At 40.0% G+C, this 121,896-nt stretch overlaps 1 protein-coding gene across 1 annotated transcript; it reads right to left on the reverse strand.

Moving 5' to 3' along the window:
- Positions 1-61,457: 61,457 nt before the first annotated feature.
- Positions 61,458-121,045, reverse strand: gdpd5a (glycerophosphodiester phosphodiesterase domain containing 5a). Its single transcript, XM_041802015.1, has 16 exons — positions 120,898-121,045; positions 97,856-98,030; positions 84,259-84,362; positions 83,003-83,096; positions 82,860-82,919; positions 82,679-82,777; positions 81,035-81,128; positions 79,358-79,503; positions 73,446-73,528; positions 71,627-71,777; positions 71,062-71,292; positions 70,605-70,750; positions 68,853-69,000; positions 68,409-68,491; positions 63,203-63,315; positions 61,458-61,579 (listed from the first exon to the last, which is right to left on the reverse strand). The coding sequence occupies exons 2-16, from the start codon at positions 97,970-97,972 to the stop codon at positions 61,488-61,490; spliced, it is 1,761 nt and encodes a 586-aa protein (XP_041657949.1). The 5' UTR covers positions 97,973-98,030; positions 120,898-121,045; the 3' UTR covers positions 61,458-61,487.
- Between the last annotated feature and the right edge of the window lie 851 nt (positions 121,046-121,896).

Here is a 121,896-nt window from a genome sequence, read left to right on the forward strand (position 1 = left end):
TTTTGACTTTGTGAATTTTGTGGGTAAAAAAGGATGAGGCTGAGATTTATGTGTTGCTGTTTTCTTGTTATTCATGATAAAATGCAATTATTGAAAATAAAAGAGGAAAATTAACTCAATTAACTGGTGAGTGTGTGCATTTAAATGCCACTTTTTTATATAACTTAGTGCCCAAAATGGGCTATCCCAGTAAATGAAGGCTAAATATGCCCCTGCATACACCAGCAGGGATGCTCCCACTTGACTCATTGATTTTCATGCTTGTTCCGCAGCTCATAGGTCTACATCACAGATGTCAAACTCAAGACCCGGGGGCCAAATACGGCCCGTGGAACAATTAAATCCAGCCTTCAAGATTACATCATATTTCTGTTATAACTGGTCCATCAGTCTGAGGTCTGCAGATTTCCTCCAGTATAGAAATGTGAACTTGTCCTTGATGATTCAAGATATTCTTGTTAAGTTACAAAATCTGAAAAAGTAAGGAGTAAAAATATTTAGATAAGAAGTCAGGAATGTGGGAAAAGAAATTGATATGTGTTTTAATTTCAGTTTTTCAATTTATCATCTCATAGTTCTGACTCAAACCTAGGATTTTGACTTTTTATTTCATACTTTGAGCAATTCAACTCTTTATTTTGCCTCCTAACTCTAACCATAACCCTAGCCTTTAAACTTATGTTTTTAACTTTTTAAATGTCAAAATCATTTATCATCAGTGCTAAGGTTTTTTTTTTTAATATTTTATTACTGGTGAGATGAGGTTGACAGTTTCTGGTTAAAAAGGTGACCCTGTTAGGCCCTCGGGTTAGTCCTGAATCCAGAATCTGGCCCCTGCTGTGATTGAGTTTGACATCCCCCGTCTACATGTTTGAGTTAAGAGTATTTTGTTTTTCATAATAACGTGGCATTAAAAAAGTGACACCTGCTCCTTAAATCTTTGTAGAAATTGAGGTCATTTCCCTGAATCTTGGACCCAAAAGCACTCTGGGTGCTCCTCTTTTCTTTACAACACTGGGCCTCTCCTGTTATGATATATGGTCCCGCTGACTACCACCCACACCTCGTCCTCTAATGAATGCAGAAGACAACAGCCGAATGATCCGCAGCCTTACAGTGCTTTGTCATCCTGCAGCCGTTAACTGCTTTTACGGCCCTCACAGTCACACGGTGTGGGTAATTAGCCCGGCTGTCACCACACCGCTGGGAATGAAAGGGTACCTCTTGACCTGGGGGTCACCCAGGATCAGAGGTCACCTCAGGGCCATCGGTGAGAGCGGTGAGCACACATGGATGGAGCAGTGTGAGCTCACAGAGGGTCCGCTGAGCCTCATTATATCTCTGAGTGTATCTGAGAGAGCCACGACCTACACTGACACAGTGGATTATGTAAAAGAGGAGTAAACAGGAGCTCTGGCTGCCCTCTCCTCTTTGCTACATTACTGTAAGGTTGAAGGGTGAACTTGGCCCCGGGGTTACGGCGGTGACGGACTGACTGAGACTGACATTTAAGATAGAATTGACATCAAGAGTGGCACCGCCGTGCCCTGTGGCCGACCACCACACGGAGACAATGTCAACGTGATCTGACTTCTCCCCAAAAAGCTGCAGTTCCCCCACAGATCCCCACTGTCTGTGACGCCACACTGAGCCGCTCTCTCTCTTATATCCCTTACACATGTCAGCTGCGTCTCATGTCAAGTGACGGTTAACAGGATCTGCCACCTTCCAGATGTGGATGTACTGTTCTTGCCGTAGGCTGGATTTAGCTGCATGAGATTTATACCAAACGCACAATAAATCTGCGTCTATTTTTAGGCTCTTTATGATATATTCTGTTTTTTCTAGAATCTAGAGCAAAAAGCAAGGTCTTCAGTGCTACATTTCAAAATATTTAAACTAAAACATCATAAAGTCAGAGCCCACTCACTGGACTTCAAGGACCAGACAGACCCTTAAGGAATGATTCTTTGCTTGAAAATAAAAATCATATACTAATATGGGCTTAAAATGAACTGTAGAGGGCAGAAGGGATGAATATTTTTAAATATATGTCTCACAAATGAGTGTTGTGTTTTAAGAAAGCAAAAATACATTTTCCGCAGAATGATTTGATATTTTTAGGTATTTTTTCCTGACAAGATGTCAAAAATGTTTTGGGGAGCAAGGTGAAAAACTCAACAGTACTCAGCCATTAAAAAAACATAAATTCTGATTTTTAAAACCTGTCTATTGACACAATAACACAGAAAATATTGATTCACTTGTTCTCAGGCCTAGTGCATATGGATGCAGAAATTTTCAAAAACTGAGGTTCCTCCATTCTTAAAAAGTAATCCCATCCCGACATTCTTCATTCTCAAAAACAGCTTTGTCCACATGAAAACATTGGAACGAACTGTTTGGTACTGTAAAGAGTAAGCCATGTCAGCAGTGAAGCAGCTCACTCACAGACAGGAACCGTGTCTGTTCAAGGCCACCCATAAGGGGAGGGACCCAACTGCAGTCAAGATGGCCGACATGGGCGTCGCTATACATCCAAGCCATGCTGGAAGTCCCCAGCGGAAGTTTCTTCTTCGTGTTGGACTCAGCTGCCAGTGTTTGTCAGTCTTTTTCACACCTAACCCTTGGTGCTGGATCTCAAATATATCACCTTCCCCACTGCCTTACCCTGAACCTAACCACTCAGGTTTTAATGCCTAAGCCTAACCTTAGACCTCTGGACGTCCGGCTGACACTTCTGGTATGGATTGGATGTCGGCCATCTTGTCTGCAGCAAGGTACTCTTGCCCATAAGAGGGAATCTAGGGTAGAGCTTTCTGGGGCTCAGCCACATGGGGGACCCATGGAGGTTAGGAAAACCATAGTCCATTAAAAAGTTCATCTGTGTTTCCATATTTTACATTTAACCTGAATAATAACCTGCCTTCACAAAGCAATACCAATATTTATACTTATCATTGCATTTATGCTGTAGTACAATAAAGCCTTTTTCAAAATACAAACCCCCCTTTTTGTTTTTGTTTTTTTAAAAGCCTTTTTTGTAGCATTAACAATGTGGATAGGAAAACTGATATAAAACATTTAAAAAAGTTAAGTCAGACGTCATGTTCACACCTGGTTGCCAGAGAATAAAGTAGAAAGTATTGAAATAATCTAAAGGAAAATTAATGTAATGATTGCAACAAAGGGCAAAAAATAAAGAAAATTGGCAACAAATGGAAAAATTGTCAGAAAAAGTCGTGTAAAGTAATTATTAAGTAGCAAAAATGGGCAGAAAAAAAGGGCAAAACACAGTTATAAAGTGGCAACAATGGGCCAAAAGGGGCAAAGAAAATGCAAAAAATGGTGGAAAATCATTACAGTGACAAAACTGGGTTGAGGAAGGCAAAAACAGGCAGAAAAAAAATTTGAAAAGTGGTTAAAAGTGACAACAACGGGTTACAGAGGCAAAAATGTGCAAAAAGTGGTTAAAAGTTGCAAAGAAAAAGTGGGCAAAAGAGAGAAAATAGGTTAAAAGTTTGGAAAAAAAATGTTGATGAAATGGGCAGAAACACTGATGAAAGGGGGTCTACAAATGGAATAAGTAATTTGAACATCAGAACAAGACTGTAGTTTGGCACACTTTTTTTTTTTTTAAGTAAAGTAACTATTAGCTAGAATGCATCAGCGCTACTCAGCCAGCACACATGCATTGATGTCATCAATACATCAGAGGGCCCATTTTCAGTCTTTAACAGGGGCCAATGCTGGTTCTGTGGTCAGACCTGTGCCTGCCTCAGCTGATTCCTGAAAAACAAACCCACACTTTAAGATTCAAGGTAGCAGTGAACTCTGACCTTTGACCTCAAAACTCTAATTAATTTATCCTTGAGTGAGAGTGAACCTTTGTACCAAGTTTAAAGAAAAACACTCAAAGTGATCTCGATATATCAGTCTTAGTTACGTGGCTATCCAGGCATGGAGGCATAAAAAAGAAAGACAGGCATTCTCATCCTCATCAGTTAAATAAAGAATGGCTTCCTGTTGTGAATGAAATAACACATCAAACTCACTACACCACTTCACAAAAACAAAGTTTCCTGTCTAGTCTGTTTTTCTTTGAAACATCACTAAAGACATTTTTTCACAATTAAAGCTCGTCTGATGCAATATTCTTCGTTGAATGAGCTTAAAATGTCTTTTTAATGTGTTATTGTCGTATCTATTTAAGCTGAAGTCAGTGCTGTTGTCTGGAAAGTAACTGCAGTACAGTGGTGGGTCAAGAGGAAAGTCTGTGCTGTTTCATTGTGTAGTTTGTAAAAATCATGTTACTTTAACCCCTTAAAGCCTAGTAAATCAACTAATAGCCAGAAAAATCTAATTTTTTGGATTTGAGATGTTTATTTAACCGTCTACCGAAATTTTACTGAGGACAAAAATGCAATAAATTTCACTTTTTTGTTCTTGTTGTATCACATTTGGTACATTGGCTGTTTTTGTCAACTGACACTCCAATAGAGGGCATTTTTATCATTTATCTGATTGAATTAAAATGTTTTTTTAGTAATACATTGATCATGTTGATGGGATAGAGCTCTCATTAAAGTATGTATCAAATATGATACAATAGGCATTAAGGTGTTAATGTTAAAAAAATACAGAAATAGTTTTGTTTATTTGGGTCAGTCTGATGCATAAAAAGCATCAGAAAGGGGAGTAGATATCAGTAAACATTAAATAGCTTTTGTATGGGGACTTGCTGAAGACAGTGGTGTAGTGCAGAGCATAAACTGGTATACGCAGTATTCCTATTCATTTGTCTGTCTCCACAGAGAATACCTTCTTTACTTAAAATCCCCAAAAAGTAATCAGAGTACTCAAACAGATTACTTTGTAACGTGTTACCCCGAACAGTGCTGATATTAGAGCCAAGCTAATCACTACACCAGCAGCCTTATACAAGCTGACAGTACAGCTTAACTCCACTCGTAACTATCCAAACAAAAAAAGCAGCAAGCTTTTGCTCTTTTTAATAAAGGAATGTGGTCTAGTTCTGATAAATCTGCCACCATACCTCCAAGCTAACTGCTACACCAGCAGTCATTGTTACCAGCTTCAGCCAGATCAGGTATAGGAGGTCTGTATTTCACTGCATCAACCTTGGTCTTGTACTGCTCTGGCCTCCTGATGGCCATCATCCAGGCCTGCACCAGGCCCGTGCCCCATCTCTCCAGGTATCCTCCCAGCTGCCCTCTCTATAATGCATGTGGTCTCCCCTATATCTGGTCCAACCTACCAGGTCCTGGGCATCTAGTTTGAACTAAGCTGGATCAGACCTGGAAGGTTCGCCCGGTGCCAGTTGGAGCACAGCTGCTGCTCCAGTATCTGCTCTCCTGAGCACCTCAGCATCAGACACACCGTCTTGCCAACGATACCCAAAAATGTGCCCAAAAAAGTCAACAAAGGAGTCCAGCTGGTGCCTCTGGCCATCAGTCAGCATCCAGGCCTCCCAAGACTTCAGTAAGTCTTGGAGGACCAAATACTGAAAGACTCTGACTTTTGTCTGCATGCTCAGATACTGGGAGCACCACATTGTCTTGCTCAGCAAACCCATGTGCAAGTCCAAGTCCGCGGTAATCTAACCTCCAAGTTCCACATACAGTGACCGTGCTGCGATCGCTAGCGATTCATACTGCGGAGCACATTGCTCCCTCTCTAGTCTATCAGAGCTGGCACTCCAGTCCAGCAGCGGCGTACGCATGGAGTGCCACTTCGCTCCGCTTTGTTCGAGATACGTCGCAGGTCTATTTTCAGCCAAACCACGTCAATACCTGTCGATCAGCAAGCACTAAAAAGGAAGTCACAAACACAGAATATCCGGTTCTTTCAAAATGCAAAATGACTCAACATTATCAACATTATTCTCTAATCCTACAATGAGATCAAGGGGTCACCTGGAGGTCAGTGGGTCACAAAGCTACAACAGCGCTATTGATGAGGAAAAGTTAACTTTTGAGGGAATTTAGCCAAAGAATTTTAAATAAAACCACAGATCCTTTAAGCAAATATTAACCTTTTAACTTCCTAATTTACTCACCCAATGCCGGAAGCAATAATAATATGGACTTATACCCAGAAGGATGATAAATTAATCCCAAAAGGAAAAATAGTCCACTGTTGACATTCTATTCCTGCGTGAACTCCCAGTTCTCCTGTGATCTCTGCCCGCTCTAGACACACTTCCAGTGGGTCAGATCGTAAACCCGCAGTGCTTCAGTGCACGATGCAGTTGTCCTATGTGGAAGTCGTGGGTCAGCCTCACAGTCAGCTATGATTATACTGCTAAGGTAGGTGAACTGCTCTACCACCTCCACGTCCTCACCATTCACAGACACAGATTCAATGGCAGCAGCCAAGGCACCCCTGAATGGCGGGATCTTTGTTTTGGCCCTGGAAACGTGCATTCCCAACGCTCCAGCCTCCTAACTCAGCAAGTTAAGAGAACCTTTAAGGACAGCTACAGTCTCTGCAAGGATCACAGCATCATCAGCAAAGGTCAGCTTCCTCTACAGCTTAACCCAGACCATAGTTACTGTGTAGTTCGCTGATTGGTCAGGTCTGTTCCAAGACTTTGCACAATCTAACTTATGAAATGGAATCTGGACAATCCATCTGCTTTGCAAGGTTACATTTTTAGGTGATTAGATCATCTTTAAGTCAAATAGACATTAGTGCAAAATAAAGATAATCCCCTGAAGTGTTCTTGTGATATTTAATTTGACAAGCAGTAGATAAACACGAAGCCAAATGACCTTTGACCTTAAAAATTTGAATAGTTTATCCTTTAGTAAGGGCTGACATTTGTGGAAATTGTGGGGAAAATCCCTTTAAAAAGAACAACACAGGTGGACAGATGAACATCCAGAAAATAAAATGCCTTCAGCCCTGGTTATCGCTGGCACAAAGGCATACGAATAATCAAAAATTCTTCTCAAGCCCACTATAATTAAAGAAACAAGACTGCTTGTTAAAAACAAGAAACAAAAAGTATAATATGCATGTTAAACAGTGGGTAAAATAACAGTCAGAACCCTTGAATAGATGTTTAACTTGAGCAGCAGTGAGCAAAAATAGATATCAGATCAAAACACAGAGAAAAACACAACCTACATTTCTGCTTCACCTGGTAAGCTCTTAGTACCATCCAGCCCAAAAAATCCAATTATCTTATTCATACATGGCACCGTGACCTCTGACCTCACATTCAAATGGTCAATTCCAGCTGAACTCACAGGAGGCAGGAGGAATTATTTTCCCTTTTTTTGCTGAGAGCTTATCTTGAACTGGGGCTGTATTTTATAAGAGATCTGTTTTTGTGTCCTACATAAGTCATCAGAACTACAACTCCCAAGGAGAGCGGGATCAGATAGGGAGGTCCGGCATCAAGGACAGGGAAGCCATTTAAAGGTGACATTTCAGTCAACGCAGCAGATGCAGACAATCTATCTTCCCCCGGCTCTATCTCTGCCCTCGTTTTTACATCACTATCTCTTTCTCTGTCTCCCCGCCTCTCTCTTGCTCTCTCTCTCTCTCTCTTTTGGCTTTCTTTCTGCTCTCCTCCTCTTCTACTGCTCCCTCCTCATCCCCCGCTCCACTCCGTGACGTGCTGACGAGGCAGCAGGGAGGAGGGGGTGTAATAAAAGGAAGTGTAATAAAGGTTGAGCAGGGTTAACATCAGTGTCGGGTTACATTTCTTTTTAAAGATGTGTTGCCTCCAAATATCACTGACAATACCATGTTATCTTACTGTGTTACTGCTGAGAAAAGTAGCATGATATGAGTACTTTTGAAAAACTTCAATCGAAACCCTTTGCTACTTGTAATGCATAACTTTTATATTGTCTAGGCAGTGTGGTAAATTCTGTGCATCTATTAAATAACTCACTTCTACTTGCATAAGGTGACCTGTGCCAGTAGATCAGTAAATATACAGATTATACCTCTTAGTCCAGTGGCAGCTGGCCAGTAGAGAGTGCTGGGGCGCAGCTTTTGAAATAAAAAAGATTGATATGAATATGTATGTGTTGAAGACATGATATGGACCCAGCAATACGTGTTTTTAATGGAACAGAAGTCATCTACGGAAGGATATCTGCAACTCTTCAGTGTTTCCTTCTCTTTTCTGTATGCTTTTGCAGTCCTGACAGCTACTTTCAAACAGCTCACTGCTCAGTCATTGGCTCAATATCAGAGGTCTGCACAGCAGTTGTGACCGTAACACTCTCCAGGAGTTGGTGTTGAGTCTGTAAAACTTCTTCAAGATCATCAGGAATGGAGACCTCATGGAGTATGGAGCTATTATTGTTGCAAAACTATTGCAAATGCATACACAGATCTGCACACAACTCTACAAATGCGTAGATACTTAGATTTGCAAATTTGTGTATTGATCTCTTCTCAAACTAAGTGGAGCTCACAGGTAACCTTGCAAAGCCGATGGATACGCCCATTTCCGTGTTTCTCACTGGCAAATCCATCTTGCAAAGCTCCTGTCTGATGTAGTTAGTCCAGCAGTACAGCTGGTAGTTTCCTTTATGCCTTTATGCTAGGCTAGGCTAACCCCATCTACTGTCTGAATGGTTGGAAACTAAGACTGAAAACTGGAACCAACAGAGGAATGAAAATGGCAGACTATTCCTTTAAGTCATCTGGTTATGCAGTTCTATATGGAGTTTACTCCTCGGTAGCTGCGCACACACACCTCGGTTTGGGGCGACGATGTCACGTGTTTTGTTGCTCTGGCTCGTAAAGATGTGACAGACAGAATGTTCATCCAATCATCCTCCGAGTTTTTTTAAAGGCTCTGCCCTTTCCCAAACGCTGTATTTTACAGATGGATGTGTGAAACAAACACACGTTCAATGTTTTGCCAAGACAAGACCCGCCTCACTCTGCCTCTGATTGGCTCTTTGTCTTAGCTGACCAATCTAACTGCCAAATGCAACAAGTATTAACCAATCAGTGGCAGAGTAGGATGTGAGGGATGAAAACATGGAACAAATGCATCAAATATAGGATGATTACGTATTTTTAAGGGACAGGTAGCTACTCACAGGCTGGAGTTCTCTAACTGAGTGGGTAACTTCACTCATGGTGCAAAAGTGTAAAGGATGATTGTGAAATAATCTAGGTACATAGAAAAAAATACTTAAAACACTTTTAAATTGAATTTAATGTAAACTGTGTTCTATCAACTCAGAATGATAGCTGTTTTAGATTTTTAATTTAACCCAACTTCATTTTCTTTGCTGACTGTGAGGCTGAGATCTATCACAGACTTGGAAACACGCAGGGTGATGGGCTCGCTAAGTGAGACTGCGTGGCGTTCTGAATTCGCGGATGAAACTCGGAGTCTTTAGGTCCTAGGTTTTCCCGGTCTTACTATACTCTTGTGTGGCCAGAACGTTGACTGATGGCCAGAGTTGCTGACTGGACTTTTTTGTGACAACTTCTCCTCTGTGCATTTTTGGGTATCCCTGGCTAGACCGTGTATCTAATGCTGACATGCTCAGAAGAGCAGGGATGGTAAGGGTGAGCTGCTCTCCTTAGCTTTAATGAGCACCTGGCGCACTCCCAGGCCTGGTCCAGTATCCGGTGGGCTGGTCAAGATGCTGGGGCCTATCATGTGCTCCATGGAAGGATACCTGGAGAGATGGAGCATGGGCTTGGCGTAGCCCAGGACAATGGTCATCAAGGACAGGACGAGGGTTGGTTGAGCTTTGATCTGAAATCCATCCAAAAAGACTGAAAGCTAGGAAGGTTTCCACAGTCTCTCTGTGCAACATTTGGTCTGCACTTCACACTCCAGAACAGTTTGCTTCCTTTTCTAGTCAATCTTTGGGTTTATTTTACATCATGTGCTGCAACCTGTCTCAGGTGAGTGCCAGAAGCACCACTCTGCTCTTCTCTGCTCTGCTTGAGATACATACTGAGTTTATTTTAGTTAGAGAACACTGCTGGCATATTGACCTAAACAAGAAGACACACACTGGAATGTACAGAGCACCCAGTGAATTTCATTACATCGAAACAGGAAGCAAATGAACAGCAAAACTCCCTGGAAACCTCACTGGACGAGGGCTTGTGCTTTGCAGAATTCTGCAGACCTGGGAACTGCAGGAAATGAGTGACAGGTGTGATCTTTGTGCATGAAATCAAACAGATTCATCCCTTTTTTCTCACCTCAAGATCTGCTCCTCTCTTGGTCTGATACTCAGATATGTTCAGTTACATGAAGCATTGATATAACAGGAAAAACTGCTATCATGTGTCTGTCTCTCATGCTTCACCATCATGTTTCCCATCATGTCCTGCCTCCTGAGTCCCTCTCTCCTGGCCTGAAACGCTCCAGAATTTTTCAGGAGTGCAGGGAGAAAATAGCCTTTCTCTTTTGGCCACCCATCACCCTCCTCCTCTTTTTTCACCTCTCCCTCCTCCCCTCATCTCTCGCGCCGCTGTGTGACGTGCTGACGAGGCAGCAGGGAGGAGGTGGTGTAATAAAAGGAAGCGCTAATGAAAGGTTGAGCGGGGTCAACGTACTCGCATACCTTCACCGGACGCGGGGAGGGAGAGAGGTCATTTATTCCATGGGGACGGACTGTTTCACTTTTTGACTGAGGGGGTGTCTAAAGGTCAAAAGGTGGCAGGAAAGGACACCAGGTCGTGACCTCTGGGCTGAGTTTCTGTGCATCCTGGGGTCAGAGGTCAGTGCAGGAATGCAGGGCGAGCTGGAGGTTGAGAGGGAGGTCAAAGGTGCCGTCTCCATCCCCCGACTGGACGAATCTGTCGGAGTAAATGCGAAGAGTCCTCTGTGGCTGGAGGTCAGGCTGTACCTACAGATGATGTGATTTAATATTATAATCACACTCAGAGGAGGCAGGATAATAAGAACTGATGGATCTTATTATATTCACTCTGTCAGAAGGAGAATTACAGCCTTTAATTACGTTCTTCACACAGAACTGTTGCTGCATTGGAGCAAATTTATGTAACTAATATCAGATCCCATGACAGACATTTTATTCTCCTACACTTCTGCACGCTGTGATTTATTACAACACTGAAAGATACTGAATAATTCAAATAAACACATGTAGATTATTTAACATTAGGCAGGATAAAGCATAAAATGTTTCCATTCATTTTATTACTTATAAAAGAGCTGCTGGTGGTGCTAGGAGGAGAGATTTCAGCTCTGAGGATGAGAGGAGCAGATCAGGAGGTGTGACACTGCCATCTAGTGGAGGAACAGCAGGCTTACTGTCAACAGGGCTCTAAAACACAGTCTCAAAGTCTGGACTTTATCGAGAGCGGAAAGGGCTTTAATACAGATTCATTTTTAAAAACTAGTGGGCTGGGCAAATGTGAATATAATACTACTTATAATGGTGAAAATCAGGGATGTCAGACTTAATCACAGCAGGGGCCAAATTCTGAATTTGGGTTCAACCTGAGGGCCGATCGGGTCAACATTTAACCTTAAACTGTCAACCTCACTTTCACCAGGGGGAAAAATACCTTAATGCTGATAATAAATGATTCTGAGATTGAAAAAAGTCAAAATTATAAGTTTAAAGGCTCAAATTTGAGATAAAATTCAAACTTATTTGCTCAAAATGTCAAAACATGACATTTAAAGTAAAAAAAAAAAAAAAAAGCAAATTTAGGAGATAACAATTTGAAATCACAAGTTTTAAAGGTCAAAATATATGATAAAATTCAAAATTATTGGTTTAAACTATCAAAGCATGAGAAAAAATAAGTCTCAATTTAATTTGATTTAATTTGAAATTGAGGATCTAAAAGGTCAAATTATGAGATAAAAGTTAAATTAGGGAGCTAAAAAGGTCAAAATGTGGGTAACAATTAAAAATCACAAGTTCAAAAGGTCAAAATATTACTTAAAAATGTAAAATTGAGGATCTCAACGGTTAAAAAAAACAAGATAAAATTCCAAATTTGAATCAAAAAGGTCAACATATAAAATAAAAAGTCAAAATCATAACTTTGCATCATAACTGTGAGATGCATAATTAAGAAAATGAAATGAAAACAGAAATGTATTTTCTCACATTCCTGACTTTTTTATAATTATATTAACTCTTTCTCATTTTTTACAACCTAACAAGGATATTTTAAACCATAAAGGTTAAATTTACTTTTTTAAACTAGAGAAAATCTGCAGACCTCAAACCAGTGGGCCAGTTATAATAAAAATATGATATGATCTGGTGGGTATAACTGTACCATGGGCCAGATTTGGCCCCCGGGCCTTGAGTTTGACACCCCTGTCCTAGATGGCTGAATATTCTGTGATTTGTTCAAGAGCTCCATTTAACTGCCAATCTCTTAAACAAGATCCACAAGATAAACATGAAGTTGTTTGTTTTATTTCCCCCTGTTGGACCAAAGTCAGCATTTGATGGTTCTAAAGATTAACTTTCCAGATTCTACTGAGGAGTGAGGTGTGTGAACCCATAAGGCTCCATGGTGACGCAGGTGTCACATGACCTTTAAGTGTCCTGCAAACAAACTCACTGAACATCCTGATTCAGTCATGTGAATGCTCTGGTTAAAGTGTGGTTTATAACAACTTTTCAAAGCCTTGTATCTGCATTAATTGTTGACTAAAACTATGACTAAAAATGTTAGTCAACAGCCTTTTTTCCAAGAGAATGACCAGACTAAGACCAGCCAAAAATAAATCTTTGATTGATGGCTAAAACTAGACTAAATGTAATCTGGTTTTAAACTTGTAGTTCTGACCACTAACAGTAGAGGGCAGCACACTGGCATTCAGTATAAGCACTGTAGCATTGATGGCCTTAAGTCTCATTTTAGTGAGCCGTGGGGAGATTTATGAATCAGAGCTACTTGGTTACTGAGGTTCTTATAGTCTTGACAAGTAGGCTGGAGATTCTTTCATGTGTTAAGTCTAAAAAGTTGTTAATTAAAAAAAAAAAAAAATTTTTTTCTTTAAAAGTTGTGAATGTACTCAAACCAAAACGTACAATTTTTGAAAAAATAAAGTCAAAAATCCAAATCATGTTTTCAGCTTTCTTGTCTTTTCTTTTTACTTTACATTGTTGTAAATTTGTGGTCTAAAACTTGACATTTTTGAGTTTTTGGTGTTAAGATTTTAGCATTTTAAACTTTGAAGTTTTAAGTTTATACTTGTAAATTATTGACTTTTTTAACCTTAAAATTCTGAGTTTGGTTCCTTGGAAATATACGGCTTTATAAACTCTAAAATTTAGGGTTTTTTTCTGAAAATGTTAATGTTTTTGCACAAAAATTAACAGATTCTCTTCATTCTTTTGACCCTAATACATTACATTTCCAAACATGATCTTTGTGACCCCCCTAGGGGTGCCCGGACCACAGGTTGGGAACCAAGAAGAAGAGCACCACTGGTCAGTCTAGCCTTTCATTGATAGACGTCCACCTGACAGGTGTGTGTGGAAGGATACAGAGTCAGGTGTGAGTTCTGGTTTTTAAAGGACAGTTCAATGAGCATGAACCCTTTAAGCTTTCCTATTTCACACTGACTTTGTCACGAACATTCACACCTTGTAGCTGGCCAGCAGAACCAAAGTCAGATCTCTGTCCTCTGATAGTTGAGGGGATTGTACTGCCTGAAGGACACCTCAGCAGCGGTGGTGTTTGTTTGTGTAACCTCTGAACAACCTTTTCCCTGCAGGCCTTTACAGCTCATCTGGTTTCAGTCACAATCCTCTAAGTAGCTAATAATGCTGCAGCTTATTAAAACGTTATGACTGCATGTTTAATATGTTGTGTCTGCTGTGGCAGAACATCTGTCACAGTCAGAGGTACTGATCAACAACTGAGTTGGTGTGGAAATCCTGATCTGGATTCATGCCTCTGAGGCTTTTCTGGCATATTCTGAGTCAGGATATTAAAGGTATTTAACTCAACATAAATGACTAATATCCAGGACACAACAGAAGCATTTTAGGCCCCTGTATGTTGGTGTGTTTCTTTAACAGGGTCTTTAAAGGGGTACTCATCAAGGACTATGACGCCTTTAACAGTAAACTTGTTTTAGACCCTGTCATCAGGCATGATAAAGCTTTAATTTGTGGGTGGAACGTTGAACTGTGATTTCTGGAAGGTGTTCCTGAGTCCATGCAGTGATTTCCAGTACGAAATCATGCCTGTTTTTAATGTAGGGCCGCACAGAGATTTTCCTAGATGCTCTGAATCTTTTGATGATATCATGTATTGTAAATGGTGGGATATTAGAAGTCTTGCAGTTTTATGCTAAGGAACTTTTTTTTTAAACTATTCAGGAATTTTTAAATGCAGTTTTATGCAGTATGTTTAACTAATGGTCTGCACATTTTTACTTCTGAGACACCCTAAAATGCATTTACTTTTCCAGCCTTTTGTTGCCCTGCCTCTACTTTTTTGATATGCGCTGCTGCCATGAATTTCAAAATGAGCTAATAATTTTTCATGAAATGGTAAAATGTCACAGTTTTAACATCTGTTTATGTGCTATTCTGAGTAAAACATGGGTTTATGAGATTTTGCAATCGTCAAATTCTGTTGTGATTTACATTTAAAAAAGTGTCCCAACTTTTTTGGAATTGGAGTTGTAAATGACCTCTTGAGGCCCGCTTGCAGTACCTCTAGGTCCCACCAGGGGGCCACTCTGGGAAGCACAGCGTTGCAGCTTTGTACATACAGTATTGTGCATGCCCTTTGTTAAACTATTTCTGCAGATAGAACTCTTGTGTCTCTCTAGCTTGGTGATATCTAAAAGTATCAACAGCATGATTTCTTCTATGCTTTTCATTTATGCTGTTTGACCTCCAGGTCAAAGGCTGGCATGGAGGCTGTGGAGAGTGTGCAGGAAGCCTTGACCTGTTTTAGCCCCATGGAGGTGTAGAAATCCAAGAGTAAATCGATCTCCAACCACATTATCAAGGTTTGTAAACCAGTATGATACAATTTCAGTTGGATGAACATGTATTAAAGTCATTAATTAACTGTGATTAACTACATTTTTTGGAAAGCTGAGCTCAATTCCATTATCCACACCAATGCGTGATTACTGCCAGACCTGTTGAATCTGGAAATCCCTTAAATAAATGGTTTTCAAAGTGTGAGGCAGGCCTCCCCTGGGGGGGTGCAACAGGACTTTAGGGGAGGCACAGACCCATAAACCACACAAAGGTGCTTTGATAACTCCTGCTGTGCATAGGGAAAACTGGACAGAATTATAGTTAATGTAGAGTTGACAATTAAAGTTAGGATTTTCCTGCACTGATCCTGATGATGCTCAATGGCCACAGTGTTTAATTAGCAAAGATGCACATGCTAAAGACAGCATAAGGCTGTGTAAACCCTGGGGTAATATTGAGACAAAAGCACAAAGTCTAGGGACTAAACCAGGGGATATTTTTGACAAGAAGTAAAAGGAATTTTGGTCACTGAAGGTAACTGAGAATCAGGCCGTGTGAGTGCAGGTTTGTTGCACCAACAATGATCAAACATGATTACGAGGCAAGGCTGAAGGTAGAGGATGATCTGCTGTTATGCAATCCTGCATCAGCTGTACAGATGCAAACTCATAGTTCCCATTAAATTAGAGGGTAGAGCATAAAAATCAATCCTTATTGGCGATAAGTTCACCACTGAAACTAAATAACTGATTGCCCTGGAGAGATGGATGATTAAAAAAATATGCTGAACAAAATAAAATGCTAAAAGATGAGACATAAATGTTTGAAAATAAAGTTGTTAAAATCATGTCTTTTATGATGGTGGGGGTCCACGGAATAAATCTTTTTTTTCTTGAGGGAGGCTTTTTTTCCTACACTTTGACAACCCCTGACTTAAATAGAACCTGTTTGATAAAGTGAAGTAGGATAAAAGATCTCAAAAAGCAACACATCATGGCGCCATATAAAGAAAATCAAGAGAGGAGAAACAAAGTCACCAGCATCTATCAGTCTGAAAAGACTTACAAAGTCATTTCTGAGGCTTTTGGACTCCAGAGAGAGCCATTATCCACAAATGGAGAAAACTTATAACAGTGGTGAACCTTCCCAGGAGTGGCTGGCCCACAAAAATGACTCAAAGAGCGCATCAATGACTCATCCAGGAGGTCCCAAAAGGACCCAGAACAACATCTAAAGACCTGCAGGCCTCACGTGACTCAGGCTTCGTCCACACAGAGACAAAAATGATATATTGCCGTTTTGTTTTGAAAAAGTTTTACATAAAGACGGAGTTGTTTCAGGAACCACTGAAACGTCTGAAAACGCTGTAGTGCGTATGCCAGGCCTGTACATGGCGCTGTAACGCTGCCACAGAAATGCACCAAAGGAGAAGAAGATCACAGAAAATTGACTCAAACTTTCTGGTTGTTCTCAGCATTGGATTTACGAACATATGGTTTATGCGTTTCGCGGTGGTGGTATAGGAGCATCAGACTTTGCTGTAAAAGCAATAACAAGTTCAGCAGCTTCTGCAGCACCAACACAACCCTGTAGTCCACCATGTTTGTTTTGGTCGGACGCGCACAGGTGCCTTAAGGGAGGTACGCTACGTGTGGTGTAATCATTTCAAGAAAGATGCGGATAGCTATCCACACGGTGACAAAATGGTAGTTGTTTATGGATTTATGCACTCTGGGACCCGTTGACGAAAAGTATCATTTACAGTCACCCGAAACGCTGTTTCCGTGTGGATGAAACGCCGATCCGACATAAAACTTTTGCGTATATACCTAAATTCGTTTATGTGTGGACGAGGCCTCAGTTAAGGTCAGAGTTCATGATTCAAAAATAAGAAAGAGACTGGGCAAAAATGGCACCAATGGGAGAGTTCCAAGACCAAAACCACTGCTGACCAAAAAGAACACTGATGCTCATCATTTGACTAAAAACATCCTGATGTTCCCTGAGACTTTTAGGATAATATGCTGTGGACTGATGGGACAAAAGTTAATTTTTGTGAGTTAAATTAACACGGCATTTATCAAAAGAACATCATGCCAACAGTCAAACATGGGTGTGGTAGTGTGATGGTCTGGGGCTGCATTGCTGCTTCAGGACCTGGACCACATGTCCTAACAGAGGGAACCATGAATTCCTCTCTCTAGCAGAAAATCTATGTCTAATATTAACATTTCTATTTGGGGGGAAAAAAGAAGCATTTAAGAGTGACAAATATGCAACAAAAGGAAGGGGGCAAAAACTGTTTTTACAGTGCTAAATCTGTTAAACCGTGTATTTTAAACCCATCTTTAAATGTGTAATGTGCCAGAGAAATAAGACTAAAAATAGCTGAAGGAATACTATTTTTATTGGCAGTAAAACATTGGCATTAACGTCTGTGAAAAGTCATGTTAAGTAAAAATAAATCCTCACTGTGGTCTCAGAGATGTAGATGAAGTTACTCTGCTGGATAGATGACAGGAAAGCTCTGGAGTGAAGTACAACCAACATCTTTGTTGGCTATAAGCACAGAAACACTGCTCTCATTCTCTGACCTGAATCTGCAGCAGAGCTCTGATCACATCAACATGAAACGTCCTCTTCATCTCTGGATGAGAGACGAGAAGACAGGCAGAGAGGAGGAGGAGGAGGAGGAGACGGCTGTACAGCAGGGAGGAGGACCACCAGGAGGAGATTAACATTGAGCCTGGCATTAATAACTATTCCTATATTGTTATTTTCAGGGACCAGCCAATGGAAAGAGGAAGACCAGGAGCTTAAGATTTAAACTGATGTTTGTCTGTAGAATAAATGAAAAGAAAATTCAATATTAAGAGGTTTGTGTTTGGAGATTTATGAGATTTATCTGAGTGAAACACAGATATTTGTTATCGTGATGAGGAAACATCTTTGATAGTATCTGTTACTGTGTACCTGGGGCTCTTTGCTGTAAGGCCTCATTGGTCAAATTTAAGGACTTAAATCCACTAATACTGCTTCTTTATTGTGCTGGCAGCATTTATTTTGCACAAAGTCAATGCTGTTTGGAGTTTTTGTCACTCACAAATGAAATTAATGCAGTTTTTGGAACCACTGCACTTCTAATATCAGCTTTATCAACAATCATGGTAATGAGATCAAATAAAGATAGTTACAACTTAGTGCACCTTTGCTGTTCCAAAAAAGTTAGGACACGAGCAAAAAAAAGACTGGAAATGTTATGGAATGATCAAAAAACACCTGGATCATTCAACAGGTGAGAGGGGAAACTAACAGGTGATAGGTCCATGACTGGGTATAAAAGACAAACTACTAAAAGGCTCGGTGGTATACAACCAACAAGGAAATTTTCTAGTTAGTAAAAGACTGTGAGGGCATGTAGTTTATGAAAAACATTCCTCAATATGCAATTGCAAGGAATTTAGAGATTTCACAATCTACAGTCCATAAAATCATCAAAAGATTCAGAGAATCTGGAGAAGTCTCTTTACATAAGGCCAAAAACCAGCATTGAATGTAACTGTTACCCTAAACCAAAGAAAGGACTCGGACAAAAGAGGTTAATTCAAAGTCCGTTTAATCAGGCAAGGTCAGTACACAAAAATCCAGAAGAGCAGGCAAAGGTATCCAAATCAGCAGGCTAAAAACACAAACTGGGTCAAGATCTAACTGGAAAACACGAGGAAATGCGAGTAAGCTTACACTGAGGAAAAGACAAACTGGTAGGGGACTGGGGAAGACTAAACACTCTGGGGGAAGGGAGACAATCACACACAGGTGAAACAGTGGCAACCTGGAAAAAGACACAAGGTTAGTATCACAAAATAAAACGGGAAGCACAAGACAATAAATATGAGGACGAATGAATTCTACAATAAGATACTAAATAAAACCTGTAGACATGACAGTAATGACCTTTGACTCTTCAGAAAGCACTGCATCATCCAGATGGATATTACAATGCGGTCTCAGGAACACTTCAGAAAACCACGGTCTGATATTACTGTTCCACTGCATCTACAAATGTTAGTCAAGACTCTACACTGTAAGAACAAACAGCTGAAGGCTGTTTAAAAAATGAGTTGTGTTAAAAAAGTTTTTTTTTTGCAGTTGTACTTGAAATATTTCACAATCATTCCTTCATCTGCAGAGTTTTTCCCGAATGCCTCAGGGCACTAGACGCTTTTGCACCATGAGTGAAGGTGCTGACTCAGTTGGAGAAGTCCTGCCTGTGGGAAGCAATCATCATTCTGAACATGATGAAAGCAGATCTCCTGGCTCAGAGTACACCCTTCAGTTGTCGTCACTTAAGTTGGCCCACATTCAGAGGCATAACGGTGTACTCAAACTAGACCATCCGTACCGTGCCTGGGCCCATTTCAGCCTAAAGTCTGATAGGTTTGGCCAGTGTGAGTGCAATCGTCCCGTGCTTCGGCGTGGCACGCTTCGCAGCCCGGCACGGATGGACGAGGTGGGCCTAGGCACGGCATGATGCAAATGAAGGAGCACAAACGCGGGAATGTGGCGTAACGTGAAGTAACAACAAGAAGACCCGCCTCAGAGAGCCCACCAGGCAGCAGCTGCATACTAGAGACAGCAGGATCCCAGTCCAGTCAACATTTCTGACCAGTTTCTGGCAAAGTCAGGCTTTAATGACTGTAAGAGGATTTTTGGTTTGTAAAATAAGCTTATTCCCTTGTTTTAGTCACAAACAGCAGCTCACAGGATAACAAACACCTTTCATCCTCCGTGCTTGAAGGAGAGTGCCAAATACGCGGACAAGTGTGTGCCGGGGTTAATCACACGGCTGATTTAACCTCTCTTATTATAAAATTATAATGCCAAACTATCATCCACTGAAATGACTTACCTCTTATTCTATTTCATGTCACCAAGAAGTGAATGTGGGATCTTGATTGCTGACGTTTGAACGAAGCATCGTTTAATCCTGGGGCGTTTTCACCTCCAGCTCTCATCAGATGGTTAAAATTGCTCTCATCAAAAAAAACCTTTTAACTGAACATTTAATCCTGCTCTGGACACATGAGAGCTTGTTTGGTGCATCAAGCATCCAGGATCAGATCAGATATCGTATAAATCTGTAACTATTTTACATCTTAAAAGCAACACTTACGCACACTGAGTCACCAACGGTGGATGCTTCGTGTGATGACGTATCTGCGCCCAAGCCTGGAGCCGTTGAGCAGTGTGAGTGCAGGCCAAAGGGGGAACAGGGGAGGGGTCGGCAAAGAATACAGCACTGTACGGATGGCCTAGTGTGAGCACACCCTAAATGTTCAAGGTTAGAGAATGTAAAATAAATAGGAGAAAATTGAAGTGGATGAAGAACATGCAGCCCTACAAAAAACACCTAATCACGTTGTTTAAGTTGGCCTTTGACTAAATTGAGATGCACTATTTCTTTTCTAATTCTGAGATTAAAGTCAGAGTTCTGAGGAGAAAAGTCAGACTTCTGAGAAAAATCAGAATTTGAGATTAAAGTCAGAATCCTTAGATTAAAGCCATAATTCTGAGGAAAAAGTCTGTTTTCTGAGCTAAAAGTCTTCTAATTTAAGTTCAGAATTATTACATTTTTTCTAACTGGTAAAATGCTAAAATTTCGTCTTAAATTTTTTTTTTTCAGTGGCTCTAATCATCTTCCGTAGATTTTAGCAGAATTTTAAGTTGTTGGAAAGTTTCCATGGTGCAATTTAACTTAAAAAAAGTCAACTTAACCCGGCATAAATGTACAAGTAATGCTAACTCAAAACATTTATTTCCACTATTTTAAAACTATGATCATGTCAGTTTCAACAGAATTTTAAGTTCTTTCAACCTGTTTGGTTTTACAGTGTATTAAAGGTATTAACACATCTTTTAGGTGACACAGATGTCACTGTTCATCATTTACTAACACAGTATATGACGTATCAGTCAGACATTTTAGCTGTTATATTTTTTATCTCCTGGACTCTGTAACCGGCCAAAGACAGGTAGATACCAGCTAACAGAGACACTACTTTAATTCCAAGTTTATTTTCTTGTATATTTCCAACTTAATCTCATAATTTTTGAAAAAAACTCAAGAGATCCTCTTTATTTTTAGGTTTCTTAGATCACAGAAATGACATTTTGTGCATATTTTTTTGGCCCATGTGCCTTTATGGACTTTATAAGTAGCCCTATGTTTGGAATAAACTCAGAGGCCCTTTGTATTTTATAAAGTGCTTAGAGATCAGATAGGCTTAAATCTCTCATGGAAACACTCGTGGAGGAAACGTGAGAACTAAATATTTCCTCACTGCACTATCTGTCAAATCCAGGATTATTTCAGTCGACTAGCTCTGAAACAATGAAGGATTAAAAGAATTCTTGGACTCATTTCAAACTATATTATGCAAACACTGGCTCCAACATGTGCACACTCATTAAACAGCATGTGACTAACCGTGTATGAGGAGCTGCATGTATAATAACAGTAAATAAGTCTTTATTTGACAGGAAGCACTCTCACTGTGTCTTAGTGGTGAGTAAATCTCTATCAGGTCATTACAGTAATCATTCAGACTCAAACAACGCCCGTGTCTCTGCTGTTGACTGTTTCTTTGTCCCGGGTGGCCTCGGTCTTCCTCTGTGTGTAGGACGTGATGGCTCACTGCATCTATTGGATTATGTGGTGAGGGATTTGACTCCAGGATTAGGCCAATGGGCTGTAGGCAGCGTGGGGGCTGCGTGAGCTCCTGTGTTTGTGATAGTTTACGTGTGGAGTGGAGGCTTGGTGTGGGAAAGTGTTTACCAGAGGTGTGCGGCTTGTTTTCATTTTGGCTCCACAGACCTTCAAACATGAACCTGTTCTGCTTCACGCTGGTAAGATCCGTCTTCTTCTGAGCTCCTAGGTTTGTCTGTCAGCAGTGTTTGTTTGGCTCCAGCAGGTAGACCAGGGTCAGGGTACGGTGAGGGAAACTCTGATGATGATGATAGTGTTGGAGATAAAACTTAGAACAAGAGTAAACTGCAGAAGACTTTTCTTCATAAAGTTTGGTGATGCAGACTCACTCTGGGTTTCTCTGAAGGTCTGTGTTGTGTTTGATACTTACTGTATATGTAGCACATATTTATATGAATAACTGTAGCCCTATATGCAGCATTTCAATTCCACAAAATTAAAATATAATAAATTAAAAATAAAGCATCACTAGAGTTAAAAGCAAACAATACAGAATAATATAAAGATAGACCATAACCATGGAGGCTAAAGAGGATATGGACCTCTATGTTTATATTCCCCATAATATCCTGTTATCTTTGGCTGATTTCTAAAGATCTTGTTTATCTTGGGATGATAACATTTGTATGTTGGCACTGATGGCAAAAAATCCACTTATCATGGGAAAAGCAGCAATAAGATATGAGATAAAGGAGTTAGTCTGGAAAAATGAAGTAAAATAAAACACATTTAAAAGGCAAATTTAAAGTTACGGGTTCAGAGATTGAAAATGAATTAGAAATAGAAATGGATTAGTGAGTAGTTTTTGGGGTGTGTAACTGTGCTGCCCCTCATGTCTGTGGGTTGAGAACTGAAGGACCCTTAAAGTTTAAAACATAAAACCCTGTCGGCAGGAAACAGCTAACCTGACACGCCAGACTGACTGAACATGTTTTACAATCATTTGGGAAAGCTCCCATAGAAAGCGTTTGGGAAGGGCAGGACTTTAAAGAAAATCTGCAGAAGGTGATTGGAGGAATGTTCTGTCACATTAATGACAGGCTATCAGGGCAACAAATGACGTAGTGCGTAGTCTTGTGCAGGTCACCGCTGCCATAAATCAAGAAAGGTGTAGCTTTGTATAAAATTGATGCCAAGTATGTCCTCACAATCGCGTTTCTTGATCCAATAAAACCGTGTTTGTGCTCAAGGAGGCTTTACTGGTGGCTGGTACAGTACAAAGCTTGTATCAATAAATTGCACAAAAACGTAAACAGAGTATGAAATTACACTGTACATAGTTTAAAGCACAACTGTTCAATAACTTAAGCTTCAACATAAAATTAAACTGTTTCTATAAATTCCTTGTTTTTTCTTTACATGTGAATTTCTGAATTAACTTTCAACAAATGTTTAGCAAGCCCGTATATCATCCAACTTAGTGTTAGCTGATAAATTGTAAGCCTTAGCTTGAAACAGACCATGGTACAAACTAACTTTTAGCTAGTTAGCTTAGCGAACAAGCATCTAGGGGTTTGTTTACGTTTTCAACATACCAAAACCACATTTTCTTAAAAGAGAGCAATATTTTCCATGAGAATTATCCCTTCAACAACTTTAATGTCTTACTTACGGACATCAACTCCAAAGCTCAACATAAGGAGGTAGCTGGTCTGTAGGCACATGGCAATAACTCTTTGTGAAAAGTGAAACTGAACCAGCAGAAAATGAAACTTAAGAAAACACAAGCACTGACTCAAAGTGTCCACAGGGGGCAGTAAGAGCCAACTGACTTCATCCCACAGTAATCATAATACCAAGACCGCTCAGGAGACGTGCAAAAACAACTTCTCTGCCGAGGCAAGCTGTCGGTGTGACTCTGCTCTTGTTTTAAAAAGAAACGTAGTTCAGTTCTGATTAAACTGTTGCTTTCCAACAGCTACATCCAAGCTAACAGCTAGTAGGGCAGCAGCCTCTGGATACACCAGAAAACCTCACCGTAACGATCGCAAACCCACGCTGAAACAGAGCAGGAGAAGAGCGAAAACATCTTTTCTGTCACAGAAAGCTTTCAGTGTTGCTCTGTGCCCTTGTTTTAATAAAAACATGTTGTCCAGGTCTGACAAATCTAACAGTGAGGTTACATCCCAGCTAATCACTCCACAAGCAGCCATTGTATACAAGCTTTCACACAGGAAGCTACCCTTTCTCTATCAGTCATGCTAAAGCAGGTTGGCAGAAGAGATAAAACACCTTTTACAACATTAAAACACTTTTATTCTTTATTTCATACAGAAACATGGTCTAGTAAACCAGACACAGCACTAAAGCTATATCTGAGGTAATCACCACAGTGGTAGCAGCCATTACTGACGGCTTTCAGTACAACTAAACCCCGCCCATTGTGCAGCTCTGTATGTACGGCTCTAAAAGTAGAGAAACTTAGTCAGTCAGTCAGACACATACAGACCCATGTATAGGCCCTTAAAACAAGGGTAGAGAGCAACAGAAAGGATGCTTTCATTTCTCCCAGTCTGCTTCAGCATGGGTTTGTGGTCATTATGGTGGGGTTTGCTGGTATATCTGATGGCTGTTGCGATAGTGATTAGCTGGGATGCAGCTGTAGAAAAGTGGCAGTCTAAGCAAAATTGGACATTTTCTTTAAAAACAGGAGCAAAAAAACCACACTAAAACCTTGTCTTGGCAGAGATGTTTTGGCATGGATTTTATTCACAGAGAAACTCCACCATTAACAATCTACAGCAGCGGTAGTTTGTCAGCTCAAGAGTGCATGTACACAACGTCATTTTGTCTTGTCTCTCTGATTGGCCAATCATGAATGTGACAGACAGAACGTTCCTCCAATCACCTTGCAGCAATTTTTTGGAAAGTCCTGCCCATTGAAAAGGCTTTCTATGAGAGCTTTCCCAGATACATGTGAAATATATCCACACAATGGAGATATGAAACAGTCGATCTGCTGCTTTCTTCTTTCTCCATCTCTCACACCGAAACCTCCTTTAAAACCCCGTGGTTTTCCCGTGTATTACACAGACACCAACCAGGAAAATATAGCTGACAGATAATGGCATACATTTGCTCTCACAGCCAACTAACTAAATTAAAAGTTGCCCTCCATCATCAAACTTTGCCATGCTGAGATTTACGAGCTGTTGCCATATGAAGATCTCTGTAAGGATGGATAAAGTATGGTTTTTGAAGGGAGGGCAGAGCTGCAGCCTCATCCTCACTGTTTTCTTTTCATCACAGAAACAATTTGCTACATTCTGTGAATTTTTGCAGTGAATACAAATAAAACGCAACAGAGTCAGTGTGCATTGTTCAAGTGCACAAAGTTTTTTTCTGGATTTGGTATCTGACGCAAAAGGCCTCCAAAAATAACAGACCCAGCAAGGCAAAGACCCATTATGGAACGTTGTGGGACACCATTCTGAACATTTAAAAAATTATGCATCAAGTTTGATCAACAGCTTTTTTCCACTTCATAGTTTCAAACCTTTTCAGTGATTTTGGGGAAAATCAAACATTGGCCAAACTGTTTTAGCACAGAGAGTATTAATTACAAGTCCTTAGACACAGAGGTTTCTCTGGGCTTTGTAAGATTCTGCCTGTAGTTTAATAGTCACACTTTGTAAGGAGGAAACATACATGACAGTGTCACAGTTTTAATTTCATCGACTAAAACTATGCCTAAAAATGTTTGTTGGCAGCCTTTTATACCAAGACAAAAACTAGACTAACAAAAATAGATTTGTGATGACTAAAACTGACAAAAACTAAATTTGGTTTTCGTCAAAATTACTACAATGAGACTAAAATGTAATGTAATCAGGTTTAACAGAGTGCAGAGAACACACTAAAATGATTCAGTACCAGATTTAGGCAAGAGAATAAATGCTTGGACTAAAAGTAAAGACTAAAATATGAGGACTTTATATGGACTAAAACTAGACTATAATGTTCTGGGTTTTCAGAGACTAAAACTGGACTAAAACAAAAAGGATAGAAATGACTAAAATGTGACTATAACTAAAATTCGTTTTATTTAAAGACTAAAATTAAAAAATAGTTGCCAAAATTAACACTGTAGTGTCATCAGCGTAAAAATGAAACTCTGCATTGGTGATTTCTCTTCATAGTTAAATCAAATTAAATTGGACCCAATATGATCCCTTGTAGGACACCACTCTGAAGATTTAAAAATAAATGCATCAAGTTTAACCAGCTGCTCTTTTCCGCTTAGTTTTTAAACAGTCTTAGTGCTTTTGGGGGAAACAAAACATCAGCCAAACTGTTTAAGCACAGAGTATTGAATACAAGCCATATTGCACTGAGATTTTTTCTCTAGACAATGCAAAATGTTGCTTGCAGTTTAATAGTCACACTTTGTAAGAAGGAAAATTAAGCATATATGACTGTATCATCGGCATAAAAATGAAACTCTGCATAAGGGATTTCTCTACATAATTATATCAAATTAAATTAGACCCAATATGGATCCTTGTAGGACACCACTCTGAGCATTTAAGAACTAAATGCATCAAGTTTACCCAGCTGCTTTTTTCCACTTTTTAGTTTTTAAACCATTTTTGTGCTTTTGGGGAAAACCAGACATCAGTCAAACTCTGTTAAAGCACAGACAGTATTGAGTACAAGTCTTAAAACACCGAGATTTTTTTCTGGACAACATAAAATGCTGCTTGTAGTTTAACAGTTGAACTTTCTAAGGAAGAAAGTGATATGGAAGAGGATTAGTGAAGAGGTGAAGGGAAAAATCATGCTGTGCACTTTCGAGAAGAAATCAAAAATGTCAAATATATTGTGAAACTGTACTTTGGATTTTATGAGATTTTTTTCTCTTAAGCTCATAAGCACAGTCTAAGATCCACTGTGTGCAATTGTAATAAGCTTTGATTTTATTCTCAATGTTTAAACTTTTTTCTAAACAGGTATTAAAACTTTTTCCTTGACATTTTGACTTCAATCTCAAAGTTCATAGCGTAATTTTTTTTCATCATCTCTGACCCTAATCCTCTTATGGAGAATGAAGCATATATGACAGCATCATCAGCATAAACATGAATCTTTGCATCAGTAACGTTTCTAAATGATCTATATGACTAATAAACTGAAATAACCCCAGTCTGGACTTTTTAGGACACCGTTCTGAGGATTTGAAAACTAGAGGATAGCATCAACTTTAACACATTGCTTCCTACCACTGAGTAGTTTCAACCAGTTTTAGTGCTTTTTGGGAAAAGCCAGTATCAGCCAAACTCTGTTAAAACAGAGCGGTCAACATTATTAAAGGTCTTGGAAAACTTTACAGTGACTGTTCTTTGTTACCTGTTAGTAGAGGTTATATATATATATTTAAAAAACATGTCCTTTAGCTGTATTTGTCCAGCTAGATTTAAAGAGGTGAGGTGTCTCCTTCGTCACTTAGTAGATTTTGGACTTTGGTCTAAATTTAGCATCACAAAGAGGACAAAAAGTCTCCAACGTCCTGAACTCAAAAGTGTCAGAACCTAACGGTTTAAGATGACAGATTTGTGCCAGTGGTTACACAACGTGTTTCAGCAGCTAATGTTAACAGATGTCTACATATGAGAGGTTTGATTTATGGAGAAACTTTCAAAAGCTACTAATCCTCTCATAAATGGGATAAGATGAAGATGTTAATGAAAACCTGTAGCCTGAAACATAGATCAGACGTCACCGTGGTAATAAGAACATGGGTCAGTGAGAAGCTTACAGTATCTGTGTCAGAGTTGACATGATGGGGCTTCTTACCATCAATCCCACCCTACCCTGTACTGGAACAGACTTTAGCTCTTTACATGATGCTGATCCTTCAGAACACGACCTGACAAACTCGTTCATGGGATGAGCGTCCTGTTACATAAGTTTAAGGTTGTCGTCAGGTTTTTAAACCAGAGATGGCTTCAGTCTGATTTTCTTCATCGCTGCAAGAGAGATGTCTGAAAAACAAAGACAACTGTAGAGTTGGTTACACTTTAACTCATTGATTCCTAAAGATGGGGCCTCAGCAGGGCTGAATAAATAAATTACATGCCTTTTTGTTGCTGGAGGGCAGTGAAGGCATCTCCATCTGCCAAATAAAATTTTGGATATAACTGCTTTAAATGAGAAAACAGATATCTTAATTTTTTCTCTTTTAAAGCTACATTTACTGATGATTGTTGTTTTTTTCTCAGGAGGGCTCCTCAGAAAGCATCTATGAGCCGGCCTACAGCCGGGCAAGAAAGGAAATCCTCCCCAGGTACCAGAACAGCCCCGCTCTCCTCCGACAGAAACCAGAGTGGAGCGGTTCAGATCCAGCTATCAATGCTGTAAGTTTATTTATTTTATTTTTGTCATAAATTGTGATATTAATTAACCTTGCAAAGCAGATGGATTTGCCCTTTTCCGTGTTTCTCACTGGTGAATCCATCTTGCAAAGCTGTCGCCTGAACCATTTGAGCACAGTTAGAAAGTGATAGGACCAATCAGTGACAGTCATGACGTGAACAAGCAGCAACAAGAGGCCGGTGCCACAATGGTGGAAGACATTAGCGTGGATGCTGCTAAAGCCTCTGTTTTATCAGAACTTGATGACATTTCTTTGTAAAAGAAGAACGAAGAACAGCAGTGAGTTGTTTTCCTCTTGGAAACGGTGTTTTTGCCCTTCTCCTGACCGGATTCGACAAGGGTCCAATCATCACGTGTTTTGTTGCTCTGATTGGCCCCTAAAGATGTGACAGAACGTTCATCCAATCACCCTCCAAGGTTTTCTTTCAAAGGCTTTCCCAAACACCGTCTATGGGAGGTTTTCCAGATGGATGTGTGAAACAAATCCATCTGGCTTGTCGGGTTACAGGGTGGTCCAAGTCCTTCAGAATGTTTGCTGTTTTCTACAGACAACAGGAAGTGAAGATGGTGTTCAGGGCTGGTAGCTGTTGGTGTGTGATGTTCTATGCAGTTTTTATGATCCAGGGACTTCTTATCTGCTGCAGAGAACCACACCAGGATGCCATGTGTGAGGATGCTCTCAGTGGAGCAGCAGTAGAATAAAACGAGGGAATGTTGTGACAGGTCCAAACAGGGCCCCCTGAAATCTGGTTGGCCTCCCCAAAAACAAGGAATTAATGATCTATTTGCCTTGTCAGCCATTAAATCGAGCGTATAGCGTTAGTTGAGGCAGGCCACAGAGTCGAGCTCTGCCATAATCAGGCAAGCCCTCATCAGGTGACAGCCAGCTGATTTGCTGTAAGCATGCTATTGGCTAATGGCTCTCATTTTGGCTTTTTTTTAAACTGCTCTTGCCATTTCTATGCTTGCCATGCTCTGTTCCTCTCTCTAGAAGCTGCTCTTGCAACCCTCCTCCACCCCAGCTCCTCCTTTATCCTGCTTCTGACTTGATCAGTGTCACTTGGTCTTCACTGATGCCTGCTCTGCTCTAAGTTTTTGCTGCTTCCTGAATGGACTAGCCATTTAGGCATACTCAATCACTAAGCATATCTTTACCTACATTATTTTGGTTTACAAACTTTCATATACCTCACACCATGGATATTGAAGTGGCCCAAACATCCTTATAAATCTCTGTATGTGGCCTTCTGTTGAAAAAGTTTGGACACCCCTGCCTTACACCCCTGCTTAATGTTGCTATAGACATGGTCAGATGTGTTTTTACCTCTTGTGGGGCACTAGACATGTTGGTAGATTTTGGGCAGTACAGTTATGAAAAAATAAAAAACATGGTTAAGAACCTTTTTGCAGAAAACATTCCTTCCCTTTCATAGATTTTCCCATAAGGTTTTTTTTGTTTGTTTCCCTCAGGAACGACCTCTGAGTGCGATGAAACAGAAGAGAATAAGCAGAAGGTGAACAAAAGTTTGAGCATCTTTTATATATTTCAATGAGCAAACACAACATTACACCATGTTGTTAGCAACAGACTTTCTGATGATTGCTGTATTGTGCTTGGTAGGTTGAGGTATGCATTACAACATTAAATATTTGTCTTTATGACTTTTTTTTTCAGGTCATTTGTGCCAACATCCCCTCTGGACAATGAAACATTAGGTAAGTACTCAATAAGCACTGTCAGTAACTTTAAGTTCACATTTTAGTTTTTAGTTGTGGTAGGCCTTTTTTTGCCAATTTGTATATCTTTTTTTTTTACATTTTAAACACTTTTTTACAAGGTGAAATCTACTAACCTGTTTACATAAATAACGTTTGCTTAACATCGTCAAGTAATGAGAAGGATTTGTCCGATCAAATCAAAGTGTGAGCAGAGAAATCACGTTCAACTGAGGCTCAGGACTGTGAGTAAATGTAGAGTTTCAGAGAAATGATCAGACCATCAGGATAAAGCAGATTTTAAACAATTACAATGAATTTCCTCTGACATTTTGTTTAGAAATAAATGTTGAAACTGAGTCATTTTCACCATTTCATGAAAAATATTAGCACATTTTGAATTTGATGGCACCAACACATCTAAAAAAAAGTAGGGACAGGTCCATATTTACCATTGTGTGACATCCCCTCTTTATAGTCTGTAAACATCTGGGATATGAGGAGAGCAATTGCTGGAGTTTTGGGAGAGGAATGTTGTCTCATTCTTGTCGAATATAGGATTTCATCTACCTAGCAGTCCTGGGTTTCTTTGCCGTGGTTTTGGTTTTATGATGCTCCAGATGCCATGCTGTTGTGATGGATGTGGTTTAGCATAGTCTTAGTGAAACAGTCAAGGCCTGGCATGGCATGTGTTGCTCTAAATCTACTTTTCAGCAGTGATAGTTCCTCTTTAGATATGTAAGCTGTCCATGCCATAGACACTAATGCAACCCATACATCAGAGATGCAGGCTTTTGAGGCTCCCTCTCCTCTTTACTCTGCAAGACATGGCATCTGTGATTTCCAAAAAGAACTTAAAAGTTTGATTCATCTGACCTCAGAACAGTTTTCCATTTTGCCTCAGTCCAATTTAAATGAGCTTTGGCCCTGAGAAGATGGTGGCATGTCTAGATCATGTTCACACATGGCTTCTTTTTTGTATGATAAAGCTTTAACTTACATTTGTGGATGGTACATCATGGTGTTCACAGACAGTGATTTCTACAAGTGTTCCTGAGCCCATGCAGTGATTTCCAGTACAGATTCATGCTTGTTTTTAATGCAGTGCTGTCTGAGGGCTCAAAGATCATGGGCATCCAATATTAACCTATAGTGCTCAGAGAATTCTCCAGATTCTCTGAATCTCTGGAGGATTTTATGTACTGTAGATGGTGAGATAGCTAATGTTTTTACAATTTTAAGTTGAGGAAATGTTTCCTAAAATTGGCAAAGACATGGTCCAGCCTAAATTTGATTTATGTCAAACCTAAATATCTACCATTATTTTGAAAAAAAAAAACATAAGTATTTGCCATCTTTTTAAATAGTTGTCTGTTCATAGACATTTCCAGGGCAAGGTTGTTGAACTTACCTATAATGGCAGTATATCTGAGTGTATGTCCACGTTAAAGACCTGCAACGTACTTTTTTTTTTTGGCTCCAAAGCAAAGGAGTCACTAATGCTACAGATTAAATGAGCTTGTACTGGTGTTATTAGCATTTATAGGACCTGTTTACTGTACCTTACATTTCTATGGTCAGGCCTGTATGAGAGTGAGTTTAACCTGTTGGCTGCTGTGTAGCCTCCAGCGTGTCTAATGCCATGCCTGTAGCCTCTGTATATGAGGTGACTGCCCATTTGTTTGAGCTAAACTGTCACCATATGTTATGCAATGTTTGAAAGGAACTTTGAGGAAATTCTGCTTTTGTCCGACCTCTGCAGAAAAGAGTCAAGCCCCCAGTCAGAGCAGCACGTTGACCAGAAACGGCAGCCTGAAGGAGCTGAGAGCCGACAGGAACCAGAACCATCTACCAGCTCAGGTAAACCACTCACAGCAGGTTTCTCCCTGCAGTATGGATTCCCCCTGCATTTGTTTGGCTTTAGTTCAGTACATCACATTAAATTAACTGTATTCACGGCAGAGTTTGACATTTGTTCATCAGATCACGTCGTTGACACGTGGCCACAATCACTTGAGTGCTACGAATGCTGATTATTTTGTGAAGCCGTGCAGATGGCAGACTTTAGTCTTTTGTAATCCTTGATCCACATGTCGGCCAGACGCACACCTGACATACCTGAGTGATTGTGCACATGCTGGTGCATGTGAGCGACAATCATTGTTCGTCTTTGCTAATCTTCCTCTCTGGTTATGTAACTGATGACCAGAAGAGGTTAGATTTCAGAGCAAGCTCTAAATTATGAATAAATATCAATATAAGTAAATCTTACAGAAGATTAATGCATGCAGTAAAGATGCATGATTTTCTGTAGTTAAATGTTGGTATAACCAGAGCATTCATTCAGAGTAAAGTCAGTTCATATGTTTATTTTTGCAGGTTTCAGGTAAAAGAGAGTAAAAGTGAATGTGAAGGAAACCTGAGAGAGTCAGTATTAAGTCTGCTAAATCAAATCCACAGTTCACTGTAATCTGCTTTCTAATCTTTAATCTGCTTTCTACGGATCACTCTTGTCTCCTCTGTGCACCTTTGAACCCCTGAGTTGTGCTCTTTGTAAGAGCTAATAGAGAGAAGGGATACAACAACAAGAGCTGAACGTGTTCAATGCCAAAGCACGGCTGTAGAGGGAATAAAGTAAGCTTCAGGGTTTAATACCACTTAAATGCCAATGGGGCAGAAGATATTTCAGACCCTTACTACAACATAAAACAACACTGAGCGATCCTAAATAAAAAGGAAGTCTGCTAGAAATGTTACTATCAACCAGATAGCAACTAAGCATACAAAGACGAGTATATTAAAGTCCCTGTAAAGTGATTAAAAAAATCTTTAAGTTTCTTGTATGAGAGGCCACTGTGTTATGAACCACCAGGCCAAATTTCAGTCACCAAAAACATCTCTATGTTTATAAAATTAATCTTTAAATCATGAAAATGATGCAGTAAAATCTGCTCTACCATATGGGTGTGTCCGTTGAGCTGAAGCCACGCCCACTCAATCCTCTCAGATTTTAAAAGATAATTCTGATCAGAGTGCAGCTTCCTGGCTCTGTGCCAGAGCAGACAGAAGTTTGGGATTAAATTTACTGTTTTCTGGCACAAGTCTCTGTTATGATACTTTTAATGACCCATAGGCCAGTGGCTGATAGATTTGGGAAATTTAGTAGATGAATGAAGCCTGGGAGAAAATGGCCTTAGGCCAGTGGTTCTCAAACTTTACAGCCAGCAACTCCCAAAATAGAAGTGCCAGAGACTGGGGACCTCCGCTGTACCTGAGGGTGGTTGAACAGAGCCATGCACAACAAGAATAGTCATGTGCAGACAGGGCCGCCCATAAGGGGGGATAAAGGGTGGAGCTTTCTGGGGCCCAGCCAAACTGGGGGCCCACAGAGTCAGCAAAGTCATGGTCCATTGTAAAGTTAAGCCCCGATACCCATATTTTATACTCAACCTGAATAATAACCACTCTCATCGAAAAAAAAAACCAAATATTTTTTTATTCATTTGTGCTGTAGTGAAGGCCTTCTTAAAAATGTAAATCCCTTTTCATAAAAACATAATTTCAAAGAGTTAAAAATGACTAAAATGGGTTCAAAAAACTGCAGAAGGGATTCAAACATGGCTGAAATGGGTGTAAAGTGGTAAAATTGCATAGAAAATTTAGTGAAATGGATGAAAAATTGGTTTTAATGGACAAAAATGGGTTTTAAATGTCAAATATGTGTCAAAATTGGTCAAATTTGTGTGAAATAGTGAAGTGAAATTGACAAAATTGGTGTAAAGTGGCAAATGTGTACTTAAGAAAATATTTATAGTTATCTGGGGCCTCTGTATAAGTGTCTTGCAACCCTTAAGGAGGTCCCGACCCCCATGTTGAAAACCACTGCCTTAGGTAACTGTCATAATTGAACACAACTACCTTTCTGGTACCATTTTGAGTAATGTTTACAACCTGGTCCTGTAAAAACACAGTAGTTTATCGAAACTAATATAAACCTCTGCTAGTTATATTTGTAGTTAAAGCTGGATGTCATTGCACTGGATTAACAGTCATATTCTGCCTCATTCCAGGGCAGGGAAACTCAAGCAGACACAGCAGATTCAGTTCACTCCTTGGGCAGAATAAAGAAGTTACAGAGCCTGGTCCAAGCAAAGAAAGGACAACAGAGCACTGCTGGGAAAGGAAAGAGTTTATCAGACAGCCATGGTGAGTTTTTGTGGACTGATCATCTGTACAACAAAAAGTGCTGTGAGTGAAAGAAGCAAATAACAGAGTATGAAGAAACATTTTTTAACATTGATAAGACAAGTGATTTGTCAAAAAAAATATTGTTAAAGGAACATGCAAAAAAAGTTTGATATTTTCAGTGTTGCTCCTTTTATCTGCAAAATACAAACACTTTGTTGACTCTTCACAACAAGTAAATCCTCACAAGATCTTTAAGTACTAAGTTTAATTATTCTTCTCACTGAGTCTCATTCACTAACCAAACAGTTAAAAAAAAAAGAATCTGACATTTACAAAAGATTTCTTAGCTGTGATTTGTTCTTAGAAATAAAATCACAGAACACTATAAAGCACTAACATACATTTTATGGACAAAAGTATTTGGCCACATCTGTTAATCATTGAAGTCAGGTGTTTCAATCAGCCCTGTTGCCACAGGTGTATAAAATCAAGCACCCATCCATGCTGTCTCAATGCTGTGCTTCCAACTTTATGGCAACGGTTTTGGGAAGGCCCTTTTCCATTCCAACATGTCTGCGCAGCAGTACACAAAGAAGGACGACAAAGACGTGGCTGATGAGTTTGATGTGGAAGAATTAGACTTGCCTGCACAGATCCAACTGAGCACCTTTGGGATGAACTGGAACAGAGATTGTGAGCCAGGCCTTCTTGTCCAACATCAGTGCCTGATCCCATAAATGCTCCAAGAATGAATAGACACAAATTCCCACAGAGACACTCAAAATTCTTGTGGAAAGCCTTCCAAGAAAAATGGAGGCTGTGATTCTTGCAAAGGCGGCCAATTCCATATTAAGGTAAATATTTTTAAATGCAATGTCATACAATCCATGTTGGTGTAATGGACAGACGGCCGAATACTTTTGTCTACATAGTGTATTCTTGAGTGTTGTTATAGTCGGTTAGAATTATCATTTTTTGCACCTATCAGCACTCAAATTTGCTACAAAAAGGCAGATACAATGATATATCATTGAAGTTATATTTTACTGCTCAATTTAGAACTTTTCTTTTATATCATAATGATTACGATGAATATTTAATGTCGTATTTCCTAAACTTGGACTGAAGTGTGCAGTTGTTTTTATGCTTTGCTTTAATTTAGATGTTATTGTCATCTTGTTTTTGATGAGCCTTCCCTGTATGCACACAGCCCTGCTGTCTCATAAAGAGGTGTTTCATTAATTAGGTAAAAATGTGCACAAGCTAGTGAGAATCTGTATTCATCAATTCAAACTCAAAAGAGAGTATTTCAGCAGTGTGAGACCACGTCCACAAAAGATGTTGGAGAATGAGGCCCATCATGTTTGGGTAAAAATGCTTTTTTTTTTTTTTGGTTTTCAATTTTGCACTGAGTAATTTGAGCCATTCTCAAGAAAACAGCCCCTTTCCTCTCCAGAACCATTAATGTTTTCTTGGGATAGACAAGTAAGTTGAACTCTTAAGAAAAAAACAGAAATTTTCTGGAAATGTACCTGTAAAATAAAGAACAACGAGATGTGCAGATTTGTTCACTTAGAGCTTTTGTATTCAAATGAATAAGAAATAACTTTGTTTTTTCCTGCCCCTCAGGGCCACCGTAGATTGATCTGTTTTTAATCACAGTATTCCTGCTCTTTGTCAGATCATTTGTCGGATGTTCTCAACAACAACAACCCGGTGCTGACGTGCATCGGTCTGAGGAGGAGAACAGAGAAGTCTCAGTCTAAAACAGAGTCATCACAGTACAGCAGCAAAAATACGCCTGCAGATTTAAAGGATGAAGGAGTCTGGTGGAGCCCGTTCGAGTGTCCGCAGCCCTGGTCTCCTTTCTACCACACCTGCCAACAACGTCAGCACGAGCTGTGGGTGTGTGGGGGGACGGTGTCTCTGCCCTGGACCACCGAGTGGGATCGTTTCGAGAGTTTGATACAAGAACTAGACAGCAAAGAGCCGGACCTGTGTCCTTCTCCAAAGACGATCCCCTCCACCACAGAGCTGCAGGCTGCACAAAACACAGTAAGATTTACGTTGCATGAATGATTCACTACTTTTAGGTAGCTTAAGGATGAATTTTTTGCACTTTGAATGCTTAGTATGTTCATTAACACCTCAAAACATGCCATTTTTGGCAACTTTTCTCATGCAGAAATAACTTATTTCACCCATCTGGAGTTCTCTGCTGCTGTCTGACTACCTTTAATACTGAGCAGTAAAAGTAGAACTTTGTAATGCTTGTAATAAACTGATATATGTAAACCCCGTTCCAAATTATTATCCAAATTATATTTTCCTCTGATTTTCCTTAATAGTTGATGAATATGACAGAATATTTTTCAAGTCATCAACCTTTTTTTCTTTGTTGTTCAAAAATAAAAAACTCAAAATGCACTGTTGCAAATTATTATGCAGAACAGAATTTCAAAACATTTCATAGGTTGTAAAGAAATGGAAATGGTCATCTGTTGAATTTGCAGCATCAGGGGTCATATTTACTGAAATCAAAGCTATTTCAATCAAAAACATCTTAACAGGCAAAGTTCCATGTTAACACAGGAGCCCTTCTTTGATATCACCTTCACTATTCTTGCATCAATTGAACTTGTGAGTTTTTGGAGAGTTTCTGCTTGAATTTCTTTGCAAGATGTCAAAATATCCTTCCAGAGCTGCTATTTTGATGTGAACTGCCTCCCACCCTCATAGATCTTTAGCTTGAGGATGCTCCAAAGGTTCTCAGTAGGGTTGAGGTCAGGAGAGGATGGGGGCCACACCATGAGTTTCTCTCCTTTTATGCCCATAGCAGCCAATGACACAGAGGGATTCTTTGCAGCATGAGATGGTGCAAAAAGATAATTTTGCTACAGAAGGCACTGCTCTTTTTTTTTAACCATGGAAGAAAGTGGTCAGTCAGAAACTTTATATACTTTGCCGAGGTCATTTTCACATCTTCAGGGACCCTAAATGGGCCTACCAGCTCTGATTCCGGCCCAAACATGACTCCGCCCCCTCCTTGCTGACATCACTGCCTTTTTGGGACATGTTGGCCATCCACCAACCATCCACTACTCCTCCATCTGGACCATCCAGGGTTGCACGGCACTCATCAGTCAACAAGACTGTTTGATAATGAGTCTTCATGTATTTCTGGGCCCACTGCAACCATTTCTGCTTGTGAGCACTGGTTGGGGGGGCTGAATAGTAGGTTTATACATGACTGCAAGCCTCTGGAGGATCCTACACCTTGGGGTTTGTGGGACTTCTGAGGCACCAGCAGCTTCAAATACCTGTTTGCTACTTTGTAATGGTATTTTAGCATCTGCTCTCTTAATCTGATGAATTTGTCTGGCAGAAACCTTCCTCATTATGCCTTTATCTGCATGAACCTGTCTGTGCTCTGGATCAGCCACAAATTTCTTCACAGTACAATGATCACGCTTAATTTTTCATGAAACATCTAATGTTTTCATGCTTTGTTCAAGGCATTGTACTATTTGATGCTTTTCAGCAGCAGAGAGATCTTTTTTCTTTCCCATACAGCTGAAACCTTTGACCTGCTTAATAATGTGGAACATCTTTCTTAAATAGTTTTCCTTTCATTGGGCTCACCTGGCAAACTGATTATCACAGGTGTCTGAGATTGATTTCAGTGATCCAAAGAGCCCTGAGACACAATACCATCCACGAGTTAACCGAAAGACAAAAAAATGAATGTTTATGACACTAAAATCCAGTTTGTATAATAATTTGGAACACAGTGTATGTGCATGAAACAATCAGTCAATCACTATCATTAATTGAGCATTATCAATTACATGGCTCACATGTTTTATTGCTGCATCAGTAAAAGGTTAGTGCCAGGGTGAATGATCTGTATAAATGACGCAGAGGCTTACATCCAGTTATCAGATGAGCCACGGTCATCTCCATGGTTACTGGTTTATGATCTAAGAGCTGATTTATGAATGTAAATGCATCATTTAAACCATTGGCCATACAAAGAGAAATGTAAGGAGTCACTTTGATATTCCTTACTTTTAGTGTATTACAGTTAGTGAAACCAATCTCAGTGATTGAGAAATTGATTAGTTTTTAGGAAGACAACAGAGATAAAAGTTTTCTACGAGTGACAAGGGAAACAGCCAATCATTGTGGAGGAATTTTTGGTTTACTGATCAGATTGCCACAGGCACCCTGGTGAGGGTTGACACTGAGAGTGACGACACTGACGATCTAACCCAACATCCAGATTCAAAACAAGAGCAAACTAAACAAATCTGCCAAATTTTAGAGCAGGGGTGTCCAAACTATGGCCTTGGGGCCAAATGCGGCCCTTAGCCCATTTTTAATTGTCTGCAGCAAAACTCTAAAACATAAATAAATAAAGGCCCACATTAGAACATGAAGCTTGTGCTTGACTGTATATTTTTTTATCTGTGTTTTCTTAATGACAGATGAGAACTTTTTTTTTTTTTTTAAGTCACCTTGGGGGCTCGTCCGGGAAGGTAACACAAAGCTATACTTGTCTGTCAATAAAAAAACAAAAATTTTGACACAACAATTCATTTATGTGCATCTTTTCGTTACTTTCTTTACCTAAATTGGCCTGGATTGACTAACTTTGATATCATAAAGGAGAGGTATATGAGAGGTGCCCCACCATCCTTCAGATTTTCTGTATGTGGCCCTCAGTGGAAAAAGTTTGGACACCCCTGTTGGGGCTTTAACATTATAAGCATGATATGCTTTGTGAGTCGGACCTTGAGAAGGAGCTGAAAGCAGAGCGAATTGGCGAAATGTGTTCTGCTATTTACAGCCATAATCCTTTTGAATAGAGATATAATGATTATTTGGGTTGTCATTATGTTTACAGTTTACATCATCGTCTCAATTTAGTCCTAAAAAAGCACGTCAGTGGATCCTTCTGTCAAAGTAACCTTAAAAAGCAAATGGGTCAGCCAGAGTCCGCCTCTGTTATTGGGCTAATTCATCTCCTCACGATATGGGCCCGACAGAAGCCTCTTTGCAAAAGGCATAAAAGCCTGCTTGGAGTTTGCAAACCAAGTCAGTTTTCATATGTTATTTTTTTTATTATTTATTTTTTTGCAAACTGCAGGCAGGATTTTAATGTTTTGCCCTGAGGCTGCAGTGATGGTTGTCCTTCTGGAACTTTGTCCCATCTCCATACAAGATCTCTGGAGCTCGGTTAGAGACACCAACAGGATCTTAGTCATCTCCCTTACTAAGCCCCTTATCCTCGATCGCTCCATTTGGCCGGGCAACTGGCTCTTTGAGGAGTCCCGTTATGCTGAATTTCTATTTGAGAATTATGGAGCCCACTGTGCTCTCAGGACATTTTCTTGTAGCCTTTCCCAGATCTCTGCCTTGCAACAGTTTTGGTTCCTTCGACCTCATGGCTTGGTTTTTGCTCTGGTATCATTGTCAGCTGTGAGGCCTTCTAAAGAGAGGTGTGCCTTTCCAAATCATGTCTAATCAATGTAATTTTACCACTGGTGGACTCCAATCAAGGTGCAGAAACATCTCAACTGAGCTAAATTTCAAGTGTTCTTGCTAAGGGCTGCCATATTTGTTTGTTGTTTCTAGTATCAAGCTCAAAAATTTGACTCATTGCTCATTAAACCTATTTTGTCAGACAGAGGGCCTCACTAACGGCCAGCATATGAAAACAAGCCAAAAAGCTCATCCAGCAGATGTCCAGAGTATTTAATGAGCGCTCTAGAGGCTAGTGGCAAACCAGGATGGACTATTTGTTTCTTTTGTTCTGTCTCACTGTTTATGAAGAGAAGTATGAGTCTAGAGATCTGTGCTTTAGGACAAATACAGAATCAACCTTGAAGATATAAACAGAAACAGCAGTCCTGAGCATATCTTGGCGTATAGTATAAGATCACTGCGTCTTCATCTTCTGTAAGGCTCATAATATTTTGATTCAGGAAGAAAAAAATACACCATATCAATAAGATTTGTGCATCTGCCAGGGTTTAACCTAATTCACATGAAAGTCATAAACAGCCTGCTGTTTGTTTTGTAGGGGTCAATCACAGGAGCAGATAATAACTCCATCTGTCACCAGAAATCTAATCTCTCCTTTTCCCAAACAGTTGAACAGATTTGGGAGATATGACACCCTCGCCCAGCCGCTGCCTTTAACGAAGGCTTGGGATGGTGTAAACTCCTCGGTAAGATCATAAACCTTCTCAATCTGCCGGCTTTGTCATCGAGGAATTTAACCCTCCTAAACTGATGTGTCGTGCACAATATGTTGTCTTTGCAGGAGGGCTGTTGTGGAGGAAAGCTAATATAAAAATCTGTTTTTGTTTTGCAGAAAGAGCAGAATTATGAGACACAAAAGGTTTGGCTGGAGAGGAAGGAGACGGAGACTTCATCACAGAGTGGGAAGAAGAAGGTCATGACCTCAGAGGAGAAAATAAAGACAGCCATAAAAGTATGAGACACAATACAGAGACTACATTTTTACTAGTACAAATATCACCTGGGCTCACCCTGAGACTCTAAACTAACCAAACTATCAGCTGCTATTTTACAAAGATCACCAGAGTATATTCAAATGGCAGTTTTTAAATGATGATTTCATTTATTAAGGGGAAAAGCCATCCAAACCCGTCCGTCCCCATGTGGAGAAGTCATTTGATGTTTTTGTAAAGCACTTTGTAACTTGGTTTTGATAAGTGCTAAATAAATAAACATTATTATTATTATTATTATGATTATTACCCCCTAAACCTAATAACTCATTCCATCCTTGGCAGCAACAACTGCAAGCAAGCATTCACTGTAACTGGCAACAAGCCTTTAACATAGCTGTGGAGGAATTTTGGCCCACTCTTCTTTGCAAGATTGTTTTCATTCAGCCTCAGTGGAAGGATTTCCAGAATGAACAGCATGTTTAAGGTCAATCTAACTTAAGTCTAGACTTCGACCAGGCCACTCCAAAACCTTCATTTTGTTTTCTAAGCCATTCAGAAGTGAACTTTCCAGTTTGTTCTGGATCATTGTCTGGCTGCACAAATAAATTAAGCCTGAGCTTATGAACAGGATTTCCTGCTAGACAGCAGAATTCATGGTTCCATCAGTTACAACAAGTCGCATGTTTGGCTGTTGGTATGATGTTCTTTTTATGAAATGCAGTGTTAGTTTTATGACTGATGTAACAGGAAGTTCAACTTTTGCCTCATCAGTCCACAGAATATTTTCACAAAAGTCATGGGGATCGTCAAGATGTTTTTGTTTTTTGTTTTTTTTTTTTGTCAAATGTGAGACAAGTGTCTTTGTTCTTTTTGGTCAGCAGTGGTTTTGGCCTTGGAACTCTACCATGGATGCCTTTTTTGGCCAGTCTCTTTCTTTTTGTTAAATCATGAACTCTGACCTTAACTGAGTCAAGTGAGGCCTGCAGGTCTTTAGATGTTGTTCTGGGTTCCTTTGTGACCTCCTGGATGAGTCATTGATGCACTCTTGGAGTAATTTTAGTAGGCCGGCCACTCCTGGGAAGGTTCACCACTGTTCTAAATTTTCTCCATTTGTGGATAATGGTGCTTACCATGGTTCGCTGGAGTCCCAAAGCCTCAGAAAAGTCTTTGAAACTCTTTCAAGACTTGTAGATGTCAGTGACTTTGTTTCTCATCTGTCCTTGAATTTCTTTAGATGGCACCATGATGTGTTGCTTTTGAGATCTTTTAGCCTACTTCACTTTGTCAGACAGGTCCTCTTTAAGGCAGTGGTTCAACTGGTCGGGATATCAGAACCCACCGTCCCCTCCTTATGGGAAATCATGACCCAAACTTACAAAACTTTCAACCACCAAAATACTTGTCATTAAAAATGTCAGAGTCTGGAAATATGATTGGAGAAAATGTGATTAAACAAGGAGAAACTCTAAAAATGTGTTTGAAAAATACATCATGCCAAAAGCCCTGGAAGGACATACATGTGTACATTTTATTTTACTCCATTTTTCTATTAGAGCATGGGCATTCTGGTAATTTCTCGACCAATTATCTTGTTATTTTGGGAAAGCTAGCTTTGTTATCCTGAGAAAAGGAGATAAACATATGGGTGGTATTAAAATTAAGATTGGGCAATTAGGGCTTCCATACATCACAGCCCCCCCCCCCAGATTTTTTTAAGCACACCTTCATGCCCCACTGGAAACAGCTCTGCGACCCACTTTTGGGTTGAGAACCACTGTTATAAGGGATTTCTACCTTCAACAGGTCTGGCAGTAATCAGACATGGGTGTTTTTGTTTGTTTATAAATAGTCTAAACATGATTTTTCATACAGTTTGGCAGATATAAACGGTTTTATATTTCTATGTAGTGAGAAAGCATGTACCTTCACTTTTTTGTCTTTGCCTCCTCTGAAGATCTAAAAACTTAATCAGTTATACAGCAGTTTTATCATTCTTGTCCACACTGAGGCGAAAGTATTTCAACAAATCATCTTCAAACATTTGACCATTAAATATTGGTGGTATTTTCTGACATTGTGAAACACATGCACACACAATGGCTGACAACAATGAGTGTTGACTTCTGCATGATCTGCTTCTCCTTGTTTTTGTTTTATTTATTTTATTCTAAGACTTCAATCAAATCTGGAATTACAGAGCTTTTTAAGGAAGAATTTCTTATAATAATGGGTGTTATATATATTGTCAAAGACAATGCATTTCTCCAGCCTCTTTTTTTGTTGTCTTTTTCAGTTTTCATCTTATGTAAGGATCTTTCCCTCAGTATTTTTGATACTGGTAGATATTCTACCAACCCTGATCATAATTCTGAAATATGATTTGTCTTTTAATCATTCAAGTATGTTTCCTGATATTTATTTGAACCATGCTTGTGTTGTAGAGCTGGTCTGAGTGTGTCTCAGTAATTCTCGCTTGTTTCCCGTGACGCTCTGAGATTATATAACTGTTGGTTTAACATGGCGGCTTGTTGACCTTTGTCACTGTTACATATGTAAAGATAGCGTGTAGTTATGGTGTGTTACGTTGTCCCCTAGTTTAAAATGTTAAAGCTGCTGTAGGAACAGTACTTACGTGTGTTATACATGCAGCTCACAGTTTGCACTTAGAATTTGCCTCATTTTTGATCTTACTATTTTATTTACATGATATAATGCCATCCATGATCCATGATCAATTTAAACCTGGTTGAACAATGAATGGGACCCTTATTTTACCCAGTGTTTCCCAGGACCCAAGAGAGAAGAAAAATTGAGACACTGCAGTCAAAAATCAACGTAGCTTTGAATAGTTTCACTGATAAAACACTAAATAAAACCTATGCATACTATTCTTATGTAAAAAAAAAACTTTGTATAAACTACTTAATAACTGTTTTTGTCATGGTTTTACCCAATACTTGCAAATCTCTGTTTGGCAGCCTCAGAGCAGATAAATCCTCACACCCCCTTTAAGATCTTTGCCCCCTCCCCCGGGGGTACACAAACCCCAATTTCATTTTGTAAAATGTGAATTAAACAGAATACAGTCGTTTGTTTTCAACTTACACTTGATTGAATGCAGCACAAATACATGATATTTCCTGTTCAAGTTCTAAAAGTATAGCCTAGTGGTTTGGAGAACCTTTGAAAGACTAAGTTGCTCACAGTTAATGATGGTGTGAGGTTCATGACTTTGTGAAAGGCTCCATGAGCAAATGGTCCACAAGTTTTTTTTAATGATAGTCCTCAATGTGCAATTAGACATTCACAAGGCTTTGGGACTAAAGGAAACCATGGTGAGAGCCATTTTTCACAAATGGAGAAAACTTTGAACAGAGGGGAACCTTCCCAGGAGTGGACGGCCTACCAAAATTACTCCAAGAGTGCCTCGATGACTCATCCAGGAGGTCCCAACAGAACCCAGAACATCTAAAGACCTGCAGGCCTCACTTGGCTCAGTCAAGGTCAGAGTTCATGATTCAGCAATACGAAAGAGACTGAGCAACAATGGCATCCATGAGAGAGTTCCAAGGTCAACACCACTGCTGACCAATAAGAACAAAGGCTAGTCTCACATTTGACCAAAAAAAAAACATCTTGAAGATCACCATGACTTTTGGGAAAATATTCTGCAGACTGACAAGACATAAGTTGAACTTTCCGGATGGTGTTGGTGCCATTATCTGTAGTAAAACTAAAACAGTGTCTCATTAAAAGAACATCATACCAACAGTTAAACATGGTGGCGGTAATGGGTTTTGCTGCTTCGGGACCTGGAGGACTTGCTGTAACTGATGGAACCATGAATTCTGCTGTCTAGCAGGAAATCCTGAAGGTGAACGTCCAGCCATCAGTTCATGACCTCATGCTCATAGAGCTGTAAGTTGAAAAGGATTTTCTAGTGATGTATGCCTGTGATCAATCATTGAAGCATTTACTACTCATGGAAACACCCATGGACAAAATGAGTACAACCCAGCATGGGGCGCAGTGATCCTTTAATCTTGATTATCTTGTTTTCATGACCGTGGGAAGCAAAAATATCAATGAAATTTGAGCTAGATTAAGTGCCCAACTGCTCATTTACTGCTGTAGCTTCCAGTGTTTCAGATCCAGATTTATGTGCTTGCAAACAACAAATAAACAGCAATGCTCCATGGTGTGAAAATCTTTGCACAGGAACAGGAAGAGGAAGTTCACAGCTGAGCACAGGTAGTTGGGGATTAACACTCACAACACACCTCCTACTGGTCTCAGCTATTAAAAGCAAGGCAACCCCTGCAGGATTAAGTGTTTTGCTTGCCAAAAAAGCTGCGTGCCCCAGCATAAACTGGGAGACTGAGCGGTTGTGTCACACGAGAGATCAGACATTCAGGGCCCTGACTCAGCTCTCTGGTGTTTTCTCTTTAGTTTGCCTGAAGTAGAAGATAACAAAAGCAGTGAACCATAAACTTGTGAGGCACATAAAACAGTAACTCTGTGTTTGACTTTGCAGGAGGGAAATGTGCTGAAAGATGAAGCAGGAAAGAGGAAAGTTGGCGGGAGAGTGTTTAAGAAGGCACACAGGCGCTCTGGTGACTCTCTGGAAAGCCTCTACAGCCTCAACAGTGGACAAAGCTCCTCCAGTAAGCACCTGCAGGCACAGTGCCATGATGCAATCCTCTCCTAAGTATCTCTTACTCTCCTTAAGATGCACTAGTTTATAAAGCTACTAATTCACCAAAAACAGCATCAATCTTTCAAACATAGGCTGTCTTTTTCATATAATTTTAACAAAATATCACTGAAGAACTGAACAGTCACAGCTTATTAAAGCCGAATTTGTCTGCTCATCCTCAGGTGGGGTCACCAGTGGGTCCGGCTGGTCCAGTAACACAGACAGTCTGAGGCTGGACGACGATGTGTTGTCGAGACAGTTCTGTGGCAGAGCAAGAGTCCACACGGACTTTGTGCCAAGTCCATACGACACTGAATCACTCAGGCTCAAGGTAAGCTACAACCACCACCTGGTGGTTATATGCCTCTGCAAATGGAGGGAAAGTGAAAGTTTATTTACAGGTCAGGAAAAAGCTCTGAAGTGATGAGCCTTTGCTTGGACCTCCAAATTCTAATCAGGTCAGCCTAAAGTCAGAGTGGACGTTAGTGAAAAGTTTGAAGAAAATCCCTGAAAGGGTTCAAGAATGATCTCTTTCACAGGCAGAGAGTGAATTTGCAGCCCAATGACTTTAACCTTTGACTTCCAGTGATGTCCAAAATCCAATCAGTTTGTCCTTGATTCAGAGAGGACATTCCTGCTATCTTTAGAAAACACCAAGTGAGCTCCATGACTCTGACCTTTGTTCTCCAAAACTGAACCAGTTTATCCTTGAGTCAGACTGGACAAGTGTGATACTTTCAAAGAAAATTCCCCAAAACTTTCCAGAGATACTGTGTTCACAGCTAAGGGATGCACATGGGTTTTGTGACATTGACCTTTAACCTTTAAAATCCACGTTCCTCCAGAGTCAGAGTGGAGAACTGTGCAAAAGTCTGAGGAAACTCCCTCGAAGAGTTTATGGATTATCACAAGGGATGAATACAAGGCCCGATGTCTTAAACCTCTGACTTCCAGGTTCACAGACAATGACTGCACATGAGCCCCATGACTTTGGATTTTGATCTCCAGAACTGAATCAGTTTATCTCTTAGTCAGAGTGGACATTTGTGCAAAGATGAAAGAAAAGTCATTAAAGTGTTCTTGAATTATCATTGACCACTAACCTCCATGACTTCCCAAATCTTCCACAGTCCAATCTATTTATCCTTGGGTTAGAGTGGATATTTGTGCAATTTTCAAAGAAAATTCCCTAAAGATTTCTGGAGAAATCATATTCAAAAGCAAGGGATGAACATGAGACCCATGACTCAAAAACTAATTCAGTTTCAGCTTGAGTCAGAGTTGATGTTTGTGCAAAATATGAAGAAATTCTGTTAAAGAATTCTTTAGATATTTGGGCCACTACTATGAGTTGTTGGGCAGCACAGACAGCTTGACAACCTCTTGCTGAAATCTTGACTATTATGGCTTACAGCTCATTCAAATAAAAACTCACCATCTAAGATATTAGACTGTTGCACAACACAAATCAAAGTAGGATTTATAATTCAAAAATATCAACCTTCTTTAAAATAATGCTCATTTATGCACTCGGTACTTGGTCGACACTCCTTCAGCACCACTTACTGCATCTATTAGACATGGCAAGGAGGCGATCAGTCTGTGGCACCGCTAGGGTGTTATGAAGCCCAGGTTGCTCCAACAGCATCCTTAAGTGTCTGTATTGTTAAGTATGGTGTCTCTCATCTTCCTCTTGACCTTTCCACAGAGATTCTCTCTGAGGTTCAGGTCAGACTAGTTAGCTGGCTTGTATAATAATAAGCACATACCATGGTCAGCAAACCAGTTTCTGGCAGTTTTGGCTTCACCGTGGGCAGGTGAAAAGGTAATCAGTGTCTCCATTAAGCTTCTCAGCAGATGGAAGCATGAAGGTCTCTAAAATCTCCTGGTTGATGGCTGACAATGTTGACTCTGGACTTGATAAATCACAGTGGACCAACAGCAGCAGATGGCATGGCACCTCAAACCATTACTGACTGTGGAAACTGAGAACACTGGACTTCAGGCACCTTGGATTCTGTGCCTCACTGATCTTCCTCCCTTCCAAATGAATAGCTACAGTAAATCTACTTTAATCTGAAAACATGACTTTGACCACTGAGCAACGGTCCAGTTCTTTTTCTCCTTAGTCCGGTTGAGACACTGCTGATGTCTGTGGTTTAGGATTGCCTCGACACAAACACGACACTTGACGCCACTTTCCTGGACCTGTCTTTGTGTGGTGATCCACCGTCTCCAGTCTTAGTCCACTCCTTGTGAAGCTCCCCTGAGTTTTTGAATCTACCTTGTCTGACAGTCCCCTAAAGGCTGAGCTCATCCATGTTGCTTGTGCACCTTTTCCTACCACACATTTCCCTTCCAGTTATTTTTATTTATGCTTTGACATAGTCTCTGAGAACAATCAGCAGTGATTGTGACTTACCCCTCTTGTTGAGGGTGTGAGTAATTGTCCTCTGGACATTTGCCAGGTCAGCAATCTTCCCCATGGTTATGACCATGTGTACTGAACTTTAGTGAGGCAATAAAGGCTCAGGAGACCTTCACAGGTGTTTTGAGTTGATTAAAGGATTAGACCTCTTTTCAGGACTGAAATAAATGACAAGAAATTTGACTTTTCCACAGTATTTTGAGATATTGTGGGGGGTTTTTTATGTGCGGTAAAATGTAATCAAACTTACCCCAAAATCTTCCTTCTAACCCATAAATTGTTAATTTTTTTAGACTAGACTGGAGCCTTTGTTGCTATCTCTTATGTTTCCCATGTCTCATTTTACACAGAGTGACACAGTAACACTTTACATTACACTATAAATGTGCTGTGAAACTACGGTGGCCTATTTGACTTCTTTCACATCCCAGGGCAGGCTAGATGGATTCAGCATCCCTCTAAAAAAGAGTATTAACCTATCAGATGAGACTATCATCATGACTTGCCAAACTGTGATTAACCAGGACTCTGCCAAGGGTTGCCAACGGCCCTCTGGCTTCAAACCAATCAAACCATAGCACCGGATCAACGTGACTGATGTGAAGTATCTGGGACGTCCCTTAGACCACAGATAGTAACCTAATAACATTAAAAAGTTTAATTATGGAGGTCAGACATATGGAGTTTTTGGCTAAATAAATGTTGTGTGTTATAAAATAGTTACTTGCCTTGTTTTAAATATGACAACAACATGTGTCAATTTCTTAGAACCAGATTTGTGTTTTATTAATAATAATAATAATAATATCTTGAATTTATATAGCGCCTTTCAAGAAACCCAAAGACGCTTTACAGGAACACATATACATGGACAAACTATGTGAGGGGTAGGATGAGTGTAAGGGGTGGTTTAGTTAAGACTGTAGGCTGTGGAGAACAGGTTATTATTTACATGTGACCTGCCGAGAAAAAGCAAAAGTCTGTCATCAGTGTTATCTGATGTATTTATCTGTATAATAAAACCCAGTTGTGTTTAAAATGGGAGCCAAAGTGAGGCATACCAAAATCAAGTTTAGAGAATCCTCTGAACCTATCATCAGGCTACAGTGTCTATAAAACATATTCACCCTTGAAAGTGTTTTACCCTTTTATTTACTTTATAAATTCATGATGGTCAAAATAATTTGGCTTTTTTAGACAAAATAAATGTACAAAAAACCTCTTAAATGTCAAAGTGAAAATAGATTTCAACAAAGTCATATCAATTTAACAAAAATATGAAATGTAAAATAAGCGACATCATAAAATATTAAGTGACTGACCTGATTCAACAGAGGTCCAGCCAATTAGTGCTTATAGTCTCACAATTAGTGAAATGGGGATCACCTGAGTGCAGTGAATGTGTCTCAAGTCATTGTGGTATAAAGACACCTGTGTCTTGAAGGTCCAGTCACTGGTTAATCAGTATTCCTAGCTACCATTACACCACGAAGACAAAAGAACACTCCAAGCTACTCAGAGAAAAGGTTGAAAAAGAAAAGTATAAGTCAGAGGATGGATAAAACAGCCTTTCCAAGGCACTGAACATCCCCCAGAGTTCAGTTAAATTCATCTTTAAGAAATGGAAGCAATATGGCACATGTGTGAATCTGCCTAGATCAGGCTGTCCTCACAAACTGAGTGACCATGCAAGGAGACTAGTGAGAGAGGCCACCGGGACATCTATTACTACTCTGAAGGAGTTACAAGCTTCAGCAGCTGAGACAACAAGAGAAAGCCACCGTGGAAGAAAACTCTGATTATATCTACACTAAGGTTCACCAAAAGACATCTGGTCATGTTCAAGTCAAAAATTCTTTGGTCTGATGAGACCAAAATGGTGCTTTTGTTCCATCAGGAAAGACACTGCGCATTAGAACAAACACAACACCCCCACTGTGAAGCATGGTGGCAGCATCATGCTGTGGGGATGCTTCTCAGCAGCTGACCCTGGAAGGCTTGGAAAGGTAGAGGGTAAAACAAATGCAGATAATTATAGGAAAATCCTGGAAGACAATCTTCTTCAGTCGGCTTAGGAGAAGATTTATTTTCTACCGAGACAATGACCTGAAGCATACAGCGAAAGCTACACAGAAAGGGCTTAAAGACGACATGGAGAATGCTCTGGAGTGGCCGAGTCAAAGCTAGACATTATTTCAACAGAGAATCTGGGACTGGACTTGAAAAGAGCTGTTCATGTTGAGCCTTATGCAACCTGACAGAGCTAAAGCAGTTTTGCAAAGAAACATGGAAAAAAAAATTGCAGTGCTGTGATTGAAGGTGGTGAATATTCATGCAGTCACTTATTTTTCATTTCATTAATTTAATTGACATTACTTTGTAGAATTTTTTTTTCCATTTTGACGAAAACGGTTTTATTTGAAATTTATTTGTCAAAAAGCCAAATTATGCTGACCACAAATAAAGACTGGGACCTTTTAATAAAACTGCACAAGGTGACAGACTTTTATATGAAGGAGGCTCTTTAATGGGAGTCAGGCCTTTATTTCTAAGTCATGATTATTGCTCAAAGATGTGTGCTTTGTCTCGTATCGATGTTTGGCTCAGCTGTAATGAAATATACAAGACATATTGGTTTGGACCACTCATACCACCACGCCATGTAACTGCTCCGATAACCAGCTCTGCTCTATTTATTTTTGTGCATGTCCAAGCCAAATAAATATAACTAAATGCCACTATTTTTGCCACTCAGGTGGGAGATGTGATTGATATCTTCGCCAAGCCCCCCATGGGAATATGGACAGGCATGCTAAATGGCAAACTGGGTAATTTCAAGTTTATTTATGTGGATGAGCTCAACGAAGAGAGCCCTGATTCAAGTGAGGAGACACAACTCCATAAAATGACTCAGAAATCAACCGTCCAGGAAGTGTTGAGGCGTCTCAGCTTGGAGGTAACTCTTTAATTATTTGTATTTTTGTCTTATTTTAAAGAAGCAGTGATTGTTTTTCATGTGTAAGTGTGTTTTTGTGCTCTCTTCTCCAGGAGTACGCCCCCTCTCTTCAGCTGAACGGCTACCAAACGGTGGACGACTTGATGAAGCTGAGGGAGCACGACCTGATGGAGCTGAATGTGACCGATCCAGAGCACCGCCATCGTCTGCTCACCGCCGCTGAATCCCTGCAGCAAATGCACAGTGAGTAATGGAAAAGGCACAAAAGTCATCCAAGGTTGGCAGCTCTGCACACTTTTTCAGACATGATAAAAGCTGAGAAAGATTGGCTGAGACGTTTGGATTCAGAAAGTAAAGGGGACGAGTGACATTGCACCTCAAGCTGATAAGAAGGGGAGGGTATCGGGGCCACGGCTAAAGAGGTTAAGGATAACAGGATAACCTCGAGGAGCACTTCTGAGAATAGAGTGGGACACACAAGGACAGCAGAGGCAGACAGATTGGCTGTTGAGCTTTAATGCACATGAATAATGGCTGTAAAGGATTACTTAGTGCTCATCCATTCTGCTCTGTGACAGTACATCCAACCAGCCCGTCTCCTCTTCTTTACAGCTGATTGGCAGACGAAGAGCGAGGCCAATGAGGAGGCCGAGACCCCCGGTGAGAACATGAAGGCAGAAGTGAGCAACGGCCCCAGAGACTCGGGCTGCCACATGTCGCCTGACAGCTCGGACAACAGCACAGAGGACGAACCCCTTCACTTTTACCTGCAGTATAATCCGCCTGCTGAGACGGCAGCTTCATGAGCAACACTCAAGCTGGAGGAGAAACGTATTTTAAAACCCATACTGGACCAAACTGACTTTAAAAGGCTGGCCACACAGTAAAAGATTTTAAATCTCAACTAGTTTTGAAATTGTTGGAAACTACATGAATAAGAAAAGTTTTCCCAGTTTTTTGGCAAAACCCACCTTGGAATGCACAGCTCAACCAGACTGTGAGACCATGCACCAGCTGGCTGTTTTTGTGTTCGTTATAGTTGCTGCAAAAAGCGAGGGAAAGAAATCCCATCTGAGAAGTAGGTGTTTATGTTTGCAGCTGCAGCAGAATATGACATCTGGTTGGCGACGCTACCCAGTCTGCATAATCTCACTGGCTGTAGTGGGTACTTTGTCAGAGAAATGAATTCAAGATTGTGGAGGCTCAAATGTAACATCTATCCATCCATTTTTTTATACCGCTTATCCCATTGGGGGTCGCAGGGGAGCTGGAGCCTATCCTAGCTCCCCTGCTAGCTCCTGGCTAGCTCCTAGCCAATTTAGAGTCACCAATTAACCTAACGAGCATGTTTTTGGTGGTGGGAGAGAATCCACATGCAAACTCCAAGCAGATAGTCCTTGACCGGGCCGTGAACCAGAGACATGCTTGCTGTGAGGTAACACTGCTAACCCCTGAGCCGCTGTGCAGCCCTCAAACATAACAGGGAGTGGTAAAATAATCACATTGACACAACAAACTTAAACAAACAAAAAAACAAAAAAATTCAAGTGCAACAAGCCTTTAATCGGCACACATGCCCCCAATCATTGGGAGAGAGGGCTAATCTGGTGTAAAATCACGCTCAGTCATCTAATGTGTGGCTAGCCTAACCCATACTGCACAAAACATACTTTGTAACCCATTTTTAGTGGCACCTGTTTCAAGGTGACTTTTAAGACGTAAGCTGTATTTTATAATGATGTATAACAGTAAAGTGCACCTCCATAAATCCTCAACTTCAACACTGGACTTGTCTGTAAATTCTCAGATATTTTATTTATTTTTGAACAATATAACATTGATGTATCTGTTTACAGTGAGAATGGTAGATGTGTGTTTAACTACATGGCCTTCAGACCCATTAAACAAGCCATTTGAGAAGTTACACTTTGACTACTTGTTGTTCTTTCTTTCTTTCTATTGATTTGGTTTTTTTTCCTTTTTTTTGGGGGGGGGGTGATGATCATTTTTTATGATTTATAGATAAATATATAACAGAATCAATTAGAAGATATTGTGAACATAGAGGAGAATAGAATACCACAGGCTCTGCTTATCTTTGGAGTTGCAGGAGCATTAGATGTGAAGCAGTGTTAATTTTGGCAGCTATTTTTTAGTCTTAGTTTTAGTCTTCAGATGAAATTCATTTTAGTTTTAGTCACATTTTAGTCATTTCTATCCTTTTTAGTTTTAGTCTAGTTTTAGTCTATAAAAATTCCTCACATTTTAGTCTTTACTTTTAGTCCAAGCATTTATTCTCTTGCCTAAATCTGGTACCAAATCATGGTAGTGTGTTCTCTGTACTCTGCCAAACCTGGGGTCCCTGCTTTCTACAGCTGAGGCAGAAAAGCTACAGCTGTATTGTTTTTTAACAGATTTACCCACAGTGGAGAAATATCACAGATTTTGAATGTCCAACGAAAACTGCATTACATTTTAGTCTAGTTTTAGTCATCTTGACAAAAATTAAACTTAGTTTTTGTCAGTTTTGGTCATCACAGATCTATTTTTGTTTGTTTTAGTCTAGTTTTTGTCATGAAACAAAAGGCTGTTGACGAACATAAATTGGGCACCAAATTGTAATTCCACCTAGGGCACCAAAATAGCTAGAGCTGGCCCTGCGTACACTCACACGTGATGGCTCCTTTTTTGCAATCTGAATGGGAGCAGACATCTCAGACTGCATTGCACAGGTGGAGTCTTGTTTTGTTTTTCATGATCATCCACCAGAAGAGGTTGATGGCCATTTTAAGGTCTTGGTCTTGGATGAGCTTGCTCTTTTAATTCTTTAAATTTTTTAAAAATTTTATTTTCTTGTTCTGCCCTTTTAACCAATTTTGCACCTCTATCCATTTTGCCACAGTTTTGCCCCTTTTCATGAATTTTTGCCACTTTTTGCATCTTTTAACTCATTTTGGCCATTTTTACCCATTCTTGGCACCTTTTTGAAACTTTTTGTTGCAACATAAAAACTTTTTTTTCTTATTTTAGGATTTATTTGTGGGCTTTTTATTTTTATCAACAGAGGAGGACAGTGGACAGAAGTGGAAACAGGGATGAGAGAGCTGGGGAGAGACATGCAAAAAAGTACCACAGACTGGATTTGAACCAGCAATGACTGCGTACATGAGGCATGCCTTAAAGCACTGGGCCATCTGCACCCCCTTTTATGGCTGCCAGTTGTTGCTGTTTGTTGCCCTATGTTGCCACTGTTTATCATTTTTGCCACTTTTTGGAACCTTGTTGTAACTTTTATTTGCAACATGTAACAAAAATGTTTCCCTTGTTCCAAATTCTTGCTGGTTTTGCCCTATGTTACCCTTTGACCTTTTTGCCACTGTTGTTGCCCTTTCTAACCAATATTTGACATCTTTTTGCCTCTTTAAACCATTCGTGCCAATTTTTGTATATTGTTACGTTTTTGCCACAAACTTTATTTGCTAGGTTTTGCAACTTTTACCCATTTTTGTCACTTTTAAAACACTTTTTGTAACTTTTTAATCAATTTGGAAGTTTTTGGGGATTTTTCTTTTCTTTGCAACATATTAGAGTTTTTTTATATCAACTATTTCACAATTTATTTGAAAACATCTTAGAGAAACCCAGGGTTAGGGTGATAGTGAAAATAAACTTGACTCAAATGAGCCTATGGTAATTTATGGCATTTATCAAACCATTGGACCTGTGCCAGAGAGAACATTTCTTCAAATTTTGTCCACTTGGAGAAAACCAATCTTGTTCACTAAGATGGCTCTTCATCATGATAATCTACCCTACAGGTTTTAAAGAGGACATTATGCTTTAATACTCATGGATCTTCTCACTGCTGTATTGTACTCCATGAAGCATTGAGGTTCATACACTCAGACACCATAGATCACTCTGTATGCTCAGATGGTCAACCCAGTAAGTGCATCTTTAAATGTAAAAATACGTTTCAGGTTCTCTGCTCCCGCAGGCGTTAGATCTGGACCAGCTGGTGTCTTTATATCATTTTATAAGTAGATTAAAGTTATTTGAAGGCGATGCAGCAGGTTGTAGATGCTGGGACTGATGTCTTTCTGCTCTCTGACTCAGGATTGGTTGATCTGGGTTTTAGTCTGTTCTTGACCATGCAGCTTTTGAAAACAAGACCCTTACACTCAGTGAGACTTTTCTGATCTAAAAGAATTTGATTTATATAAACAAGAAAGTCCTTTTTTTTTGACCTACAAATTAAATGTTCTAGAAACCATTGTCATGTTATTTGTTCACATTTCCCAAATTAAAAGTCAGAGATACCTTTTCAAAGATTTCAAGCTTTGTCTGAGGAGTGAAAGACATTTATGTCTGTAATGAAACACAAAAACCTTTCAACTGATTTCTCTGTTTGTCTGCTAGATTCAAACTCTTTCAGTAATAATCAACAAATATCAGCTGGTCATAACAAAATGACACTGATTCAAACCAAACCAAGTAACGTAAACTGATGGAAACAGGAACATTGTTTTATAAATTTGACTTTTTCATTTATTTACAATAAATCAACATTATTTAACAGAGGTCTCAGTCATTTTTTTCAGACTGGCCACAGCAGAAGATGGATTTTCCAAACCACCTGAGTAGGCGCTGGACTACAGTGTCTGAGACCTCCTCCTGCACTGAAACAGGGGCGATCTGCAGAGCTGATCCTGTGCTGGGCTGCTGATCTGAGACCTCCACTGAATTACAAGAAATCTGAAGGGCTGATGTTCTCTTGCGCTGCATGGGGATCACCACATCCCCGAGGAATGGCACCATGCGTGGGGGTTCAGCAGGCCGGGTCAAAGGTAGTGATGGTCGGGCCTCTACACTCACATGTGACGGTTCCTTTTCTGCTGGCTGAATGGCGGCAGACGTCTCGGGCTGCATTGCACCAGTGGAGTCTAGACCTTGGTTTTCATGGTCATCCACCCAAAGAGGTGGAGAGGAGACCATTTTAAGGTCTTGGTCTTGGATGAGCTGCTCATACACAACCCACCCCCCAGGACTGAACCAGTGGGTAGAGGTTCAGCTGGGAGGGTATCAGCAGGTTGTGGCCACAGCGTCAGACCGGTGGGGCCTGGTTCTTCAGGTTCTTGGGTTGCCTGCTTTGCCACAACCTCGCCCCCCAGGACTGAGTGCATGACTGGAAATTCAGCTGGAGGGGCGTTCTGAGGTTGTGGGGACAGAGAGGGAACCAGGTTTGGCATTGGTTCCTTGATGTGTTGCTCCTCCACAGCCCCACCCCCCAGGACTGAACCAGTGGGTAGAGGTCCAGCCGGGAGGGTTTCAGCAGGTTGTGGTGACGGCGTCAGAGCAGTGGATTCTGGTTCTTCAGGTCTGGAGTTGGGTTCCAGACCTGACTAACCAGGGGGCATTTTGAGGTTGTGGGGACGGCTTCCGAGCAGCAGGATCTGGTTGTTGGGCCGGAGGTTGAACAGTGGGTGTGTGTGGCTTAAACAGACCACACAAGTGCTCTATTGTCATGTCTGAGATGATTTGAAGCACCTCGGCCTTGAAGGAATGGAGCTTCCGCCTGAGAGTGTCAGCTGGGTAGTGCTGGCGGACTTTCTCCTCAATAGCGCGGGCCATGGCATCTCTGTCAGGCTGGGAGAAGGTGACCTTGGGGAGCGTGGTGAATAATGATGATGAGACTCCATCCAGTATGGCCTTGGTGACACTAACAGCCATCACAGAGAGCTTCTGGGAGGGCATGTCATTGAAGTTGCTCTTTTTAGGCACCCAAAGAGCCTGCAGGACTTTAGGTGCCACTTCCGGGACTACCTCCGATGGGCTCAGCTGTTTGATGACTGTGGCCTCCTGCCGCTCCACTAGGACTTTGGCGAGCTTGTGAGCCTGGCTGAGGATCTTCTTGTGTGTGTAGGAGGCAGGGATGTTTTCTGGAAAGTCCAGCCGTTTTCTGGCTTGGAACTCCACATCCCTGCTCTGCATCCTGTTATTCCTGTTTATCCTGTTATAAGTCCTCCATCTCAAACTCCCACAGCTGGACTCTCAGGGACTTCTTGCTCTCCTCCAAAAGCAGATCAGTCATTGACTCGACACTGAGTTCAGGAGGAAGCTGGCCCATCTGATGCATTAGTAAAAGCTCGGCCACCACAGTGACCTTCACGTAAAAGGATTGCTTGTGCCAGCAGATCTGCATGGCACGCTCGTAGATGGTTGTGTTGAATAGCACCCTGATCGGTCTGTAGAGTCCTCGACTCCCCTCAACGAACTTCATGTTCAATCTGTTTCTGTCTCTCAAGCTGCAGAAAAAGATTATTCAGAAGTACAAAACCAACGCGATATCCAAACAACTTGCAACACTAAACATGACAGACTGGAAAGTAGACTGATCGGTCTGAAGCTCCTGGTTCGAATGAAGAGAGTGACTGATGGACTGGGGGTACTGATCACCCGAGCCCACAGGTAGGGCCAGTCAACAGACTGAAATTTGTATCAAAGAGAATAAAATAGATACTGGGAAGGCCCTGCTCCTCCCTTAAAAAGGTCCAAATGGTGTTGTCCAGCATTGGGAAATAATGCAAGTAAATTCAGTTTAACTATAGTGAAAAAATTGCTCATAAATGTGGAAATTATGCTTCACAAATACATTAAAATGCATATATATTTGTAAAAAATGATGCAACATTTGTTGCTTGTCTAGACAGTTAACAGGAGGCCTGTGTAATATTCTCTCTGGGGGCCCAAAATCCCTGGCTACGCCCCTGTTACTAGGGAGGTCTACTGTAGCTATGAATGTGGGTGGGACCTTCCGTAAAGTAACTTTAATAGCAAAATGCAATTCTTCCAAGGGCTTACTAAAGTGATTTAGCGTCAGCAGTGGTTGTTCTAAAATAGATAATTGCTGCAATAAATACTGCTTCATTTTTGTTAAATCAATATAAGCAGAAATTTTTACCAATATTTTCTGTAATGCTCAGTATCTGTTGCTACAAAGTTACATTATGTCTTTAACAACAGTGTTTTAAACATGCTGTTCACTAAGTGTATTGGGGGTGTGATTCTTTCAATATTAATTTACCATGAATTCTTAACACAAAACTTGACATTTGCCAAACTGAAGAACTGGCAAATTGAGTCATGGATAATTTTATCAACATAATTCCCACATTTTAAGAGGGATTAGTTGGTGAAATAAGCAGCAACTCCACTAACTAGAAAGGTAGTGAAGGTAGTGTCCGAACTCCTTTAACGAAGTTGCGCCCATATTTCACGCAAAGAATCATGGGGGCTAGGAATAAGGTAGATAATGACAAATATTTAATAATGATTACTTTATGATTACATAAGTATAATACTGAGTATCTATGCTTAATTAATACTTTACTACTGCTAAAAGTGTAATTATTACAAAGTGTTACTGCTCTCAGATTTCTTTGAGAATTTTACTTATAAAAAAAGACAAAATTCCCATTATCCAAACAGAAAACCTCATTTTTATTAAATAGTTGACATGTTTGCAGCTAGAATACTGGATTAAAACTGAAATGTACATCCCTATGTATAATAAGCTTAACTTCAAAGGCAGCCATGTGAACATTGTAACAGGAGATACATATATATACAGAATAAATCAGTCATGGCATGACAGAAAAGAGGCAGAGACAAAGTTTAAATATCAACCATAATACACTCTTAAATCCCACCCAGAAAACACATGTGCCCTCATCTCTGTCACACTTATAAGAAAACATTAGTCATATATAAATGATATGTCTGAATCATTCAAAAACCCTCTGAGGGGGATAGAAATAAAAAATAACTCATATTTACATCTTTTTAAATATGATACAGAACACTACGCAGATTATCTCAAACAAAAGTGGGGGACTGAAACAATATCAAAGTTCAGCTTTAATGGCTTAAATTATTTTAACTGTAAAATTTCACAAACATTTTTCATGTGTATGCCTACATTTTTAAAAATATTTTTGATAATTAAATATTTTTTAATAATACATGAGAAAAGGTAATACAGCCTCATTAACAGATCCATTTCAGGCAGAAAAAAACATCCTACAAATCCTGTTTTATAAACATGTGTGATGTTAAATGGCCCTGTGAGGGATTAAAAAATTGGACCAATCAACCGTCAGCAATGTGCTAATCATGAAGAACACTGATAAAGTCTTTAAGGTTGATAGTAAACTGTTTTAGTTAAAGGTGTCCATGACTTAAAGAAAAGTGAGGTTAGGAAAGAAATGAGATGAAATATTGTTGTTAAAATGTGCATTTTTAGAATAAAGTTGATAAACTACGAGGCCAAATGGAATTAAAATATCAGTCACGTCATTAAAATCTTTGCAAAATGAGTCTGTTTTTGTGGTCCAAAATTGTTGCACCTTATATAAAAAATACAGTCTCATGTTGTGATAACTGTCTTTGCACACTGACTCCAACACTTAGATGTCACAGGTTTGACTTTTTGTGTTTTCTCACATCCGTCCACATCGTTTAAATGGCCGACTGTGCTGAGCAGTGGCTGCAGCATCCTTCCTCTCTCTCAGACTGAAACTTCCCTTTAAAAATGACATTGTGACTATGTAATATGTGGATCTCAACCACTGGGCATCATTTACAAAGGCCAAAATGTGTACTCAAAGCTGAAGGGCCGAAATAAAAAGATGTGCTCTGTTATTCCAACTTGGCACAGCGCCGTGATGCACAGGGTTGTGAAATTAAACTAAATATTTAAAGGGTTCTCTCAGGAGTGAACGGACCACAAATTCATCTTCTCTGCTTTTGTCTTTGCTGTTTGAGACCATCATGCCTTGTATTAGTTTTCCCAATGAGTAGATCTGTGCATGTCTTTTTTACAATTAGTTTACAGATCTGATTATGAAAAAATCTGATTCAGTCAAGACAATCTGGCTACAGACCAAAACCCTTAGACACCCCCTTGAAGACTACTGTGAAGAGATGCCGCATCTGTCAGAACCAAAACGCACGCTTAAACTTTCAAAATAAAATTGGATTAAACTTCTGGTTAGGGTTACAGTAAGGGTTAGGATATAAGAAGTGTAAAATAAAATCTGACCTAACCTCCAATTCTAATCCAACGCTATTAAAGCTATGTTAGCTACATAGGTTACATAGCAACATTGCTAAATATAAAGCTAATAAAGCTTCTTTGTTTATGTAGTAATGTTTAAGTATAGCTAGTGAAGCTATGTTAGCTTTAGCTCAAGCTAATGATGCTAAAGCAAGCCATCATTCACATAACGACTTCTAAAACAGGTCTATACTTAATTCAATCCCAGATTTTGTTGACAAATAAAGTTGAATTAAGAAAAAAACTTTCCATTCTGACAGATGCAACAGACGGCGTCTGAGATCTACGACTGCAGGCAGACCCTCCTCAAGTATGCAGTGACCTTGAGTGATTCAGTGGCTCTTTCACTCCTTGGAAAGAGGAGAAGAAAACACTGAGATCCTTGACCCTTCTCTCTGTATGATTTTCTGTTATTTGCATGAGCTTGTGTGTCACAGTGCTGTGCCACGTTGGAGAAATACAGCGCATCTTTAAAGCTCAGTCTTGTCTGTGGTTGTTTCATATGGCTGTGAGCCTTAATTTTGGCCTTCTGTCAGAAAAACATCTAAATAACTTGAACAGATGCAAAAAGCAATTGAACCCATTTAGAGAAAAATAATGGACTAAAGACCCTGAATCAGTGTCCAAGTATGACTAACACAACATGAGATATTTCTATTTTAAACATGCAGTAAACGGACTCATGTACACAGGTCTTTAGTTTTGGTGCCAGGAGGGAAACAAAATAAATGATCAGCTTATAAATAAACCTAAGGAAAGTAAAGAAAAAGTAAGTAATGAGATTTGTGTTTGGTAGATTATTTGTGTTGTAACAGTGCTTCTTGGCAATAAATCCTGTACCGTTGGAAAGCCTGTTTATTACCCTTTTAAATGGTGCCACATTTGTAAGGAACATGCATTTGTGCGATGAACAGCAGAGCTGAGTATGTGGGTTGCACCCATGAAAAGTTTGCCAAATCTTCCCTGCCAATGCCAAACAAACAGGCTTTCCAACGGTATAAGATTTATTGCTAAGAAGCATTGTTACAACAAAGAAATAATCTACCAAACACAAATTTGCTTCTTTTTTGTTCTAAGTTTACATAACCAGTTTTTTCAGGATCTTAAAATACTGCCTGGTGTGAATCAGCGGTGCTGTGATTCATCTCTCATCCAGAGGGTCGTGGCTCCTACAGTCACATGTCGATGTGTCCTTGGGCATCACACTGAAACCTAATTTCCACCCACTGCTATGTAAGTGGCAAATAAATGGGATTATTTAATACTTACAGCCACATAACATAGAAGTCTTCACCATCAGTGGGAAATAAACAGGTGTGAACAGGTAAGTGTGACAGGTGGTGTAAGAAAAGTAAATTTATTATAGAAATGTCCCAAAAAAATCTATCACCTTCATTTTTTTCTTTTCCTGCTACAATTACTAGAAGTCTTTATGACCTTTAGAAAATTAAATAAAAAAAATCTTCCCTTTTTTCTCGTATGCCTCTTTCTGATCCTCCTCCAGTCTTATGCAGTGTAAGTAAAAATATATACACTCAGATATACCACGTCAAAACATACATCAAACTGAATTGCACAGAAGCAGAAGTCGAAATGTTATTTTAAAAAGACAGATCAGCTGAAACTGAAGTCATCCAGACGTTATCTGATGTCCACGCTGTCTCACATTCAGTCTCTGTGGACTCACGGGTCAGTTTCCTCTGACCACAAGGAGAAATTCAGTCATTTAAAGTCTTAGATTTAAAAAAAAAAAAGAAGAAAAAAAATCTGCCGTTTTCAGCTGTAGCAGAGAGTAGAGTTCATCTGATGTGACCTCCCCGAGAATATCTCGCATAACCGTTCTCAGGATAGAGAGAGAGCTCGTCTGTACTGCCAAGGCCGTTGTTAATATCTGAAAAACATGACAGGACACATTTGATCTATGTCAAAACTCCCTTTGATAAAGAAATAAAGTTTGATATAACTAATTTAGGTAAGAATGGTTCAGCAGATAGACATATTACTGTCATGAAGCTTGTCTCTGATATGCAGTACAGTGAATGTTAAACTTTGGCACCCCCTAGTGGTGGAATCTTCAACACTAAACTCATTGTATCAAAACCAGTGCATGTCCTCCCATGATAAATTCAGGATAAAAACTGACTGTATAAAAAACCGTACAGACGCATGCCAATTATGTGGTATTAATCATTTTCCTGTTAGCATTTATGGAATCTGTCAACAACTGAACTGTGATGTTTAACCTCATTAGAAAGCTGTTTCTACCAGTTGTTAAAAAAGAATACATAATTTGATAAAGCCTCTTCATTCCTACCATCTAAAAGTACACTGTCAAGACAACCAAGTAAAATATCAGAATGTCCAAACAAAAAGTCCTAAAACCCTGTATGTAAGTATGAGAACATTCAATTTTGGCTTTCCTAGAACGTAGTAATAATTTATGCTGCAAGAATTTTTAAGATAACAGTCCAGAATTTTCATTGTAGTTGAAGTAATTTGGTTGAAATGTTGGAAATTTTGCTGTTCGGATATTTTGGGGAATTTACTGGAAAACCTTCAAGTATTTTCCTTGAAATTTTGAAGATTTTTTTGTATTTTTCTGGGAAATTTGCTTGAATTTATTTTTGCATTTTCATGGAAATCTGGGAAATTTGTTAAGATATTTGGGGAAATTTGTGAGGAGATTTTTGGGCAAATTTCATTGAAACTTGGAGGAAATTGTGCTTTGAAATTTTCATTAAAATTTCAGGGATTTGTTTGGGTGTTTGGGGATTTTGTTTTGGTCATTTTCTTTGAATTTTGAGGAATTTACTTGCAAATGTCAGGGGGCCAATCATTTGAAATTTGGGAATTTGCTTGAAAATGGTCAGGAATTTAAATATTTGGTAATATTCAAAGAGTTTTAGGGGTATTTCTGTGGAATACTTTGGTAATATGTTTAAGAATTTTTCACAGAAGTTTGATGTAATATCTTGAAATTTTAGGGAATTTGTGTTGATTTCAGAATGGAAAATTTCCGAGAAGTTCCTGTCCAGAGACAAGGCAAAGTTTTTGACTTATCAAGTCTAGCCTACTTATTTGAAATAGGTGGGAGAAACTAAAAAATGCATTCCAAACAAAAGCACAGGTCTTGGGAGGTTTAATATGTGTTTTTTCATTAATAAAAAAATAAAAAACTACAAAATACAGGACATACAAAGATAGAAGAAATAAAATTGAAAAAACCTGACTCTGTTCAAGGATGGAAAACTATATAAACAGATTTAACTGTCTGGGGTAGGTCTACCAGGTAGAATCATTAAAAATTATGACGCTCTAGACCAATTTTCAGCCCTAACTCTGGTCATGACCTGATCCTGACTTGGTTCTGTATTTAGACTCAGCTGCCATGCATGGTAACATAGCCAGAGTATAATGGTTCCAGTTCTGTGACATGAAAACCTCTGACTTTAGATCCAACAGACCAGGGGTACCCTCTAATCCCACTTTGTGCTGAAAGTAGTGAAAGCTATACCTGAGAAAATGAGCTTCTCCTTCATGACGTTGACTTCACGACTGGTCCGATGTGTCACCGCGTTCAGCACGATCTGTTCTGGGTTATAGTTCTGCATCCCGCTCATCTTCCACCTGTTAGAGCGCACAGACAAACACATATAAACCAAACTCTAAGCCTCGCTACCCCAGACCGGATAAACAGCAGAGAAAATGGACAAATGGATAGATTTAAGGTGGAAACAGTTTATCGCTGGTCAAAATCTCTTTTCATTGATAAATAAGGTCAACAGAATAGATGCTGTATTCTCTCCTCCTTACAGTTTACTGCAGAAGTAGGCAAAGATGCACACCAAACATGATGTTTACACCCAAAAATAATTCAGTTTGTATTAAGAATGTAGAAAATCTGCCAGAGTGCACAAAAAAGCATCAAAGAGAGTTTAGTTGTCACAAAAAATCCCCTCACAAGGACCCCTGGATCCCCATTCCTAGGGTTCATTAAAAACCCCAAATACAGTATGTGTTCATGTTGAGATATTAAAGCTATGTAGATCTATATGGAAATATCTAACCCATAAAATAGTGGATAACTGTTTGGTAAAACGGCAGAAAATACAGAAAAAAAAAAGATTTTTGGATCAAGACAAGATACTAGCGTTGAAGAGAACATATTATGTTCATTTTACAAGCTACACAGTGACTCCATGTTTAGCGCATTCACTCTTTCTCAGTTGTATCATTTTATGCCCTGATGCTGCAGTGAAAAAAATATTGTCATCAATCTAGAGTCAGTAGACTGCCAGTGCCCAATCACCACAACATAAAACAGAATTTTAGAATTTTTTGCACATTTATTAAAAGAAAAAAAAAAACTGAAATATCATGTTGACACAAGTATTTTGGTCCTTTGCAAAAACACTTGAAATTAAGCTCAGTTTCCTCCCATTTCTCTGGACCTTTGCTGAGATGTTTCTACCCCTTAGTTGGAGTCCACCTGTGCTAAATTTAGTTGTTTGGACATGCTCTGGAAAGGTAAAACCTTGCATAGCAGATGTATACGTCCGTTTCCGTGTTTCTCACTAGTGAATCCATCTTGCAAAGCTCCCGTCTGAAACATTTGGGCCCGGTTAGAAAGTGAAAGGACCAATCAGCGACGAGGGGCAGTACTTTCTGGCACGGCGGAGTCATGACATAAGCAAGTAGCAACAAGAGGCCGGTGCAATTATGGCGGAAGACATTAGCGTGGATGCTGCTAAAGTGCCAGTTTTATCAGAACTTGATGACATTTCTTTGTTAAAGAAGAACAAAGAACAGCAGTGAGTTGTTTTCTTTTCAAAGACAAAAGTCATGTACTGACATGTCTACAGTCGCCATGGTTCACATTATGCAGTTCCCTACGGAGTTTAGTCCTTGGTAGGGGCGCAGCTCGATAGAGGCTATGTCACGTGTTTTGTTGCTTTGATTGTCCCGTAAAGATGTGACAGACAGAACGTTCATCCACTCACACTCTGATTTTTTTAAGCCTCTGTCCTTTCCCAAATTCTGTGTGTGAGTGGTTTCCCAGATGAATGTGTGAAACACATCCATCTGGCGTGCAAGGTTAGGAAAGGTATACTCCTTGCTATAGAACAGGGCTGTCCAATTTGAGGCCCGCGGGCGAACTTTGGCCCACGAGTGATTATTTTTGGCCCGCTGACCATGTTCGAATTTTGATGTTGTTAACTCGGATCTGGAAGCCCATGACCAGAGAGTGAGTCAGTGAGAAGATACTTGGGTCAAGCTAGGGTCATGGCAGAGATGGAGTGTGTGAGGCAGTGGCACACTGATAAGAGAAAGTTTAAAAATAGTTGGGAACATGAGTACTTTTTTTAATAAATTGATTTCAGAGGCAGCATGCCTAATTAGTATTTGTGTCATATGTTCAGTAATTTCATGCTGTGAAACACAATATAGAATAGTGTTATTCATTTTCAAAATCACTTACGAATTACTTACGAGTTTTTATTTTGCACAATTATGCTATTGGCATGTTTAATTTCATGCACTGCAACATGAATGTTTAGTTTTGGCCTGCGACCCTCCACCCCGATTCAATTTTGGCCCTTCACTGAAAAGAATTTGGGCACCGCTGCTGTAGAAGGTCTCACAGCAGACAATGCATATCAGAGCAAAAACCAAGCCAGAGATCCTGTGTGGATATAGGACAAAGTTCTTGAAGAAGAAGCAAAGTGGACGGACTGAAACCTCTCCTCAGTGCAAAACACATAAAAACCTACTTGCATTAAGCTCCATATGAAGTGCCAGATGGGCTTTCATGTGTTTTGCTCTGAGGAGAGGCTTCTGTCTAGCCACTCTGTCGTAGAGCCCAGGATCTCTGGAGCTCAGTCAGAGTGACCATCGAGTTCTTGGCCACCTCTTTACTAAGGCCTTTCTGCCCTGATTGCTCAGTTTGGCCAGGTGACCAGCTCTAGGAAGAGTCCAGGTCATGCCAAACTTCATCCATTTGAGAATTCTGGAGGCCACTTTGCTCTTGGGAACCTTCAGTACAGCAGAATTCTTCCCTAGCCTTCCTCAGATCTGTGCCTGCTGACAATCCTGTCGCTGAGCTCTGCAGGCAGTTCCTTTGACCTCATGGCTTGGTTTTTGCTGGCATGTATTGTCAGCTGTGAGGCCTTCTATAGAGAGGTGTGCCTTTCCAAATCATGTCCAACTCCAGACTCCAACTCATCTTTTTTTGGTGTTTTTTATAATCCTGAAAATCTTAAACTTCCCTTGCAGCAGATTTTTGTATTTCCAAGTCCATTTTAAAGATGATCAATGCAAAGCAGCTTTTTAATGCCTTTTTTTATTTGTAAGCCTTTTCATAGAGATAGGATGGTGGATATAATTGTAAACTGAGATGAGAGAGTGGGGAATGACATGTTATGGACAAGATTCCCCTTTTAACTTGCACATCTATTCTGCTTTCAGTGCACAAATATGTCAATATACATATCTTATTAATATATCTTTACCTGTATAGGCACATTTTATTTTGATGTATATTCAGATTTATTGGGCTCAAAGTGCTTATTATTTCCCTTTTTTGCACCTTTCTCTCACTAACATCTTACAGATCCAGCTGTACTTGACAAATATGGACATCCTAGCAGTGACAGAAACTATTCACTCTGAGTGTTTGGACATGGAGAAACATAAAATAAAACACAATGAAGGGAGTACACACAGATACACAAGAAGTAAACAAGTGAAGTGTAAGAGAGGAGGGAAACAGCCTTGGGGTGTCGCTCAGAAAAAGCACAAGGAGAACGAACAAGGCGAGGCAGAGACAAAGGCCGAGCAGTGGCAGCAGTTACCTGATCATATGATAGCTGACAGACGCCGGGGGCAGCAGAGGAAGGATGCATGCAGATCAGGCAGAGCAGAGGACAGCGTGACAGAGAGGACATGGAGAGGTTACAGCACAGAGGAGAAAAATGGAGACAAAAGACATGAGGAGTGAGAGAACATAATAATAAAAGGAAAGAAGAAAGCAGGATGAACAGAATGAAAATGTCAGAGTAAAAGCAGCAGAGTGAACAAAAGGCCGTCACAGCTAAATGTAGCTTCTGTGCAAGAATGATTAATAACTCTCAGACCCTTCATTATATCAAAATGCCTTAAAAACCGAGTGAAATATTCTCAGCTAGTTGTAGCATGACTCTTTAAACCATGTGCACACAGAAACACATTTGTATTCTGCAGCAAAACATCCATGATGTTTCCTTCTCTGAACCAACAGGAAGGGTTTCTAGATGCTTTTCTCAATCATGTGTCAAGTTTGGTCTCAAAGCCCTTTCAGTTTACTTTACCATTTAAATGGATTTATTTTGAAGTTAGAAAAAACACTATGGAAAAATGGTGAAATGTGGACAAAGAAAACTGATTTACATGACAGGGTATAACACAAGTTTCTTTGTAATAAGAAAACCTAAATATGACACCTTTACACCTATTTACATGGTCATTAAATGACAAACAGTGCTCTGAAAAGTATTGGATTTCAGTAATAAGGAAAAAAAAAGCCATCCAAACCTACCTGGCCCTGAAAAAGTTATTGCCCCTACACCTAATAACTGGTTGTTCCACTCTCCGCAACGAGAACTGCAAACAAGCGTTTGTGATAACTGTCAGTGAGTCTTTCACATCGCTGTGGAGGAATTTTGGCTCACTCTTCTTTGCAGAAATGTTTTAACTCAGCAGCATTTGAGGGTTTTTAATGTTTAAGGTCATCCAGATTTAAGTCCAGACTTCATTCAACTCTTATTGTGTGTGTAGTTTTTTTTGTTTTTGTTCTTTGAGCCATTCAGAGGTGGACTTGCTGGTGTGTTAACAATCATTGTCCTGCTTCATAACCCAAGTGTGCCTGATTTTGAGGTCATGAACTGATGGCTGGACATCCTCCTTCAGGATTTTCTGGTAGAGAGCAGAATATATGGTTCCATCAATTAGTCCTCTAGCGAAGCATGTCTGACCCTCACACTCCCACCACCATGTTTGACTGTTGGTATGATGCTCTCCTGATCAAATGCTGTGTTAGTTTTACTCCTCTTTGTGTTCTTAATTGTCAGCAGTGGTTTTGGCCTTTGAACTCTCATGTGATGCTGTTTTTGCCCAGTAGCTTTCTTATTTTTGTAATTTTGGGGGGCCTGCTACTCCTGGGAAGGTTCACCACTGTTCTAAGTTTTCTCCATTTGTGGATAATGGCTCTCACCATGGTTTGCTGGAGTCCCAAAGCCTCAAAAATGTCTTTTTGACCCTTTCCAAGCTGATGGATGTCAATAACTTTTTGAATTTCTTTAGATGGCGCCATGATGTGTTGCTCTTTAAGATCTTTAACCTACTTCTCCTTATCGGACAGGCTCTATTTGAGGGATTCCTTGACTCAACATGTCTGGCAGTAATCATGGCTAGTGAAATTGAACTCAGCTTTCCAAAATATATGGCTAATCCCAGTCAAGTCATCATTCAATCAGGGCCAGGAAAATTTAGATGGGTTTTTTTCAATATATTAATGAAATCCTCATTAAAAAACTGCATTTTGTATTGGCTCAGGTTATCTTTATCTAATATCTAAATTAGTTTTATGATCTGAAACATTAAAGTGTGACAAATATGCAAAAAATAAATTTAAAAAAGGAATCAGGATATCCTTAAAGACCTAGAATGTTTAATGTGGGACTTACTTCTGATAGAAGAAGATCACTAAGACCACAGAGAGGGAGACCAGATCTGACGTGATCCAGATGAAGTTGTAAGCGTGCTGGCTCTGAGAGACACCAGAGAGGAGAGAGGTTCACAGTTAAACCAGCAGAGGTCTCTGTTAACAAACAAGTCTCCTGAAGATAACACAAGCCTCACACTGAGGAAAATAAATGCTGTATTGTTCAGCTCTTTGTCCTTGCTCTTTAAATGACTCAGACTGTTTCCCATGATCCTCTTCTTCTAAACCCATGCTGAGGTAAAGACTGCCGCTGAGCTCCCTCATATTTCTCGCCGTCCTTGCCCCTGAGTCTTGCTGAGCCCTCGTCAGTCTCTGTCCTCTCTCCTGCTGTCCTCTTGTCTCGCTGCCTGACCTTGTCTGTCTGAGCGTGTCTGTGTTGTCAGATTAGACAGGAAAAACTGTTTACCATGAGCCAGATGGGGTAAGGCACCTTTCGGAGGACTTGGGGGGCATCAGAGGACACAGAAGGCACCCCGCTGCACCAGAGCAGAGAGTAGAGCCAGGGCTCGTTCACCGGGTACACAGTCACACTGACGTTATTGGCCAGATACTCCCTGAGGAGATGAGAGGAAGCATACAAATCAATAAAACCCTGTTAGTTCATGAGGGATGCCTCAGAAAACAAAATACTGTCTCTAGAAACGTCCTAGATCAGGAATGTTAGACTCAAGGCCCAGGGGCCGATCACATTTTATACCTGGCCCACCGGAATGAGGTCTGCAGACTTCCTCCAGTATAAAACATAAATGTAACCTTAATGATCTGAAACACCCTTGTTAAAATGTTGAAAAAGTAAAGAGTAAAAATAACTGAATTAAAAAGTCACGATTGTGGGAAAAGAAACTTATTGTGTTTTCATTTTAGATTTTCAATTTAAAATCTATCAATTATGACTCAAATTTATGATTTTGACTTTTAAGTTCATATTTTGACCTTTTACCTTGGCAATTTTAAATCTTAAGTCACAATTGGACTTTTTAAATCAGGGATGTCAACAGGGTCAACATTTAACCATAAATGGCCAACCTCACTTTCATCAGCAATGAAGTATGATAAAGAAAAAACTTTAGCACGTATGTTAAATGAGTTTGAGATTTAAAAAGTCAAAACCATGAGTCTAAAGGCTCTAAATCTGTGATAAAAAGTCACACTTAGTAGTTCAAATGGTCGAAACACAAACTTAAAAGTCAAAGTAATGTGTTTAAAAGGCAAATATCTGAGATAAAAAGTCTAAATCATGAGTTTAAATGGTCAAAATATGAGGTTAAATTTGGAATCACGAGTTTAAAACGTTTAAATATGAGTTTAAATTTTAATTTGTTGGTCCAAAAGGTCAAAATATGGAGTAAAAGTCAAAGCAAGGAGTTGAAAAGGTCAAACTATGACTTAAAACCTAAAACAGTAAATGTAAAACGTCAAAATATGAAATAAAAAGTCAAAATGACAAGTTTAAAGGGATATTTTGGGAATTTGAAGTTGGGTCATATGAGGTGCTTGGCTATAATAGTGGCATCAGCCTCCAGTGATTTCTGTGAAAGTTGTTCCTGTGGTTAGTAAGAGCTCAGGGAGATCAGCGGCATAATGGCTGTAAATGAGAATGTTTTATTTGCGTAGTTTAACAATATTTTAGAAAATGGAGGAGGAATCTCCACACTGGAGCAAGCGTGCACATAAAAGAACTTGGAGACAATCAGAAACACAAAAGAAAAGCTTTCACTGTCAGCTCTCTATCTCTTTAAAAACTGTTAAACTATTATTAGAAAATGCACTGGTATTAGACTTTGGGGAAGGTAATCTGTTGTGCTTTCTGTGTGTGGAATAAGTGTGTTGATGTATGTTTATATTTCTAATAGGTGCTACAGACATTAGGCTTTAGACTTGGTGGTCTGAGATGTAGTCTTTTTCTGCATCCTCAAGATAGAACTGCACCAGCTTTGCGCCCAAAAAATGCTTCTTTACAAACACGCCCATGAGTGCTACAGAAGTGAAAGTTCATTTCCTGTATAAGAAACAGGAGAGCACAGCACAAATGACAACTGCACCAGGTAAAAAGAGTGTGTGTTCTCACTCTGTGTCTCTGTGGTGTGTGTGTTCTCACTCTGTGTCTCTGTGGTGTGTGTGTTTTCATTCTGTGTCTCTGTGGTGTGTCTGTTCTTACTCTATGTCTTTGTGGTTGGCCTTGCTGTAGTGCAGGTTCAGGCTGGTGATTCCTCTCTGCCGGATCTCTTTGATGGACAGCTTCTCATTTGTACCCTGCTGTAGCCCTCGCACTCTCCCCCTGTCCGAGTCGGGGGTCCACGTCACCTGACACACACACACACACATATGACAAGAAAAGAACCGGATCAGACAGAAGACAGTATGTGCTTCATATTGAGAGATGTTACTTTAGCCCTGTGGAAAGGTGCTGCTTGTTTAGTTTAAGTATCAATATGATGTGGGTAGCATTTATGGTTAAAAAAAGAAGAAACAATTCATTCAGAGTTGCGTGCAAAAATCCTATAACTGTTAGACATCAGCTGCCAGTTTTAGTGACAGTTGTTCTCGTCTTTGTACTTCTGCAGTTCTCCAAGCAGCACCTTTAAATTCTCAGAGTATCATTATGGTTGACCTACAGTCCTCACCCTCTTCTGGGAGATCCCTGCTTTCTGCACGGCCCACAGCGTGTCCATGAACCAGCTCCGGTGGCGAGGGTGATCAGGTGGAGGCCTGCGGATGTCGAGTAGGGCCGAGCAGTTGGCTCTGGACGCCAGACGCAGCATCTCCACCAGACTGCACACTGACTGGTTGGCTATTCTTGTTCTGTCCCTCCCTGTTAAGGTCTTTGCTGTCCAGTAGGGGTCGCTCTAGAGACGGAGAGAAAACAAAAGAGATTCAGAAGAAATAATCACTGGATGTTACTTTGTACATCCAGGAAGGGCAGTGATCTTGAAAAGTGGCCTTACATGAGTACTAATTCAGAGTGATTACTGGTACTTGGATGGTATTTTAATCGACTGCATCAGCTCTGAACCCAGTTATTTAACATTCAAACAGATGGTTTTTGTCTAGACTGATGCCTCTGATTCTACTGCATGGTTAGATTTAGATTAGAAATAGATTACACAGACTTTCTGAATTGTGTTTTGAACAGAAAATCACAACATGGTTCAGCTTGAGTTGAGATGAAGTGCTCCATACCTCCAGAAACCACTGCCCTGCGTTCAGAGAGCGGATCTCCGTCCAGTTGAAGGATGAGGCGTCGTCGAACTGTCTGGATGGGAAAACTTTACTGACATCTGTGGTTCTTCTCAGGGTGCTGTCACGCATCAGGAAGGGGACGCCATCAACACTGCAGGAGACAACATGGCTGCTAAACATCCTTCCAAACCGGTGGTTCTCAACTGGTCCGGCCTCAGGACCCACCAGTCTGTCTTACAACAGATCGCAAGCTAAGATTCCAAAAATTGTTCAAGATCGCATTTTTAGTTATTTGAAAATGTTGCAGTTTGGAGCATGACTGGACCAAAAAAAAACCTGATATAAAAAAGAAAAGGTACAAAACTGTCAACTCTTATTCCCCTTTTCTCCATCATTATGTGTCAATTTTTTCCCGTTTTCAGAGAGCTTGTGAAATTACACCATTTTTATGAGAAAAGTAGCCATTTACTGCAAGAAGAGGAGATAAATTAGTTGAAATATTGTTCAAACATTTAAATTTACCCTATTTAAGATTAGAACAAAAGGTATCGATTCATGTCCAATAAGGACTGCAGGCCACCATTATTTTTTCAGACACCTTCAGACACCGCTGAAAAATGCTCCGCGACCCACTTTTGGGTCCCATCCCACCAGCTGGGAACCACTGTTCTAAACAAAATGGTTTATCCATCTTATTCCTAGCCCCCATGATACTTAGCATGAAATATGGGCACAACTTCCGGTCCTTCCTGTCTCAATGCATAGAAACAAGATGCTAAACATGATCATTGGAGTAATGTGGTGATAAAAACAAGTAAACTTTGTCTGTTACACTTTAAATGGGATATTATTATTTCTCCTCCCTCTGCTAGAGAGGACAAAGTTAAGAAATTCCCTCAGATAACCTACACAAGCATATTTAGCTACCTTTAGCAGCTTCGTATCAGTAGTCAAGGATCACATTTTCTTAAAGCACTACACCACCTCCAAAAACATTTTTCTATTCAGTTTGTAGGGTTGCTGAAATTCTTATTTCACCACCTAATCCCTCTTAAAATGTGGGAATTACATTGAGTTTACTATCCATGAATCAAGTTGTTACCTCTTCTGTTTGGTAAATCTCAAACCTTGTATTAAGAATGAATGAAAAATGAATATTGGAAGAATAAAATCCCCAATGCATTTACACAGTCAACAGCATGCTTAAAACACTGTAGACATATAGATTAACTTTGTCATGTTATTAGTACCACAAATGGAGCAACAGGTACTGAGCATTACAGAAAACATGATTTCTAACTTTCAGCTTAAAATAACTTTAGCAAGATGTTTGATTTGACAAAAATGAAGCAGTATTAATGTGGATCCTTACGTGATATGTCCCAATCATATCTGAGTTTTTATTGGCCCAAAGCTGACTTATGTGGGAGTCATTGATTTAGGTTGTTTTATGGCGCTGTGGTCTCTATACGTATTTATATGCTTTTGAATGACATGATCTTACTTAAATAATTTATTTTAAACTATTTTGCAGACCCCCAAGCTGTGGATCACAGACCCCTAGGGGTCCCCGGACCCCGGTTTGAGAACTACTGCTTTAAATTGATTTGAAACATTAAGACAGCAGCTCAGAAACAGAAAAAAAAGCAGATGAAGGGGGCTCTTTCCTACCTTTGGTTACCTCAGTGAGAGAATACTCGTACATGTTTTATATCAACAACAGCTTACACATCAGTTCAGTGGTATTTAAGAGGATGATATTAGTTCATTAAATATAAAGACAAAGGGATTAAGACGTGTAATGAATGCAGTTAATAACCTGATGCTGACATCTGCCTCCAGGGAGCTGGCGCCGTGCTGCAGCGCTCGGTTGAAGGACACCATGGTGTTTTCTGGAGCCAGCTGAGACAGAGACGAGACAAACAGAGAGAGGAGACTGTCAGTCACTGTTTGATTAAAAACAATTGACTTTAATAAAGAAAAATGAAGTACAGAAAGTATGCATTAGACAGAGAAGAAGTTAAAACAACTCAGGTGAAGTGCCTTCATAACAAACTTAGTTTTCTCATTATGTTATAAACTAAGGAGTTTAACTTTAGACATCAGGTACAAACAAGGTTTAGGGTCTGGAACCTGTTAAAGAAAAGCCACTAAAATTTACATCTAACTGTAAAATACATTTCCTTAAATCTTTATTACAGCACTTTTAATGCATAATCCATGAACAGTACCTGAGTACTTATGACTACAGAACATTTGATTTAGTGTACGAATACAGCGAAAAAGACATCAGTATGAGATTTTCTTCACAAGGAGGAAGGAACTAAATATCTTACAATCCATTGCAGTTGATTTATTCTTCTTATTATTATGATTATCTTTATTGTAGTGTTTACATTTCAAATGGTAATGTTGCAGCCTGACACGCCAGATGGATTTATTTCATACATCTTCTGGAAAACCTCCCACAGACATGGTTTGAGAAAGGGCAGAGCCTTTGCAAAAAAAAAAAAAAAAAAAACTCAAACGGTGATTGGATGAATGTTCTATCTGTCACATCTTTACGGGCCAATCAGAGCAATAAAACACGTGACGTAGCCGCTACCAAGTGGTAAACTCCATAAGGAACTGCATGATGCGAACCATGGCGACTGTAGACATGTCAGTACAGGACTTCTGTCGTTTTTGAAAAGAAAACAGCTCACTGCTGTTCTTTGTTCTTCTTTTAACAAAGAAATGTTGTGAAGTTCTGATAAAACTGGCGCTTTAGCAGCATCCACGCTAATGTCCTCCGCTGTAATTGCACCAGCCTCTCATTGCTGCTTGCTTACGTCACGACTCCGAAAAAAATCAGCTGACAGTGAGCAGTGAGAGAATTATATTGATGGATAGATTAAAAATGTATGCTTTTACTGTGCTCTACTTAGTGAGAAGTTAATGTGTTAAATCTTTTGAATGTGTTAAATCAACAGCAGCATTTGTAAAAAGCCCATCAGTGTGTCTACATGTATGCATGTGAACCGGTGAGTGATAAGCTAAGTGTACGAGTGCTGCTGACGGTACAGAGTAAAAATGTAGTCAATTTAGTCGATCTGGCTTATGCTACAGCAGTATAATATACTGTATGTCTGTTAATTTAAGTGGAATGAAGGTTAAACACATCTTCTATCTACCTATCTGTCTGTCTGTCTATCTATCTACAAGCCAGTACAGCTCACAATATAGCTATAGTTTTAAATCACTGAGAATAACTGTAATTTTATTGCTTGCATTTGTTGTCTTAGTGGTTTTTGTTATTGGTACTTACATGAATATAGCTCACTAAGTATAAACTATGCATTCAAATTAATTTAATGTGATCCTTTGTGCTTTTTATTCCAACAGTATACTCCTCGTCTACTTGTATTGCCTTAAGTAGCGGACTTGCCTCTAGCAATATGGCGTCGACGTACCGCCAGGCAGTCAATGAGGCCTCTACGTATATTATTTCTATGCTGCAGCAGCATGTATTGTCATCACCAACAGCCGACAGCCCCACTCAAGTATTGTAGTATTTTAGGCTGGGATTGTGAACAAACTGTTTTTTCTTAAAAGGCTGAAATCTTAAGAACTTTTTTCTTCTACAGGAACATGTATCAACGCTTCACACTCAGGTAGCTCCGGGTCAGTCTAACTCTGATACATCTGATAATATGGCTAATAACCAAATCCACTATGGAGAAAATGAATGGGATTTCTACCTCTAGAATCACACTGTTGACCCCTCGGCTATACCGGCCACCACACCAATAATGGGGGAACAAGCAGATGTGAGGAATATTTAATGTAATGACACCAGTCGACTCAAGTGACACAGTTCAGTCAGGAACATTCCTGTCATACATTTAACCATCTTATGGCAAAATGGATATACAGTTTTACTTGGCAGCGAAGGCTCTGCTTTAAAGATGCTTCCTGCGTTAGTCAAGCAGCATGCTTTGACTTCGAAACCCCCATATGTATGGATGCATTTGTGACTATTCATATTTAATAGCAGTAAATCCAGAGCAGCATGACTCAAAATATGAGGCTAAAACAAGCTTTATGCTATAAAGGAGGAGGCTGGGGTGGAGGAGGTAAAGCTTTACCAGCCGCAGCATGGTGCATTAGCATTAATGCAAGCAGGGATTGGTGAGAACATGTCATAGTAAAATACAATGCTGTTAGGAGAAAGAGCTGTGATTGGCTGTAGGAGCTGGAAGGACATAATTAGGATCATCTGGTCATCAGCTGATCACAGCTGGGCGTGATCCATGTAAGGTACATGATCTTTCTGTGTTTTGCTAGTCTAATCGTCTAATCAATTATTATATATTAACTTAAATTCAATGCAATTTAAAATTTTCATTTTTTTCAAATTACTATAGTTTTCATGGTTTATTGTAAATGGTCTCTTGTGGCACTCCACTAGAGGGTCGCTGCACCACAGACCAGAGATGTCACTGTGAAAGCAGCTACAGTGTGTGTTGCAGAGAGAAAGCCCGTAGTGTGTGAGAACGTAGTGTGTGTGTGTGTGTGTGTGTGTGTGTATGTGTGTATAGACTGTGTGTGAGAGTATTTATCGGGCAGGAGAACAGCTCTGTACATTTGTTTCTACGCAGTCATGTGGAACAGTATTTGTTCACCGAGCTGTGAAATGACATCTCCCTGTTTGGTCGACTCTCACGCTCACTGAGCCTGTTAACAGCAGACTCATGTTGTGTATCTGTCCAACACGGCTGTGTGACATACAGCACTGAAGCAGAAACACATACTGTCAGTATGTGAACTTCAGTATGGGATGATGAGGCAACAACTGTCAATGATTAAAAATCATCATTAAAAATATTCTCCCTCCTCACTTATACTCTATTTTTCCAATTTTTTAGTTTTCAATCTTTCATTGGTTGTGTCTGTAGATATAGAAAAACATCTGAGGCAGTTCAAAAGTAGCATATGAAAACATAGAAAAAGACAAAGGTACAAGACTGTGAACATATTTCTTGACAAGCAGAAAAGAACTACATATCTTTCAATCGAACGTTATTCATTTAATCTGTTATTACACCACATTTAGTGCATGAACCAAGTTTAAGAGCTACCTGAGTACGCATGACTAGAAACATTTGATTCAGTGCAAAAGCTGCAGATGAAAACAGAGAAAAAGACAAAGACACAAGACAGTGGACATTCACTATATTGCCAAAAGTATTCACTCACCCATCCAAATAGTTGAAATCAGGTGTTCCAATCACTTCCATGGCCACAGGTGTCTAAAATCAAGCACCTAGGCATGCAGACTGTTTCTACAAACATTTGTGAAAGAATGGGTTGCTCTCAGGAGCTCAGTGAATTCTAGCATGGTACTGTGATAGGATGCCATCTGTGCAACAAGTCCAGTCGATAAATTTGCTCACTCCTAAATATTCCACTGTCAACTGTCAGTGGTATAAAAACAAAGTGGAAGTGATTGGTAACGACAGCAACTCAGCCACAAAGTGGTAGGCCATGTTGAGGCGCATACTGCACAGAGGTCACTAACTTTCTGCAGAGTCAATCGCTACAGACCTCCAAACTTCATGTGGACTTCAGATTAGCTCAAGAACAGTGCGTAGAGAGCTTCATGGAATGGGTTTCCATGGCCGAGCAGCTGCATCCAAGCCATACATCACCAAGTGCAATGCAAAGCGTCAGATGCAGTGGTGTAAAGCACACGGTTTCTGGACTCTACATCAGTGGAGACGCGTTCTCTGGAGTGACAAATTGCACTTCTCCATCTGGCAATCTGATGGACGAGTCGGGGTTTGGCGGTTGCCAGGAACTTGTCTGACTGCATTGTGCCAGGTGTAAAGTTTGGTGGAGGGGGGATTATGGTGTGGGGTTGTTTTTCAGGAGCTGGGCTTGGCCCCTTAGTTCCAGTAATAGGAACTCTGAATGCTTCAGGATACCAAGAGATTTTGGACAATTCCATGCTCCCAACTTTGTGGGAACAGTTTGGGGATGGCCCCTTCCTGTTCCAACATGACTGTGCACCAGTGCACAAAGCAAGGTCCATAAAGACATGGATGAGAGAGTTTGGTGTGGATGAACTTGACTGGCCTGCACAGAGTCCTGACCTCAACCTGACAGAACACCTTTGGGATGAATTAGAGTGGAGACTGAGAGCCAGACCTTCTCGTCCAACATCAGTGTGTGACCTCACAAATGCACTTCTGGAAGAACGGTCAAAAATTCCCATAAACACACTCCTAAACCTTGTGGAAAGCCTTCCCAGAAGAGCTGAAGCTGTTTTAGCATCAAAGAGTGGACCGACATCATATTAAACCCTATGGATTAAGAATGGGATGTCACTTAAGTTTAAATGCCAGTCAAGGCAGGTGAGCAAATACTTTTGGCAGATGGCTCAGTCCTGTTTTTGCTGGCCCAAAGCACACTATCTTTTTTCAAATAATTTTTTATCACTGTCAAGTCCAAGTGGATCCATCAGGTTGTCCTGTCATCAGATGTTGGATCAGCATTCATCAGCATCCTTACAACCTTATGTTTTTGAGTCTCCAGGATGGGAGATGGAGTAGGAGAGGGTGCAGGCTTCCCAGGTTTGAACTTAGATTTGGACTTTATCTCATCTGGAAGCAGGTCATCAAGATCAGCTAAAGGCTGTTAAACTTCTTATAGTTTTGTGAGGTTGACACAGAAGAAACAGAATTTGGCTTGGTTGGACTGGTGAAGGGCTCATCCCCTCCTGTCCTCTTATTGTTGTACGTTGTTCTGGCTCCCTCCCTCTCTATATAACTCAACCGATTCAAACGTCAAAATATTCAGCCAAAATTAGGACATGATTGAAATGTTTTTTTCTAAAACCTGTCATTCAAACTAAGATATTCAGCAATTTTCAAAAAAGTTGGGACTCCTCAAATGAATGGATAGAATCTCAAAACAGGCACATTCTCACATTTTTTCACCCTCAATCAAACCCTTAATGGTCATTCGTACTTCCAGTTAGAAACTCCATTCAAAGTTTAAAATATTCACTAGACATTCAGCTATTTCAGTATGATTCAGCTCCTTTATATTTTTTATTATTTCTTCACAGCAACCTTTCAAAGTTGGTTCACCATTTTCATGCCTTCTAGTCAATTCCCATTCACATTAATGGGATCCAATTTACAGGCGCCTGAGTGACATATGGAATCCTCAGAGTGAAGAGGCGACAGGAACTAATTAGAAACCTCCCAAAAAAATTGCAACTGAAATGCAAAACCCTCTATCCACTCCACTGTAATATTTTGGGAACTCCTGGGCAGACCCAGAAGAGATGACTCTTTACATTGCTGCCCTGGCCACATTTCTTACACTAACACCATGAAATTAACATGACTGCTTCATTAAAGTCTTGTTATTCTCACGCTGCAATCAATTTAATGATGACGAGCTTACTCTGCAGGATGTTTGGTAGAAAGCAGTAATGTTTTACCACTGAGCAGTAGGCATGACACTCCAAAGAGTACGGAGTAAAGAGTGTATTCAAGAACAGTGAATATAAAAAATCAGACTCTAAGATCTTTATTTGTGTTTTCCTTCCCTTTGCTCCCAAAGCCAGGACAAAACTACCTTCTGTCAGGTCCTGGCAGTGATGCTGCAACCACAGAGCACATGATCCATTTGATTAATTATCAGGATCAGACAGTGAACTCTGGTGAAGCACAAACTCACCATGGGAGCTCCCCGTCTGCCGATGACATCAGGTCGAGGTTTGAGGCTGTGGCGGTCCATGATGCAGGGGCAGGTGAACATGAGTGGAGCTAGATATAGAGCTACGAGGAGGAGGATGTAGATCAGCAGGACCATCACCTGGAAAGCTGCAAGAGAGGAGAGATTCTAATCCCTGGTTTTTACAAGCTCAGTATTTTTTGTAACAATCACTGAAGGCTGAATGAAGGAACCTATTCCTGATAAATACTCCTGTTCTTCTAATTTGAATACACCTATTTATTTATTTCTAATTTCAATATAATCTACGACTGCACAACAACAAAAGATAGGCTACTGTATCATGTGTTGAAATAAGTATTTTGCATGGATATAAATATCGTGACCCTGAAGATTTTGGCTTATGTTTAGGTATGCCTTGGGCAAAAAAACTTAAAAACCGCTGCACAAGAAGACACCACCATCTAGCACTGTCTGCACTCAGTTTCTACAATGCTTTCCCATACAACTTATGGCTTTTGCCAACTGTGTTCATAGATGTTGATGCAGCAGCTAAGGCATAACAGTAGTAGTGCTTGTTGCATGTCTCTATTTTTAGTGTTCTGTGAATGAAAATCTCCAGTCTGATCTCCAATCAGCTATAAATTAAATGAAAAACTAAGCAGCCACGGTTGCACTCAGCCAAAAGTCACCAGTTTTTAAAAATACTTTTTTACAGGTTTGAACATCAAATCCAAAACCAAATCTTATCTGGATACTGCATCTTGCAACCCCACTGTGCACATTTTTGATGTGCACAGCTAGCACATCAAACCAATGCTATTGGCATGTGGCAGCCATGATGTGACTGCATCTGTGAAGTCAACAGCAAGTGTATCTCTGGCATAACCTGCAATTTCCACATAGGACGACTGCGCAGCGCACCAATGCGCCACGGGTTTGCTCCTACCAAAGGCGAGCTACCACTGGAAGTGAGTCTAGAGCGATGCCCCACAGCGGGCAGCCCCTGGCAGAGGTCATGGGAGAACTGCGAGTTCACGCAGGAATAGTACATCAACAGCGGACATTTTTTCCTTTTGTGATAATTTATCGTCCTTAACTGTGTAAAATCCATAATATTATTGCTTCTGCCATTGGGTGAGTACATTAGGAAGTTAAAAGGTTAATGTTTGCTTAAAGGATCTGTGGTTTTATGTAAAATTCTTCGGCTAAATGTTAATGTAAAATCTTAAAAGTTAACCTTTCCTCATCAATGACGCCATGTAGCTCTGTGATCCACTGACCTCTCGGTGACCCCACGGCTGGATGAGACGTATGATAAAGTGACGATTTGCGACCGGGATTTCATGGATTTTGTTGTATTTTGAAAAAAAAAACGGATATTCTACACTCGTGACTTCCTTTTTGGAGCTTTCTGATTGACGGGTATTGATGCGATTTGGCACAGCCAGCGCTGAAAATAGACCTGCAGGTTATCTCGACAAAGCAGAGTGGCACTCCAGGCACACGGCACTGCCGGACTGGAGCACTGGCTGTGGAAATGCTCTGATAGACTAGAGAGGGAGTGATGTCCTCTGCAGTATAATTCGCAGGCTGATTGCAGCGTGGTTGCTTTATGTCGAAATTGGAGGTAAGGGTGAAGAATGACACTTTTCAGTTGAACTTCAGGTGAACACTTACTGGATCGTTGTCTTCGAACCACATATCCAGCCACCAACCAGCTGATCGCTGTGAAGGTTGTTAGGGCTCCGATGTGCAGGAAAGGTGCTGTAGACTGATAAAACAAAAGAAAAAAACAAATTTTTTTATTGATTTATAAAGACCTGTTGCGGCAGGCACCTAGCCATCCAGTCTCCATTTGCAAACATTTGTGATCCTAAATGGGTCGTTCTGTAGAGTGAAAAGTGACTTCAAGCATGGTGCTGTGATAGATGCCACCTTTGCAACAAGAAATCTTGTGAAATATCATCCCTGCTGAATATTCCACAGTCAACTGTGAGTGATATTAGAAAGCAGAAGTGTTTAGGAACAACAGCAACTAAACCACGAAGTGTGTGTGTCTAAAGGTCACCAGAGCTCTGCTGATTCCATAGCTGAACTTTGACATATCACCTTAAATGACCAAAAAAACAACGGTGGTGGACGGCTCCTCTCTCTTCGCTGCAGGACAGAGAGATATAGACGATCCTTTATACCCTCAGCAATAAGACTATATAATTCTACTACAAACAGATGAGACTCCAGACAAATGAATTTCCCTTCGGGGATTAATAAAGTTATTATTGTATTGTACTGTATTATATTGAAGAGTTTTAAATCTCCACCGGCAATAATGTAAACAGAGAAACTGTGCAGCGAGAGCTTCATGGAATTGGTTTCGATGGCCGAGTAGCTGCATGCAAGCCTATTATCACTAAGTCCAATGCAAAATGGGGATGGAGTGTTGTAAAGCACACTGACACCAGACTGTGGTGCAGTGGAAACAAACCAGACTTCTCTGTTTGGAAGTTTGTCTGGGTCTGGCAGAAACAAAGAGAACATTACCTGCTTGACTGCACTGTGCCAACTGTGAAGTTTGATGGAGGAGGGATGATGGTATGGGGCTGTTTTTCAGGGTTTGGGCTTGGCCCTTTATCTCCAGTGAAGGCCAATCTTAATGCTTCAGCATACAAAGACATTTTGGGCAATGCTATGCTTCTAACTTGGTTTGATGAGTTTGGTGTGGAAGAGCTTGACTGGTTCACACAGAGCCCTGTCTTAAACCACACTGAGCACCCGTGGGATGACCAGGAACAGAGATTGCGAGCCAGGCCTTCTCATTCAACATCAGTGCCTGACTTTATAAATGCTCTACAGAATGAATGGACACAAATTCCCACAGAAACACTCCAAAATCTTGAGCAAACCCTTCCAAGAATAATGACGTCTGTTATAGCTGCAAAAAGGGGCAACTCCATATTAAAGTACATGTATTTGAATACATGTTCACCAGTCCCTGCTGGTGTAATGTTCAGGCAGCCAAAAAATGTAGTCAAGTGTTTCTAGCCAGTGGGGTTGAGGGGTCTGGCACTTTTCTCACACCTTAAAACGTATGTGCTTAATGTAAAAATCCTTTTAATAAATCCAAAGATGTCAGTTGCTGAATATTAACTTGCTCCACTGGCTCCACTGATCCTGTTCTCGTATGCACACTCAGGGGAGCAGAGGTGAAATGAAAACATGTCTAACTTTAACATATACACACTAGATTAATTTAAAAAGAGCTGAGGGGGAAAAAAAGTCACAACAGCATGAACAGAAGGGTGATTTAATGTTGAGTCTGACCTGCAGTGATACCAGCAGAATGTCCCACTCGTCTGCCCAGAGGTCATCAACAGAGACGATACCAGAGATGGTGGTGAGCAGAGTCGCCAGGACTCCAATCTGCGGAGAGTCAGACAACAACGCCATGTCAGTTTGTGTGTAGAAAATTTAAGACAGAGAATTAAGTTGTAAATAGGATTACCTTATGAACCCAGTAGAGGTTCAGCTGTTGGCCCAGGGAGATGTGGAAAAGAGCAAGTATCTAAAAACAAAAGAAGAGTCACTGAGTGATATTGGGATTGGTCATATGACTGATAATGTTTGGTGTTTTTATCAGACTGTTACCAGTAAGAAAGTGATGTAGCTGAATCCTATGGTGGTGGATGCCAGGAGTGGGATCGTCTCATCGCTCCAGTGTCCAGAGCGGTTATACACCGACCTGGAGGGAGAACAACAGCTGATCTCATCTCATTTTCCAGATGCACACACTGAACTTGGACCATGGAATCTAACAGGCTGAGTTTCATCATCAGGGCCACATACAATGTCCTGCCCTCTCCAGCAAAACTACAGCTCTGGCTCTGAGAGGACCCAGCATGCCCCCTGTGTGCAGCCCTGGCAACCCTGAAACACAACCTGGTGGGGTGTAAGATCTTCTTTAGCCAAGGGAGATACATCTGGAGGCATCTTCAAATGTTGACATGCCTAGCCTCAGCAATTTAACATAAGTAAGCCACAACCAGTGTCATTCCACTGAATTCCCAGACTTCCTTCCCAAAGCCACCAGCTGTCATCTGCGAAGGGGAGGAACAGCAGACCACCTCTTCAGCATCAGACTCAAGCCCTTTAGATACAGCCAGGGATTGGGAAATGCGTGTGGACCTAAGCCAGAGACTCACTTTCCCATCAGAGATCACCATGAACAACTTGCGCCCAGATCTGCTTCTCTGGTTTAACTCCTGCCGTGTCTTCATCATAGAGCTCACAGTCCTTTGGGGAGATGCCACTGATGAAGCATACGAAAGAAAGCGGCTGCTTTATGCCAACCTGGCAGCTGAGGCAGAGGAACAGGGTTGGAGCATGAAGGTTTGTCCAGTAGAGGTGAGTTGCAGGTCCTTCATTGCCAGTTCCACCATAAAGCTGCTGAAGGAAGTGGGCAGGTCCAGAGGAAGGCCATCTAAGAACTCGCCACAGTCCCTGAAAAGAGCAGTCACTGGCTGTGGCTGTGACAAAAGCAGACAGTGTGGGGAACCATATGACCACTCAGTGGCACACACCCAGGTCTGATCAGCCTGCGGTGGGCCTGCCTTGTGGTAAACGGCCAAAAAACTCAACCAAGTGTACACAGCTGATGATGCGTCGCATAGGAGATAACATCACTGAGTGGTCATCATCAAATCTGCTTCAACCAAGATGCCATCACAAACCCACTCAAGGTAACAACTATGCTGAATTGTTAAGGATTGTAACATCTAGTCCTTTTTAAGTGAATCTTACATGCATACTTGTTTGTTTGGTTGTCATTCTGTGATGTTATGGTTGCTACACAGTCTTATCTAAGGCTAGTGCTAAACAGTCACATATTGGTAAAGGTAACTCACATGTTGAACTCGTTGATGTCATTTTGAGCCACAAGCCAGAAGTAAGCCCAGAAGAGGAGCAGAAGGAATGAGCTACACAGGATGATGAACCATGTACACTCCCACTGTGAAGGAAAACACAAACAAAGGTTTTAGGCCATGGGGGGAACTATAAAAGCTGTTTTATTCATTTTACTTAGACAACAGAGAGTGGCTGATATTATTAAAGCCATCTGTTCGTAGTGACTGGGTATATCCCATTTCTTCAAAATGCATCCATACATCCCCTTCGTATCACTCTGTGCCAAGCAAACTTGCTTATGTACACAGTCTGATACAGTCGGTGGAAGTATGCATGCAGTCAGTTTGCAAATCCACCAAGAAGAAGAAAGAAGAGGAAGCAGCAGGCTGACCTTTTGCTCCATGCTGGAGTCCCCCCTGTGGGCTACTGTTAATGTTTCAATCATATTCTAAAAAGGTTCATATTGACTTTACAACTGTGTTTGCTGACACATACTGAGTACATGGGCATTGTTCATTTACATCTTACACCTATGTCCAATTACACATGAAAAGTGCTAAAGATCACCTCTTCAAGTGGACATGGGCCTGGTGCCTGAGTGTGTAACTCATACTGACTAAAGTTTACTGCCATTCCTTCAAAATAAAAGCACTTTTAATCGAAACAGGATAAAGTGTACCACAGGTATCCAACTTTGAATAAAAGCAGAGAAAGTAGCAATTACACAGCTGGTTTACTAACAGAAGCTGTCATATTAAGCTAAAATATGAATAAAAATTGATTCTCAGAATGATTTTTTTAAAATGCATTCTCAGCACTACATTCATTCCCATAAATGTTATTACATGATTTATTTCTCTAAATGTTGTACATGTTGCTGACTACCTCTACAACAGCTCACTGATGCTGTGCCACACGTGCTGCACTCAGCCCTGAGTCTGGCACTTTAAAAGGTGGTAACCCCTTCCTGTTCAGGCTGGCCATGTGGGGCAAAGGTGCAGAGGAGAGCCTGTGCAGCAGTCAAGGACTCTTCCCTTCAGTAGTTAACAGGATTAAGAGCTAATGCTCTGTGTGGGGGAGCTGAGGAGTATGATAGGACAGTCCACAGAACCTGATGAGCATTGATCAGCTTTGCACCGCACCGTGCACGGACTCACCATTTCCAGCAGCTTATGTAAGAAGCTGTGTGATAATTAGAAGTGTGTGCAGGTAAAGAGCAAATGGCTGCACTGAGGAGGCAGCTAAAAGGACTGCTAAAAGGTTTTAGAATATATAATAACCCGAATAACAGTCTGATAGGGTATGATGAGTAAACCTGCTGTTATCAACTGGTTTCTATCTGACTGAAAGGTCAAATAACTGCAGACAGACATGAGGCTCTTAGCGAGAGCTATATTATACCTTATGAACATAATAACTCTGAACATGCTGGACAAACACGAACCAGTTTTATGCACTTTAATGCACACAAAAAAACATTTCAAATGTACCTAAATTAGGAGTGTTTTTCTTTTCCAGAAAAGTGCACACCACTTCCTTGAGAAGTTCTGAAAATTCTTTGTAGTTTTTAATTTTTTTCTCTGGCTATCTTTGTTCTCAAAGAGACTGGGGGTTTAGTAGATTAGGACACAGGAAGCAGAAAGAGGTTAGGTCAGTGAAAGGTGGGGACAAACAGGTTTACTAATCTCTGAGTGAGAAAATCTTCTCGGTGAAGAAAACGGTGATGAGGAGAAGCTGCTGCTCAGAGCTCCCTTTAGAAAGCGTTTAATACACGATCGCTATGGTGGGTCTGAGTTCTTCCTCTTCAAACAGAAGAGGAAATTATGTTTTGTAAGCTTTAGGTATTAAAATTTGACACATAAATACAATTAGCAGCTTCATTCAGCTGGAGTATTTGTTTATATTGTATAAACGGTACTTAGTGACTAATTCTGATTGATGTGATGCAAGCTCTCACCATTTCAAATTCAAGATGATAAAAGAATTACCACCTAGTGGTTCTGCAAGGTTTACAGCTACCAACCAACAGCAGCACAGGGGTGGATCATAAGAGTGATTGTGTTGATTCTGTTTGTATAATTCGTAGAAATATTATAAGCTTGGATGACAATAGGGCTAAGTGGCCTTGAGCTATGACCTGCAAAATATCAAAAGTACATCCTTAAGTTGGAGTGGACATTTGTGAAAGGTTGAGGAAAATCCTTCAAAGCACTCTTGGGACATAAAGTTCCTGTTCAAAGGAAAACACGAGCACTAATTAGCTTAACCTTTAATCTATAACCTCAAAATGTCGGTAGTTCATTCTCAAGTCAGAGTTGACATCCGGCAAAGTTTGAACAAAATCCTTTAAAGGGATCTTCAGATATCAAGCTCACAAGAATGACCTGGAAGGACCGACAAACTTACGGACATCCTGAGAAACACGGGACATCTTGGCATCAGTGATGCAGAGGTGTTCGTTTGGACAGGGAAAAATAACCTATCACGGTTTCTCCATGGCTTGATCACGCTCTCATTCTGATTGGAGACAAATCTGTAAGTTACTGACCAAAAGCCACACTTATGTTCTATGTGATATTTAAATGCATAAACACTGTGTTGACATTTAAATGTAGTCTCTGTCTTCTGCATCAACCTGTGTGTCAGTTATGAATATTTAAAAAAGTCAATCCAAAGACCTCTCTTATATTCAGGTCAGTCGGGATAAACTTATTAGATCTTAGAGTATTTTAAGCACTAAATATTCCCAGAATTCTGATCTGGATCTTTGAAGTCAGTTTGTGCAATTATATAATATATAATCTCTAACAGTGATGTTTATTTAGAAACATGTCGACTATAAACGGAGCTTTTTCAGCAGCATCCCTGTGTGTATATTCCTTTAAAATTCTAGTAGTCCACCAGCAGGCCGCCAAATTTATTTTAACTATTCACTTATTTACAGAGAAAAATAATGTTCATAAGTGTACTACATACCATAGAAATCTCTGATTCATGTAAACCATTTCAGGATAAAACCAGCACAGCAGCTACATCCATGCATTTGTCAGACTACAAACAAGCAAACGATAAAAAAGTGAACCATCTCACCATGAGAAGCTCTTCTGATCTTAAAACAGTTCTGCTGCATCAGAAAGACTCCTCACAATCCAAATCCAGTCTAAATATTTAGACCATAAACAGGATTACATCCAGAAAGATCCATGGACTGGTGTTGGACAGGTATTGGTATCGACGAGTACATGAGTTCATGCACCGATCTGATACCTTTTGGGTTAGCTTTGTATTTTGCCTCAATCAGCCATGCTAAATGTTAGCACTATAAACCAGAAATCAATTATTCCTTGCGGCCGAAAAACACTGCATGCACAGGCTACCGTTTTTTAGAGCAGTGAAGAAGAACCAAAGGACCCACTGCAGCAGCAAAGAATGGTGGCTGTGAGACATTTTTTCCCTGAATGTTAAAAAGCCTTCCAGAACGGCGCTGTCGTACGGGACAGAAGTGACACAGTTGATCAAGAGCTAAATTACTTTTGAACCCTAAATCGTTGCCTCTTACTTGTTTTTCCTCTTGAGGCTAGCTGTTGTACCTTCCTATTGACGCTTTTGATGCCTTTGAATCCCTTGTGGCAGGATTTTCAGTGAGCCTGGAGCTCATGTGACTTTTGGGGACTTTAATGATTAAATAGACACCAGTTAACCTGATAATGAACGTCTTTTTTATCAATTTTCATCGAATTACAATAATTTATTGCCGCTAGCTTGAATGCTAACTCGAATGCTAACTGCCATATTGTTTACTTTTTGTTAGGGTCAGGCTGTTCCATAATCACGTCATGCTGCCTGAATACAACATCATGGAGAGACATGGAGAGACCATGTGAAACCTCCCCTGGAGCATGGTCCGGATCTTGGTCCAACGAAAAGATGGCATGGTCCCGGTCCAGACCAAACTCAACCTCGGTCTGATTCATGTCTTTTATTTTTATTTTATTTATTTATTTAATATGGACATAACAATTACATTGGAAAACACCAGATGCATTGTTTTAAGTGTTATAGCACTAGTGCTAATTTTCAACACCTGTCCATCGGAGGGTTTTAAGGAGGGGGTTAGTCCATAGTAGAAAGTTAAAAGAGAGATCTACATAAAAGCCTACGTTTGCAAAGAAAACACATTTCAAATAATATCAAACATTAAACGTCATGTGAGCAGCTCTGGCTTGACTTCAGCCACCGTTTTAGAGCTCTGCTGAACATATTCATGTCAGACTGTCGTTTTAGATCAGAAGGAAGGGAGTTCCACAGTCTTGAACCCTTGAAAGAGAAGCTGGACTGTCCAAATGATGTTTTAAACTTTGGAACCACACAGTCCCCACTGACAAGAGGCTCAGGTGTTAAGTCTGTGGGCGCCCTGATGCCTGACAGCAACACCAGAAAACAGAGGTGACATTCAATTATTGAAACATTTAAAAAACAGCTTCAAAATACTAAAATTTACAACATTTTCAAAGGTAAAAAGCTTTCATTTCTCAATAATTTCACAGTGATGCCATCTCATGGGTTTCTTATCCAGGATCTTAATTGCCTGTTTATACAGAGAATGGACAGGCTTAAGGATGGAAGCTGACGTTTGTGACCAGGCTGTGATGCAATAAGAAAGGTGTGAAAAAATCATTGCATGCATATACAACATTGCAGCATGGTATAGCAACTCCCTCCTTATAAAACGGAAACAGTTCAAATTCAATTTGACCTTCTTACACACATTATCTACCTGTTTTTGAAACTTAAGTGTTAGTCAAAAATGACACCAAGGTATTTTGTTTCATCCACCTCCTGGATCACATCATGATACAAATGTACCTCAAAAGTATTGCCCGGAGGCCTTTTGTTAATAGAGAGAGAACTTTTTTTTTAACACTTAGAGTTAAATGGGACAATACAAGCCATTTTGAGACAGCATGCAACGCCTGTGTTAACTGCTGCTCAGCCACTGTAGATGTTTTAGCAGACACATAAATAACAGTGTTGTCAGCATATAGCTGGCAGTTGACATCCCAACAGCAGTCTGGTGTGAAAGCATTGTTTTGAAAAGTTCAGACCTTTGTATCAATAACAGGAAATTACTAACCTGACATGTTTCACACATCCATCTGGTAAACCACTCATAGACAACATTTGGGAAAGGGCAAAGCTTTTGGAAAAAAACTCGGAGGGTGATTGGATGAACGTTCTGTCTGTCACATCTTTACGGGCCAATCAGAGCAACAAAACGTGACGTATCTGCTACCAAGCTGCGCCCCTATCGAGGAGTAAACTCCATAGAGAGCTGCATAGCGCCAACCATGGCGACTGTAGACATGTCAGTACTCGACTTTTGCTGCTCTCTGTTCTTCTTTTAACAAAGAAATGTCGTCAAGTTCTTATAAAACTGTAGCAGCATCCACGCTAATGTCTTCTGCCATAATTGCTCAGCCTCTTGTTGCTGCCTGCTTACGTCACGACTCCGCCGCACCTGAAAGTACTGCCCCTCGTTGCTGATTGGCCCTGTCACTTTCTAATCGGGCCCAAACGGTTCAGATGGGAGCTTTGCAAGATGAGAACCAGAAAAAGGAAATCCAACACCAAAACAAATTGAGCTGCAGAGACACAGGGGGAGTAGGAGACGATGTTATGGGGCCAACTGGAAAAAACCCATAAAAATAGGGAAACTTTCTAACTGTTTTTTGAGAGGATAGAAGAGGACAGGAGATCAGCTCCACTTGAAGAGAACAAAACTGTGGCAGCATTATATTAAGGTGCACTGCACTGTGGAAAAGTGGTGCTTTCACGAATCACGCCACTCACCCTCTCTCCTGACTCCACGCTGCCATGGCTCACAGGATTTCATACTTTCTTCTGTCTTGTCTATGACAATAAAGTTGTCATCCAATGAGGAAGCTCATGACATGAACTCAGACAAACCATATGCATTGCTCTTTGAATTGGTGCATAACTGGGTCAGTGTATTTTCTGGCAGATCCATTTCCTGGTTGAAACCAGACTCAAAATATGGGAGAAACTCTTGTTATTCCATTTTTTCGTTTATGACAAAAAAAGAAAAAAAACGGAAGATATGAGCCTCGATTCAGTTTTGTTTTGTTGTTTTTCCTATTTTTCCATGTGTGGTTAAAAAAAGGAAAAATGAAAAAATGGCTTGTTTTTCAAATTTTTCCCATATAAGCTCTAAAAAGGAAAAATTGCTCATTTTCAGTTTTTTCCATTTTTGGTCTAAAAAGGAAGAAACAAAACTAAATAACAACAGTTTCTCCCTTTTTTTGAGTCTGGTTTCAACCAGGAAATGGATCTGCCAGAAAATACACTGACCCAACTGTAATATGATAGTGGAAATGAATATGCCAATCATTTTTTTTCTATAGCTATACAAGCTACGTGCATTATCCAATATGCTGATGTCAGACACCCACCAGCCAACTAACCAATCAATGTAAACTTCAGACACCCAACCTGCAGTTGATGACAATGTCCTGTAGGTTTGTCATGTAGAGTCTATTAGTACATTTGCAATAATTGCAGTGAAACCAAAACCAACAGAACCAAACATACACAATGGGAAAAAATGCCACTTTTGGTGTGGACCTTTCAGGTGTGAAAACACTCTTAGAATCCCACTATCACACCTGCCTGCTGCACACTGAACCAGAGGAGAGCAGACTGACACCACTTTGGGCAACATGCTTACAAATAAATGAAGCATCACACATGGAAATCATTGATCATGGTGTAAAACACTCTTGATCTATGACGATCAGTGATCCAAACATGGGGATGTCATTGCCAGCCTCTCTAAAAAAGGCTCAAACTTTAAAGAGTTTTAGATATTGACAGTGAAGCTTGTGTGAATTGGAGAGTCTTATTAAAAGCTTGGTAAAACACTGAAATAGCAGAATAAATCATCTGTTGCATAAATGCCAGTTAGAATTCATTCAATTCAATAATTAAATCTTAGAATTCCTTTTCAGCCATGAATCTCAGCTCTGTCTCAGTTCTGGCAGAGCAGTGATATATTCTATTTCTACAACCCTGAGGACAGCCTTATGTGGGTTTTAGTTTTGTAATGCCTGTATTTCAGAGATAGGACAGTAGATAGAGTCAGTATTAAAGGAGGGGAGGTGCACAGGAAAGGAGCCATTGACCGGATTTGAACCAATGCCTCCTTCTTCCAGGACAACAGACCTGGGAGGAAGAGGCTTTCTAGGCTACCAAAGCATTACTTTTAAGGCCCTAATTACCTAATGCTCAGTAACAAACCAATTAAAACTCCAATAAGTAAAGAAGAGCTACAAAATGTTACATCATGAGCTAAAAAGATCTCTCTGTGCAGTAAAGTCGTTCTGGAGCTCTGTGATATCTGACACTTTCTCCTGAGAGCTTCACGGCCTTCAGACGTCTATTTATCTCTACAATTAGAGCTGCTGTTACCAAACTTCTGACAGCGCTCATAAATCTTGGTCTACCATGAGCTGAGTACATCCTATTAAATATCTCTCTCCTTCTTTCCTCTGCAGATAAAAACTTTACAGTGACAGACAAGGTCAGAGTCAGCAGAACATGGGGCCGATAAAGAGGACAGATTTGAGAAAGAAAGCTGAACAGTTCGATAACCAAGAGCTCAGAACTCCTTCAGCTTTCTTCTCTATTTTGTTCATTTAGTCTTCTTTGTACAAAGATAAAAGATAACACTGGTGATTAGTTAATTATGCTGACAAATCTTAAACTTTACAGGATATTAGTTCTATTATTTCTTTAAGCGCATGCATCTGTAACTTGCTCCACATTCCGCCTTTAGTCGTCATTGAAGCCCTTCACCTTAATGCGCTGTATCCTGAAAAATTCCCTGTTACCCAAATCAGTCAGACTTTCTGCAAACTACATCTGTCAGCCCCTAAATAAAACAGCCAGAAAAATCCATAAGCCAGTGGAAGAACTCTGGTAATGTGCTGTAAAGCCTGGTTTTGTGCCTGCTCAGTACTTGTGCCAAATGCTACTTGGCATTGCAATTTTTACGCCAGTTCCTGGTCCAATCACCACATATCCTGCGTAAAGGCCCTGGCCACTGAAACCTAGTCAATTGTGTTAGAGTTGGAGCTGATATGTATTAGGCAGCAGTTGATAATGCTGCAGTTATTGCTAAGAAGAAACAAGAGGAGGAAATCAGAAGGAAAATAAACAGCATGGCCCCCAAATGAGCTGAGGAGGAGGATGCCACCAGATTTGAATTGCTTTATTAATATCTGCAGCAATCTGTTTTACTGTAAAGCAGCGGTTCTCAACTGGTGGGTCGGGACCCAAAAGTGGGTCACAAAGCTCCTTTTAGTGGGAATGTGTGCCAGGGAAAACACTATGTGATACAGAAGCCCCAAGAGGACAAATTTCAGGCATGTATTTTTTAGGTTTTCCTATGATTATGAGTTATTTTTCTCAAGATTTCTACCTATTTATCTCCCTTTTGTTTTAGCTGGCTTACCCAAGATAAAAAGGAAATTCTTGGGAAATTACCAAACTTCCATCCTATTTCTGGGAATTAAAGTAAAATGAGATGTCAGCATGCAAATCCTTCTGTAATGTTGTTTTTTTCTAATGTGTTTGTTTGGTCCCGTCTCTTTGTTCAGTAAGTTTTTATATTCAGGGTCCAAAAATCAACATTTTTTTTTGGAGTGTTTTTTGTCTTCATGGTGTAATGGTAGCTAAGAATATTTCTTAACCAGTGACTACTGATTGACCCACATTCATGAAATGAATGGGGATTTTTTTTTTCCATAATGAGGCAGTGGGTCCAGACGCCTGACCAGGTGAGAACTACTGTCCTAAACGACAATTCTCGACCTAAATTTAAATACTTTAAATCATGACCAAAGGTTTCTGATGACAGTAAAGGCAGTTTGTATGTGAGATGAAACAATATCCTACAATCTCCTACAAAATAAAAGCACGTCATACACGTTAGGCACATATCTGAGACCCAGAAACTGTCTCCCCAACAGACTTTTGAGTCCCAACACACCTTTAAGTACCACTGCATGCTTTTGAACATTACTTATAGAATGTCAGTCACCTTAATACTCAGTAAGTGTCCCTATTGACTGTCTTAGGAGTTAAAAACTAACTTTTCTGAACACTAACCAGTCTTACTTTGGCTCAATACATCTTTGAAATGTTTGTCATTTTAATCTACTAACGTGTTATCCTCATGTTAGCACTGTAAGGTGTAAATATTTATGTAATTAATTACAAAAAAAATTTAAGATTTCTACAATAGATTTTAACACAAGTTGTTTTTTTCCACTTTGGGTGTAAATTTCAAAGTTTTTACAATTTTTGTCACATTGTATCCTACTTTTCCTGATTACTAAAGGCTGAAATTTTATATGTAACACCTGTGGTAAAGTCTGGTGTTTTACCTCTTGCCAATGGCAGGAAGTCCTCAACTCATAAGGATACCTTCACTCATGGTGTAGAAATGTCTACCATCAAAAACAACAGCAACTCAACAGGACCAAAGGGATCCCAGCCAGCATCACTGTACAACATGCATCGCCAAGTAAAGGGACAAAACTCCGCCCCCCAGATTTGAAATGACAATGCTTCAGTCATTTAACCCTAACCCTATTCTCTACAGAGTTGGATTAGCACTGAACGCTCAACACTGTCAAATAACTCTACCAAAGAAAGCCATTTCACTCAGAATGGAGTTAAAGTTTCACTTTAGGAGTTCAAACCAACTCTGACTGTTTAACGCTGAGATTTCAACACTCCGGGTTTTGCATTAAGACAAATGCAGGAGTGCATGTACAAAATGATCTACTGATGTCAAATGTTCCTGGTTAATACAACATTACGAATGCATTTTCTCGTAAATAACCCAGTTAAAGATAACAACTCAGAGATTTCACCATCAAACTGTTGTTTGTTTTTCCTGGGTTGGTTAAAGAACTGCTGACATCACTAGCCCAAACACGTTTTCATGTTAATCTGCTGTTCTGAATGATGTTGGGCCACGGGGACTCAGTAGGTGGAGTCGGTTGTGTAGCTATCTGAAGGTTGTGGGTTTGAACCCCAGTTGCATGATGCAAGACATTATAGTAACCTCTGCCATTAGTGTGTGAATGTGGTGTGAATGAGTAGGTGTGACCTGCTGCAAAAGCACTGTAAGTAGTCAGACATCTAGAAAGTGCCATACAAGCTCAAGACCATTCATCATAATGTTACGGTGAACGGGAACACTTCTCTAGAAGGGAGAATGAATTCAAAAGCAGGTTTATTAAAGGTCACATATTGTGCAAAATACTATTTTTCTGGCTTTTCTAACAAAAATATGTGCCCCTGGCCTGTCCACAATCCCCCCAAGAATCAGAGCCCCCTCCCCCCCGTGCTGAAACAAGCCATTCTCAGATTTTCCCCTCATGATGTCATGTGGGGAGTTAGCTACGCCCCCAGGTTCGGTTGGCCCTCCCTGCATGGAGGGAAGTTCCTCCCTCCTCCTATCAGCTGCTCGCTGAGAGGACGGTCAGGGGAGCCACATCCACAAAGCCACATTCATATCCTGAGAGGGGCGGAGTCAGACAGCTCAGAAACATTTAAACCACAGAAACAGAAGTTCGTTCTGAGCAGGGCTGAAAAAGCAATACTGGAGTGATTTTTTTAGCAACAAACTTCACAGAAATGCTTTGGAGGTCTCTGAGACCAATATAGACCTGTATTAAAAGGGTAAAATATTTGACCTTTAACACTTAAGTGGCACCTGAGTAATCTGAGGGTAGCTGTTGGATATCTTGATCATAGCACATGCTTAGTGAGAAATACATCACTGATTCTCAGCTGGTGGGTTGGGTTGGGGTGGGATGGGTCATGAAGCCATTTTTAATTGGATCGTGAAAGTGTCTGGAAAAAAAAATGAGTCAAATACAAACCTGTGATATTCTTTTATTTTGAAGGGTATGTCTCAGCCCCTTTGTTTCATTACATATGTTGTTCCATTTCTAATGTTGCACCATTTTTCTATGAAAAGCATTTAGATATGATTGCATCCAAACAAATTTGTGGCAAACAAACAGCAGTTGCTAAAACAACAACACATTCATGGAGGAAAGAGGGATAAATGACAGTTAATATCAATTTGTCGTAGACCTTACTTTTGCTACAGGTTCCTTGTTGTTACTTCAGTATGTCCATCAGGGACATCTTGGGAAGTGTTCTAGGCATGAGCACCCCTACTTTTTAAGCCTGGACTAAGTGAGAGCAGCAGAGCTTCAGGATACTGATGGTGTCTACAGGAGCTTTAAACTGGTAACCAAAAGCCCCAGTAAGGGTCCATCTGTCCTTAATGATAAAATCACTTACTCTATAGTACAATGAGCCTCACATCTCTGAGTCTCAGCGTTAACAGACATCCTCTCTGAACGCTAACCTCTCTGATCATGTCTGTCTGAGTCCACATGAGGAAGAAGCAGCTGTGTGCCTGTATTTTATCCTCCCAGTCAGCTCATCATCAGTGCCAGGATCCCATTCAGTAAAAGGGCTCATTTATGGCCGAGGGTCTGACTCTTTGTGGTGAAGAAGTGACCAGCAGCAGTTGCTGCGGCTGCACAGCGGGGATCGAACACAGCTGGGTGTCAGGCTCTGCTTTGTGTCTAACACTGAGCCGATTCTGTGTCTCTCTTTACTGTGAGGATCATTTTACTCTGTTACCAGGCTCTGGACGGGAGCAAGCTCAAGAATCCAGTAAGACGAGATGATGCTAATATCTCATGGCTTAGACAAAAAACCTGAAAGAGCTCTAGATTCAGTAAAGATCTCAAAACACCAACAGGAAACTTTCAAAAAGATTTGATCAGTTTCTAGAGAAGAACATCAGTATATTTTTTACTTTTGTTCGTGATTCTTTAAATGTTTTGATGACCTTTATAAATTGTACTGTTGGGGTTCTAAATATTTGTTATACATAATCACCACAGTAGTATTGACCACTTCTTACTGGGAGGCTTTGTTGAATGAAGGAAAACCAGCAGGCTTGATGTTGCCTGCTCTCGGGACATACCAGCTCATATCAGCGGTGAGCTAATGATTTATTTGTCTCTATAAACGGATATCTGGATAACAGAGCAGCTAACAATCCATTATAGATCAGACATTTAAACTTGAGGGATAAATCTGCTTGACGCTGCGTCTCTAAATCCAATCAGCCTTTAGATTCTCTTACCTGAAATCCAACCTCCATTCAACAAACATTTAAAAGTTTTTTTCTTCTGGAGTGTGACTTCTTGCTTCTTACTTCTTGCAAGAAAATCAGTTTCTATTTTGAGGTAAAACTGATGAAATACAGCCGCTGTGAAATGCATTAATGTGCATGCATCATTGCTGCCATGCATTTCCTGCATCTGTCAGGCATGTCAGCCATCTACATTGGCATTCAGCTGTCCTGAAAGTTTTAAATACAAAACTAACAAAACCCAACTCAAAGTGATGTTATTGTTAGTGCAGAGTGACACACATAAACCCTTAAGGATAGACTGTTTCATATCTCCATTGCATGGATATATTTCACATTCATCTGGGAAACCTCCCAAACAAAGGGTTTGAGAAGGGAAGGACTTTTCAAAAAAATTCCTGGAAGGTGATTAGACGAATGCTCTGTCACATTCACGAGGAGCCAATCAGAACGACGAGAGACATGTGCAGCTCCTGTACTAACCTGAGCTATACAGACTAGTAGTATTGGAACAGCAGAGCTTGTCATTGGCTAAAATTCATGCCAAAGCGTGCAAAAACATGTTCTCTGCTAAAAGAAGCTTTCAGTGTGGCTCTTTGCTCTTATTTTAATAAAGAAAAGTGGTCAAAGTCTGACTAAACTACCTCTTTTTTACAGCTACATCGAAGCTAATCACTATCACGGCAGTAGCAGTTGTAACACCAGCTTACAGTGCAACTCTGCCCCACTCAGAATGATAGCAAACTCCTGCCAAAACGGATCCGAAGAAGAGGGAAAATATCCTTTGCAACACAAAAAGCATTCACTTTTGTTCTCTGCTCTTGTTTAATCGAGAAATGCCGTCCAGTTCTGATAAAACAGCAGCTATAGTGTAGCTACATCAGAGCTAACAGCAACACTAGAGGCAGCCATTACTACCTGCTCCAAGTTCAACTAAACTTCAATCTGAGGCTACCACCTCATTCTCCTTAAACAACACTGATTAGGAACTGTTTTTGGTTCTGCACAAATGTGTGGATTGGTAACCTGGCATGCCAGATGGACTCGTTTCACACATCCATCTGGTAGGTTGTTATCTTTAGTGATAGTGAGTTATTTAGTCCTCTTAAGTAAATGCCAGTCATTTTCTCAAGTTTTAAAGGCACAACTTGTGTCCAGATATGGCAAAAACATCTGAAATACAGAGTAAATGCATGTCATCTTAGGGCTTCTTTAGCATTAAGTATTACTCATAAAGAAAAATAAAACTAATGCTAAAGAAGTTTTAAATCCTTTTAAAAACATCATGATTAGTTAATGGCGTGTTTACTAGAGTGTTTTCTTACCTTGGAGCTGTCGTCTTGGGAGCGCTGGTAGCGTTTCCAGCGACAACCATAGACCCCGGTGACAAAGGACAGAAAGACCTGCTTCTCATAGACCTGTAAGGGTTGGTGTCTCACCATGCTCCTTCAGCCTCAACGCTCCACCAGTCCGATAACATCCCACACAGGACTGGAAACCCTGCAGGAGAGCAAAGAGTTAAAACAGAGAGATAAGCTCTGAGATCAAACATATGATTAGATCTTTTCACGTCATGTTGCTGAGGTGTATTTTTACAAAAACAGCCTGAATGTGTTGACAGTTCTTGGCCTTGTTTGGAGTTAAAACAGCAGTAAGAAGGAGTCAACACACAGTTTAATAGTGAGTCATGTCTGGGTCTGATATAATAACACATTTTACAGTCATTATGTAAGGACGTATGACTGTGCTGAATGTAAATAGGCATCATGAGGGAGGGAGGGAGTCATCTGTGAGCTGATGCTCCAGAGGAAGATTATTAAAAGAAGGCTGAGACCGCCTGCAGCCTTCACAACCACTTCAGACTCAGTGAAAAGCTTGTTGCCTCGGCTGCAGGTAAAAATGTGTTGGCACAGGAGGAGACGGTCCTTGTGCTCTGGGACTTTCTTTCCCTTAATAATTCTCATTTTAGACTCTCTGTCTCTCAGCACTTTCAGCTTCTCTCTAAATAAAGTAGATACAGTACCTATAAAGAATTCACCACCTTAAATGTTTTACTCTTTTATTGATTACATATGTAAATTACATAGATTTCTATGTAGTAGTATCTATTAAATAAAACATATCATGTAAAATAAGTGACTGCATAAATATTCACCCCCTTCATGTCAGTATTTAGTAGATGATGGTCTGAACCGAACTCCTGGGCATGTCCAAGCCTTGGAATTTTTTTGTACCCATCCCCTGATTTATACTTTTCAATAACCTTTTTTCCAAGTTGCTTGGAGTGTTCTTTTGTCTTCATGTTGTAATAGTAGCCAGGAATACTGATTAACCAGTGAGTGGACCTTCCAGACACAGGTGTCTTTATACTACAGTCACAGAACTCAGGTGATTCCCATTTCACAAATTGTGAGACTACTAGCACCAAATGGCTGAACCTCTGTTGAATTAGGTCAGCCACTTAAAAGGGGGTGAATATTTATAGAGTTACTTATTTTACATTGCATATTTTTATTTAATTGACATTAGTCTATAGGAATCTGTTTTCACTTTGACATTAAAGAGGATTTTTGTATTTTTTTTCCAAAAGGGCATAATTATATTAGCCATGATTGATTAAAAGGGTGGAACCTCTAAGGGGGTGAATACTTTTAATAGGCACTGTATGTGAACAGATCTGCACACATTTAGCACATGTAGCGTATAGCAGGTGTTGTTTAAACAGGCTAAAGTCTAAAAATAGACAGGATAAAGGCCTAGTTATGCAGAACCATCCTCTTATCTTAACAGTGGACCTTGTGGCTCCGACAAACCAAAGTTCTGGAGGGTAATATCTAAAAAAGTCAGGCATTCACATTTTTTAAAAAAGCCCTGAAACCCACATATGCGTCCCTTTTCACTGTGAGCATGTTTGCATGCTAATCCAAAACAAGAGCACCACTCAAAGATGGTGCTGCTTTGTAAAGGAGGCGAGGGCCAGACTAATAGGATTTTTGACAAAGGTCCAGGCCAAGTAACTATAACCACAGTGAGGGAAGCCAAGCCGTGATGGCACGTGTCTCTGCTGTGGTGTCCTGCAGGGCTGAAAAGAGCTGTGCAATCAGTCTATAAACCCATACACCCCCTAGTCCTTCGTCCCTAGTCCCAAATATGAACAGCAAGAGTCTTTCCCAAATAAATGCAATGAAATTAAATGAACAAATTAATATAGGAGTCAATAATTAAAGTGCATATGCTTCCTAGAGGGTTGGTCCATATCTTTAAGCTTGTATGCTTGTATGGGTCATGCATGGCAGTCACCAGAGCTTATATTTCATCACCCTTATATCCCTATTCCTGAAAAAGTTGGGGCGCTGTTATACAACCATATTTTGTTCATAATAGAACATAAACAACAAATCAGAGGTTGAAACTGAGACATTTTAAAGTCTCATGAAAAATATTAGCTCATTATGAATGTGGTGGCAGCAACACATGTCAAAAAAGTAGGGATGGGGCAACAAAAGGCTGGAAAAGAAAATGGAACTAATTAAGAACAGCTGGAGGAGCATGAAACTAATTAGGTTAATTGGTGACACGTCAGTAACATGACTGGGTATAAAGGGAGCATTGTAGGGAGGCAGAGTCTCCCAGAAGTAAAGATGGACAGACACTAATCTGCAAAAAAAAAAAAAAAAAAAAAAAAAGTAAATTGTGAAGTCTGTGACTATCCCACTGGAATATAACATCATAAAAAAAATTCTGAGAATCTGGAGAAATCCCTGTGCACCAAGGACAAGGCTGAAGGTCAACATTGGACGCTTGTGATCTTTGGGCCTTCAGGTGGCACTGCATTAAAACAGGCATGATCATTGTCTGTCAACACTGTGCCATCGAAAAATGTAAGTTAAAGCCGCATCATGAAAAGAAGCCAAATGTGAGCATGATCCAGAAACGCCGCCATCTTCTTAGAGTCAAAGACCATTTAAAATGGAAGGAGCAGGAAAAAGCAGGCAAAATGGAAAATTGTTCTGTGGTCAGATTAATCAAATTTTGAAATTCTTTTTGGAAACCATGAATCCCATGTCCTGTGGACTAAAGAGGAGAGAGACCATCCAGCTTGTAATCAGGACAATGTCTCTTTCAGGGAAGGACTTGACTATTTCGGCAAGACAACACTAAACCACATATCACATCCATCACAACAGCATGGCTTCACAAAATGATAAGTCTTGGCACTGAACTGGCCCACCTGCAGTCCAGAATTTACACCAATAGAAAACATATAGAGCCCTATAAAACAACCAAAAAAAAAAAAAAGAAAATCCAGAAAAGAAGATCCAGGACTGTTGAGCTGCTCAAATCCTGACAAAGATGGGGCAACATTCCACTCCCAAATTTCAGAAACTGATCTCCTCAATTCTCAGACTGCTGTTAAAAGATGAGTAGATGCTACATAATGGTAAACACAACCCTGTCCCTGTTTCTCACTTTAACATCTGATATGTTGTTTATGTTCTATTGTGAATAAAATATGGGTTTATTAGATTACGAGTCCCAACTTACTTGGAATTATAGAGTATAGAGTTGCATACAATACAGCATGTAGCATGGGAAGACACACAGAACTTGAGCAGCTAAAACAAACATTAGGCTAATAGAAGTAATTCAACAGGATTCTTAATGTGAAAACAATCAAACCCAGCAGGAAAGTCCTGCATCCCTGCCAACTGTCACATGATCAATGAATCTTTAGAATAAAGGTAGACAAGGACAGAGAGCTGCTGCTGAATTATGAAACTATGCCTTTAATGACCCTGTGAAGTGAAAAATAAACTATGTGTCTCACACACTATGTTTGAATAAGGTTTCTGTAAACGTGAAAACACTGAGATCTGTGTGTGACTGAACTTTTGATTCAGACTGCTAGAAAGTTTTTCACCTCTTTCTTGGCTTGGTTTAATCTGAGCTGGGCAAATCTATGAGCCCATGACATTACCAGGCTTGATGGTGAATCCCCCCCCCCCCCACGCTTCAATGGTTTAAAATGATCTCAATCAAGTTTCTGCTCAAATATAAAGGAAAACACTGAATCTTAAAATAAATTTACCGTGTTTAGTGTTCTACCAGTTTTTTAGATTGATCTTTTGTCATTAAAATCATACCCTTTAAATTTGTAATGGAAGAAAAATGGCTGTTGATGTTTGGCTACCCTTTTACAATGTAACGTAAACATCTAGCTATAGACTTGAGGTAGCATTCAGTCAGATGATTAATGACATGGAAAACCTTTTTTCCCTTTTCCTACCACATGCAGTACTGTGCAGAAGTTTTAGGCACCTTTGGGCCGAAATTTGAGGCTGAAGTAAGGCGTGTAATGGCGAGTGTGCCCACCTGAGGGCCCCATCAGGCGGGAAGGAGGATTGACACAACCAAGGTCATGCTCTGGATGTCTTTGTACATTACCAAGGGTATGGGAAAATAATCTGATGAAAACAAAACAAAAACCACAGCTTTAGGGCAGAGTTATGGGTAGATGTGGTGCTTAAACATAGTCTAGGGTACTGTTAGGGTGGGTAGGAGGGTTGCCACAACCCCCTGGTTGTCGTGTGTATGTTCTAAGCACCTGAAAACTGTTGGTGGTTGCTGGGCATATTAGGAAAGGTGCAAAGGCCCGGACAAAAGAAATGCTGCCAAGCTCGACCTTGGCTGCTGAGCGATACACGTACATGTCAAATGTGTTGACACTGACTCTGGCCGCCCTCCCTCCTCTCTGCAGCCCGGGGTTGTGGAACATTCAGGACCTGTGAAGAAGCGTTAGTGCTCTACATGCCTAAAACTTCTGCACAGTACTGTAAACGGCCATGGGCCATCATCCAGAGGTGGGAAAAAGTGCACAGTTATTGCTATTATCAAGTAAAAAGTAAAAGTGCTGCTCAGGTAAAATAAAAAGTATTTAAGTTCAGTAACAGTGTACAGTAAAATATGATATTTCTATATTGGCAAGAACAACAAAAGACAAGATCTCCAACCAGGTTGTTCAGGTAAAGTCAATACTCTAGTAACATAAAATACACAGCAACATTAACTGTAAATCAAACTCACATAGAGTTCAACCTACAACTATCAAAGCTGCAGTGACTCTTGAAAACCTGCTGTAAGGTGGGTCTCCTCTGGCAAGACTAGAGCAGAGAGTCAACGTCTCAGCATGGCAATGCATTTCAATGAAGAATAGACACTATGCATGTTTTAGGAACACTTCAGGTCACAGACGATAACTCTAACTCGGTTGATAACTTCAACAATCCAGAAAAAAACATGAGCGAAAGAACCCAAGCAGGGAACACTGTACGACAGGGAACATCCAAGCACAACTAAAAACATCTAAAACACATTTTAACACTCTGCAGTCTGGCATGACAGAGAACAACAGCTGATTCTAAAATCTACTCTATAGAGTGCAAGTGCCCCCAAAAAACTACTCAGTTACAGTAATAGAAGTAAATGTAATTAGTTATTTTCCACTCCTCCTGTCATCATACTCTATGTTGAGGAAAATACTACAGAGCTTTATTCAAAAATGCACAAAAGTACCGGAAACTTCCTGATTTTTTTAGGTGAGCTTTGTATGTAAAAACCAACAGCTGATTATTTATTCCAGTCCAGGTGAGCTGATGTGAGAATGCAGCTGGAAATATTGAGGAAAATTCACTGTGCAGGGTAATAAGTTATGTATTCTGTAACCAATGCATGAACAATATTGTTCTCCACTGTGAGAAACTACAGATAGCATTGACACAGAGGTAAAAACTCTCATCACATTGCTGGTGTTATAGCTGCTTTGCCCCAGTGTTAATTTTGTTGACTAAAACTACGACTAAAACTGTTCATCAACAGCCTTTTTCTATGACAAAAACTAGACCAAGACTAACAAAAAATAGATATTTGACTAGCTTTAGGCCCCATAGGTAGCATTTTAAATAAAAGCATTGGAACAAGTCCAGTGTGATGGGGCTGAAAACTGAACCACTGATATCTAATTCAAACAGTGTCATTACATGCTGACCCCACTCCACCCCCACCATGACTATAAAATGAAACGTCTGGACCAGATATAAAGGAACAGGTTCCTGAAAAGCCCTCTCAGCTCTTCATATAAAAACAGCTTAAATCAATCTGAAATCAAATGTCCTCCATTGTGTCATTTATCTCTTGGTTAAAGGCGGAGATGAGCAGTAATTTCCTGCTCAGATTAAAGTAGATAAGAGTGTTTCCTGGTCAACAGAGCTTTCAAAACAAACTGCTCCTTTGTTCTTATCTCTGCAGAAATTATAACATGACAGGATGAAGGAGACGAATGTGTCTGACTGTGTTAGTGTGGAGCTAAAGCATGTTCATCTCAGTTTAAGGTTTCAGGGGGATAAATAAAGAACAAAATCCGGCATCACAATCAGGTCAACAGGTTACAAATAAATAAAACAGATAAATTACAATTAGAATTACAAATATTAAAAACAAATTATGTTTGTATTAGTTTTAAAGGGATGCTACCACAGATTGGCTTTTAAAGTTACTAAATCCATACAAACTTTAAAATAGCTTATTTCAGACTGAAGGGCTAATTCTTCGTGTTTGTGCTAGTGTGAAGGCCTGGATGGCAGAAACTCACAGAACTCACAGAAAAAAAATGTTTTTTTAAATCTTTCTGCGTTCACTTCCTTCCCACTATATTCAGTTTTAGGTGTCGTCTCTCTCCTGCTGAGGTGTGTTACGCTGCTACTGACATCTCCTGATGTGGGCGTTCACAATAAAAGCATTTAGGGAGAATAACAACAGACTTTTATTGTGGAGAACTTGGTGGAAGTAGTGTGTTTATCATATATTTAACCTAGTGTTGGCTGCCGTACTGTCAAGTGTACTCAGCTACATTTTACAGATGCCTTAACGCTGTAAACTGGATCTTTGACTTATTCTGGACTTATAAGAAGAGTCGTGAGTTAACACACTTTTAAACAGTTGTTTAAGTCGTTATAAGTCGCTGCAGCCCTGGCCTCAAGACAAATCGAGACAAACAAATGCAGCAGGCAGCATATGTTAGAGCTACAGACAGAAATAGGCATGCAGAGCAAGTGTACTCATTGTATGTTGCTGTTATTACAGATATCAAACTTGGAGAGAAGACAAGTGTTTACCTGTTTACTGTGCTGAATTACAACAACATGAGTGTGTGTGCGTTTCCATAGAGCAAAAGTTGGAAAGGGTCCCCAAAAAACAACTCTTACTGTCCCACTTTAGGCATCCTTTCCATAGGGGTACCAGTCTTACCTATCCATCCCAAAAAGGTGGAGCTACACACACAACAATAGGAGGTTGCACTGACGTCACGTCAGCTCTTGACACAGCTGCTCAGCTTTAGGCTGCAAATCTCGGAAGTCTGCTCTATGAGGAATGGCGAAAACGCGAGAAAAACAGACTAATGTCTGCATTAATGTGGGATATTTGGACTCAACAGAGATCCAAACTGTTTCCTAGTCTGTGGATGTTGATATCTGGCCACAAATCAAGTTTTCTGATGTTTATGTGGACCTGATTTTAAAGAGGGGGTATTATGCCTTTTTTCAAAGCTTTACACCATCTCTCTGATACACACGTAGTAGCTTTACATGGTTTACAGCTCAAAAAACTCCTCATGTTTCTCACACTGGCATCCTGAAAAGCCATTATTTTAACCTCCATCTGAAACGCATTGTTTTCGCTGCTGTCTCTTTAACACCCCCCACCACCACCACCACCACCACCACCCACGGACTTGCTTTCCTCTGATTGGCCGATTTCACACTGGAAACACAAACTATTTGGGGTTTAGCGTACCAAACCGTACTGAATCAAACCGGACCCCCTGGCGGACACAGGGCTTTAGTACTAGAACAAAACATGCTAATGACTGTACTCAGCCTGAGCTGCCTGTTAAAAAGCACTTTGCTTTGTCAGCATTGGCAGCATTTTTACCGTACATGTGCACTTCCACTACTCCAAGGTGTTTCCTGGCACAAATTGAGGCAGAGGCGGTACCCTACTTATCAGACGCACTCCTAACTGTCTGGGGTGTGGGTGGGGTGGGTGGGTTAAGATGTTTTTTTCTCCCCTGTGAGAAAAAAACATCAATCTAGTGCACTAAATTAAGAGGCTGAATCAATGAAAAATGTTATTCTCTGTAAAAATCATGTGCTCTCATAGAACTTAAACCAGAGATGAACAATTTCCAATGTAACTTGCCAATTTTAATTTCTGACTATTTCCTGATGAAGAAGAAAGATTTTGGATGATTCCATTTTCGTTTAAAAAAACTGTTATTAACATGAAAAAGCTTTTCTCATCCCTTCTTTCTGGATGTTTAATTTTACGTCCATAATAACTCTCGATGAAAAAATAATAAAAAAAAAAATAGTCAAAAGCTGGTCATGTGACCCTCATGGCCATCTCTGATTTTAACTAGATAATTTCCAGTAAACTGTCTTTCAGAACTTCAATTTCATTTTTACCTTTATTCCCTAATTAATGCTAAAAATGTTTGCTATTAAATTATCTGTCAATTATTATATTTGCAGTTCAATTTCTGAGTTATGTTCACATTCTACTAGGAATACCAATGTTTTAATACTCCTTTGTTTAATAAAACTCTTTGATAAATAAATCATTTGAACCGTGGTGTTTCCTGAAGCTGCAGCTTCTGATTGGAGGAAATATGATAATATGTGGGTCCACTAAATATCAATATTGATCTATAGTTCCTATTAACTGATAAGTGTGATTGATGCTAAACCTCCACCATTAGCCCTATCTCCCAATAGTGAAGAATCCTTTAAAAATTTCCTGGATCCAGACGGTGATCCGATCACTCCCAAAATCTAATCAGTTCTTCCTTATGCCATTTCTGACATTTCCTGAAAATTACATCAAAATCCGTCCCAATAAATGTAGCGTGCTATCCAACCCACGGCCACATGACAGAGCCATGTGGCCTATGTGCATAAATAGGGACAGCATGGATATATACCCCAACCCTGCAGCATTAAGTGGAGAGGACCAAGTGCAGAGAAAGCTCCCTGTCTATCCTTAATAACTGCTTAAAGCCTCCTCTTGTTTGTGTGTATCTTTAGCTCACTAACACAGGGCTCAGCATTTGTCAGTGTCGAGGCCACCCACAAGGAAAGAGCTTTCTGGGGCCCAGCTAAACCAGGGGCCCATGGAGTTTAGCAAAATTGTGGCCCATTTCAAGTTAAACTGTGATTATGGTGTTTTATTTTTAACCTGAATGATATCCACTCTTATCATAGCAACAAATAATAATTTCATTTTTTTATTCTGAAGTGCAATATAGCCTTTTTAAAAGAAATGTAAAACCTTATATCAAAAACAGAAGTAACCTGCTTTTGTTGTTTAAATGTTAACAGTGTGGATGGACACATTGAACTAAACCAAGTATTGCTATAGTATAGTATACCAGAGATTTGGTATTGGTGCGACAACAGCAGCAGAACTTCAGCTGTGCCTCCTGGTTCAGGTTTTCTCAGTGGATTAGTGTGACGGTTTGTTTAGGATCCTCTCTAACTGAAATCTACACAACAATCTTCAAAAGGAGGAAGTTGTTGTATATCAAGCGCTCTCTGTTGATGTTATAATATGGGAACTCCTGTGCCTGAGGGACTCTTCTCTTCAGTCAGGGGAGATTCCCAGCATCTACATCCTGAGCTCATCATCTTTACACAAGGACGACTGGAGCTGAAATCACAAAGGTCTTATTCTAGAGAGAGGGGTCTATGGTCTCTATAAGGCTCACTAACATGACCTAAACATGACCAGGGAGGAAGGATAGACACTTCACCTCTCTATTACTGCAGGATTTAGGGGAATTCTGTTCAACATGGTAATTCACAAGACATTTAAACCGTCTACACAGAAAGAAATACAGTACAGTAGAGATTAGGGGTGTAACATTTTTTTTGTATTTGGGTCACAGTTCTGTGCATGTAGTCCCATGACAAAAACTTATGAACTATCAAAAAAGGGGGAAAAAATAATACAAATATCTCAGTATTTACCACCAATCCAGGTGGCCAGTAAGTGTTCGCTAACCGCCATTAAACCGCCGTCTCTTTATCTCTGTACTTTTAAAAAGCCTCCGGATGTGACAGCAAAGAGTCCTGCAGATATTACCGCTGCTAATACATCTTAAACTATTTACAGACCTGAAGAAGCAGAAAACAGGCTAGCTAAGATCCTTTAACATACAAAAAAGAAAACCCTGTATTTTGTCACAAAAATACTTTTAGCTGAGACTGTGATATATCAGCCTTGCGGGCTGAGCTAGTGAGCAATGAACGAGTCTGTTCTAGGAAATGACACCTAGCAGCTAGCTCCTGTTTGAGTGCCAGTTTCCTTTCCTCCAAATGAGGAGCAACCAGCTCTACTGAGCTGCATCAAACGATTCAGATCTCTTAAAAGAGACTGATTTCCTGACCTTTATTGATTTTATTAACACGATACTGTTCTGTATCTTCTCTTGGACCTGCACAGATTCAGGCAGAAGAAGGGGACAGTGTGTACACAACTCGTTGGCATATTTCTTTGGAAAGAAAGGAGAAAATAAGATGCAGTATCAGGAGTTTTGGGGGTAAGAAAACTGTCAGCTGTCATAGCACACTACTGAATAATCAGAAGCCAACATTATTGATCAATATGGGTTGATAACCTTAAAATCCACGATATAAATCATGGAGTTTGCTCATTTACTTGATACAATATGGTGGCTGAGCTCTCAGCCTGTGGTATATCACCAATCTGCCCTCCTGTGCCTGTCACGTCATTCTTGCTGAGGATTTTTTTCAGTTAAACCCGCACGCCACAAAGATTATTTAAATAATGGCATACTCTCCCTTATCTCAAAGTGCACAGTTATGACCTAACGAGAAAAGCGGTTAAAAAGTGGCTCTAAACCATGCCGATCTGGCCTGTGATTATGTTTAGGTTAGTTTGCAATCACATGATCCTGAATGTCCGTTGGGAGTCAGGGAGTGGGCGACAGACATTAGGAATGAATGGAAACAGAGGAAAGTTAGTATTTTCTTTCTAAGTGAATCTCTATGCTGCAGTCATTCTCAGAGGAGTTCTACATGCACTGAGCATGAGCCCTACACTTTACAAAAAAAGTGATTTTATCTACCGTTCAGCAGCATTACCTAGTGTGGAGGTGATCAACATAACAAATCACTCCGTCCCGCAGACCTCCTAGTGTCGTCTAGCCAGGTGACTGGAGACAAGAGTCTAGAGGAGTCCAGTACTGAGCTATGAGGCTAGCTCAGCCCCTTAATCATGTAGAAAATGCTCATTTTCTTCAATATGAGCCACAGAAGCTAGCTCCCGTTTTAGTGCCAGTTTTCTTTCCTTCATACTTTGTTGTGATTTTATCCACATTTGAAGCCAAACTGGTAAATGAAGCCATTTGAGAGCCAAACAACCAGCTCTACTGAGCTGAGCCAAATGATCTGGATCTCTTAAAAGAGGCAGATTTTCCTGTCACAACGAGCGAGACTGGACAGACATCAGCTGAGAAAACACAGGTAAGATGAGAGTTTAATGTGCTAAACTATTGGTTCTATCAATGAAACAATTAAAATCTATGTTGATTTTGGGGCGCGCTGGTAGTCGAGTGGTCAAGGCGCGCACAATATACGCAGCCAACCCGGGTTCGAATCCAGCCAGTGGCACCATCTCCTGCATGTCTCTTCCCTGTTTCAGACTCTGGCCACTGTCCTATCCAAAAAAGGCCAAAAAAAATCTATGCCAATTTTTGGTGACAGTGTCACTTTTTCATCTCTTGGGTCCTGGGGGAGGGGGCTCTGCTTTTCTTAGGTACATATAGGTGGGCTCCAAGGAAAAATAGTTGGAAAACACTGCACTAAACCTTAACAAAATTGTACTGAACCAAACTGAACCACTTTGTGGAAATGATTCGTACATGTGTGACACCGCTCATATCCAGGCTTTATATGAAGGTTGTTTTTATTTTTCTCTGTGAAATTCTTTTTACTTTTTAAAAATTTTTGTCTGAGAATTTCATTTCTTTTGGGACACAAAGTATCCCAACAATCATGAAAGCACTTTAAATGCTTTGGATAGTTATAAACAGCTCTTAACATGGCCTTTTTGGAAGCATTTTGTCCATGCAGATATCCCTTCTTGCCCCCCAGGGGTAGTGCTTCACTGCTGTGTGACATCTTCTGCAAAGAACCTATATAGTCCACTGTAGACAGCTCATTGTAGAGAATAGGGAGTAGGGAATGAGTGATTTAGACATGATCTAAGCCAGTACTGTCCGCATGTTGTGATGTCACCTATTCCAACAACCAATCACATTGTAGAAGGCTTTGTTGCCCAGCTAACAAAGAAAACAGTCTGTGAGGAGATGACAGAGTAAATGATTTGTGTAGAGATCTCCCCTGTAAAGAAGCTATAGTATTAGACTCTGGATTGGAAGGATGTAGCTGGACTTGCTAAAGAACAAAGTTTTGTAAGAGTAGGGGATGACATGTCCCATACAGCATCAGGACAGGAAGTTGGTCCTGCCGTTAGGAGTGCCTCAGCACATGGGACGTCTGCTCTAAGTTAAACCAGTGCCCCTGCTGTGTTAGCTAATTTGATTTATCTGGAAGGTCTGTTACCTTCACTACTACAGTGGATAAGTATTTCACCTGGTCAGCCTTCACTTTAATAACAATAACAGCTATTTTTCTAAGCACTGGGAGCTTTTAAGCCTTATTCAAGGTCGAAAAATGTCAAACTAGGGGGAGTCTTATTTATCTCTCAGATCTTTGATTTTTAATGGTTACTGCCAAATACTGTGTATAGTAGAGTCTTTCCACTGATTAAATAAAGATTTGCTCCTTTTATGCCTCAGTACCATTGTTTTTGGGGGGGTTATAGGTCAGTGACATTTTGTGAACGAAATATCTCAAAAACAGTTCCAACTCTGCATGAATGCCCGCTCTGACTGAAGGATTAAAATCTGGTGGATGAGGTCATCAGGCCTCATGCTCTTCTCTTGCTTATAAATGTGAGTGCTTTGAGGGATTTTCTTCAAACTTTGGACAGAAGTCCCCTCTGAATCAAAGATTAACTGAAGACCTTTATAAAGCACAAGCCCAAGGTCAAAAGCCAACCCAGCCAGAGGTCAGATTCCTCTGCCTGAGCCCAAGACCAGCCCAACATTACCCATGGCCTGAAGCTGGGTCAGGCCAGGACTCCTCTGCCCTCCTCAGACCAGCCTGACGTGTCCTGTCAGATAGAGCAGCATAATAACATTTAACTCTACAGGGTTTTAAGTTTGTGCATTTTCCTTGGGATAACTTTAAAACAAAACCCCCTGGTGTATCCCTCTGGTCTTGCACCCATTTTAAACTCATCTTAACAGATTTCTGTCATTAAAACAACTCGGAATTGTAGATTAAACTTTAATAGCCAACTTATTAAAAATGCATGGGCTTTGGTTGGACCAGGCTGGAATTAAAGCTCTAAATCCAGCCCCTCTTCTTGAGCCATCACTGTACTTTAATTTTCATGGTCCATTAATTTTATTCCTCATAACTACCAGGCTGTAATTCTACTAGACTTTTTTTTGCCTTTATGTGGTTGGATAGCCAAAAAGAGATTTAAGATATGAGGGGAGAGAACAGTGCATTCACTGACAGCACCATTCAGCTTTGTGACAGAGTGGGTGCAGCAGACTTGGTGGTTGCTCAAAGACATAAAGACAAAATTGATCTCAACCCCATCGAGATCTTTGGGGTGAACTGTATCAGAGATTGTGAACCAGGCCTTCTTGTCCAAAATCAGTGCCTGACCTCATTAATGCTCAACAGAATGAATGGGCACAGATTCCCACAGAAACACTCCAAAATCATGTAGAAAGGCTTCCAAGAAGTTTGAAGGCTGTTTAAGAGGGGAAAACTCCATATTACATTTGAATCAAATGTCATCACAGTCCCTGTCGGTGTAATCATCAGGCAGCTGTATACTTTTGTTCATATACTTTGTATTATTTCTATGGCTCTCTTACCATGCCTCGGTAGCCCTGCATGTTATGTGTGGCAATAGGAATGAAGGAAGGCAAATCAGCCGATAACTAAGAGGCTAGTGGGGCCTTTTTTACAGCTTTTCCCCCTCATGTTGTCGTGTTAAATGAGATTACAGGACACAGTGATATAATATTTAATAAATAAATCTTGGGAGATACTGGTTAGATTGAAAAGTATTTGATTATTTTTGGTTCTTTTGCACTGTTGTTAATTCAACAATATAAAAAGGTCAAAATGATGAAAAACGAAGAGATGTTTGTAAGTTGAAAGACTGGCTCTTATTACTGAACAGAGAAAAATAATCCCATCACTCAGAGCAAAGATGGATGGACATAAATGAAGCCATGTTTATAAGTGAGATACAGCGGATCACATCAGCAGATGGGTCTAAATCCCAGTTAATGCATTGTCTGCAAAGGGTGTCAGTCTGCAGACAAAGCTTGTTGACTTCAGCTAACCTCTCTGTTTCATCTGTCTGCAGAACAGTTCCCCTCTTTAACCTGCTGTTAAACTTAACTGTGTGAGTGCTGATAGCCAAGTGGTTCAGTCTCACACCGCAAACAGAAGTAATTCTTCCTAACAGGTCTACGTAGCCTGGGTTCAAATCCAATCTGTGGCCTCTGTCCTGCATGCTGTTCTCCACTCTCTCTGTCTTTTGTTTCCAATACTCATCCACAGTCCTGTTCTGGCAAAATAAAGTAAAATAATCCCTCAAATAAATATTTAAAAATGTTAAAATTGAAATTATGTCTTATTGAAAAATGATATAAAATCCTCTGAGTCTGAGCCAACCACTGCCACAGATCCTCTGCCGTATCAGTCTATTATTAGCCTTTTATCTCTGTCTCTGTCGCCTCTTTCCAGACTGCCATTGTTCATGAAATTTAAATATGCATGCTTTAATAGAAGCCTTAATCTTTCAGAGGATTTAGCCTAAAATAGTTTCCATTAGTGCCCCCTCACTCATTATCCGTGTCCAGGGAGGAGTATAAGGGCACAGACTGGACACAGAAGCCAGAAAACAGTACATTTTAATAAATACTGATGTTTTTCATCAGCATGAGTAGGTCTGCAGTCATAAGACGTGAGCGTCTGCTTGTTAAAAAAAGAACAGCCCTGCTCTTTATCAGCCTGGCATCATCTGCCAGTTCAGAGGATCCTCTGACTTATTAAAGGTGATTTAAGTCTGGCACGGAGCGAACGCTGCAGGAAAGTCAAGAAGGGGATAGAGACTGAAAGAAAGGTCCGTTTTCCACTAATCAGATTAAAAAGGACAAAAGGACAGAGCAATGAGATTAAAGTTTGTTCTTTTGACATCACTTTTTCATTCAGCACAGGCTGGTGAGTCTGCCTCTGCATGGCTCGACTTCATAAAAGAATTATCCAGAAATCATGAATGTGGCAACCAGTCTGCAGCAGAGAGGAACTGGGGGAAATGAATAGTAGCTATTCTGCACATCAGCTCAGTGTTTACTGTCCTCAAGCTAGAAGACGAAGAAGTATGGCTCTTTGCAGCTGTATATTCCTTAAATCATTGTCTATCCTGGGTGATTTATAACAATGGATCAATAATGATACTGCTATCAAGCCCTGTAACCAGATGTGATAGCTCGAGTAGAGTAAGTCCTTGAATATCAGCAATTTCATATTAAACTTTGGAGTCAATACAGTTTTAAAGTATTAATACAATTTCAAAATCTTTGTTGGAACCTAAAATAATGGTAAAGTGATACCTCTGTAATAAAGTTAAATACATATCAAAATTGATAGTATTGATGAAACTCCTATGTAGTTAAATTTAACACTTTAGAAGCATCTTGGTCCAAACTGCATAGTCAAACAATACACTTATGAAAGTGTTAAATATTTTAGTATGACAGAGCTGCAGAAAATCTGAGGTGGTCTCCTCTGGGCAGAACAAAGCAGAGAGGCAACTTCATAGCAAAGCAGTGCATACTGATGAAGAATACTATGCATCCTCTGGGAACACCTTAAAGGGGACATACTTCATCCCTTTAAGACAAATTTAGTCTCAGAGGTCCTCAAAACATGCCTGTGAAGTTTGTTGCTGAAAAAAACTCTCCAGTATTGGATTTTTGCATGTCTAAAAAAAATCATCTGTTTCAGCCCTGCTCAGAACGAGCCGTTTCCGTGTCTGTGGCTTTAAATGTTACTGAGCTGCCTGGCCCTGCCCCTGACTCCGCCCCTCTCAGGAAATGGTTGTGAGTTAATGGATGTAGCTCTCCTGATCTGAGAGGAGGATCAGGAGAGGAGAGAGGAATTTTATTCCAAGCATGGAGGGCCAACCAACCTAGGGGCAGTGCTAACTCCCCACATGACATCATGAGGGGAAAATTGGATTGATTCAGCACATACCTTCTAAAAGCTGAAGAAAGGGGGGGGGTTCTGGTAAATGAGGGGATTGTAGACAGGCCAGAGGCACATATTTTGTTATAAAAGCCTTAAAAAGTGATTTTTACATTATATGTCCCCTTTAAGTCAAATTAGGAACTCTGAATAACCCCAGCATGCATCACTGCACAACAGGGAACATCCTAAGCACATGTAAAACACATCTAACACTGCCCAAGGGCATGATGGGTAAAGGCCTACACATCTTTCCAGATCTGAAATCACAGCTCAGTTGACTCTTCACTGATGGATCAACACTGACAAGTAACTTCAACACTGAAGGTCATTTAACTCTGAATACAGTTGAAATTAGACTTTTGGAGATAAAATCAACTCTGAAATGTTTCCCTGAGATATCAACACTCCAGTTTTTACTGTTTTTGGTAGTGATATGGAATCATTCTCTCTCTATTGCTGCTATGGAGTCAACAGAGGTGGAAAAAGTACAAGATTATTGTACTCAATCAAAAGTACAGTTACTCTGGTTAAAACTTACTGAAGTATTAGTAAACATACAGATTTCAAAAAGTACTAAAAAAAAGAATTACTAAATTACAGTAATTTCACTCAATGTGGTTATTGTCAAACAAAAAACATTTTTAATCATGCTGGTAAATTTTGGAAGTTCTGTTGTAAATTACAATTGATCTACGATTCTGTCTCATTTTGAGATTCTGCATTAAAACAGTTTTTGTTTCATTTCAACTTTTTGTACTGTCTTCTCCTAAGACAGTACTAACTAAGACTAAGACTAACTGACTTCCTTCTTTTATTTTCAAAGAAAGACCTTCAGGTAGATCAAAGATATAGTTTAAACCAAACCACAGAAAAAAGGAACTTGTTATGGATTGAAAAGGAAATAAAGGTGAAATTAAAAGGTAAATGTTTGATACAGGGACTTCTGACTTGTTTACTAAGCTGTCTGTGAAGTGAGACATTTATGAGCAGTGGTGGACTTATTTCACATCACTGTAGCTACAGAGAGATGCCGACATGGCTTAACCATGTGAACTGAAATAGACAAAAAAAAATCGTGGTTAATTGCAGTTAAAAAATGAATGCACTTATTATGTACCTCAATCATATCATGATTAATGTATAAACTCTGTCAGCCTCAGACCATCCTATTTGACATGTAACTAAGTAAATGATTGTGCCAGGCCTAGAACAGATCTGACTGATCAGCTTCATTTCAGGAGGACAAAGCAGTAGCTGTGGGCGGGGTTTAGTTGTACTGGAAGCTGATAGCAATCAGTGTTAATTTTGACAACTAAAACTATGACTAAACCATATGTCGACAGCTTTTTTTCCAAGATGAAAACTAGACTAAAACTAACCAAAGAAATATCTGTGATGACTAAAACTGACAAAAAGTAAGCCAAGTTTTCATCAAGATGATTAAAACTAGACAAAAATGTAATTTAGTTTTTGTCAGACATTAAAAATCCATGATATTTCTCCACCGTGGGTAAATCTGTCAAAATATGAACCATCTGTAGCTCTTCTGCCTCTCAGCTGTAGAAAGCAGGGACCCCAGGTTTGGCAGGGTGCTGAGAACACACTACCAGGATTTGGTTCCAGATTTAGGCAAGAGAATAAATGCTTGGACTAAAAGTATAAACTAAAATGTGAGGACTTTTCATGGACTAAAACTAAACTAAAATGTTTTTGAGTTTTTGTCAACTAAAACTAGACTAAAACTAAAAAGGATAGAAATGACTAAATGTGACTAAAACTGAAGGAAATTTAATCAAAAGACTAAGACTAAAATTAAAAAATAGCTGTCAAACTAAACACTGAATTGTTGAGCCTGAATGTACATCAGGGGTTTTATCAAACCTGGTCCACATTTCCTTATTAAAACAGGAGCAAAGAGCCCCACTGAAAGCTTTTTTTTTTGCAGAGATGTTTTGCTCTTCCTCCAACAGGCCTCAGCATGGGTTTTATCCACTGACAAGTTCATGTGCTCATAAACTACTGCAGCGCCTGCTTGCCAAGCTCAGGTTGCTACCAGGGCTGCACACGTTTACTACCTCATTCTGCTTTGTCGCTCTGATTGGCCTTTAATAAATATGAAAGGCAGAATGGTCGTCAGGTTAAGCTCTGGTACCTGTTGCTTTCTTCGTGGTTGTATTAATAATTGGCAAAAGTAATGTGTGTCTATAACACCTGTGGTGTTTTAAAAACCTATTCACATGGGGTTAGTATTACCTAGGGACTGCTGATCATTTTTAATAATTGTGCCAAATTTCAGCACACAGGGGTCCACAGGTAATTCTAATCCCCTGAGAATCGCCATCCCCATAAATAAGGTGGTAATAATGTTTTTTAACACTCTGTGTGGCTTTTCTGGTTGAAAAATAATAGAGTCTGAGTAACAAGTTTTGACACATACAAGCTTTTCTTTCAGGTGATTTCATCTCAAATTATCTCATTTTACTTCCATTATCCATTTTAACTCTACTATCCACGTGTGCACAACGCTGCTTCTGCTCTGACTCCTAAACTTCTCTTTTACTGTGCCTGGTCTTATATCAGTATTATTTAGCCATATCATTTATGGATTACACAGTTGACTTTTTGAAATGTGCCACTCAGCATTCAGCATCAAGGCTTGAACAGCTGATCTATGTAAGGAGGGCTGTTGTTCATTCCCACATTAATAAGGTGCAGAATAACATCAACAGCATCAACTATAGAAAACTTTTAAAAGGAACCCTGCATGATCAGACAAGTTCCTCTTGTTGGATAGATATTTTTACCTCTCATATGTATATTGAACTAAAAAAAACTCACCAGATATCCTGGATATCTGCATTTAGTGTGAGTTTGAGCTTAATAACCCTTTCTGACTTGGAACTGATTCTTCTCATCGACTCAATTCTTCATCAGTGTGAATTTTGTTTTTGGAGAGTAGACTTTTTAGGTTTTCTCTCTTAATAACTCAAATTTTATTGACTAAAAATGTTAAACATCAAGTGTTTGGGAGAACATGCAAAAAAAACAAAAAAAAAAAACATTTTTTTTTGTCTCAGTTAGAACAAACCTCTCTGGATCTTCAATCTCTGAACTTGAATTAGAATACCACACTACTGCTCTTTTTCTTTAAAAGATAAAACCTGAAAACAAATGTAAAACTCACATCTGGATCTCTGGATGTATAAAAATAAATTGAAATTTTGTACAAAATTAATAGTTCTTGTGCAAAAAGATGCATGCATGCATGCAATCACTGTTTGACAGATGCTGCACGTCATGCATAAGCTTCAGTTTTTGAGAAATGAACTTTCAACTGCTCTAGCCTGTTTTTGGGACTGTCGGCCATGTTTTCTCCTTGACTTCTCTGTTCTTGTTCACTTTGCTGACTGCCTCTCATCAGACCGTGTTTTTCGAGGCACAGGAGGTAGGCACTGATAAGGGAACCGTTAAGATTAAATGTATATGATGGTGATGGATTGAACAAACTGAAATAGGTCCTTGATTTCCCTCCCTAGTCATATTTACCATGAGACATCTCACTGTGTCATACCCTGACAGGAGGGATGTTCAGTGCTCTGTGTCAGATCACCTGCAGATACACACAGATGATGGGACCTTCATGCAAATGTGGAGACCCAGGGGATGACAGACAAATTATTAAAAATGTATTAAAAACAACACTTTGTCCCATGTTATCTTTTGTAAATTCTGGTTATGGGTAGGATAGCATGAGGGAAACATCACCTGCAAAATGCAATGTGCATATGTGGTTCTCAACTGGTGGGTCAGGACCCAAAAGTGGGTGGTGGGAACTGTTTTCAGTGGACCGTGAATGTGTCTATGAAGAACATGCATCCATTTCTTTTACTTTACTCTGTTTTATTGTGATTATGGATATATTTAAATGTTTTATCTACATTTCATCTCATTTATCTCTCTTTCTTGCAACAAAAAGCTGCTTTTACCATGTTAATGAAGTCATTTCTCAAGATCTTTGGGAAATTGGCTAAAATTAACACGTTATTGTGGGGAACGGGGGTGTAAAGCATGTCAGGTTTGTCCTGTCTCTTTTTCCTGTCAGAAGTTCTGTTCCAGCTAAGCTCTTAAGTGCTACATTTTTATCTACTAAACATGCATTGTTGAACATTTTTGGAAATTTGTCATGATTTGCCATCAAAGAAACTGGTGGATCCTGAGGCTAGACCAGGTGAGAACCACTGAAGAAGAGAACATTGCAGATCTCCCTGATCCTGTGAGAGCTTCAGACAGAGAGGTTCATATATAATAACTGTAACTTCAGTGTGAATGTAATTTTTCCTCTTTAGGTCATTAATAAACGTTCATTTCCATTTATTAAGTATCAAACCAGGACTGTTTTAGTGTCAAGTATCATGATATGAAACTTAGTTTCTGTATTGAAGTTAAAATTTTGGTATTGTGACCAGGAGCATCCTGCCCATCCAATCTAGGGGGCAGATGTTTCCAGACATTTTGCCCCAGTGTTAATATTATTGGATTTTTAAATCCAGTTTACTATGTAATAATGATAAATGATATTTCAGAAGGGTGTATTCTCCCTCTTATTCAGTACCCTAAACTTTAAACATGAGCCCTCATACCCCTTGTGTCATTGAGTGCTTATGTTTCAAAATGCATAAAAAAGGCATCATTCTGCCCTTTTTCCCAAGCAGGACCCTCTAGACCAGGGGTCATCTAGTACATTTGCACAAGGGCCAGATTTAGTCTGGACAGAAACTCAGGGGGCCGGACTTTCAAATACACCAAAACTGAATAAATGTTTTGGTCTGACTGAAATATTATTGTAGTAGTATTTGTACTTTCTTTCAAAACACAGGACACTTTTAGTCATTACCAGTGAGATCTATTTCTATTATCTATAATGGCCACAAGCAGACAGGCCTGACAACAGAATTGACGGCCTCTGAAAATCCCAGAGTGGGTCCTCCCCAGTTGTGATTCAGCACCAGTATTAACTCATTTTTGACACTTTTTGCCCATTTAACCCAATTTTAGCAAGATTTTAACCCATTTTTAAACCACCTTTCCTGCATGTTTTATCCCCTTTCTGCCGCTCTTTTATCCATTTTTACCACTTTTCTTCTATTTATGCCACATTTAACCCCTTTACATTACTTTTTTGCACTTTTTTTTGTCATTCATGACCAGTTTTTGCCCCTTTTTTCCTCTTATACCAATTTTTGCCACATTTTAACCTCTTTCCACAACTTCTTCTGCCAATTCCTGTCCCTTTGTGCCACTCCATAACCCATTTTGCCTCTTATCACCCAATTTTGATACTCTCTAACCTCTTTTCACCACTTCATCTGGTCATTTTTGCAGCACTTCTGCCAACCTTAACCCTTTTTTAAATGTCTACTAATTTTGACAGTAAATTTCTGTAAAAACAGATCAAATGTTAAGTCAATCTAAAACTATTTCAATATTGATTGTTTGTGGGATGGATTTACAGCAGAAATTTAAAACCAAAGGATACTGAATTTAATGATCTTTTGGGGTCGGACAGGAAGCTTTGGGGGACCTGATATGACAGTTGATGATCAGTGCTCTCGACCCTTGGTTCACAATCTAAGGTCTGGGACCCCCTAAGGGGGGGGGTGCCAGAAATCTTGGGGTGGCGCAAGGCTCCGTCTGCCTTGACTTTGTTTAAATTAGATTTGCACATATTAAAAAGAATCATGGTATAACACTTATAAATAACTCATACAATGTTTTGGGGTCAAATAATTTGTGTTTGGGGCTACTTTGTTTGGATTTACACAAAATATAGTTAAAATGGACGTTACTTTTGGCCACAAAGTAACACAATGTCTTTGTGTGTCAGTCATCGAGGGGGGGGGGGGGCTCAAGTTTTTGTAGATATATGGGGGTTGGGGGGGTGGGGGGGTTGAGACCCCCACTCTCAACTCCACCCTAGATTTTGGCTTGCACGATACCCCTGATAGAGTCTACTATATAGTCCATTTTACAAAGCTCACTCTAGAGAGTAGGGAATGAGTGATTTTGGACATGACCTCAGCCTGTACTTTTCAGCATGTTGTGATGTCATCTCTTTAGGCAACCAATCACATTGTAGAAGGCCTTGTTGCTCAGGTAACAAAGAAAACAGTCTGTCAGGGGATGATAGAGTAAGAGATCTGGACCTTAAATGTTTGGTAGATCCTAAAAATAACAGCAAGATGATGAAAAAGTTAAGACTGTTCGTTGATATGGAAAGATCTGTCATAATATTCTCTCTACTTTTGTATTAATGCCAAAGAAAATCACAATAACTGTTATCCTGTTGTGACTGTTTGTCCTCATTCTATAATTTAGTCCATAAATTCCTCCTTCAGTCAACAAGGTACAATTTTTGCTTTGGTAAAACGCATCTGCATGATAATTTCTGTCCAAGAAGCCTCTGAATTCTACCAGACAGTTAAATCTGGTTGCACAAAGGAAAGCAACAAGTTATGAGTCTATGTACTAAAAATGTGTATTTTTGAACTTCTAAATGACTATCTAGTATTCTGTAGGTGTTGAGGGGGATAAAGGAAATCTTATCTATTTTACAATCTTTAATCAATATTCCTCAGTTTATTCTGTTGCATCTTTCAGATTATCTGTGGCCTTTAAAGAAGACTTTACAGTAAAACCAGTAAAGCCCATGCTGGTTGTGCTGTTTACATCAATAACAGGGTTTACATTGACAAAAACTGATCTAGCAGTGAAGAGGGCTCACTCAACTCACTTTCACCAGTTAATCACAGCCCAGAGCTCGTAGCAGGGTGACAGCTCCTCAGATTATATGAAGATAATCCGGTAAAGTGCGCACAAACACTCACCTCCACGACAGCCTTTATATCCTGATGACGATGAAACAAACAAAAGCAGCTCTCTGTTAGTCTCTTATTTCCATGCATACAGACATAATGACTCCTCTCCTCTTCTCTTCACTTTGCTGATAATTCATTCAAGTTTTTACAGTAACTCCGAGCGACCGTAAGAGACGGAGCAGCGGCGCACTTCAGATTTAGAGCAGCGGAGTGAAGCCCGTAAAAACGCGATAATTCTGATTAAAATGTGTGAATAAAACACAGGACAGTTTCTCCTTGAGCTGAGCTGAAGCTTCAGTGTTCATAGAAGAGTTAAAGTCTGTAATCCTCAGACACAGTGAGGGCGGAGCTGAGAGTACACTGTAAAAAATACTCAGTCAAAGTAGATCCTGAGCTGCACTGACTGAGGGGTAAAAAAGGAACTTTCTACAGTGTGCAGCGGAGGTAAACCCAGGCTGTCACTCTGCAGAGGTACTTCTGGTTTTTGAAGTTATTCTGCAGGTAGGTGATTCTAGGTTGTGACATATGAGTCTTATGATCCCAGGACATTTATGGCCAAGCAGCATACATAGTTTATAGTTTACAACGTTGCTTAAAAGGTCTAACTTTTTATTTCACTTTAAAGCTGCAAAAAGTTTTGAATTAAATGATTTTTGCATGAAAGTGTGTATTATTAATAAAAAAATTACAACTCCTTTGTTAAGACCACAGACCTGTGAGACCGCCTCTGTCACGATGAAAAAACACGCTAAAACTTTCTAAAGAAAATCAGATTAAAGCTCAGGTTAGGATGGGAAGGGCTAAACCAATATCCGGATACCAAAAGTTATAAGTTAAATACCTGACCTTCAAAACCTGGTTACAAAATAGTTAACAGAGCAAAGTAAACTGTCCGCTTACAGAGAAAAAGGTTTACACTCTATATAGCTACGTAGCTAAGGCTAAAGCTAATGGCTGTACATAAAATACATAAGTAACGTAACAACGTAGCCAAGGCTAAAGATTGCG

Source organism: Cheilinus undulatus, linkage group 12, assembly GCF_018320785.1.
Source record: "Cheilinus undulatus linkage group 12, ASM1832078v1, whole genome shotgun sequence".
Classification (NCBI taxonomy): Eukaryota; Metazoa; Chordata; class Actinopteri; order Labriformes; family Labridae; genus Cheilinus; species Cheilinus undulatus.

What these genes read in the sequence shown, in the direction of transcription:
- gdpd5a (XM_041802015.1), bottom strand. Translation starts at nt 97,972, where the DNA reads ATGGTGAGACACCAACCCTTACAGGTCTATGAGAAGCAGGTCTTTCTG. An exon ending in CCCAAGACGACAGCTCCAAG is followed by an intron (nt 84,363 to 97,855) that starts GTAAGAAAACAC and finishes TTTCCTTCACAG; the next exon opens with TGGGAGTGTACATGGTTCAT. An exon ending in GTGATCTTCTTCTATCAGAA is followed by an intron (nt 63,316 to 68,408) that starts GTAAGTCCCACA and finishes GCGCTCTAACAG; the next exon opens with GTGGAAGATGAGCGGGATGC.